At 40.1% G+C, this 142,080-nt stretch overlaps 8 protein-coding genes and 1 long non-coding RNA gene across 58 annotated transcripts in view; 3 read left to right on the top strand and 6 right to left on the bottom strand.

Annotated features, from left to right (window-relative positions):
* proza (protein Z, vitamin K-dependent plasma glycoprotein a) overlaps positions 1 to 4,629 on the top strand; it is a 6,078-nt gene extending 1,449 nt beyond the window's left edge. For both annotated transcript variants that reach the window (XM_018680879.2, XM_018680878.2), the window contains exons 2-9: positions 1,040 to 1,185; positions 1,475 to 1,635; positions 1,782 to 1,806; positions 1,895 to 2,008; positions 2,109 to 2,243; positions 2,331 to 2,446; positions 2,542 to 2,659; positions 3,603 to 4,629. In XM_018680879.2, coding sequence (XP_018536395.1) covers positions 1,107 to 1,185; positions 1,475 to 1,635; positions 1,782 to 1,806; positions 1,895 to 2,008; positions 2,109 to 2,243; positions 2,331 to 2,446; positions 2,542 to 2,659; positions 3,603 to 4,138 — 1,284 coding nt within the window. In that variant the 5' untranslated portion in view covers positions 1,040 to 1,106 and the 3' untranslated portion in view covers positions 4,139 to 4,629. The remainder of the gene's footprint in view (positions 1 to 1,039; positions 1,186 to 1,474; positions 1,636 to 1,781; positions 1,807 to 1,894; positions 2,009 to 2,108; positions 2,244 to 2,330; positions 2,447 to 2,541; positions 2,660 to 3,602) is intronic.
* Positions 4,630 to 7,636: 3,007 nt separating this feature from the next.
* On the bottom strand, positions 7,637 to 20,640 carry LOC127143022 (uncharacterized). Of its 2 annotated transcripts, XR_007814175.1 has the most exons (4): positions 20,411 to 20,640; positions 20,238 to 20,303; positions 10,839 to 10,895; positions 7,637 to 9,687 (listed from the first exon to the last, which is right to left on the bottom strand). It is a non-coding gene; the product is annotated as an uncharacterized LOC127143022 (long non-coding RNA). The 2 variants fall into 2 exon arrangements; XR_007814176.1 differs by lacking the exons at positions 20,238 to 20,303; positions 20,411 to 20,640 and adding an exon at positions 11,051 to 11,391.
* On the top strand, positions 12,063 to 29,122 carry gprc5ba (G protein-coupled receptor, class C, group 5, member Ba). Of its 3 annotated transcripts, none has more exons than XM_051074056.1 (4): positions 12,063 to 12,601; positions 22,030 to 23,061; positions 23,301 to 23,446; positions 25,510 to 29,122. In XM_051074056.1, exons 2-4 carry the CDS (start codon positions 22,032 to 22,034, stop codon positions 25,552 to 25,554), a joined length of 1,221 nt encoding a protein of 406 aa, XP_050930013.1. In that variant the 5' UTR covers positions 12,063 to 12,601; positions 22,030 to 22,031; the 3' UTR covers positions 25,555 to 29,122. The 3 variants fall into 3 exon arrangements, with proteins under 3 accessions (XP_050930013.1, XP_018536388.1, XP_018536389.1); XM_018680872.2 differs by lacking the exon at positions 12,063 to 12,601 and adding an exon at positions 12,832 to 13,781; XM_018680873.2 differs by lacking the exon at positions 12,063 to 12,601 and adding an exon at positions 12,834 to 13,781 and having other exon boundaries at positions 23,301 to 23,422.
* A 1,111-nt stretch (positions 29,123 to 30,233) lies between these two features.
* Positions 30,234 to 45,393, bottom strand: iqck (IQ motif containing K). The gene is made up of 9 exons (XM_051074057.1): positions 45,181 to 45,393; positions 44,964 to 45,091; positions 44,733 to 44,886; positions 44,219 to 44,316; positions 43,295 to 43,347; positions 43,075 to 43,152; positions 42,720 to 42,804; positions 35,930 to 36,041; positions 30,234 to 31,435 (listed from the first exon to the last, which is right to left on the bottom strand). The coding sequence occupies exons 1-9, from the start codon at positions 45,230 to 45,232 to the stop codon at positions 31,158 to 31,160; spliced, it is 1,038 nt and encodes a 345-aa protein (XP_050930014.1). The 5' UTR covers positions 45,233 to 45,393; the 3' UTR covers positions 30,234 to 31,157.
* An 825-nt stretch (positions 45,394 to 46,218) lies between these two features.
* On the bottom strand, positions 46,219 to 67,582 carry sun1b (Sad1 and UNC84 domain containing 1b). Its single transcript, XM_018680871.2, is given in 26 exon segments — positions 46,219 to 48,072; positions 48,167 to 48,259; positions 48,360 to 48,527; positions 48,709 to 48,824; positions 49,702 to 49,786; positions 49,943 to 50,257; positions 50,366 to 50,510; positions 50,618 to 50,709; positions 51,338 to 51,430; positions 51,552 to 51,827; positions 52,060 to 52,256; positions 52,838 to 52,896; positions 53,321 to 53,414; positions 53,563 to 53,682; positions 53,829 to 53,939; position 54,279; positions 54,735 to 54,817; positions 55,623 to 55,662; positions 55,664 to 55,752; positions 56,202 to 56,336; positions 56,506 to 56,757; positions 57,443 to 57,585; positions 57,587 to 57,703; positions 57,823 to 58,011; positions 66,777 to 66,874; positions 67,300 to 67,582. Coding segments are annotated over 26 exon segments (3,240 nt in total). The 5' UTR covers positions 67,312 to 67,582; the 3' UTR covers positions 46,219 to 47,955.
* Positions 67,583 to 75,722: 8,140 nt separating this feature from the next.
* LOC108886168 (centriolar coiled-coil protein of 110 kDa) lies at positions 75,723 to 88,396 on the top strand. Of its 3 annotated transcripts, none has more exons than XM_051074013.1 (14): positions 75,723 to 76,368; positions 77,166 to 77,376; positions 78,234 to 78,362; positions 79,115 to 80,327; positions 80,510 to 80,631; positions 80,813 to 80,990; positions 81,628 to 81,737; positions 82,291 to 82,407; positions 82,566 to 82,667; positions 82,749 to 82,865; positions 83,085 to 83,158; positions 83,277 to 83,342; positions 83,504 to 83,563; positions 83,888 to 88,396. In XM_051074013.1, exons 2-14 carry the CDS (start codon positions 77,212 to 77,214, stop codon positions 83,943 to 83,945), a joined length of 2,511 nt encoding a protein of 836 aa, XP_050929970.1. In that variant the 5' UTR covers positions 75,723 to 76,368; positions 77,166 to 77,211; the 3' UTR covers positions 83,946 to 88,396. The 3 variants fall into 3 exon arrangements, with proteins under 3 accessions (XP_050929970.1, XP_018536374.1, XP_050929969.1); XM_018680858.2 differs by having other exon boundaries at positions 75,732 to 76,368; positions 83,922 to 88,396; XM_051074012.1 differs by lacking the exon at positions 75,723 to 76,368 and having other exon boundaries at positions 77,074 to 77,376; positions 83,922 to 88,396.
* On the bottom strand, positions 85,809 to 91,985 carry LOC108886169 (uncharacterized). Of its 2 annotated transcripts, XM_018680859.2 has the most exons (6): positions 91,646 to 91,985; positions 90,874 to 90,955; positions 90,149 to 90,267; positions 89,207 to 89,293; positions 88,950 to 89,018; positions 85,809 to 88,424 (listed from the first exon to the last, which is right to left on the bottom strand). In XM_018680859.2, the coding sequence occupies exons 2-6, from the start codon at positions 90,944 to 90,946 to the stop codon at positions 86,250 to 86,252; spliced, it is 2,523 nt and encodes an 840-aa protein (XP_018536375.1). In that variant the 5' UTR covers positions 90,947 to 90,955; positions 91,646 to 91,985; the 3' UTR covers positions 85,809 to 86,249. The 2 variants fall into 2 exon arrangements, with proteins under 2 accessions (XP_018536375.1, XP_050929971.1); XM_051074014.1 differs by lacking the exons at positions 90,149 to 90,267; positions 90,874 to 90,955; positions 91,646 to 91,985 and adding an exon at positions 89,753 to 90,125.
* A 5,721-nt stretch (positions 91,986 to 97,706) lies between these two features.
* On the bottom strand, positions 97,707 to 122,251 carry LOC108886170 (nuclear GTPase SLIP-GC). Of its 6 annotated transcripts, none has more exons than XM_051073864.1 (25): positions 122,230 to 122,251; positions 107,287 to 107,390; positions 106,329 to 106,410; positions 105,669 to 105,781; positions 105,404 to 105,451; positions 105,257 to 105,286; positions 104,921 to 104,954; positions 104,656 to 104,742; positions 104,349 to 104,442; positions 102,918 to 103,134; positions 102,561 to 102,782; positions 101,794 to 102,000; positions 101,487 to 101,662; positions 101,244 to 101,337; positions 101,071 to 101,158; positions 100,799 to 100,920; positions 100,345 to 100,518; positions 100,094 to 100,257; positions 99,848 to 99,965; positions 99,642 to 99,750; positions 99,395 to 99,528; positions 99,007 to 99,088; positions 98,796 to 98,877; positions 98,655 to 98,705; positions 97,707 to 98,484 (listed from the first exon to the last, which is right to left on the bottom strand). In XM_051073864.1, exons 3-24 carry the CDS (start codon positions 106,393 to 106,395, stop codon positions 98,666 to 98,668), a joined length of 2,502 nt encoding a protein of 833 aa, XP_050929821.1. In that variant the 5' UTR covers positions 106,396 to 106,410; positions 107,287 to 107,390; positions 122,230 to 122,251; the 3' UTR covers positions 97,707 to 98,484; positions 98,655 to 98,665. The 6 variants fall into 6 exon arrangements, with proteins under 6 accessions (XP_050929821.1, XP_050929820.1, XP_018536378.1 ...); XM_051073863.1 differs by having other exon boundaries at positions 122,212 to 122,250; XM_018680862.1 differs by lacking the exon at positions 122,230 to 122,251 and adding an exon at positions 110,589 to 110,627.
* Positions 113,238 to 136,867, bottom strand: LOC108886172 (nuclear GTPase SLIP-GC). 38 transcript variants are annotated; one of them, XR_007814108.1, is made up of 25 exons: positions 136,607 to 136,863; positions 134,553 to 134,631; positions 133,885 to 133,997; positions 133,647 to 133,694; positions 133,503 to 133,532; positions 133,159 to 133,192; positions 132,889 to 132,981; positions 132,695 to 132,788; positions 131,401 to 131,617; positions 131,039 to 131,260; positions 129,896 to 130,102; positions 129,594 to 129,769; positions 128,788 to 128,881; positions 128,625 to 128,712; positions 128,367 to 128,488; positions 127,916 to 128,089; positions 127,649 to 127,806; positions 127,388 to 127,505; positions 126,028 to 126,136; positions 125,782 to 125,915; positions 125,319 to 125,400; positions 125,126 to 125,207; positions 124,974 to 125,004; positions 124,563 to 124,803; positions 113,238 to 113,454 (listed from the first exon to the last, which is right to left on the bottom strand). XR_007814108.1 is itself a non-coding variant. In XM_051073873.1 (24 exons), exons 2-24 carry the CDS (start codon positions 134,617 to 134,619, stop codon positions 113,687 to 113,689), a joined length of 2,499 nt encoding a protein of 832 aa, XP_050929830.1. In that variant the 5' UTR covers positions 134,620 to 134,631; positions 136,607 to 136,864; the 3' UTR covers positions 113,238 to 113,686. The 38 variants fall into 38 exon arrangements, 26 of the variants coding, with proteins under 26 accessions (XP_050929830.1, XP_050929829.1, XP_050929827.1 ...); XR_007814110.1 differs by lacking the exons at positions 124,563 to 124,803; positions 124,974 to 125,004; positions 125,126 to 125,207; positions 125,319 to 125,400 and adding exons at positions 113,854 to 113,881; positions 114,006 to 114,115; positions 114,193 to 114,274 and having other exon boundaries at positions 113,238 to 113,695; positions 136,607 to 136,867; XR_007814109.1 differs by lacking the exons at positions 124,563 to 124,803; positions 124,974 to 125,004; positions 125,126 to 125,207; positions 125,319 to 125,400 and adding exons at positions 113,854 to 113,884; positions 114,006 to 114,115; positions 114,193 to 114,274 and having other exon boundaries at positions 113,238 to 113,695; positions 136,607 to 136,866.
* Between the last annotated feature and the right edge of the window lie 5,213 nt (positions 136,868 to 142,080).

The following is a 142,080-nucleotide window of genomic DNA, read 5'->3' as shown; positions in this document are numbered from 1 at the left end:
CTCTGCGTCGAACCGGCTTCCTCCCCGGCGCCCGAGCAGGTTGGTCTGTCCAAGTCCAAATGCCGCTTCCACCGACCAACATCATCAAGCTCAGTCAAAGTTTGAACCCGACATCGCTGTCACTCAGCCCCGCCCCCCGACACTACCCTGATCATTGGAGTTTCAGCAGGATTCTTAGCCTCCATACCTGGCTCCAGTCTATCTACAGAAGGGACGGCCTTCACTTGAATATGCGAGCCAGTCGCGTGCTGGCACGCTGTTTTATCTTCGACTAGTGACTGACTCTTTGCACTTCACACGTGCCTACCTGAACTCTCTTCTTCTGCTACGCCCACAACAAAGGCTGTCACACCATAGCTCCCCCTTGCGGAAGTCCCTCTACAAAATAACACTATAAATGACAGAAATATTTAAGGAAGGGTAAGACGCTGGTAGAGAGATCTCATGTTGAGGTTCTTTAATCTTTTTTCCTGATTCTATGTCTGCAAAGACTTGTAGGATCCCTATATCACCACAACAGCTGTGGATACAGACTTGGTTCAGACATGTGACTATAGCTCCAAAGGGTTTCCCACACAAAAGGTGCCTAAGGTCTATGTTTGTGCCTGTGTAACCCTGGGTTGATATCTCATTCTGACCTTTTTCGATGTAAAGTCTTAAGATTTACCTCTTTAGAGGAGACCGCGGTTACAACTGTAATCAAAAGGGTTGAAAATAGTAACATTTTTACTTTGACATCCAATAAAAAGGTAATACAAACAGCTTCCATGACACATCCTTGCAGCAGAGAGTTCCCCTAATAATCCAATTTGATCGACCTCATAAACAAGTGAGCCAGCTTCTGCCAAAAAGAGGCAATAATTTTTATTCTTCATAAGTAAGTGTCTTAATTTGTTTGTGCTGCATGCACAGCCATAATTTAACATTACAACCTTTAAGATATTAACTAACTGCCTTTTCTCAGCTTCCTTCATTTCATTTTCTCGCACAAATCATCCTGTTCATCATGTCTGTAATCTGCTTGTTTTTTTTTTTCTAGGAGTACACATTGATCCCTAACGCACTGACAACTTGACTCAGATCTGGGTCACGCCTTCAGTGTCATCATGGGCTCCTCCACCACATCTGCCGCTCTGTTGTGTCTTCTGGCTGGGGTCGTGGCAGCCATTCAGACCCCCCAGTCAGGTGAGAGGGCTGGCATGGAGCCAGATGAGACTGCAGAGCTCAGAAACAAATGGTGTAGTCTGAGATGTAGGGAGTGGAAAAAGAGGTGGGCAATTAAAGGAGGTCAAGATGGCAGCCTGCTGAGTATGACATGTCAGCCTAGCCTCTGCGTAAGAAAAGAATAATAAGTATTCAGATTCAGGGAGCCTTACAAAACAGGTGCTGAATTCTGCTTGTCACTGAATCAGTGTAGGTAAATAGGTTCAATCTGTTGTGCATGAACCAGCTGAGACATTAACTGTTCCTCCAGTGTTCTTGGATAAGCAGCAGGCGAGCACGGTGATCTCCCGTCAGAAGAGGAATGTCGACGGCAGTAACCCTCTCCGGGCCTCCACCCTGGAGCAGGCTTGCATGGAGAAGGTGTGCACCTACGAGGAGGCCAGAAAGTTCTTCCAGGACTCGTACCGCACGGTGAGCTCCAGGATTTCACTGTGAAGTTCTTGTTTATTACCTCCCACTGTCTGCCTCTTGTTTCATGAATGCATTGTATAAATGACAGAGAAAGCCCCACTGTGCGCCTTCAACTGTGCACTTACCGTGTATAATTTCTCTCGCAGGATATCTTCTGGTCTGTCTACATTGGTAAGTGCTGTGTTAAAATGATTTTCCATCACTGCACAGTCATTAGCAGTGCATTAGATCTCCTCATAGACTTGACGTCTGTGTTTAGACGGAGACCAGTGTGTGGGGAACCCCTGCAAGAATGGAGCCCTGTGCTCAGACAGCGTGGGAGGCTACGACTGCGTCTGCAAGTCAGGTTTCACAGGGGTCCACTGTGAGAAAGGTGAGGAGGAGATGCCAGAAAGTCACATGTGATCATCATTGTTTCTTTATCTGAGGTGTGAGCACTGCAACCCTCCCCTCTCTGTTTTTCCTCGGCACAGACCAGACCCTGTGCGTCTTCGAAAAGGACAAAGGCTGCTCCCAGTTCTGTAAACCAGGCTACACGTCCTACCAGTGTTCTTGCGCCCGTGGATGGAAGCTCAGTCGGACAGATAAGGATAAGTGCGAGCCTGCAGGTATGTCAAGTTTCCAGTGTTAAGAGAGAAGGAGAAACAATCAAGCGACAGAAAAGTAATCATGACTGTTTCACATTCCCCTCTCAGTTCCATTCCCCTGCGGCAAGGTGAGCAGTCTGAGTCGGTGGAATGACAGACTGCTCAGCAACAGCCGCAGCAACTTTGAGGGTCTTGCCTGCACTTCTACAGAGTGTCCCTGGCAGGTAGGAACACACACACTCGCACACTGTGACATATTAAAGATACTCCAACAGCAATGCAGGGTCTTATTGTCACATATTCATTGTGTTGTTTGCAGGCTCTCCTGAAAACTTCAGTATCAGCGGGTTTCTGCAGCGGAGTGATTCTGAAGGAGAATCTGGTCTTGACTTCAGCTCAGTGCGCCAACAAACACGACAACTTCCAAGTGGTCGTTGGTGAGTAGACGAAACACATAATCGCACCTTTGCAACTACAAGCAACAACAATAACAGATTGAAAGCAAATATAAAAGTTACTTGACTACTTACTAATGTAACATGAGACATTTTCCATTCCCAAAGCAAAGAAGGTGGATAGAGTGCAGTCAGGTATAGGTGCAGAACAAAAGCAGTGGACAAAGGAAAAGGAGAGGTAGAACAGATGGAGACGTACCATTAAAGAGGAGATGAAGGAGATGACATTTTGTATTTATCGTCATATATAAATAAAGGCTCTTATATCTAATTCCTTATTTAAATCATGGGTTGACAGTAGTCACTCTATCTATTCAAAATGTATCTCGTTGAGACTTTGAAACTTTCTTAATGCCAGTGTGCCTAACGCAGCTATTGGTGTCTATATGGCCCACGTGTTTGAAATGAGGATTTCATATTTGATTATTGTATTACATAATTACATAAATACATAATAGTTTCACAGGATATAATTTAGTTCAGTTCAACTAAACAACAAGGATTTATAATATATATATATATATATATTGGCCACATTTTGATAAAACTGACCATGAGAACAAGTTTTAACTTTTACAGAAAGGCAGCCTCTTCTATTTCAGAGCTGTAAATATTTTTGAGCTGATCTGTGCTAAAATCCAATTTTACTAGATATTTTAAAACCATAATTAATCTCTTTATATAATTGACTGGCCTATTTCCAAAATGTAATTTAAAAATTTCACTTCTGAGAAGCAGCAACCAGCAAATATTTGGCATTTTTGCTCAAGAAATTACTAAACTGATTATCTATCAAAATAGTTGCAGAGTAATTTTGTTTTGATCAACCAATCGATAAATCAACCAATCATTGCAGCTCTATATATGTGTGTGTGAGCATGAGCTTGAGAAACACCATCATCCTGAATGTCTTCTCTTACCTCAGGCAAGCGCAACATCAACAATGATGATGGACAGCAGACGCTCTACGTAAAATTAGTTCATGTCCACCCACGCTACGTGGAGGGTCGTCCTGAAAATGACCTGGCTCTGATTGAGCTCCGCGACCGCATCACCTTTAAGAGAGAGGTGACTGCTGCCTGTCTGCCAGAGAGAGACTTTGCCGAGAGCATCTTGATGACAGGAGAGCTCCCTGCCATCATCACTGGCTGGAAAGAACCCACAGGTACATCTGCTCTCCAGGGTCAGCTCACCCTTAACCAGCTGGCGTACAAAGGGTTGCCTCAGTGCCTGGAGACTCACCCCAACCTGCTGACCAATAAAATGGGCTGCACCGCTCCTCGCACCAATGCCGATTGCAGCATGGGCTCCGGCAGCCCCTTGCTTACCCTGCACAGGGAGGTGTTCTTCCTCACAGGGGTGGTGAGCCAGCCGGCAGGGGCCGATTGTGGCAACGGCTACATCTTCCAGAAAGTGTCACGCTACCTCGGTTGGCTACAGCCGCTCATGGGCTCTCGTTAGATGGAGTAGTTAGGGAGTACATGAAGGTTACAGATTTAAGATAATGCAGGTGAGTCTATACATAATAATAAAAACAGGGAATCAGCTGAACATTTCCATGTGCGCACTTCTAGCTCATTGTTTCATTCATCTTGCCTTTCTGTCTTTTAATAATACCCATCTCCTGATGGAAAAACTACCATAACAACACACTGTATAGTCTCAGCTGCTATCTCTGTCTGTGCACTTCCCCATTTATCCACAAGATGGCTCTCTGTTAACATAAACAGAGAAGCACTTACTGTATGCTATATGTGTCTACCATCCATAGGGCCAAACATAGCAGGAAGAGATTAAATTAATTATTCAGCATGTGTTTTGTGATGTGGACATAACTTTTAATAACCTTTAAGTGATGTTATTTTTAGCGACTACTGTACTGGTTGACATGCACCTTGTAACATTTCTGGTAATCACTGTTCTATGAATGTAATAAACCCCACCACACCTGACATGAGTACTGTTGTTGTTTTTGGGTGAAGTATAGTTCAGCTATTTTCTGGAATTGTACCTGAACATACTGAAATACCATAATATCATTAGTCTGACATATGTAGGGTGTAGATGAGAGCTATTGTATTTCCAATTTTTACCTTTGATGATAAGCTTATCTTGTTTTTGATTGTTTTCAACAATCCCAGACTACACCTACTATATCTTTAGTACATACATCATCTCCATGAAACTAACAAAGACATCAAATGAATTAATAACTACCACACCATGTAAAGTAATACCAGAAAATAGCGACAAATGAGGCATGTAAACTTTGAACAGTAGAGGAAACAAAACAACAAGTGTGCATAATTAAGTCTGGACCAGAAGGGTGGGCCAACTGACCAATCAGCATGGCTATAGATAAAGATGAGAACAAAAACAGTATTGAAACACAGGTAAAAACAGCCAAAAGTAAGTGAACACGCATGTTTGAAAACTGAAAGTCTTGGAGTTAGAATTAGGAAATAGAAGTGATAGATTTGAGTGAATAAGAAAGGTCATTCCAGTCTGATGATGCTGTAAATGTAATGGTTGTTTGTGTTTATACCAGTCACATGTATCTTCATGCAAACTTTCAAGCGCAAAGAGAAAACCATCAAATCTACAGTTCTCATAATTTTTTTGCAGCCATGCATATCGAATGAAAAAAGTGCAGTATAGCTCTAAACTGGTCATATATCCCCAGTTTGTCCCACGCAGATGATATTCGCTTGCCCTCACTGTCACATACCCCTGTGTTGTCTGGCAACATTTTCCCACAGACACTCGCACTCCGCAGTTTTCTCACAGCCTCCCTAGTGAACAAGGCCAGGACCATGTCATGCAGGGAGAGAAAAGGAGAGGCAGAAGAATGGGCATGAGAGAGAGAGTTAAGAGACGCCACATAACAAAAAACCTGGCCTGCCACTTTTGATCGGGCGCTTGAAAAGGACAGCTCTGAAAGCTGGGGCCCACGTTGGCTGTTGCCATGGTGCTCACCTAGGAGATGGCTCCTTACACCCAAAAATGGCTCTGCTCCTTTACTGGGCCGTCCAGTAGAGATTAATTTGAGTGGAGTTCCTTCCTGAGTCTGGTCCTGCTCTCTGGTCCTGCCAGCTCCATTTATATGCTCAGGCTTATGTATACAAACACACTCCAAGCGAGGCTCAGCTTAACTTAAGCTTCATCGACACTGAGATGCTGAATTCATGCTAAATGTATCACTTATATCATGTAAATATCAAACTGCATGGCTTTCATTTCATTTCCTGATACAAGCCTAAAATCTGAGCTAATGGGGAGATGAGCGCATGACATGGATGCTGAGAGGGAAAAAATAGCAGGAGACAGGAAAAGGAGGCCGAGTGAGAGATGTTTGACAGGCTGAGGAAACAAAGGGCTGGGATGAAGAAATGGAAAATGGCTTACAGATGAAGAACAGGGACAAACCAAGAGACCTGGGATTTGTGATGTTGACACAGAGGAGAAATCAGGTATTGTGCGGACAGATTGATGGACCTGCAGTATATTAGACATGAATGAAAAGGCCTCAGAGAGACACATTAGCAAGGCCATTACTGATGGAGGGAAGTGAAAGCACTCAATGTCAAAGCTTTCACTCTGTTCAAATCAGATGTTACGATCACTGGGCAAGACTGCTGCAAAGTGTTGCTATCGTTGAATTTTACTGTAATGTGTTGCTACATCTGGCCACTGCCCTACTTAATCAATAATCCTTTACTCTCCCCAAACCCCAAATATTAGTTGCATGCTGTGACCTCAAATCCTTCCTCCTGTGTGTGTGTGTGTGTGTGTGTGTGTGTGTGTGCCTGCACCCTTGCATGTATATGCATGGTATATACATTCTTATTTGTGGCCCCTGAGTCAGGGGGGTGCAAAATCAAATGACAGACTTTTTAAGGGATTATCTGTCTGTGTGGTGTCTGATTCCATGCAGGGGGTTAGCTGGATGTCTGAGCGTTGAAGGCAGATTGACTGAGTTAAAATCTGACTGGCTATGTGTGTGTGTAATGAACGCTCTGCTATCTGTGAAGGCATGCCTATGATCTTGTCCAGTAATCCCCCTTTCCAAAATCCATGTCCCCAATCTCTTCTCCTTTCAGGACTCCGCAGACATGGGGCTCTGCAGTTAGATGGGGAGGGAACGCTTCACCCCTCCTCTCCCCTTTATTCCTACTCTACCCCACCCCATCTCAAACTCTGCTCTGATGCCAGACAGGGCAGCTTCCACTTGGTTGGGTAATTGTGCGGGAGGGTGGAGGTAACACAGGACCACGAGAAGCTAAGGCCTAAGCAGGGAAGAGAGTGGCTGAGGGAGAAAGAGAAAGACAGGCTGTGGACTTTAATATAACTCAGCTGTAGTCTAATTTACTCTGATATTAGTGTTTTTAGCATGACTAAGAATTTACAGCCATGCTAGCAGCTCTGTGAGGTTGTACTTAGCAGTGATGGTGCTTTGGGCTAAATGTTGTCATCAGCATGCTAACATGCACACAGTGATGCTAACAATGCAAACACGCTGATGTTTAGCAGGTGTAATGTTCGTTTTTAACATCTTAGTTTAGCGTACTAGCATGCTAACATTTGCGAATGGCATTAATGCCTTGTTCATGTTGAGTGGCTTACCAGAATTATGAGCAGCCAAATGGGAAAAACCATTAACATCAGCTGCTGACTTGTAATCCTGAGTCACAGCAACAACAACAACGACAAAAAGTAGCTAATTAAGAAAATTTATATGACTTGAAGGCCAGGAACAGGGGTAACCATCCTAAAATCATTCAAATCAGAGTTGTAACAGGTTTCCTGTTGTTCTCATTTGGTTCACACTGCATGAACACAACATAAAGGCAAAGTATAGCTGAGGACAATTGGAATTAAATTAGTTTTGGAGGTATTTGATCACATTGGAGAAATTCAAATTTGACCAGGTGATCATATTAGTCATAATCAAATAAAAAAAAATTCACTCAGAATCACAAATGTCATGGAGGCTATAGATGAAAAGTCAGGGGGGATCATCAAAGTCAGCAGAATTCATTCTTTGGACATCATGAATCTGTACAAATGTTGTACCGATTCATCCCAAAGTTGTTTTTCCACGCCAAGTGAGACAGACAAACACCAGCAACTGGGACTAAAAGATATCCCTGCTAGTGAATCAGATTCTTACTTCAGCTGATCCTCAGGTACTTTCCTGTTTTCTACCCTCACCATTTCTGTGCTAGGTGACATTTCTGCTCTGCTGAGAAAAAGAACATCTCTTATCCACCTCTGACCAAAACCAGACCTTAAAGCCTTGAGACAGGCTTTAAAAACAATATGTCACATGTGGACATGGTGACTGGTTGATAGAGGAGGAAGGTAAATCCTGGAGCTGCCTTTATTCCACTGACCTCACCCTGACCTTCCAGGGGTTAAATCCTGTTTAGAGCCATTGAGAGACTTGAGGAGCTGACAGAAAGGTCTCCAAGGCTCACTGAATGAAAACAAGTGCTCTACGGTCCATGCGGTGGTCTTTGAAGAGGCCAGATAGGACCTCTGTTTGTGGGTGCGAGAGCGAGAAGTGTATGTGTGAGTGCTCCTATAGATATAAATCTATGTGTCCTTCAGATACAGCACATGCAAATCGACATATAGGTTATTTTAAATGGACCTGACAAGGTCACACTCAAATGACCTTTAATATCATCCCTCCTTCTGCGGGGCTATGCTACTTTGAAAGGTCATGACCTCTGCAGGTTTTCAGGACTCTGAGCAGCCAGAGGGTTAAAGTCACCATGGTGAACAGATGAGGTAAGGATTATCCCACTAAACATATAACCTTCATTACCTCATTGACCTCATTGATTTCACTACACAGCACATAAGAATGAAATGCAAGGCAAAGTTGGTGGCTTCACAAGAGATGTATAAAAGAATACTGGACCAAATCAAATCAGCAGTGTTGATCAAGCTCCAAAAACTGGATCCTACACTTCCCAGAATTTAACTTGACAGAATCTTTTCGTTGAAATCCTTCTTTAGAGGTAAATGCCCATGTCTCTCTAACTTGACATCCCCTGTGTCTAAAGCAGGCTTTCGGTTTAACATCTGCAGTCTCCAAGCCTAAGATATATGCACTCAAATGATGCCACTTGAGAAGGTGTGGGTGGAATTAGAGGCAATTTTGCTAAATTGAGGTAAAGACGTGTCTATGTGAGTTGGACAAAGTTTTAAAAAATATGCTTTATAAATGTACAGAGATGAGAATAAAAAAGAGAGACTGGAGGCAAATGACAGAAAGAGCTAGAGTTTCTGGGATCAGTTAAAGGCTGAGCTGCCACACAAACACACACGGTCAGTGCGTCCATTTCTAGTTAGCTTACAGCTAATATCTGTGCAGTTGGTACACTGGGCAGTCAGATTCATACACAAAGCAAAATGTGCTTTGCTGTCTGTCTCAACACACCTCAAGACTCGACAAAGCTAGGCCAGAGCCAACCAGAACAATATACAGTTGTTTTCATCAGCTGAGCAGTACTCATAAACTCATAAATATACTCATCTTGATGTTTTAAATTAGTGGCGTGCCCCTTTAAGTGGGAATTTGTGTGTTTACATGGACTAATATTATGGACTATCAGTTGTTTTCATGTATTTAGACATGAATATTTGAATCAGACATGATGCAGTTCATTATTCCTGATATTTATACCAAAATAATTTACCTTTTCCCCTCACCAAACAACACGACTATCACACTTCCTCTGTCACTGGAAGATAAGTTGTAGCCTGTTTGAAATGGGATGCGTGTCTGGAAACAAGATGCTCTTTAAAATTAGACTCGCTTCCTGCTAATTTTGGACACCTGCATCCTGTCATAGTTAATACATCCTGTGAGCTCACAGGTTCTCATCCTGATGCTTGTCACTGGAAACAGATGTAGCATGCGGCCTGTATGTCGGCCACCCTGCTGTCACTGTGTGGTTCATTGTGTGCAGCTGAGCGGGGTCTTGACAAGGTGAGGCAACCTATGGGCAGCAAGGAGGCATGTAATGAGGGAAGGATCAGAGAGAGGAAAGAGAGAACACATGCAGAAACAAAAACATGCGAGGGTTGCAAATTATGGAGAGAAAAATGGAGATCAACGCTGATGGAAAGAGACAGAGAAATTGAAGAAAGAGTCTTTATATACAGTGTAACATATATTTAGTTCGTAAACCAGAGGGAAACATGACAGTGTCAGTGACGCTCTTGTTCCTGTAGACAGATGACACCTTAAGAGCATGTGCTCTCCTCATTAAAGGACAATAACTCACCAGGCAGAGCCAAAGTTAGTGTACTGCCTGTCTGTAAAGCTATATTAGTCAGCAACTGAGCCCCACACATGATCACACTGATCCAGAGTTACCTTGTCACCCTCTATAAATACTGAAGCTGGAGTCCTCCACTGGCTGCTTTGATCTGAGCCTCGAGCTGATGACAGTTAAGCATGTGAATATGTATAATATATCTGTATATGTATATTAAGGGAACTGTTTTTTGGAAAATACACTGTCTGGCCTTTTTTTCTGAGAGTTAGGTGAGAAGGTCAGCACCACTCTCACATCAGTAACATAAATATGTAGCTAAAGCTAGCAACTGGTTATTAGCTTAGCATAAGGAGTGCAAACAAAGGGAGACAGCTAGTCAAGCTCAATCCAAAGGTAAAGAAATCCACTTACCAGCACCTCTAAAGCTCAGTAATTAATGTATTGTATCTTGTTTGTTTAATAGGTACAAAAAACAAAATGTAAAAATGATACTGGACTGTTTATGGTTGGCGCTGTGACCTCCTGACCTCAGGCAATACTCCAGGAAGTTACTACTCTGGGCCAAGAAATAGTACAGCACACAACTCCTTCAAAAAAACACAATGTGTCATTTTTACATTTCAGTTTTTGTACAGATTAAACAAATGAGAAATATAAAATGTTAAATACTGAGCTTTAGACATGCTGGTTGGTGGATTTTGTCACCTTTAGACAGGGCCAGGCCAGCAGTTTCCCAAAGTTTCCAGTCTTAATGCTGAGCTAAGCTAACTAGCTGCTGGCTCCAGCATACACATAATAACAATACAAACAAAAAACATATTATGACTCTACTCATCACACTCTCTGCAATAAAAGAAAAAAATACATACCAGGCCAGGCTAGCCAATTAGCATGCTAACTTCAGTAGAAGAGAAGAAGTGTTGGAACTAGAAGAAAAACAAGAGTTAACATTGGCATTGCTTTCATAGCTGAAGACAGCTCTTGGTAAGTAAAGGAATTAAGTTTGACGCTAAACTCGCAACATTTCCTCTAGACTGGAAGGTAAACAGCTGTTAATGTGAAGCCTATAGCAAAAACTTACATATAGCCCCTTTAAGTCTGAGAGGTAGAGTGAGGTGCTTATCTGCAGAACTAACTGTCTCACACACAGCAAAAACACACACTGCTAAATAGGCCACTCTGTGTCTAAAACACAAAGTGTCTAATTTACCCTCCCAGCTCTGCACTCAACTACATGGTAATACAACTGCAATAGCCTAATAAAATCTTTTAATTACACGATTATCCTACAATGACGAGGGGGTTTAGAGTGGCGTGTTCTTCCAAATCCATTTACTGTGATTAACTATGTGTAGTAGTCTAATAATTCCCTTTCCCGTGCATACTCTCACTGTGATGAGTATAAGCATGGTATTGATGATATACTGCCTGAGCCTGTCTGCTGATAAAGTGAGAGAACCATTAATCTTCTCAGTCATCCTGTTTCAAGCAGTGACCCCTCCTCCTCCTATCTCCTCCACCCCCTCTTCCCATGCTGTCACTCTCTCAGCCTGCACCTGTCAGATTAGTCTCACATCCTCAGCTGCCACTCCATATGATACGCCTCCTTACTGCCCATAGCCCGCATGTCATCTCACTTTGCATGTATTTATGCATTTGTGTGTGTATGTGTGAAAGGGGAAAAGAAGGGCGATCCCATGCAGAATGTGGGTGTGTAAAATGTGAGCGTGACTGGTTGTTGGTTCCCAGTGTTCCCCTCATGTTGCAGCAGGATTTGGCTTGGCACCATTGACACGCAAACGTTAAAATGTAGATTAACACCACCAAATCACTGGATTATTAGCAATCCCATAAAATGAGACCTAACTCTGTGAGTGGATGGAGAAGATGCAGTTTGCAGCTGCATTGTCTGATAATATTTTAGATCAGCACCACACTGGCAGCTGATTTGATTACCTGGTCAGAGGTGTCATGGCTGCCATGCTCTGCTCCTGCATGTCTAAGACTGCAGTGGAAACAGTTCTGGGGGCCTGTATAAAACATTGTGACACCATTGCCACAAATCACTTCCATCAGCTCACATCATGCACCAGGATTAAGGCAGGATGGAGGAGGAGGGTGGAGGTGGCAGGAGGTAGTTGGGAGGGGGGGCTCCACCATTGAAAAAATAAGGCCTCCCTGGTAGATGGACTGGAGCAGCTGAGGCGACAAGCATGTGACGAGAAGGAGAAATAATAAGCATCACAGCAGTTTGTAGCTGTGTCAAAGACCCGGAAATAACCAGAGTAATTCCGGAAAAGAGGCTACTTTTATTTCAAAATAAGAGAGTCAAGGACTGTGCAAAACTTGCAGAAGACAAGTAGGAGGGGATTTACCTGAGAGAGTACAATGGCAGTGGGACTGCTGAAGACCCATAATGCAGTTATATGACAGCACATTCTGTGTTTTTGTAGCTGCTTTGGCTCAGCAGACAGAGGAGGTGACCTGTTGAGGGTAGGGTTGATGGTTCGATCCCTTTGCTCCACCCATCCACTCACTGAAAGGTCTTTGAGCAAAATGCTGAACCCTAAATTGTCTCTGATGATGAGGACAGAAGATAGCACCTTGCATGGTGGCTCGCAGCAGTTGTTGTGTAAGTGTGTGAGCAAAAGTAAAGTGTTTGGGATGAAAATGCTATATAAACGTTGTCTATTTACATTATGAAAAAGCAGAGTTGTGTTAGTATTCTCACAATGAGTTGGTGTGAGTTTTATAATAGAGGATAAACAGTAGTGCGCTTATCCTAAGAACTTTATTCTGAAAGATGCACCCGGAAATTAAATTTTAATAGTTTCACTTGACACAATATTCGCTTATTTTCTATGACTTAGCGCAGTGAACGCGTGAAAAACAGTACCGCATCAGCTGGAACTGAGCAGGAACAGCGTTTAGAGAGTCGAAATTGTGCGGACAGTCCGTGACAGTGGCATCACGACAATACGTGTGTGTCTGCGCGTGTGTAGGAGAGAGCCGCTGTACGTCTAGAAAGGATTTAATAAAGTGGTCTCCAACCCCCGCCAGGCACCAATTAATTTATCAGACAGTAAAACAGTTTAAGGGAGGGAGGGCAGAGAGGAGTCAGTGGGGACTGTGGCGGCTCCGGAGAGCTGTCACTTTCTCTGTGTGTATGCGCGCGTGTGCCTGTGTGCGGAGAGGGATTATCATTACGCACGTTATGCGGAGCGCAGTTTTTTGGTGATGCATTCAGTCGGGAGATGTGCAGCTGAGAGCAGTGAGCGTCAACGCGGACACTGAGCGGCAGAAACAGCCCAGAAGCAGGAGAGAGGGGGGATCCGGCTGGCTCGGGGAGGGGAGCACCGTCTCTGCACATCACAGGATTTCGGCTCACTGTGGGTTTTATGTATTTCGATGACTGCCCCCCTCGCTGGTGCAGTGAAAGTCAAAGATGCGCACCGCTGAACAAAGGATTTAGGGGAAAACGATAAAGAAATCTCTTCCACTTTAACCCTGACACCCGTGGTGCGTTTCGTCTCTCCCCCGTTTGGACTTGGACTCGGAATTCATGTCGATTCTGCCTTTGAGGACGACGGACGAGGCTGAGTAAACCGGGTTCCTCTGGTCCGAGAGCTGGAGCAGGAGGAATCATCTGGTCTGATCGCGTACAAGTCCATGTGGATGGAGAGAGAATACGCAAACACGGCGAGCGGAGCTCATTCCGAAATGTGACATTTTTAAAAAATTCTGTCCCCTGCAAAACCTGACAACTGTGCATCTGCCTTCGTTCTCGATCGGATTTGTTTACATCTACAAAGGTACGTGCTGCTTATCATGTAGCCCATATGATATTGATTGACAGGAATCGGTGGAGCAAGGGAGTGTGATACCCTTCTGGACATGTGTGTGCATGATATATAGTCAGTGAGCAGGACTATATTAGCTGGTGAATCTAGTGGGAGTCTAGGTTTGTGTGAATGCATCATCATTTGTGTTGTGTTATGGCTGTTTCGGGGCTTATCACCACTGAGGTGGAAGTTACATCACTGACAACCCTGGGAGAAAGGCGATGTCGATGCACCAAATGCATAGGTGTGTGTGTGTGTGTGTGTGTGTGTGTGAAGCAGAGAGGGCACGCAGTGTGTTGCAGAAATGCACATTTACGTACAAGGTTTGGTGCACATGGCCTTGACCTCAAGGGGCGTAACTAAACCCACGTTAAGCTTAAATAAAGCCACGTCTATGTAGGACTTTGACCTGTGAGAAATTTAGCGGCTGATTGGCTGTGGCACATATTTTTTCTCACGAGGATGAAAAGGTTGGTTTCTTTTAGTAGCTGCGCCTCCATTTTCGTCCCACAATACACTGGGATATTTTAGGAGTGTCAATCACTTCTCCATTCTTTAGTTTAGAGGTTAGATGTCATCGTCTATTTTTGGATCTCTCTCTCTCTCTCTTTCTCTCTCTCACACACACACCTCAGTAACAATAGTCTTACTGCTGCTCCCTCAAACAAACACACTCTTCTGGAACCCCCCAGGGACCCTCCCATGTGGCCGGTATTGTTAAGAGAAGGGGGGCAGTGCTGCAAAAAGAAAAGAAAAAAGAGCATTCTCTAAATGTGTGTGTGTGTGTGTTTGCATTAAGCTGCTCCTTAGGTCAGCTAAAACCAAGGGTGTCCCCTCCAGGAGACATGTCCCTCCCACACTGGCCTCATAGACCAGAGGCAGGGCCCTGAGTTGGTCATTTAACTCGGCAAGAAATTGCACTTAAATGCCCACTTGGGTCTAATTAGACAAAGGAAGTTAGTATGGAAATTGATGTCGATGTATGGATCGGTCAATGGATGGATGATACATTAGCCTTGAGCCACTGTCAGTGCAGTATTTGTGTACTTAGAAAGCTCCCGGGCCTATTTTGGAGTGTTCTGTTTTCCATCATTAATCAATATTCAGCAAAGTGGAGCTGTTTATTCTCAGGCTGTGCTTTCATGAGTTAGTTAGCTTCCTCTTGGGAAAAGAGGATGCTACAGTATCTCCTCGGGGCTGATGCCATATGTACTGTGTTTGGATGATTATGTGTGCATGTGTGCATGTGTGTGTGGCCTCTTTATATACACATGACGCAGCTGAGTGCAAGAGCTGGGGTGCAGATATCACATACACAGGAACTTCCCTGCTTAACCTTTCATATGTGCATTTACGTTCATACACGTGCCTATCCTCCCCTCACACACACACACACACACATGTACACACATACTCAGAGACACACACACACACACACACACACACACACACACACACATGCACACACATACTCAGAGAGAGACACACACACACACACACACACACACACACACACACATGCTCCAGGCACACGGCTCGCTCCAATTCTTCCTCTGCACATCCGGCTGTTCCTTGTTTCTCTCGCTCCTCTGATCACTATCACACTCTGTAAACCAGATCTGATCTCTCTGGGCTCCTGTGATCAACCCCCCCCCCCCATTCATCCCATCACTTTATCTACAATGGAAGATGCTCATTGATATCACATGGAGGCAGAACACATGACACCGGAGGTCTGTGTCTCTGGTTTCAGGTTGCATATTTTTGGGTTCGGGATGCCTTCGCATCTGACTGATCATCCCACTGTTTGTTGGTGTAAAAAGAAAAAGGGGGGTGTGGGGGGGGTGAGATTAAACATTGGCACCATTAATTGCCAAGTCAATTAGCATACGGTCTTGCTGTGAGCCCAGTCACATGGTAATGAGGCCTAATTAGGATGGCCAGGGATGTCTGAAGAGGCTGGGGAAAATGCTTCCACTGTCAGTTTTTTTCATGATGACACCCAGGAGGCTGATGCAGTGAATGGACCACCCCTCTTTAGTCTTGTCGTTTGGTGTGTTCTCTTTTTTTTTCTCCCTCTCAGGCCTGCTTTCTCCTTCTGTGTCTGCGAGTCTATTTTTTTCCTAAAACTTGTCCTCGGCTCCTTTTCAATATTTTAGCAGCCCCACACGTCACTGCCAGCTGCGAGGGATTGCTGACGTCACTCTGGAGGGGTAAAGATGTGTAGAGATCGGCGACAAAGTGTACTAGTGTGTTCAAGAAAAAAACATATTTGTTCGAACACAACATAAAAAAAACTATGGCATACTTCCATCCATGCACAGAAAAAGTGTTAAAGGTTCACTTTGTGCATGAGCAGCTTTGATGTCAGGTTTGTTGCACCAGAAATATCTTCCTCAAAACGCAGACTTGGAAATCTCATGTAAATTGGCAGAAGCTTTGCAATTTTCTGTGTGGGACTGACTGTATTTGAATGCCCCATTGGTAAGGCTACCTCTCTGGAAAGTCACAAGTTCAGGGTTTGTGTCCTGTCAAAGTGTCCTTCAGTGAGAAAGAGACTTCCTATCCATTCTAGATAAGAGTATGTTCGCATTACATCAGTGCAAGTTAAAAACACTTTTTCTCCCCCTCAGTTTTTCCCCCTCTGTCAAAACTAAAACTGCTTTTTCTCAACCAAAAATTGAGCTTTTCCAAAACTCCAGAGCAGGTCAGTCTCAAAAAGGCGGGCTGGTGATGTCATAAATGTACAGGTAAAAGAGATGAGGGGGAGATTTGCCGGTAAACCGGCTGGTCAAAGAAAAACATCAATTGGAGAGGAAGAAACACATTTATATCTAACACCTCAGGTAAGACAGGCAGGCCCTTAACAGTACCTTCTCTATTTCATCTCTTTTTAAAAAGCTGTTTCAGACCAGACTCCAAGTCTGGAAGCCACTTCAAGCCAATTATTCTCACTTAGAGAAAACTGGAAGAGCTTGAGACAGATGCTGTTCGAGTAAAAAAAACAAGTTTAAAGGACTACCCTGCGATGGCTCCGATGACAAGTTTATTTTGAAGCACAGATGTGTTTTTAGTCCAAAGTAAATCTTGTACATTGAGATGGGACTTCTAGACAGACTGGGTTAATTTATGACTGATATCAAAGGCATTATATAAACCCAGCTACTGATGTAGGATGTAAATTTATGCAGTGTCAGAGTAGGAAAGGTCTGCTAGTGTTAGAGGGGACAGCAGATAAGGCCGGAGACATGGATGGCCTCATCAGAAAGCAGATGCCAGCATAGGACCCACAAAAGAACCTACTCACCTCAACAGCTGGATCAATGTGTTCCTAGTCATATACCTACACACTCTAGACTCTCTCTCTCTCTCACACACACACACACACACACACTTTCTCCATTATCGTCCCTGAAGTATGAGTCACGCAGTAGGAGAGAAAATGAGAATTGAAGCGAGTCGTCAAAATGCAATAATCCTCGCAATTATCACCACGGTAATTAGACAGCATCTGGTTGTGTGCTATGTCTGATAATTGTAGGAGGTTGTAATTGTACAGGACGGCTCGCTAGATCCCTGCCTATCTGGCCTGGAGCAGATTTGAATGACTGCAGTGGCGCACATTTGCACTCTCATGCCTGTGCTCCCGTTATGTGTCAACAGCAGCGCTATAGGGAACGCACGCTGCATGCTTACCACATTCAGCTTTGTGTGAGACTGTGGTGCCTTCACACACACACACACACACATGCATAATACATGCCACCGAAAAACTGAATGTTATATTTACATGCAAATAGAGCCAGTGCACATGGGCATTGCACTAGACTGTGTGTGTGTGTATGAGAGGGTGACACGGGCAGCATGAATGTCTGTGACCCCCCTGCTACGTGCAGAATACAAAGCTAAAAGATGGACCTCTGAGTGCCAGTGGGCTGCTTGACACTGAGGAAGATGATGCCTGAGAAACAGCAGCCATGCAGCAGAACTGGCAGGGATCTGGATCCCTCCCCCCAGTTACATAAGATACACAGCAAGAATAAAGGCATGAAGGGGGGAGGAGGAGGAGGTGGGGGTGAGAGAGGAGGAGGAAGGGGGCACAAGAGAGGAAGAAGGAGAAGTCAAAATGGAAGGAAAAGGGTGTGTGTGTTTGGGATTACACACTGTGGGGGTGACAGAGGGAAAGAGGGAGAACATGTGGGGAGAGAACTCCGCGTGTGTGAGTCTGTGTGTGTGTGTGTGTGTGTGTGTGTGTGAGGCGCATCTTTCACAGCCCATCTTCAAATGTAGCGGAGGGATGAGACCGCTACATTCTCCAGAGGAGAGGTGGCATTGAGAATCTGACAGAATAGAGGATTTTAAATGGAGGGGAGGACAGAAATGGCTGCGTGGAGCGGGAGTGACAAGAGAGGGAAACATGTCTAGAAATGTGGGAGTGGGAGAGGGGGGAGGAGGGGTGTGGAGGATGAGACGGCGGCAGCATCCTCTGTGCTGCACAAAGCGGAAGGCCAGGGGCTCTTTCTCTCTCTTTCTTTTCACATGACTCATTAGTGAGGAGCAGGGAGGAGTGCTCCGGTGTGTGGCATGTGTGCTGTAGGTGTGTGCTACATACTGTACTGTGCGTCGTGAATGTTCCCATGAGTAGCTTGTGGTTTTGCACATGCATGTCTGGCCGACTGCGTACATGAGATCATATGTGGCCACTGGCAGCCCTCTGTATCCATCCCTCAGCTTTCACCCCACCGGTCTGCCAAGTCACACTCAAAAAGCAGCCAGGGCAACCATCTGTGCAAGAGGGAGTGACTGGGTGAGAGGGTGAGTGAGTGAAAAAGTCACTAGTGTGAGGGAAACAAGCTCCAGTCTCTCTGTGTCTGTTGTTGAGAGTGTGCACTTATCTCCACTGTGTGGTTTTACAGGCTCTGTGATTAGGAAGTGACAAAGACGGCGACGGAGACAGACAAAAAGAAAAGTACAAAAAAAGACAGAGGAGGAGCAGTTAGTCTGCTCGGCTTGTTGAGGATGAGTGAGCCTTTCTCTCTTTGTCTCCTCTCCCTTTTGTTTTATTCCTGTCATTTAGAGATGGGGTGTAACCATGGTTATCAGGGGCTCACTAAAAATGATGTTGGGAGTAAGCTTGAGTTTATCTGGAGTGTGTGCACATTTGTTATGCAGGTATGCATTTTGGTAAGGTGCGTGTAATGAGCTCCAGCACTGTGTTTTTTTGTGTGCCTTTTTTTGGTGACTCATCCCTCTGTAAGCGCTGATTGATGTTAATGTAGACCAATAATAACCAGCGGCTGTGGGCTGCTGCAACAAGGAGGGAAGGAGTCGACAGGAAACAACAGGCTGAAATAATGGCAGGAAATGAGGGCGCGAAGAATTTTAGTAATGAGGAGGCGTGAAGGAGAATTTTTGGAGGGTGTAAATCTCTGAGGGATACATGAAAGAGCGCCAAACAAATGAATATGCACAAACCACGCATATACATATAGGCACACATGCATCTTTCACTGTTCCACCCTCTGGGGGCTCAAAGAAATAAATAATGGTATTTCACAAGTTGTAAACAACTATATTTTTAAATGGATACGAAGACAGACACATCAAAAGTTTGTAAATAAATGGATGGGCCAGCTATGCCGACAGAGTGTGTGTCTACATTTGGGGAGGAATTAAACCACTTGCCTTGATTTAAAATGGACTTAGAAGCTCAGAAGATGGATGTCTGCCAGTCTTTGAATACACAATGTCTTTCTGGATGTGAGCTCAGTAAAAGAACAATGTTAGATCAATCATGCTTTTCTCTTATTTTCATTGCCCTTTCATGTGCAAAAAATGGCTGCCAGATTGCAGCCACATGGAGTCATGGACAAACCTTTCTTAACAAAATAATGTTTAAATCTGCATTAACTGATTTGTTGCACGCTTTGAGTCAGGGGAAACAAGTTGTGAACACAAAATTGACATGTCTTCACCCTTCAAAATGATATGGTGAACTTGTTAGCAGTTCACCTAATCAGCTTACACATCCAGCAGTTACAGAAGCCTGTTTCTGGTCACCTGCTGAATGAAGTCCAATATTCACTCTCATTTTAGCTGTGTTTTTGGCCTCTACCGTCTCCTAAGGGAGATATATGTCTCATTAACTGCTAAATGTTCATCAGCTAGTTATGAACTGTGTGTCATTATATGTAGAGCAGGTAGTGTAGAGTGGGTTTTTGGAGATTTTTTTGTTTGTTTTTTGCTGAAAACAGGTGCCTGCTGAGGCAGAAAACCCTTTCACACTGTCACATAGTTCATAGTTCATTTTGTAATTTGATACATTGTTACTATAAAAATACAGATTATAGCCACTTTAAAGGTGCTATATGTCAGTTTTTGCTATCGCTACATAGCCGACTTTAGCATCAACAGCTGTTTACTTACCAGTCTAGAAGAAACATTGCGATTTCAGCATCAAACTTCATTCCTTTTCTTGCCAAGAGCCGTGTCCTGCAGGAGAAAGGAACAGCAAAGTTAATTCTTGTTTTGCTTCTATTTCTATCACTTCTTTTCTTCTACTGGAGTTAGCATGCTAACGAGCTACCCCCTGGCCCAACCTGCTTCTTAATACTACTTGGCGATGGTGAGTCATTGTAGCATCTGGTCTGCACCTCCTCCCACTTCTGGCCCTATTTTCCTCACAATAAAATAAATCACACTATCTAGTAGTAGTAGTATCAAGGGTCTGTCTCCTTCTCGCTGTCTGCCCCATTTAACAAGCTACCTGCTGGAAGGACTCTGTGTGACCTGTAGCCCTGGTTGATGTGTATTTAAACCTAACACTCTCCTCTGATGGCCTGACCATGTAACTCTCCCTGACTTACTGGCATAGAGAGAGAGAATATGAAGCTGGGAATATCCACTGTCCTTTATGTGGTATGTAAATATTGTGGCACAATCTATTTGTGGACACCAGGAGATTTTTTAATGTCAAAACTACAGTGAGACCGAAGTCCTCTGAAATAAACAATCTAAAGTGTGGCTTCAAGCATAGACAGGATGGAAAAGTGTGCGTATGTGCTTTGCGAAAGTGGATTGTTTAACACACTAATGTCTGAGCCAGCTTGGAAAGAATTTCTGAAAGCTTAGCGATGTAGTGGAGAGACAGTTGACAGTAACCTGGCAAGAGGATGTGTTTTAGTGTCTGTATGTGTGTGTGTGTGGTTTTTGTGGCTTTAAATGCAGATCATCCTCCCATAAAACACATAGCTTGTCAGGTGAAACGACAGCACTGATCATCCCAGCAAAGACCTCAATGAAACCAAAGAATGTTTATTTGTGTGCGCGTGTGTGTTTGGCTGTCTGACGGTTGTGATGAATAAAGAAAAAGGTAGACCGAGACAGCATTGATTTGGCACGCACGCCTGTTGTTTTTTCTTTTCACTGGGACACTTCTCTCAAAAGTACAGGAGTGTTTGTACTTGCGCTCGAGGCGCCGTGCGTTTGTGTGCAGTGTATTATGCATCGTCTCGCACCTTGCTAGACACCCTTAGATGCCTGATAGTGAGTCGAACTTGCTTGTATGCGCTAGTTCCTTTCTCTGTATCTCTTGTTTTTTTCATAAAAATATGCATGATGCTGCAGCCTCCCTGTCAGCGCTCCGGCAGCCGGTTCACTGGACAAGACTGGACAAATAACACACCTGAAACTCTCTTTAGAAGCATTGTAGGTGCCCTGACTCTGACCTCACTGCTTTGTGAATGAACTGAAGGCAGCTGATCTGGGCTTTTCTGGGATTGTGGGTATTTTTTTCTGCCATGTGTATGTTGTTTATTTGAAGGTGTTGCAACAGAATGAAACCTTAAAGCATTTAAAAGGCTAAAAAAAGGCAGGACTATAGGGTGCTATTGGTGAAACAGGATATGTGTGTGTGTTTTGTGTTTGGGAAGGCTTCAGTCATTCACCCTGCATGAACTACTGTCCTTTGTTTCCTGTCTAAAACACAGCGGTGGCTGATTGTCTGTATTGTCACTCGCAGGCGGATGATTACTGTGGGAATGACTGAGTGCTCGGCTCTGTAGCCTTCCAAACATTTATGACCAGAATGACTCACTCTTTTTCACTTTCCCTCCCCCCTTTCTCTCCATTTCTTTGACTTTCTCCTTTCTTTCCCTCTTTGCTCCTTGCTCTCCTCATCATCTCCCTCTCTGTCCTCTGTTCTGTTCTGATCTCTCAGAGATGGCGTTCCTCCCGGTCCTCCTCCTGCTGCTGCTGACTGTCGCTCATCGTGCCAGCAGTCAGGACTCAGAGGACTCTGAGGCTCTTCCAAGAGGCTGCGGCTGGGGCCTCGTGCGTCCCTACACCCTCCTCTGTGACCTGGACTCCATATGGGGTGTAGCTGTCGAGTCTGTGGCTGCCGGTGGGGTGCTGGCTGCCATCTTACTTGCCCTAGTCCTGCTGTGCCGTTTACGCCACATCAGTGAGGCTGAGAAGCGCAGTGGCGTTGGACCCATCCTCCTGCTGCTCCTCGGCATCCTTGGCTTGTTTGGCCTGAGCTTTGCTTATCTGATCGAGCAGGATGAGTCGTTATGCTTGCTCCGTAGGGCCCTGTGGGGTCTCCTGTTTGCCGTCTGCTTCTCCTGCTTGCTGGTGCAGGGTGTTCGTCTGCGCAGGCTGGGCCGGGAGCGTCGGAGCCCTGGAGGCTGCGCCCTCACCGGCTTGGCTCTGGGTTTGAGCGCTGTGCAGGGCATCATTGCTGCCGAATGGCTGCTCCTGACCGTGCTGCGGGAGGGGCGAGCTGCCTGTCAGTACCTGCCCCTGGACTTCTCACTAGCCTGCAGCTACGTGCTAGCTCTCCTACTAGCTGCGCTGACTGCCGCCTCCCTGGCCCTGTGTGGGAAGACACGCCAGTGGCGTTGCAACGCCATCTGGCTGCTGGTGACCTGCCTTCTGTCCTTGCTGCTGTGGGTGGCCTGGGTGGGCTTCTACCTGTACGGCAACGCCTGGCTGGGAAGGTCACCGGACTGGAATGACCCGGCACTGGCCATAGCTTTGGTGGCTCAGGGCTGGCTGCTGCTCATCTTCCATGCCATTCCTGAATCCCACATCTGCCTGAGACCACCGCCACAACCCACTGCCCCAGATTACTTCGACACCTCCCAGAACTCAACACGGATGAGGGAGACGAGCTTCGATGAAGACATCCCACTCTCTCACAGGCAGTTTGTGGAGAACCAGGGCTACGGATACAACGACGAGAACACTGCAGGTACAGTACAATCTGCTATTTTAAAGCAGACAGGCGTAATATGTGCGGACAGGCTGTAGGAGGAATGTAGGCCAAAGTGAGTAATAGAACACCAGTAAATTTGCATGTGTGGCTAGAAATAAGTGCAGGAGAAATTTATGTGGTGCAGGATTACACAGCAAGTGTCGCTTTTTTCAAGAGTGGCGTGGTGAGTCACAGTGAGTAATCTCTGTCCGTCACTCCTGTCTATTTCATGCCAGGTTTGAGGAGCGGCGGTGGCGCCGGGCAACACAACAGCAACACCGGCGCCAGGCCTAGCGCTCCTTTCCGTAGCAACGTCTACCAACCCACCGAGATGACCATGATCCTGAACGGGGGAGCGGTGAGTACATCCTCCCAGTCACAGGTACACGCCGCTTACACGCCGCTCTCTCATTCGACCACACCGGCGAGACTGCATGCACATTTGTGCGTTTCCAGACCGTACGTCATTGCACAAGAATGAGGGAGAGGTGTGAGTGTGTGCGTGCATTATCACTTTGTGTGCGCATGTTCACGTGCCTGTGTGTGTGTTTGTATTTTCATGGGCACATGCACGGATAGGTATTTGTCACAAACGGTCACTCATCTGACACTGATTCGTTCACGGGTGAGTGTGAGAGAGCGTCCATGTGCTCCTGTGTGTGTAAATAAGCTGCGATGCTATCCGTCCACTGAGCGATGTGACTGTCTGCGAGGCCTGTCACACCCTTCATTATGCAGGATGAATGGGCGCTCTGGCTGGCACAGGTGAACCGTTTTCCAGCCACTGTGTTATGAATTAAACCTGCCACACAAGAGCACAACACACACACACACACCTCTACACATACCACTGGAGGCTAAAATGCTGAAGCAACACTCTCTACTGACTAAAAGATAATTTGTAGTCACTATTCCTAGAGATTGCAGCTAGGTGTGCTGATTTAGCCGACAAAGGGAAAGCAGACTTCTCCTTAAGCTGCTCTGCATAAAATATCATTAGTTTGCACAACCAGTGCTTTTGTGCATCAGTCTGAAAGGAGAGATGAGCTTATTTATATTGCATTTTTAAAACAAAGTGCTTTGTATGAGGTATAGAAGATATTAAATGAGGAATTCAGCTTTTAACACATCAGTTTAAAAGGATGAAAATAATGAAAAAGATGAAAGTGCAGAGAATCAAATAGAAGACCGTGCAGTGTGTGAGATTGAGTGAACAGAAAAGAAAGAAAGAATTAGATGAAAAAATCAATACCACTACGTAGTTAGGAACGAAGAAAGCTAGGAACAAGCTTGGTTCCCAAAATGTCTCAAAAGGAATGGAAAGCATAAAACATTTTAACTTGGGTTTAAAGCAGGAAAAAGTCTAGAGATTTTCTGCAGCTTTGTAAGTAAATAAGTAAATACTACCTTAAAATCTGGGACCGCCACTAGAAGACACGAGAGGTCCTGTCCATACCTGGCATTAACATGCATCTTGGGTGATCAGATCACAAGCAGAAAGCTCTAAGTATAGGTCCAAGATGCATTGAGGACACGTATGGCCACATTCTATTAGCAGTGTGTATGCAAATGTGTCCTGAGCTGCACTGAAGGACCGCCCACTCAACTGCTGTCCTCATTCAGCTGGTTCTCAAGCTACGTAAACTGGCTTTCTCCATGATGGGCCCAACTTTTAAAAAGCCCACAGAGATACAGGATGAGAGCGTTAAACATCTTGGGTGATTTGGTTTGCCTGGAACACGCCGAGGAATAGACCCTGTCTGTGTTGTTTTGATTTCTTCCTCTTCTTTTAATTTCCAGCAGACTAGGCGCAGAAAGTGCAGTACTGCATCCTGCCCGTTAAAACAGACGACGGAATCATGTATGTGTTTGTCTGCATATTGAACGGAGAAGTGCAATCTGATCACAAGTGGTCACTTAAAACACATGTGGAGAAGCATTTTAATGTACCACTTGGGATTGGATCACCAAAGACACACGTTAATGCCAAGTATGAACAGTGTCTGAAAGGGTTTACGTCAAAGTAAAAGTAAGTAAAAGATTGTCAGACATAGAAGGTTTGTTTTTAGAAAGGCGTGGGGGGTTGCATCTATATATTTATATAAATCTTATGAATTATTATTAAATGACATATTATAATGAAATTCATTATCAGGCTGTTCAAATTACTGGTCTAATTTCAAGAAAGAAACAGTAGTGCCAAATTGCTATGAATTAATTCCATTAATTTTCATTAGAAACATGATATTTTCTGATCGTAGAAATACAGCCTTGCAGTCAGAGATACATTTTGTCTTTGCCCAGAGATTTGTAAACGTGAATAAAAAGTGTGCATGGTGACCCTTGCAGCTACTGTGCGCATGTGTGCAAAGATGCATGTTTGAATACGCTATCCATATTATCATTTATGAACGTAATTTTTTAACGTAATTTTTCCTTCTACAGGTGCCCTCTGCCCCTCCAACCTACACGGGGAGGCAGCTGTGGTGAGTGAGAGGACTGGAAAGAGGATGTGTGATATAAAATGAAGAGAAGAAGAGGATGGAGAGGGTGAGGAGGGAGGGGTCTGGGACGAGGGGCCTGCCTGGTTGGATTGGACTTCAGATGCGGATGCCAGCGGGGCCCTTTCACTCTGTGTACAGACTTTAACACTGACTGTGTGCCAATCAACTATTATAACGTATGAGTGTGTGTGAGACTGAGAGAGAGTAGGGTATGGAGGACAGAGCTAAAGCTCTTCTAGCACACAAATCTCCATAGAAGGGTGTAAAAATCTCAAAGTGTGACCAGCGAGTAGCAAAACAAAACACACGCTGACTCAGATCTGAAAATATCAACGCGCAGTATTCTTTTTCTTTTTCATTTGGTTCGCTTCCCAGAGACTGCAGCACTGTAAGCATCCTCCAAAACTGTGAAATCTATCGCTCTTTCCTGCTCTGTATCTCTCTTCCTGTCAGTCAGGATGTCTTTTCTGCTGCTCGTCACAACGCTGGCGCTTGAGTAGAAAACATTTGGCTCTGTCCTCCATCCATCCACAGCGTAGGTAAAGGCAAAGCACATGGGCAACTGTACAAGCTTGAGCACCGCCTGCTTAAAAAGAACCCAGCCTCTGTGGGTGTGTATGTACAGTATATGAGAGGAAAGAGTCTGCGTCTATTCCCCACATCTCAACTCTACCACTCCAACAAACCATCTCTCTCCAGACTGTTACCCCCCCCCCCCCCCCCCCCCCCCCCCCCCCAATCTCTATCTCTATCTCTGGTCTGCACTTCTCTGTGAATATAACACATAACTCCTCTCACCTTGCCTCATCCTCCCACCTGCATGGACACTTTGCAAAAAAAAAAACAACAACAAAAAAAAAACCAAAACTGTGAAACCCCTGAACTGTGGTGGGAAAAGAAGTTCCCAGCTGTGACCGCAGACACAACAAAAAGCAGCACCGGAGGGAGCACCTGAACGGAGGGATTACAAGCTGCTAATGAACTGCCGTTTGATATTTGATGGAGTAGAGTGGATTCTGATTGGACAAGGAGGGGTGTCAGTCATTGTCGGGGGTGGGGGGTGAGAGCTGGGGGAGAGGGAAGCGCTGGTTCATGAATCTAGGTCAGACTGCTGTGCTGCTCTCCCACATCTCCGGTGGCCACTGGCGGTTTGAACCAGCCAGGAGAAACTGTCACTTTGTATCAGCGGGAAACAGAGCGAGGAAATGAAATGGTCTCCTGTTCTTAGTTCCTCTATCTGTGTGTTTTTATGTGTGCGTACGTGAGTGTTGTGATTTTATGTGTGTCGGGAGTTGACGGGGAAAAAACAACAACAAAAAAAAAGAATTTCAACGTCAAGGTTGCTTTCTGGTGCTAAATATTCCTTCACGCAACTTCCCCAGTGAGGCACAAAACTACAGGGGCAACCCTGATGCAGATACAGTCAAAAACTGTGAGTGACAGGCTATAGAGCTGTGTGGCTGGTGTGTGGAAATATCCTAGAGCCTTAGAAAGATCAGATTTACAGTGCAAGGTAGAAAGAAGGAGATCAAATACAAGAGGAGGAGAAGGGAGGAAGATGGTAGGAAGAGCGAGGAGGAAGGAGGGAGCGAGAGATGGTCCGGGGGGAGCCCAATGTGACAGCGAGATCTCTGTGACTTCCCTCAGTTCAGCCTCCGATCTGCGCGAGAAAATGGCTCCCGGTCTGTCCAAGTGTGTGTGTGTGTGTGTGTGTGTGTGTTTTTGTGCGCTTTGTGGAGGCGGCCGTGCTGCTCTGCTCTGTGTGGTTGTCATCTTTATCTAGTGAAGCTTCTCTCCCTCCCTCCTCCTCCTTTTCCTCTTCTTCCTCCTCCACCTCACCGTCCTCCTGTAGCTCAAGCCCCCTCCACCCCCCCTGTGCCAAGAAGGACTCTTGTTTCACTGGAGTCTCCGTTTCACACCCTTTCCCCTCATCGTGACACCAGCTCTCTCTTTCACCCGAGAAGCTGTGTACATAGTAGTGCTGTAAAGCTTTGCTTGCTTGTTTACTTTTTTTCTTTTTTTAAACTGTAGGCTGAGTTTAGACACCAGTGTCATATGACCTACTGGAGAACTGACTACTGCAATCTGTTTTTATCTGGGGATGTTTTTTTTTTGTTTTTTTTAACTGGTTTGCTTTGTGTTCATACATTTGCTTGTTACATTATGCTTTTATTTTTCTCTTGCTGGTGTCTTTTATTTTTTTTAACTAGCATTTTGGAAATGTTTTGCGAACACTAGATATGCTTTTATTTTTTCTGTTTGATTAATGTTCAAGGAAATTATATGATTTGTCATTTATAGGGATTTGTGTTGTTTGTACCTCCTGCGCAGTCAAGACAGTGGTCCACTCTTTGCTGTAACAGTCACAGGGATACAAACTTGTTTTTTTTTTGCCAGAAAAATGAATTCTTGGCACTTCATGCAGTATACAATGACTTATTCCGTGATATGATTATAAAAGAAAAAAAAAGCAGCAGGAAGGGCAGAATAAATTAACTTTAAACCCACCAATACTGATGACCCCCAGGTCTTACAGCAACCCTCAACTAAGAAAAGATTAAGGGTCCCTTCCTTTCTGCTGTGTGTTTATGTCTTACCCACTGGCTATTCTAAAATAGGACTGGCACTAGCAGGCCAGCTCGATGCCCAAAGAGAGCTCCGTCTGGGCCGATCCTGGTCAGAAACAGACTACTGGGCCCTGGAATCCGTGAGTCGTAGCCCATGAAGAAGAACTGTCCTCAGGATTTTGGATGGTTAGCAGTAATGAGACAAAGCTCTGGAGCTGGGGGGTGGGGTGGGGGGAGGTTCGATTCTTGTGATGTTTTCACTCAATGTGGAGTACAGAAAAAAAAGAATAACATGTGACTTCGTAGATTTTGCACTTGTCGACTACCTATCTGTGCATGCTTATCACCATTTCTACATGTAAGACCTTTCTCAGACGTACTTTTGAATACTAACTCTATTTATGTAAAGGTCATGTGACAGCAATCATAATTTCAGTGTATATCCGATGACACACTTAATGTCTGTGCTTTCTTAAACACAAAAGGGAGCTGGTTCTGGAGAAGCAAAGAGATTAAAGTCAGGGGAAAAGGGTCCAAATTAGGAACAAAATGCCAACATCACTGGACCTAATAATAACTTCCTCTGTTAGTTTGAAGACTCAAGGGGAAAAAAAGAGAATCTTCTGGCTGATGTCGTCTCTGTGTTTAAAATCAAATAGACTGTGGTGAAATTTGCACAAAACTTCTATATGTTAAGTTTGTCATCCCTGGGCAGCTCATTTGAACACCCATCCTCCCTGGGTTTGACATGTCCTTGCCTGTCCTCTCCTGATTTGTCTTGCCTTCAGACTGTTCCAGCGGGGCAGCTGACAGGGGTGATATTGGTTTTCACAGCTGTGACTGTGCAGTGACGCAGCATGCCTATGTATAGAACTTGATTCCCCTGATTAGAAAAAGAAAAAAAAAAAAACAGTTAACTCTCTTGTTTCTGTAACCGATTCAGGAAAAAAAGTTCAATAAAAGTGTCATGTTTGTAGTTAATTTTAATTGGATGTGGTGCGTTTTTTTCCCTAAGTAGTGAAGAGTGTCAAAATAAGAGCCTGACCAAGGTGATACAAATTTCAATGTTGATGTGTTGAAAAATCTGAGAACAATATAGTCTGATATAGTTAAAAAAAATTCAAAGAGCTGTGACACTTTCTTGCTGAGACTGATTGACTTTCATGTTAAGTAAATGTAAAGCTAACATAAGTAGACAGTTAGCTTAGCTTAGCACAAAATTTGGAAACGGGAAAACAGCTAGCATGGCCTTACCCAAAAGCAACAAACCTTCAGACAGAGCCAGGCTTTCCAGTGATTATGCTAAGCTAAGTTCAGCTAACCAGCTGTATTCAGTGTACAGATATTCAAATATCTTCTCATCTAACTCTCAGAAAAAGTTGACTTTTTCCTCAGAGAAAACAGACAGTATAACAATATAGCAACTCTACACGGCTATATTTAGACCAAATTAGCTGCTCATATAATTAAGACCTATAACATCCTGTGCATTTTAAGGGTTTGAGCAATGTATTCTGAGCCCACACAGACCTGAAATGTTTCAGTTTTACTCAGGATCTCTGAGTGTAAACACAGTTGTATTCTACACTTCCACCTTCATCCTGGAATCGCAGCCCAGAACCAGTTGTTATCTGGCTTTGCTCTGACAGCCTGGTGCCCACTCCCTCCTGCTGCTGTGTGATCCAGTTTCAGTTGGGCCCAGTGCTGCCAGACTCTGTGGAGCTGGCTGTACTATCAGATGTCCCCAGAATGAAATGGGCTGTTTTATCACCTCACCCAGAGGCAGCTGTCTCCCAGGCATCCAGATACCTGCAAAGGGAGATACATGACCCTCCTCATGCCTCACCATGAGGCGGAGTGCATCAGTGACTGGGATGGTCAGCAAAGCAATCCGTCACAAGACCGCCGCCTTGCTCCTCTTGCGGAGCCACTGGAGAGGAAACCAGAAGTATCCTCTCAGGTACCCTGGGTTCAGGGAGTGATGGAAATATGCCAGGAGTGCACTTTATTCACTTTAATTGACAAACAGTCAGGAAAAGAGAGTTACAACCTGCACAGTCTTTTAAGTTGGCGTGAAGGGGAGCAAAGAACTGCAGAGTCAGTTGAGAAGCAGGCAGGTCTTTTTATCTAGAATATTTTTGCAAATCAAATTTCATGAACTTTCCACGGCTGATCCGTGACATTTAAGATGTTTGATCGCTACCGGCCACAAACAGACAGCTGAAGGCAGACTCAGCAGGGATGCTGCAAAATGTGTAAACAAGTAAACAAGTTTGCTGCTTATGTGTTTCTTTTTTTCATTTGTGACATTTAGCAGCTTTTCCATGACATATATACAGTATATATGTACTAATATTAAAACATTTATCATATATCATTTAAAATAGGGCATAATGTCCAACTTGCATTATTGAGAATGCCATATATAACGGATCCTTGTCAATCACCCACCAGTGAACACTTTTTTAAATTCTCTGTTTTCATGACGGGGTAATTTCCTCCTTCCCTGATAAACAGGAGAGAAAGTGCAGCTCTGTACGCTGAGTCACCTTTCACTCTGGCCTCAGTTCCTGGCTTGAATGGAAACACTATAACCTCTTTTGTGGAGTGTTATGTACCGCTAAGGAAAAAGGAAATGACAAGTCAAGGGAATATGACTGGTTATCTTCCAGTGAGCTCTCCGGTAGAGGTGCTGAGAGGAAATATTAAATCTGTTACAGGAGGTTTCACTCCCGACAGTATAATATGTGAACCATACTATATGGTGTTCATTTGATGGGTGAGACTCATGAAAGGAAGTGATCCATCAAAAAGGCAATGAAAGCAATCAACTAATTAGACACGGATTCTGGACCATAAATCCCTGCCTAGCCATATCCAATTGGTTACAGACGGTTTTAATGGCGTGTTTGACTGATCACTTGGGTCAGTTTGACATCGGCCTAACAGAGTTTAATAGCCTCTAAACACCAGAAAAACCTTGTACACAGCGGTAATGAATTCAGTTAACGGTACCATCAGCCTAGCTCAGGTTGTGAGTTCCCACTAAGGACGGAGACACTGCAATCAGGGATTTGTCACTGGGCTCGGCCATGGCCAGGAAATTATTCAGCGGTGATGCAGAGGCCGTTCCCTCCACACTGCACAGGCTAGGGGTCAGCCACTCACCAGCTTCAGAGGTCATCTGGGCAGTGGGGGTGTGGACCACGGTGCTCTGGGGGGTGGGGGAAACCACTTGGATGGACACATCAGAGTTACCGGGCTGGGGGCTTTCCAGAAGATCTGTCATAGCTGAGCTGACTGGAGACAAACATGAACTGTGTCATTAATATGTATAAGTTCACTGTTTGTTTTAAGAAGACAGTGATCAATGTTCTTCTTTTAAAAATGTAGCATGGAACACCTTAAAAATAAGCTGGATTTTTGAGATTTGTGCCATTCTGCTGCACTCTGTGATCTGCTGAGGCAACTGTTTAGCGTCTTTAAAAATAAAGAAAATGTTTCCTGTTAAAAAATTAAAAGCTCACTGCAGTGTCAGACAAATCCTTAAATGATCTACCAAAACATGCCCATGAGGGTGTTTTATGTCATGTTTTATAGACTTTATTTTGCACAGCTTTCTGTTTCTAGTACAAATGTTGCAATGAAAAATATCAACAAATTGGTTTAGAAAAAAATAGTTTGCCTTCCCTTTCCCTTATCTATACCTACACATATGTAATTAGTGTACTCTGAGCATCCTGCTTTTGGTAAGTACATTATCCAAATGTGTAAAGGCTTTAACAGCTGCCCAATTAGTGTTTCAGAAATGAAATATTAGTGGTGCTATTCCCAATTAAAAGTGATTAAAACAATACTTTAATAAGGCCTTATCTAAAAAAACTGTGAACCTGTTTAACCAACCGTGATTCAGCCAGTTTCTTACACTAAGTCACTGTGAAAGCTGCAAGGCCACTGTGGCTGCCTTTTGTTATCTGCCAGTAAAAGGCAACGGCTTTGACATTATGAATGTGAAGCTATGATGAATAGACTGCTATATTTGTCCATTTATACCACAAGAGCCACTGACAGATTGTAAATGATGGTAGTGAAATCTGGTTTATTATATTTACGCAGTAATAACTAACTGTGGTTGTAAGCGCTAATTACAGTTTTTTAATCTTAGGAGCCTCAGTAACATCTGTAGCATCAACATCTGGACCAGTACAGCCCCTAAGCACTTTTTTATCATCTAAAAATGTATTTTCCAGTTTCAGATTCCATGACTGATACTTGTAATAATGTGCCATTTATTAACATGGTGTTGAGGGTCTTTATTAATAAAGAAAGAAAATATTTAAAATGCAGAGTGCAACTTGTGCCAGACATGCAGAATAATAAACTGTAACTGACATGTTAATATACGTGTTTCACTTCATGATACACTGCTGGCAGCAACATGAATTGCTAATTTGATCCAAGTACTCTGACTCATTATTTTCACTACCACTAGGAGGAAAAGTGTTTTTCCAGGCTAGCCAACCGCTGTGTTTGAACAGCGCCTGCACTGATGGTAAACAGTGTCAAGCTACAGTCAAGGGCAGTCACATGGTGATTCATGAACTGTTGAGAGCTGCACCTGTCCAATGAGCAGTGACCTTTTGACCTTGAAGTATCACTGTGTGTCTGCTCTCTGGGTTACTATGCTCTCTGCCATATTGTTCTTCTCTCCATCTCTGACTTATTCTGATTTCAGACTGCGAAACGTGAAATGGCAGAACAGGTATCACATGCTGGTCTCCTTGGGTCAAATGAGATGAGTGCAGCTGTTGTTGCATTGACTTAAAGAACGTGTATACAGTAGGGAGGGGGGTTCCCTAAATAATTTTCCCCCTCTCCATCTCTTGAACTCACCCTCTCCCTGCCTCTGTCTCTGTCCCAAACCTGGGTCAGTTATCTGTCAGCGCTTGCTTGGTTCCATCCAAAACAATAACAGGCAAGACCAGCAAACAAACTGCAACTTCAGCACCAATCTCCTCCCCTCCCTCTGCCTCTGTCTCTCTCTCACACATTTCTAGTTCTCTCCTGTTCTCATCCATTTCAGATTCTGTTGAAGAAGTCAGAAAATGGTTTCTGTTCAGGACAACAGTCTGGGCAGACACTCACACACCCCTTTCCAAACACACACACACGCACACATCCCCAGGCCCCCTGCTAGAATGTCAGGTCAGCATTAGTGGTGCAGTATTGGTAGCAGTGGTTAGCAGCAGCAGCAGCAGCAGCACAGTGTGGCTGTGGCACCCCAGTGGAAGAATGTTCGTCGGCCGCAGTGAACGCCTTTGTTGTTGTGTGGAATGTGTCAGTGTGGAAACAAACCTGCGTTTACGATGCCGTTGGTCATTGTTTGTGAGTGACAAAAACAGAGATGTTACCATGACTAGATGTGCACACTAGAGCGTGCTTGTTATCGGCTGTATGCACATTAATTTACAGTCAATCCTCTGGTTGTAGCATGTCCACATTGCTTTGTCATAATAGTAGTGTAGTGCAGTGTTTCCTAACAGATGTTGTTTCCACAGCCCTGTCAGATGGACTGAAATACCCTCCAGTAACCTTTTGAACAGGGTTTTACTCCTTAGTTTGTTTTAAAGCCAGTATCATCATAACTACATTTACAGAAATACAATTTTAAAATCTGTTGTTCTTCTGAGACAGACATCATTAATTGATGAGGCAGTCATTTGAGGGGCATTTTTATTGCACCCATGTAGAACGGGTTCAATACAAAGAACAATAAATGACTGAGCCATTATGACACAGATCATTTTATTTTTGTATTTCTTTGCAGAAAGGAGTCAAAACATGCTTTAATAAAATGTAAAGATTGTAATTATTTAGGCAAGAAATTGAGTAGCTAAAATACAAATCTATTTATATTTCTTATAATTATATTTCTCTTTATTTGTGCTCAGGGGATGAATATTGCTTCATTGATTTCTTTCAGTTCTCTAAAGGGGGTGATAATATATGATGTGACAATATTATGTAGAGCCATCTATTGTACAAGGCAGGTTTGTGGGTTGGTATGTTGTTCTGTCTCGGTGTTTGTCATTAACATTGTTGAGACTCATTGTGTGTATGGATGTCAAACGTATAATTGTCACTAAATTTATGCAGACTCCAGGAAGAGCAGCTACTGCTGTTGTAGAGGGAATCTAAATAAACTAAATAAAAAACAAAGAAATAGCAGACAAAATAATCCTACTAATGCCATGTGGCATGGCTGAATCCAGAAGTTTCAACCATTTATCGCTTACTTTTAGCTATTTCGACTTCTTTTGGCAAACTGAGGTGTGTTGTGTGCAGTCGGCTTATTGTAGCAGGAGGGTTATTGGGTATTGTTACAATAAATATACTAAACAAGACTAATAGTTGACTGTGAGATTGTATTCAGCATAAGTATAGCAGTGCTTTGAGCTAAAATGTAATGCTACCATGGCAAAATGCATATTTTGTTTATAACTGAAGCCAATGAGAATGTCATTAGTTTTGCAGGTATTTGGTCAAAAATGAAAGTACTGACAAACTGAACAAACTGAAATTTTGACCTATTAATGGTGCTAAGGGAAAAGTGAGCTAATCACCAAACTTATAACAATTCATCCTTATGGGGAAATGACAAACTTCATAGAGAAAACCATCCAGTAGGTTCATCATCTGGGGACCAAAACCTTCTGTAGAAAATTTAATGCCAATCCATCCAGTAGTTGTTGTGATATTTCAATTTGGACCAACAGACCAAGAGATAGGTGGCCATAAGTAAAATCAGCAACAAACCCATTTGTAATAATGTTTATATGTTAACTTTCCATAATTTTTTTTTTTCAAATTAGTTGAACTTTGCACAGTCACACAGTCTTTTCATGTACTCTTTGATAATTCCATAAGTACCATCTAGAATACTAGGGGCTTCTCACCTGGGAATCATGCACAGCCTACTGCTGTTTATTGTACCACTGCGTGTGTGTGTGGGTGTGTGTGTTTTCAAGGACAAAGTTTTGTGTCTTGTTTTGAGCTCTAAAGCTAGTCAGTCACACTGGACATGGGTCTGCATTCTCAGCTGCTCTTCTCCGTCCTTCATTTGTGCACACAGTACACGCACCAGACACACACACACACACACTGACTCACTCACTCAATGCCTAGACACTCATTTTATACGTCTCTGTCTTCATCTCCCTCCCTCTTCGCTTTGTATCTCTTCTCTTTCTTCACGTCTCCCTGGCCCTCCTGATCCTCTGCTCTATCTCTGTCACACAAACACATCCTGAGCCCTGCAGACATTTTCTTTCTCTCCTTCACTTGCAATCTTCACTCTCTTCCTCCTACTCTCTCCCCTTGTCTCTTTATCTTCCTCTATCTCTGTCACTGGCCTCATTCTCTCCCTGTGTTGCTGCTCCCAGAATCCTCCTCTCTCTGCTTTAACTTCAAAGCCATGCTGGGATGAATGCTGTATCTCTGTAGTTTCTAGGTGTGTGAATGTGTGCCTGAGACTGTACTGTGCACAAGATGATATAAGTGTGTTTGTATAAGTATGTCTAGTACTGTACAGGTTAATATCTATGCATTCTAGCTTTTGTGTATCAATGTTAAAGTGTTTTGGGGTCCTGCTTGCTTATCAGCAGCTGCTGTCGGCCACCAGGAGAAAATTCAAGATCAATGCTATTGTGTTGCCGGCAAGCCTGGGGCCTGGTATTCAGTGATACCATGTGAGGGTGTGTGTGTGTGTGTGTGTGTGTGTGTGTACGCTCTCACCTCTGCTCTCTTGTTGGGCCCAGAATCGCTCAACAGTTTTGGCAATGTCGTGGTTCTCTCTCAGTTCTTTCTGCCACTGGCGCAGCTCCTGCACATCTGGGCGTGCTCTGATCTATAAAATGTACACACATACACACACAGACAGAAAGTACATGTGCAAAGGCAGCACATGCATGAATTCAGATAAGCAAACATCATCAATAACTTAATTAGGTTTCAAAGTGATCAGTACTAGTAAACGACCAGTGTTGTCTCAAGTGGCCTATTTACAGTGTCTGTTATGTGTTTTAGTTAATATATGTTTCAGTTTCATTGACTTGTGTGGTGGTTAAACAGTGAAAGTGGCTCATGTTGTGGCTGGAGACACCACAACAGCCACACTTCATTCTCTTTACTGTGGTAAGTTGATGATATCTTTACTGCATTCTAATATAACAGAGTGACACAACTTAACAAACATGCTGTTAGATATTGTATCATCTTTGTTGTACTTTAAAACTGCCTCAGAAAAAGGGACCCTTCACTGCCTGAGGGTCTGAGGTTTGTAGAATCAGTAACATCTTTTAAATCACTTCTCCAAGCCCATTAAAAAAATACTCTTATCTTATGGTGCATGTTATTGTATTTCATTTGCTTTAATTGTGATTTGTTTTCCCATATACAACAATCTGAAACTTTAATCTCAAAGGTGCTATATAATTATTTATTATCATTATCACTATAAATGCAGCTTTAACTTTGATGCTGTTGCATAGCATTGCTGCAAACAATTTTTTGAGATCTATGTGCGTGTTGTGTGAATGTGTAGATAGTGACTGAGGAACATTAAGGAATTTAGGAATATTAAGCTGTATAGTGGATATTATGTCTGAGAGGTTTCAGTTGCTCTGCAGAGAGACTAGCTAGCTGTCGATGAAGCGTGTTTAAACCTGTAATTGAGTGTGTCTGTGTCCACATAGGTGGGTAAACTGGGGAGAGTTTGCAGCAGTCTAATTGTCAGTAAGCTGTCTCTTTGTTTTCTCTGTTCAGTCTGTAGTTAGCGTGAGCTCTTTTGTTCTCCAAGGAACTCCCTGTAGTTGTTGTTTGTGTTTGTGTGTGGGCTGCTGGCTTTCTTGAGAGATTACTAAACAGACATGCTGTTTTAGATTAATAGAAAATATCCCTGGAGAGCTCGCTCTCCTTTCCCCTCTTTATATCCTCCTCCTACCGCTAACTAAGCCTCCTTCTCCTCTTTTTTCCCTCCTGTTTCCTCCTCTTCTCCCATCTTTTGCCCCTGGCCAACTCTTGCCTTCCCTGTCTTTTCCTTAGGGTGTGCTTCTCTTCAGATACTGTCTCTCATACCAACAACCTATCCTTCAGCACGTCATCCCGCTCCATCCATCTCTCTCCCCTCTACTCTGTATTCTCTCCCACCTCTCTGCTCCCCAGTCTTGTTTTCCTCCTCCTCCTCCATTCGATCCCAACATTCTCCCACGAGTGCCCGCTTGTGTGGCGACAATAGTGTTGCCATTAGCAGTGGGTTTGAAAGTGGGCCTGTTATATATGCCTAGTGATGGGTTGAGGAATGGGTAAGACCAGTGAACTCCAATAGTTAATTCACGGGGTGTCACAGCGCCGCAACAGCCCCTCTGCTGAAGGGAGCAAACCATAGAAATGGAAATGAGGGGTGAGGGTCAGGAAAGGTGGTGTGGGGGGTGGGGAGTCTGTCCTGTTTGCTCACGATTTCTTTCTATCCTGTGACACTTCCGTTGAAGATGGAAATATTTGACTGCGGTAGGGCTCTTGTGACAGAGCTTTATAATGTGTTGCACACATGAAGACAAAAAAACAGTTTTTCTCAGTTCTTGGAAAGATTGAATTTGTGAATATAAAAAGCTCTCTACGGGATGTTGACAGTTTGTGTGTGATAGTGGGAAACAAAGAGCCGAGTTGAGTGTGTGTGTGTGTGTGTGTGTGTGTGTGTGTGTGTAGGGTTTTGAAGTCTGTCTGTGTGCATCAGCACTGCTGATTAGCAGGGGTGAGGTATTGTTTTGACTGTGAGCATGAAGCTGGTCTAAGACTGCGTGTTTGTGTGTATGTGAGCTGTGTGTGAGAGTATATACATATGAACTCAATTCATGCCACCAAATTATATAAACTTTCATTCTTCCTGAAGAAAAATCGTTAATGAACCTTTGTTAATTCAATGTCTTATTGCTATAATCATCCATGCACATGTGACAGAGTCTCTTTCAGTGTGCACGTGAGTCAGTCCTCTCATGCTCTGAGTCTGCAGGAACGTTGGGATTAGAGTGATTAGAAAAAATTAGCAAGACATTGAAAGGCTGCATGCATTCGCATGCATTATTTGATACGTTAAAGCACAAGCACAAGCTAATGCACACATGTTGAAAAATGACACAGCAGTGCAAAAACACTGAAAAGAGGGACTCCATCCTCCTCCATCTCTCAAAGCCTACACCATCAGCAGCACAAGCAGAACCCACTACACTCAACAATCACACAGAAATACAAATTGTGCACAGTATGCCCTCCTCACCCTCTCTCTCTTTCACACACACACACACATACACACACAAACACACACACACACACACTTCAATCCTACTGCACAGCTTTTCAAGCTGCCTTCTTTTTTGTGCAAAGCTGCCTGTGAGACTGAGTTCCTCTCCCAGTCTCACACTCTGCAGCAGCACAATGGCTTCTGTTTGGGGAGACTGGCTGCAGCCGCATCACCAGCCACTCTGACAGGCTGTATAAAGACACAGCCACCATAGTCTTCCCTATCCACCCTCCACACTCCATCCACCCACCCATCCATCATGTTTTTGTTGACTGATGTTTCCATCAAGGTTTAACCAGCCAGGCATCCTGAGATCTGATTCGTTCCTCCGTCGACTCACACACTATAAGTGGTTACACTGTGACCCTACTGCCCTTTAAGAACACTTAAATGTAAATGAGATTGAAAATACTCTTCGTATTTCAGAAGGAAGTGGATATTACAGGGCTACATGTGTAGGCCTGTTATGCTATGACCAGTCTGTCTGCTTCTGGGACAGCATGCCCCTACAGCCCCTCTGCAAGAGGGCTAAGTGAGGACAAAGCAGAGACACCGGCTACTGGATGTCCTGAGCGCCTGTGGCATATTTTCTGCATGGGTGTCACTGCACGTGACCTGTCACTGACTTAACACTGAACCTGAATCCAAGCCATTCATCTATCTCTGCCCTCGGATCATTCAGCTGGAATCACAGACCTACTTCTATATAGCTCTCTGCATATGTGTGTGTGTGTGTGTGTGTGTGTGTGTGTGTGTGTGTGATTCTTTGAACCAGATCTATTAGTTTATGTCAAATGGAATACCACTCAGTTCTCTCGGTGCCCCACTTCTTAACAATAACTGGGCCTGCTAGTCCAAGAATACTTTCTTCACACATGTTGGGACCATAACAGAGCAGACATTTTAGTCAAACACCAATCTTTTCCTAAACCTAACCAAGTACATTTTGTGCTTAAACCTGACCAAACTGTGAGCGTTCCACAACCTTAACCTTGTGTTATTATTGTTGATGGCGAAGTTCCAGTACAGCTGCTGCTGGTACGTTTCTATGGGTCGTATCCAAGTGGAGGAACAAGCCAGGGTCATTATATGGTCATTCGGGTTGAAGGACTTCTTGAGCAGACAGTTTCTTGGCTAAGAGTGACAGTTGGAGTAAGAAATAGTCCGACACATAACCCCAATAAAATGGCAAGGCAAATTGTCAGGCTGTTTCTACAGTCTTATGCTAAGCTATGCTAATTGGCTATAGCTTTGTATTTACAGGAGGAATATGAGAGTGGTATCAATCTTCTCATCAAACAAAACAAAACAAAACAAAACAAACAACTTGGCTTGCATCTGACAACACATTATGAAATGAGATAACCAATGTGATTTATTATGCTAGGTAAGTGTAGACCAAAGCCAGGATGTGGCCAACCACAATGTGTGTATGCTTTATAAATCTACAGATGGAGACAGTGAAAATCATTTTCATAAAAGCTTACTTCTTCACCTGACCACAACCCCCTAATATTGACCACCTAATTGTAATCCCTATTCATTACACAGCTACCACATTACTCTAACTCAGCTGACTAGACCTGAGAGAGCCTGAGAAGTCTTAGTGATCAGTGGAGTGAGTGTGCGTGTGCATGTACATACTGTATGTGTGCAATACAATGGCAGGCATGGATGAATGGATTAGAGTTGGGCTAAGGCACACAGCGCAAAGAAGATTATGTAATATGTTTAGACCTAGCAGCTCTTTATAGTTCAACGTGAGTGAAACAAGAGACAATCGCATTGTCTGGGTCATAGATGTGAGTTGGTGTGTGTCTCTGTGGGTACCATCTCCACCACTGCTCTTCTCCAGTCCTCAATACGTTTTGATGAAAGAGATTAATAATGGAGGGATAAAACTACAATCTATGAAAATACTCTCCTTCCCCGCTTCCTGGCCCTCAGCCTGTCTGTCGTTCTTATACACAGATGCACGCATACATTTCCACAAATACAAATACAAACACACACACACACACACACCCACCCTCTGCAGTCAGCGCTGCGTCAGGCAGGTTATATAACAGCAGTGTGTGTGAAGAGAGAGGGGGAAAAGAGAGAGTGTGTGGAGTGGGGTGAATAGAACAGAGTATATTGATAAAGATAGAGGTGTGCAATTAGGATAGAATTTGTATCAGTGTAATTAATTAGGCATTATCTCAATATCTACATTTTCTAATATTTAGTGAAGTATTAAAAAAACATAGAAAACTTATATTCATAATCCTATTATACTCTCATAAAACCCTTTAAGATATTCTCAAGTACTGAAAAACCCTTACAGTGGGACAGATTATGGTGAAATATAGCTTGTTATTGTTCACTCAGATAGGAGATCTGAGAACCATGATAACATGCAATGAAAGATTTTGTAAGAATGCATTCATAATGGGAGAAAATAAATGATGATTCTGAATTGCAAGATGGTGTTTGCAAACACACAGGGACGCGCTCTCATGGCAACTGACACAAACAATGTTTACACACATACATAAACACACAGAGACAAATGAGGTTTTACAGTGCATCGGTGCTGCACAGCTGACTCTGCTGATGTCCTCGTCTCTGCTCTGCTGCCCACTGTGCTGTTAACTGCTGTTTTTCTCGAGCCAAGGTAACAGCAGCGGCAACACGCTACAACGCCTGTCAGGACCTTGCCTCAGTGCCTACCCCAAAATATCTCCACCCTGTGTATTTTAAATAAGTTATGATCCTCTGTGTGCTTAAGCCTCAACTTAGGACTCTATTTGTGCTGCGTTCACAGCCTCCCAGTGCTTCTTGGAGGCGTCCTCCATCTCTCTCTCCCTATTCGTACCCACTACAGATGTTGCCAACGCTGCATTTCCTTCCATCTTGCCCCGGTCCTAATCCAAGGCCGCTCTGCTACATCATCTTGCCTCTTTCCTCCCTTTTGTCATTCATCCATCCATCCGAAAATGTTCCTTACACAGCCTGAGCTTCATCCTTCCTAACTCCGTCTCTCTCTGGCTGTGCCTCTCTTCCTCTAAATCCCTTGGGGGTGCATGGCTGCAGTGCTATCTGTGGCCCTACTGAACCTCTCTTATTTCGGGGTAAACACACTGAGCAGTGACAGGCAGCTGGCTCACTGCTGCCACCTCATGTGAGCAGTGGCCAATTATATTTTGCATTGGTACAGAAAATAAAAAAGAGGAAGTGTTGCCCCCTTCTGGTGTAATAGTGGTATAAATCTGGATACATGTGCACATTCAGTACATCTTCTCATGCACACACCCACTAATTCAACTGCAAGCAGAAACATAGCCTCAGATCATTCGAACAGAATGTGATTGCACATGACAGCACAGCTGCAATTATTCCCTCTCAATGGTTTGTTGAAAGAAGCTGAAGCTGAATCCTCCCACAAGCACGAAGGATAAGAAGAAAAAAAAATAGGAGGTTCTGGTGAGACAAACTAAAAACATGACCCCTGCTTGCATCCTTACACGACAGGAGACTGGGTTTATCCGTGTGTGGAGAAACTGCGGCTCTTTGCCTCTGGTAGTGTCTGTGTATCTCTATTTATATCACAGTACAGAGCACTTCAGACCGCGACGCCCACACAGGAGAGAATTAAAGCCTGGCATCACTGATGACATAATCAAGCTGCTGAATGAAATTGCAGTCCCTGTGGAAGAGGGGCTTTTCAGCGGGATGGGATTATACAACAAGATCATACTGTGGGCCAATGCATGCGCAGGAGGGCGCCAATTGTATCCGAACAGACCCACACACACATGCAGGCAGGCAGGCAGGCAGGCTCACTGTGGTGTGTGGGGTAATTGCAGGGTTCCTTCATGCTTTTGACTTCAGAATCCTTTTTTTCCCCACAGTGTAACTTCTTAAATCAATATGAAAAGTTTGGGAGGTGGTAATTAGAGCTGGCAAGCGAGACTAGCCCAGGCAGGCAGATATAAAATTATGTATAAATATGTGAAGAGATAGATTCATGAACATGGCCATGTAATACGCATTCCAAAATTCTTCAGATTTTTGAGTTTATGTGTTTGTTTAAGTTTATTTCCTGTGCTTTTCAAGGCTTTTCAGACCCCTGTAATCAAGTTTCTAGTAACCCTCTCTGTCTGCATTCCTACTTCAAGTCCTTTTATAAAGGGCTGGATTGAAAGCCTATAAACACCACTTTGCTCAGAGTCATGTCCAGTGTACCTTGTATCCCCTCCAGAAAGCCTGGATGAGCAGAGCAGCCTGATCCTCACTCAGCAGTAGAAACAGAGGGATGGGACGCCTGGGACTTAGGACAGAGAGAAAGAAAGAGAAAAAATGTGACAAGAGACGCAGCATGGAAACATGTACATACAGTCATCACTTAAATCTACTTTTTGCATAAGTTATTCCTGCGAAATTAATGTCTAATCTATATTTTAGACACTGGAGACTGGACAGGAACAAAATGTCAAAAGCAAATTTTCAAATAACAGTTTAATTCTTCACAAACAATGATTTTGCAGGTAACAACTGTAGCCTGTGTGTGAGACAGGCAACAGGCTGAGGAGACACTTACTGTATGCTGAGCTGGTCCTTGACAAAGGGGATGTCACAGAACTTCACAGGGACCTGTCCACGCCTGTGGGGGTTATGGCTGAGGAAACAGGAAGAGCGGCAGAGGAGGAAAACACATCACACACACAATTTTTCACACACAGGCACTTAAAATATGACATTTGAGAGAATCTATCGGGTGAGGATGAAGAGAGAGTTGTTGAGAAAGTTGAGGGCCTTACTTGTACAGCCACTCAGTTAGGAAGTCACACGGGTTGAATGCTGTTATTTTCCTCTGCAACACAAGAGAAAGAAATCAATGCAACATGCAGAGGACAATCCATTTAGTACTACTTATACAAATACCACTACCAGTAACACTGTAAAAATTCTCAATTACAAGTGCATAAAAGCAAGCAAAAATGTATTATTAAAACTAAATAAACAGCAAACTCATTTTGGCTCCTGTCATATTATTGTACATTGTATTATTGGATAGAGTAATTTAGTAACTGCAATTATTAGGCACTCTATTACATTACAATGTATCACCTTTTGCATACTACAGCTGTGAAATGAATGTGGTGTAGAAAAAACGGTTTGTAGTGAACAAAATGAAGTATCAAGTAGCAGAAAACAGTAACACGCACAAGTTCCTAAAAACTGAGTTTAACCACAGTGCTTGAGTGAAATTACATAATTACCTAAATACCAAACTATGAAAATATTTTTCTTAACCCTTAAAGGAACATATTTGCCTTCACTTTATTAGAAAATTTCAAATTTCAAAAGTCATCAAAGTTGTAGATGACTAGTTGTAGGTGATTTTTAAAGGACAAGAAGGGCATGAATAATTGTAATCTGAAACGTAAGTAGTGACTGTAGATGACAAATACAGCACATTAAAAAGTATTTACCTTTAAGATGTAGTGGACTAGAGGTCTTAAGTACCATATAATGGAAATTTGCACTGAAGTACAGTACTTAAACAAATACACTTGGTTACATTGCATCACTGGGCATATTCCACCATTTTTATCCTGCGGTGCAACCAAACACATAAATTCCTTTGATTTCATGTTTTAGATCAATCTGTGGTCATTTGCCCAACCTTGGATGCCTGTAGTTTGTTAATTATTTGGAGGTTTATCAAATGAAATTCATACCTGGAAACAGTTCTGTTTCTGAGCTTCTCTCAGCAAAGCCTCCAGTCCAGGCAACAACACTGGAAATACTCTCTTCTCCATAAAATGTGTGACAGGATCTGATACAAACACACACATGCATATGGTTATTTTCATCATCAATGACTGACTCACTGCTCAATGAATAAAATATCAGAAAATAGTGAAAAACACAGATCATTATTCCCTGAGGGCAAATAAAACTTAAATAAATTTAATTTAAATAAAATATTCAATTCATTCATTTTGTGTGAGAAACAGTTAAAAATTCCTAATTGCATTTGAGGAAGCAAATATTCACTATAAATTTTTGGCATTTTTAGCTTTGAAAATTAAAGAATTAATCGCTTTTCTGTCAATCTGTCATCAGCCAATCGTTCCAGCTCTAGAGAAGTGGTAGGTTTGTGGTTGCCTGAGCAATTAATGAAAGTGCAATGGAAGTCGATAGGAACCTAACGACAAGTTTTTGCATCAGGGCTTTATGGGAGGTTCTTACGTTCATGGAGTTGTGGAGGTGATGTACTCTCAGCTGCTGATGGGCTCTTCTGACCTGATGGTGGAGGGGGTTTTCCTAACACAGAGTAGCCAGCCAGAGCAGGGTGGAATAGAGACGAGTCAAAGTCTCTCAGGGGATCATCATCCACAGACACCTAACGAAACCAAAGACTGTCGTAATTACTTCAGAGACACATGCAACAGGCTGATGTGGCAGATTTGTAGAGCTGACCTTTGCTGTGGTGAGTCCGTAAAAGACTGGGGAGTGTGTACAAGCGCTGTACTGGGAGAACTGGGTGCTCACTGAGCTGCTGTCTGTCCACACAGCACTGGGAGGACTGGGCTGCTCAGCTTCATACTCTCCAAACACAGTCAACAAACAAAAAAATACTTTAATTTTTTTTCTCAATCCACAAAAGCTTAAACCACAAATAGAACTATCATCTTACCTTCACATACTTGTTGCCACAGCGATTTTTTGGCACCGATTGTCTTCGCCATTTTTCTGCTCGTTTCCTCCAGTGGTCGTCAAGGACTCGTTGGTTGCCAAGGAAGCATTCCCCAACTTCCGGTGTAAACACAATTTACAACTACCGGAGTCGTGGTTTATATCCGTTCGTCACAGAAAACGACGAAGTGTCTTTTTCCTTTTCAGCTGTGTTTTCTTTAGAAAAGGAAAATGTTCTCCTCTTGAGCCGTTTTCAATGAAAAGAAAAAAAAATCGCTAGAGCACCTATCCGTTTGCATTGTAGTTCCAGCATTTGCCACTAGAGAGCGGCTGATAATTCATCATTGATGCGGAATGTTTAACCTGTAAGGACTGTGTGAATGCTGGATGTGAAATCTGGTCACATAAGATAATAAAAGGAACAAATCTACAATTTCTGCATTTGCCTCATGATAAACTCTTGGGGAAACAATGAAAAGATAAGAATTTCCGAGGTATTAGCCGTTACCAATCAGTTCTTTAATATATAAAACAAATGGTGGAAAGAAGTGAATTACATCACCTCAAATTTCTGCTAATTTGCACTTCTACTCCACTACAGTTACAGAGGCAAAAAAAAGCAAATATTGTATTTTGTACTCCACTATTTTTATTAAATATTTTTAGTGACTAGTTACTTTGCAAATGAAGATTTTTTTAACATGTTAAAGATCTGAATACTTCTTTCACTATCGTAGATAGATAAACACAGCTCATTCTAAATTAACACTTATTGCACTTGCAGCAAAGGAGGATGAGAATTATTTAGTAACTGAGTCGTTTTTGTTTTGTCTCCTACAGTTTACCTTTAAAATGTATTTCAGACTCCTGTAAATATGATTCTCAGTAAAGTCTAAATGTAAATGAAGTACACTTAAGTTAATATTTAAGGGATTTTTCTTTTTTTTTTTCAACAAATATATTAAAGCAAAAGAAAGATTTTGATGAAAACTGCATAGTAATATTATTCTTTGGCCATTATCATATTATTTATAGGAAATTCTTCAAAATTAAAGTCTTTATTGGAATATATTCCAAAGCAGTTAAGTCATCTCATGACTGAACAAAAATAGCCATTTATCTTAAAAAAAAAGTCCCAAGATGGTTCCAAAATGCACTGAACAGCTTTTCACAAAATATACATTGCAGTAACTCATATCTTGTAGGAACTAACTGACTTGTTAATAAATAAGATTGTGAAGAAAACATTTTTTATACATAACATTTTAGATTTCCCCATATTTGCAACCAAAATTGGTGACTACACCCCCCATCTTTAAACAAATTGTGAAGATCTGTGCCAAACATTTCTCTAACAAGCTGCTGCAGTGCATCCGCTGACATTATCAACAACCCCCCCCCCCCAAAAAAAACAAAAAAACAAAAAAAACAAAACAACACAATGAGTAACAGTAGAAATAATAGTAGTAATACAACAATAATGATAATGACAGGATGATTTTTTTTTATAAAGCAACACTGATAAAAGCAGATATTATAAAGGACCAACTATCAACAATAAAATATACAGATTACATTCCTTCAGGGTTTCAGAATAGAGGGAGCCCACATGAGGACGTTAGCTGAGGGACACTGAGAGTCTCCTCTTCATAGAAATGGAAAAGAAAATTCACACTCTTGTCTACAGAAGTTGTATTATTTAGCGTTCAACATTGATTTGCAATTTGAGATCCAGGCTCAGGACTCAAACTTTCAGAGAGGACACACTCTCTTGTAAATTCATGATGCATGTCAGAGAGTATGGTTCTGGAAGAGTCGCATGCTAGTATTAATCCTGGAATCCATCCATAACCATACACATATTTTTGTTGAATGTACATAATGAAGAGCGCAGGTCAGTGGTTATATAGTGTTGCTGTGTAGTTAAAGGATGACTTGCATTGAGCCTCCACTTGAGAGAACATTCAGAGCTTGTCCATAGGCAGCATGTTCAGTTTCCAAAAAAAAAAACAAAGAAACAAATCTTAGTTATGGCTATGTGGATGCATGATGCCAAGCCTTGAATGTTGTGAACTTTACATGTCCAGTATAAACCCACTGTGAGTGTGCTCCAGTCCAGCAGGCCGACCACACAGCTCAGTTCAAGTCACTGCAGAGACCTGACAGCAACAAAGGGAGTAACAAGCCTGGACATCGTCACAGACAAAGGTGCAGTGGCGTTGATCCTGAAAATAGTACTGTACACTCTACCAGGAAAATTAAGTTAAATACAGATGATGAACGACAAGAACCAAAAATCAGACTGAGATACAGTGTGTGAGGAAATGGTGGAGATGAGTCTGTAATCCCCCATTTCAAGCATCCACCTTCCTGTAGAAGTGGAAGCTGCCAAGAAGGGGATGGATTTGTCCACTCAGTGGAGCCTGGAGCCCTTACAGGCTAATTCAGTGCAACAGGCCTTTTACAAAAAAGGGGACTGGGACTTCTAGCTTCTTCCGTGGTTCTGCTCCTCCTCCGTGACATCGACAGTCCGCATACAGACTTTTCTGCGATTCTTTCAATGTTAAAAAACATGTTCATGATTCAGTCTGGGCACATTCCTTTAACAATCCACGACTTCCGTGTCTTCATGGCTTTCATACAAAAACGTCCACAAATTATGATCCGAGTCCCCTCTGTTTTTTTTTTTTTGTTTGGTTTTTTTTTACAAAGTTGGCGAGAGCTATATACAGATAGGGTGATATGTCGTATATGAATGTGTATGGTATTGGTTGGTTCACTGAGGCCGAGGTTCTCCGTGGACTCTGAAGCGGTACAGGCATGTGTACTCTGGGTGACCCCAGTTAGACAGCACCCGCACCTCTATGATCTGGAAGGCCTTGTCATTCTGCTCCTGAAAGAGAAGAGGGTAAAATATTCAGCATGTCATCACAGATGTAGAACTGTTTTTTTAATTGTAATAAGTTGGGAAAGGTCTCTACGGTTACCAAAACAGGGAAACTCTGCAGTGACTCTCCATCTTCCTGGTATGTGTAGTGTCCCAGCAGCTTCCCTTCTTCTTGGTACTCATCATCTAGACCCTGAATATAAACAAACATTGGTGAAATCAGCCATTAATAAGTGATGCTTGCTTTTAAATTGTGTCCAGCTCTTAGGTTTTATGTCAAGTGTGTTTCTTACAAAAACAGTGAAGTTGCGAGGGGCGCTGGTGATATTTCCAGTTGGGGACAAGGCCTTGGGGATGTGCTCCACGCAGAAGGATGTGGGCAGGATCCTCAGGGACAGTCGGATCACCAGATAGCCCTGAGAACCTTTAAATGCCCAGCAGTTACCTGGGTACACATCAGGCTGAAGAGGGGAGGTGAGGGAACAAATGTCAAAATCAGTTTTATGACAGTTGCCAAGACTAAGTGTTCATACAAACCAGTTTCCCATCAACCATTAAATTACAGCAATATTTTAGACCTAACATGTTTCCATTATCAGCAAAATAGAAATGTCTCTTGGATATTTCACAGGTGAGACTCACCTGGATGACAACGCGTGGAGACTGGGAGAAGTACCAGAGCGGCAGGCCAAACAAACTCATGAGGGCCGTCTTGGTCTCATAGGTCTCAGAGCAGCGGGTACTGAGGATGCTGCCACCTGCACACACACACAAGAAAACAGGAAACAGTAATTATTCTGAAAGGTAAAATTCTCATTCACTGACAAGTTTAAGGTAATATAAAAAAAGATTTTATTATAATTAATGGATTGTAGAGTTTCAAACCTTATCATATTATCAAGCCAGCAGCATGAAATGTTTAATTCATTTTGTGTGCAATGTTTGCAGTTTGGTTTTATATATTGCAGATTCATTGTTTACATATCTATCTCTATTCCACACATTGCTTTGCATTGTTAAAACACTGGTGCCTTTTTTATTACTCACAATGCAATTTAAAACTTTGTGTAAGTGATTCTGCTGTGTAATACTGCTGTAGTAGCAGCTAATGTAACCTTGAGCCACTAGCCTCAAGCAGTGATGAGGAGCAGGCTACAGAGTTCTGGTAAACTCGCCTTCTAACTCCAAACTTCCCAGACTGTTTTCATTAAGAATATAAGAGACAAACTGCTCAGACAGGCACATTCAGGTACTGATGTGTGAGGAGAAAAGTAACACTGCTGTATTTAGGTCAGACACCAGAAGTGAGTGTGATTATTGTGTCTGAGCTACTAGGCTAATAGAGGGGTTCAATGCCCACTCTTACTGTGAGGTGAATCTCTCATGTAGGTCAACAGAGTGCTCAGTAACAGACCTGACAATGGAGTCTAAGCTTTTGCTATTAATACCCTGTTGTCCTCAAGTCTGGCTAATGCCTGCACCCTCGTTACATAAGCGATATACATTAGAGCACAGTACTGAGTTACGGAACAGTTAACTTGCTAATCCCTTCTACCCATTATAAGGTTAACTACTGATTTGTATACAGGCCTGGCATGGACGGGCCCTGAAATCAATGTGAGGTTTCCTTCTTACCGCCAGACTCCAGGGCGTAGTCCACCAGGCCTGTTCGATCCTGGGAGTAGAGCTTCAAAGCGTTCTGGACGATCAGCTTCACTTGCTGGGGGAGAGACAACGACACAAGGGTTAAAGATTAAGTAAAAGCCTCAAACACATGGCAAACCAACACTTATAAAGAGCTCTGCTTAGATTATGTGATTAAGATGGAGATCCACCGTGATGATGATGCTGACAGAAGGAAGTGTGCGTTCATTACCTCTTCTGTCAGTCCCTCAGCAGACGCAGTGTGCTGGACAGTCCCAGTTACTGTTGAAATGATGGACTTGGCCTGAGACTCGGCCTCACCCAGGGTCTGGGCTCGGTTAAGCTCCAGCTGCAGGGACACATTTCTCAGGATGCTCAGCTCCAGTGCGGCCAGTGAAACCTGCAGGTCTGGTGTGCTCACATAGCGCTGGGACAGCCAGTGGATCAGAGACTCAGGCACCTCTCCCTGCTCCTCTCCTGACCCACCACTGCCAAAGAACAGAAGCTGCAACTCCTTCCGCACCTGAGAGGACACCTGGGCTGATATCTGAGAGAGAGACACACAGAAATATGAGAAGAAATGTAATGGAAACTGAATGTTTGGAAAATCTTCACAGCAGATAAAGTCGACTATCACATTGTTTGTTTTACTCACTGTCTCCTGCAGTGCATCCAGCTGCTCACACTTGCCCTTGCACCCTGCAACACCCTGCAAGTCCTGTCTGATGTTACCCAGCTCCACTTCTAGTCTCTGCACCTCTGCTAGCAGAGCATCGTGGTCCTCCTGCTTCACACCCACACTGAGTAAAGAACAGAATTTACTGTCATATAAGTCACCATAATTCTGAAGAGCTCACTTTACAAAATGTGATTAGCATGTTTAAAAAAGATGTCTCGATTTTTGTACCTGACAGGAGCTGTGTCTGCTGCTGAAATGACAACCTCTTTCTCTTTTTCCACCTTTTCGTGCTCATACTGCTGCTGCTTCTGCTGCACCTCCTACAACACATACCACAAATAAACATTACCGAAAGAGCGCAAAGAAAACAACTTCATTTTCATAGTCCAGAAAACCCCCAATGACAGATAAACAAGGGACATTATTGCCTCAAGAAGGAAAAGTTGTTCTGGCCTGTCAGCCTTCATGAGAACTTTCCAGGAACACACATCCATCAGACATTTGATACAGCACCACTGTTTCTTTGTATACAGACGTGGCACAAAAACAACCAGATCTGCCTTCTATCTGTCTGAACCGGTCAGGATATTTTGTCTTTTCAACACCATTTTCTCTATGGCTGTGGTACGCATCCAATAATCTCATGCTATTCTAACAGTTCTTTGTCAGTTCGTAGTTAGTTAATGATTACCATTTCACCTCTGCTCTTTCACTGTGTCCTTTTTAATAGATTATAATCTTTTGTTTGATTTATGTCATCCACTTAGTGGTGAAAGGGTAATACTGGGAACTTTTACTGTGATGTAAATCAATGTGTGCTCAGTCTGTTCAAAAACAACAAAAATACAAAAAAATAAATAAGCCACCTTCCACATTTCTCTATGCATTCTGTAGGCATGTTTTCAAGGTGTTTTCTCTGTGGAGAAACAGTGAATCTGCTGTATGTACCTCAGTCTTGGCAGCCAGAGCATTGAGCAGCAGTTCTAAGTCAGCCAACCGCGCTGCCTGACTCTCTTGCTGTTGTTTCTGCTGCTCTGCATTCTGTGTGAAGCAGGGATAAAGAGAAAAAAGGGAGATGCATGTGAATCTCTAAGCAAAAAATTTCTTGAAGTCAACCCTTACATTTTTAGGAACAACATGAATTTATACTCATTCCCCTTACCTGTGCTATATGTGTGTTCTCCTGCTCCAGCTCTGCTTGCAGCACGCCGAGCCTCTGCTCCAGCAGGGAGGAAACCCACAGTCCCAGGCTCTCCCTGTTGGTCTCAGTGTGTAGCTGCTCTCTCAGGGTGCTGTAGAGACCCAGAACATCCCCGTGACGCTGCTCCTGCTTCTGGTCACCCTGCTGGACTCGCTCCCACAGCAGGGCTAGCTGGCGCTCCACACGTTCAAGACGCTCCAAGTCCACAGTCGAGACTGCCGCCGGTGGAAGGATCGGCTGAGGAAGAGGAGAAATGGAGTGAACACAGAGGAGGACAAGAGTGGAAATGATACAAAAAGTATCTATATAGAAAGTGTTTGTGTGCATTAGTCAACAGGGCAAAAGCACTGTGCTCATTAAAAAGAGTCTTTGGTTGAAAATGTCTGACCTGTAGGATAACTTGATATAACATGATCATCCCATTCACTCATCGCTTTATAATAAGACTTTTTTGTGTTATTTATCTTACCGGTGCCTGTGAGACTGGAGTGGCTGGGGTCTGCACCAGTAGAGTCTCTGGTGTGGGGACTGAGGCAGGAACTGGAGCAGAAGCTGGCACCAAGTTGGACAAGAGGGTAAAGGGAGACGCAGGACGCCACTCAGTTAGGTTTATGGCTGGGAGGTAGGCAAGCAGGGCAGCAGTGGACGGACCCCACAACCATAGAGCTGCATATAGACAGACAGTGGAAATTAAACCTCACTCACCTGATGTCTGGTCAATCACAACAAACAAAACAACTTGCAACATATAAACCTTTTGTCAGAACCTTTAGAGACATATCTTAAATTCTACTCAAGATCACAGATACCAAACAGGCTGAAATATGTATGAAATAACTCACAAGATTTCTGTGATATTTACATTTAATGTTCAGTAAAGCTGCAGGTGAAAAAACATGGCATCTTGGGCTTAATATTTCCTTCAATCTAGTCATACACAGTAGCTTCAGCAAGTATTGGAACAAACACATGCACAGAGTGAAGAAACATAGTAAACAAAGATTTAATAAATGTGTTTGCGTTTCACTGTTACGTAAATATGTGTGAGCGAGGCTGAGCCACAGAATGAAATAACTCACTAGGAGCCCAGAGAGGCTGACCTGAATCTGGTACTGGATGTGTCAGCATACTCTGGGGATGTGTGCTGGTTATAACATCTACTGGCTCACTACAGACTGATTTTTTCTACATAAATGGGTTACACCTGTGATAAAGGAAATGAGCACTGTGAGTTCTCATAAACTCACCAAGCAAGAGCAACAGAGGCAAAAGGAGCAGTAGGAGCTTCCAGAGTTTGGGAAGGCATCTGAAATACAGTCATGCACAGGTCAGATTAACACACAACTGACAGGAGTACATGCTTTTAATTTCAAAAGAAAAATACCCTTTACGAATCTATACTGTCAGAAGTCCTCAAAGGGAAACGTGCAGCTCATAATCTGTTGAGACTAACTATCAAGGATGCTGTCAACTATGAAATGGCTTTACTGGAAGTGTAAATATATTTGGAAATTAATGGTTTTATTCCCATGAAAAGTCTCATTAAATCTTAATCTGACATTTTGAACATTTAAACCTTCAATAACTGATTTTATTTATTTTTTTATGTACACATTCAGCAGTAATGGAGCAATGTTGGCATTCATTTAGAGTTGTGGTATTAACCACCTGATGAATGAAAGTCCAATATTCACTCATCAGTTCAGTAGCTAACTGTGTCTGTCTCTTACCTTGTCAGAAAGAAGACGTTGAGGAGACACATGAGAGACACCAGCTGGTACCATCCAGTTGCAAGAAACCACAGAAGTCCCCTGCTTGCCTTCACTGGTGAGATTGAAAAAAACATATAGAAAAAAACATATTCAGACAGAGAATGAGATCACAATCAGTGTTCATCAGTGCAATTAATGTTGGCCAAGAAAGTAGCAGAGGATCTGTTTTTATAAAAAGATGAGAAAAAAGATCCACCAACCTGGAGCTGCCAGGAGAATCCAGAACAATGAGAGCAGCTTCTGTGCCACTGTCCCGACCCCTGACCCTAAAGCCTTCCCTGCTCTCACCACACAGTAGCCTGGCTGGAGGAGGCAGTAACCTGCAAGACAAGATGGAAGAAGAAAACCTTTAAACGCAGCACATGAGAATAGTACCTACAAACATGTTAAGTTATCAGTACTACACTTGTCCTTGTAACAGCATATTTACAGACTGTCAGCAATATTAAGAGAAGTGGTGGTTAACCTGCGTATGCTAGGACGCTCCACAGTGCCCCCACTAGGCGTTGACGCCTGGAGGACTTTGTGAGGGTGATGGTGTGTGTCTCAGAATACTGCTTCCCTTTACAGTCATCACCTGTGTGTGCAAAAATGATGGATGGCAAGCAAAACAGAAAACACAAAAACAAAGGATGTATGAATGAACTGGTGAAGATATTAAAAGAATAGTAAAAAAAAAAAAAAAAATTCTGCAAACAATCAAAGCAGAGCAAATTGAAATACAGAACAACAAATCATATGTATGAAATGAAAATCAGAAGCGGGCCACTTGCATGCACATTCTGAAAAGTGTGTAATGGCACACCATGCAAAGCTTGATGAAAAAACCTTGTCCCTGTTGTGTCTCCTGACCGACAAACAAATTTGTTCTTTCTCCTCACTTTAACAGTTATTAGCCTCATTATCCAAATGTTGCACTGGCTTTGATCAGAGTGGAAACAACTGAACTCTTAATTGAGAAACTGTCCATTGTAAGAGCTTATAGCTACTTGACATCTTCTGACATGTCTGTTTCACTTCTGTTATCTGTTTTTATAACTGTTTGTATGAGTGCAAAAAATGAATAAAATAAAATAAAACTAGACAAAAAACAGGCAGGTTTTTTTAAATGTCTGGAACGATTTCTACTTAGGTTAAGTTCTGGTGCTAAACTGGCCCCTTGTAATGGTTTAAAGCTACGAACTTGAGTGAAAGAAAAGCAACTGCAGGTCACAACGGTCGAAAGTGCTGTTGACCAGTTAAAGCAGTTCACACAACCCCTGCTTGCTGATCCTCACACAGGTCATGCATATCATTAACTCTGTCAATCATGACAAGAAAACAGAGAAAGAGAGAGCATGTGTGTGTGGTTTGTGTGTGTGTCTGCTTACACAGAGGAACCATTCAGATTAAGATGTGATGCATCTTCAGTCACCAGATCCTTCACATTCATGCTTCCACAGAAACTTGAGTGAGCTGCAACATACACACAACACATTTATTTACATAACAAAAACATGATGTGTGAGAAAATTATGATGAAATGAGAGGAGGATGATGACGAGGGAGAGTAAATGTGCATGTCACCACTGTGATGTCAGAGGAGCTCTAGGTCTTCATGAAGAAAAAGAGAACAGAAGTGCATGAAAGCAGTTAACAGCATACACAGTGACAACTGCTAGAAACAAGGCTGAAGAACTGCAGTGAAACCTAGGCTACAGAGTCGATTAAATTCTTCTGTAGCTGTGAAAGGAACCAGCTTAAATCAGCAGTATACTAGAAATAAAACTGACCTGCTGACACTGTGGTAAATGGAAATAGGTGCATGTTAGCCAAAACTGTCAGTGCACCACATCTGAGGAGTGAAGTAGGAGTCAGGAAGTCTTTCTATTTCTGCTTGAGTGGTCATCACGTGCACAACCTCATGTGAACTAAATGATTCACATCAAAATGCAACTTATTAAGTGACAGTTTGAGGAAATGGTGTTTTGGGTGGTGTACAGTTTTAATTTTGTTTCTAGTATATTTCCTCCTTCAGAAATAGAAAGATAACACATGAAAGTGAAGGTTGGATGAACAGAGAGAAACAGTGAGATGATGAAGAGATTCTTCAAAGTCAATCCTGCTTTAAAAGAAAGTCTACATATTTATCCAAATATGAGAATCCTTTCTCCTTACACAGGAGGGAAATGGTAAAAAGAAAGTTTATTAATAGAAGAGGAGCAGAGGAGGTCAGGAGCTGTGACCCTTGATCTTTGCCCTTTGTAGTAACAGCTGGTACCTTGTCCTTCATAGCCATTAGCCCTGTGGCCCATCATCCTGATGGAGAGTGGTCTGCTTAAACAGCCACAGTTGGGACAAACTGGAAGACACTGCTTGTCTCATCGAGTCCGAAAACGAAGCAAGAACACCTGGTGACAAAACCACCCACACTCACTGTTAGTCAAAATGCACACTCGAGGCATGGCTAGAGACACAAAAAAGAACAGATAAAAATGGGTGGTATAAAATGAAGGGGGAGAGAAGTGGATGACAGGAAAATCCCCCGAAGAACAGAAAATGACATGAAGCCATGGAAAGCCCGATAAGAGGAAATGGTTGCATGTGAAATAGAAATAGACCCAACCAGAGACATTAATGATGATCAGATTCCTGCTAAGGCAGAAACCATGAAGGAGTAGAGATTTTAAATTTGCTGCAAAAGACAGACGAGCATAAAACCTGTCAGTTTTTCCTTAAAACCACCAAGACTCATTTTAATCTGAGGGAATCTGAAAAAGTAGCTGCTGTAAATGACAGAGGAAGAAAAAGAGAGAATGACGAGTAATGGAAAGAGTGAAGAACATCTCTTGTTCTATACCTTTTCCTGGAGGGCTCTTTGCCCTTGAACCCAGCCAGAGCACATTGTTGAAGAGCAGGGTGACTAAGGACACTATGGGGGCCAGGGCTCGTTTGCTGTATCGCATACATGTGTTAGACATAGACACCAGGACACCTAGAGAGAGACACCACTACCAATTACAGTATATTCTCATTATCACAGCTGGATTAAGATATGGACATACTAGTCTTCAACCCTCCAGCTCCAACAACTTAAGCATTTAGAAAGACAAATGTGAGGAAGAACAGCAGTCTACATTTCAAATACGACATTTCAGTCTCACCTGTCTTGCTCCTCCGACTCCTGTCTCTGGAGTATATACTTGTGAAAGGTGATGCTGAGGTGGAGAGGGCATCGGTGGATGCTTCTGCAGCCTGAGATGATGATGAAGACCGTGTAATGAATGAGTCCATCTCCTGAGAGTGTAAAGAGCAGTCTTTGCAGATGTAACCATTGGCAAGTGAGGTGTGGGACTTTGACACACTGGTGTCGCCGTTGACATTTGAAGAACAATGGTCAGTGCTGGAGCCCCTTCCTGAGGAAGAACAGAGATGAATAAGAACTATACATTAAAAAAGACAGAGAAATGGTTAAATCCATAAAATATGAATGCAGAGATGTCACTAAGTATGCTATTGCTTCACTTGGAAGGAAAACACTGCTAGAGCTACAATGAGCAACAGTAAATATCTAAATATCAGCAACTACATATAAATCTCTATCACTTTGTTTCTCACACTTAACTACTCAACATCATGAAAAAATGACCACATAGGCTCTACTGTTTCTTTTGTATTATAAGTGCATATCTTTTAACCCTCTGCATTTTACTTTTTGCCTTTGCAGTGCCAAATTTTCCCATGCAGCTCAACAGTTTATCTCATGGTATACTTCACTCTTGAGTAATTACAGGTTATCCAGGATCATTAGTGTTAGGTCAACAAACTTACATGGCACAGAGTGAGTTACACTAATATAACCAAAACATTATAGGAAACTCTCCAGGGAACTGAAACCCTTAGGATAATGTCAATAACGAACAAGAATAACTAACTCACTAAATAACACTTTAAAGTAAAATATGAATGTAGGCTGCACAGAGAGAAAGTCAAGATGTATATGTGGTGGAATTCAATTAAAAGATTTTTTTAAATAACCTCTAAAATTAGCAAAAATCATTAATGGTCATTTGAGATGGAATCTCTATCTATTCAACTGACCCCAGTGTCCATCCACAGACATAGAGGTGGTGGTGGTGGTTGTGGTGATGGTACGTTGTCTCAGGTGGGACTGGTCCAAGATGGAGCTGTGTAGGGAGGCATCAGACGCTGCATTGCTTTCCTGAAAGCTGCTGCTATTGTTAAGTTGGCGTACTAACAGCTGAGAAGGAGAGGGCTTTCCTCGGTGTGGCAGCTTGGCTCAGGGATAAAGACAGGGAGCTGGAGCTGGAGCCGGCCTGCTGCTTTTTGCTCCGCAGCGTCCTGGGGGAACAGTGACAGGAAATGAGTAGAGATGAGAGTTTTGTTCTGCGTATGCCAGAGGCATGTCGAGACAACTAGAAAAAGAGTGCAAGAGTGTTGGCGCCGATTGCTAGTCTCACCGTGTCTCTCTCCTGGTGCTGGTGTAGCTGCTGCTGTGGTTCTGGGAGTAATCAGCCAGGCTCTCGTTGCCATAGTGACCGGCACTGGTCTGCAGACGCAGGCTCCGCCGTGACATCCTGGGCGACTCGTACACAGGAGCAATCTGGTGCTCCTTCTCAAACTCTAATGCTGCTGTGGAGTAGCTGGAGCTGAAAGAGACAGGAGGGAGGAGCAGAGCAGGAAGAGCGGGAAAGTTGGAAAGTAGAGGAGAAAGAGAGTTTTATTATTGCAAAACAGTTAATCACAGAGTGGAAATTTTCTTGTGCCTGCTGCACGGAAATCCATTTGGAGACAACAACTGGGCCTCAAATGACTTTCAACCTCAAATAAATACTGAATAGGGATGTCCTGCAGCTTTCATGATCCTGTGTGTGTGTTATCATTATCTCGTCAACTTCAGTGGCTTTTTTTTCCAAACAAAAACAAATGAAACACAGGAGTAGACAGTGTTTTCAGAGAGCTGTGATGCTCTTGTTCCTTGCAACTGGCAGTGGGCCTGACAGGAAGTGACTCACTCACAAGGGAGGGAGAAAACAATAATAAAAAAAAAACAAAAAGAAAGAATGGGCACAGTGTGTTTCTGAAAGTTAAATCGGGGAAAAGAGTCAAGTAAACATCCTTAAAGCATGCAAGTCTGAATAAAAAAATAAAAAAAAATCATCTCCACTCACTGTAATCCAAAGCCAACCGTAAGTGGAAACACACCATGCATGTTTTAAATTTTGACTTTGCCATGGGTTGTGCAGCTGTGACTCACAGGGCCACACCCACCTGGCAGAGTAAGTATGACTAACAGGCAACAGGGAAGCAGTTGTGAAATTCACTGGAGCTGTTGTAGAAACTATGTCTATAAGCCCCCATTGCTGGTATAACCTGACAAAAACGTTTTTAAAAAAATGACGAATGACTGCACCCTCTTTCTCCTCTGTTGTAAAGCAGGTATAAGTTTGCATGAGGCATACAGTCAATCTATTTTTTCAGACTCAATTGTGTTTACTTACAGCTTACATAATATTGGTGTTGTGTTATTGCTCATAATATGACTAACTGAACTGAAATGACTTGACCACGCTGCACTCTCTTCGCAGGCTGTGTACACTCCTCAGCCTGTCGTTCAACTAGGTCAAGCAGAATAACTCCACAGACAGGGTGGGGAGGGTGGATGAGGAGGAGGAGCAAACCACTTTATCTGTCACTGCAGGACAGAGAATAAACTTCCTGTTAGACACTTGTAAAGGAGGGACCTTCACTGTGTAAACAAGGGCTGTTTGGTTCAACGCACAAGCACAGAGTCCCTGTCAGTGGCCCTTGCTTGGCATGAGTCTATTAATGCAGAGTCTTGCACACAGGACAAACTGTAGACTGAGCACTATCAGCAGTACATGTGTGTGTGCATGTTGCTCTCTGGCTATAAACCCTGAGGATTACACACTCTCACCGAGAGCCAATTATGTGCTTTAGTCCTTGCCCTGCCTCCTGCTCCAACTGGCTATTCTCCGAGCACATGACCAGGGGAGCACCTTTCCCTCTGTGTCCTGTCGGTCTGACAAACAAAACTGGCTTCTACTGCTCAGCATTTGCCAAGGAGTGTGAATATGATCACATGTGCCAGTCCTTTTCATGTGCAATTATGTAGAATACCTGCCTTTTCAGGTATTGACAAATTATCTGTAACTGCAGACCATGCATCTCCATTTGTGCTGAACTGTTAGAGTTACACACCTCCTGTGGTACCAGAACCAGAGGCCATGTAAGGACAATAGAGAACATGGGGACCCGAGATGAAAAAGTCTAAGCGGCGGACTGAGAAAGCAAACAGGATGTACCTGAACAAAGGTGGGCTAGATATCAACAGGATTATCAATTTTCCATCACATCACCCTGCTCATCTTATTCAAATTTAAAATTCAAATATGGGATAGCAGCTGTGGAGCAATGAAGTTTGTTTGTATGCTCTGAATGCAGTTTCATACTCTCAAGAATTAAATTCATTTCAATGGGCTCAATGAGCCGAAAAGCAGTTTAATCCAGTGAGTTCAGCAGACAGTGAGTGTGCTACAAAACAATATCTTACTGACAAACCTTTGACTTGCAATATATAGCTGCAGGGAACACAACACAGTTATTGAAGTTAATAACAATTGTGCCCACTTACCATCCTGAGCCAAAAAACAACTTCACTGTGGCATGCCTTCGTGTTTATACAAACAAACACACAACTTAGTTTATCATACCAGAATGGCTCAGGGTTCACTGGAAACGACAAAGACTGAGTGCCTGGGGCAGTGAAGCCCTGTGCCGGGCGGGGTAGGGTGTGTGTGAGAAAGAAAACACACCTGTCTGTCTGTGTAGCCTACAGCCAGGTACACAAACTATTAAAACATTCTGCTCTGCCTGACACCTCACGAACAGGAGTCAGAGATCTTTGTGTATCTCCCTATGGTGCCAGCAACCGCTCCCTAAGGACTAAGACAATATCTAATAACAATGACTATGCAGATCCCAGCCTGTCTCATCAGGAGCTGTAAACAATGTTTAGTTTGCAAACTCTTTTCACTTGTTCTGGGCATCCAAATTGATCTGTGAGCCGCTCTCTTCCGGGTGGCTCCCACGGCCCACATCAGTGATATTAATAGAGACGTACATTGTGCTTTCAGAAGAAGACACAGATGGACACAGATGAAGAGACAGACACAGTGTATAGAGAAAGAAGACACTTCCATCCTGACATTCAGCTTCCTGGAATCTCTGCTTACATAACACTAAAGCTTTGATACTCTTCCCACACTCAGTGGGCATAGCCGGCTTTCTTACGACGCACAACTACACAAAGCATCAGATCAGATAGGATCTACATGTTAGTATCTTGTGTTTTGATTCTCGGTTATTTTTCACATAAGTTGAGAGTTGACAGAATGAAGCAGGATTCTGTCTGTATTTGCTGCTGGAAACGTAATTTCCCCGAGGGAGTCCTCCCAAAGGGATCAATAAAGTCCATCTAAGTCTAAGGATGGGCTTCAAGGTTGGCAGGAATCAGAGGATAATGCAAGATAAGACAACACTATCACAATACACGATCCAGCAAAATGCTAAGATTCAAGTACATGTCACATTAATAGTTGTTAAACATTTAGTTGATGAATCAATTCTATTCGTTTCTGAAACTGAATACCTTTAGGTTTTGGACTGTTGTTCAGACAAAAAAGTTAAAGTTCAAAATGGGTTCCTGGAAATTGTGATAAGCAATTTTTAAACAAACATGATATGATATGATCTATGTCAGACATACAAAATTAACATTACTTCAAAGTGCACATCTGGAGTTATGAAAGATCTTCCAGAAAGAGTCCGGACTGAACGAATGGATCTCTGCTATTCATCCAAGTGTAAATGCAAAATTATCAATGTGTTCACGTCACTGAGAAAATATTTGCCCGTGGGGTGAAACCACTAAAAATTCAGCTTCTGCTCTTCACCGGCTCATCAGGATATCGTACCCTGAAGACAGCAAGGCAACTAAATTGTTTACAGCAACATGAGGTTCACAGCAGCTGCCAAAACGTTTGAGGCAAAACTGGGTTGTCATCATTTCTTTCAGATCTATCCAGAGAAACACTGAAGCTAAATCCTTCCCAGACAAAGAAAAATGAACTCTGGTAACATCGCCTCTGGTGAGTCTACACTTCTGGTTTGGTTTATTGTCACTAAAGGGACCTGTCATGATCCACCCACCTACTGCCTGCTTTGCATAGTGTATGCAAAAAAAACATGAGATCCCATCATAATTGACACAATGAGACATGACATAAACATCAGGTTTACATGCAACGACAATGATCTGGTTCTTTACCCTCTCCTCAGCTGATATACCATCTTGCATTTCCGCCAAATTGACATTTGGATTCAAAGAAATATTTGCCTTTGGTTTGCTGGTGCAAATATGCATTACCTGAAAAATGTCTAAATTAGGCCTTGAGAATCTGGAGCTAGGAAATATTTGCCATTTTTGCTTGAAAAATAACTTAAATGATTAATCTATTAAAACTGTTTTCTTTATAGTTACCAGGGTTCTGGCAATCAACTAACTCTAATAACTTTAACAGAAATGTAATGAAAATGTCTGCCAGATACAGAAAATGCAATAGTTGTTCTCTCCTCTTTGTTTAACTTCAACAGTGAAACCATCAAAATGAATACAAAATAAGATCACCTATCTGTTTATTATGTTGGGATGCATAGAAAATGATCTTATAATAGGACCCATGTCTACTGTAGTGAGCTCGATTAGTAACAGTGTCTCACAAAACCCTTGACAAAAAAAACTGGCTACCATTTGTGGTCACATACACACAAACACACACACACATCTTAGACAGAGATTACAGAGACCACGTGAGCTGTAAATCTCAGCTTCAAAACCGCAAGTGTGGTTACAAAAGCCATGTCAAGTGCTTGCTAGAATGCCTATACCCTCAAAAGTACAAAAAGACAAGGGGAGCGAAGGAGCAAAAACTAATGCTAATCAAAGTTACTGAAAAATATTTGCCTACTGTGCAATAGACCAAAACATTAACCATTCAGATGCAACAAAATTTACACTGAAAATGTAAACAGTCTGGAGTCAAACATCAAATCTTTAAATCACATTTATGACATTTTCCACCAGTGAGTTGGTAACTGCCATCTCATAAAATGGAATTAGTTTGGTTGGCTCTATAATCCAATCACAACATAAATCACTTTTTCTTCTGTGTCTCTAGTACACAGCAGAGAGTGTGATATATGGGAAAATCGCAAACACAAGCAAATTTGAGGCAACAGCACTGTGTCTAAATCTTCATAGGTTAGATACGTGCCAACAACAAATAATTTTAGAAACTTGGGATGCTGTTATGTGGCTGAAATGCGCAGAGTATTTTGTTAGCCATTGTCAACAATTTATTTTAATCTCCTCCCTACTACACTGTGGGACGACGATGTGTTTACTGAAATTATATTTTGCTGAAATACAGCTGTGAGAACCTCTGGAAATCTGTGGGGAAAACATCAGATCAGAGAACAAACGTAGCACAAACTGCTTCCTGTTTCCTCATGCTGCTACAGAGCGGAGAAAGTCTTATTTCTCATGAGCTGCTGAGGCCTATTTTTACCAGAGGCCAGGAACTGGGAGTCCAAGACCGAGCGACGAACCTTCGAATTTCCATCCAACTATCTCTGGGTGGGTAGAATTTGGCACTGTGATTAGGATCGTTCCAGCCCACCCTCATTTTCCCTCCCACAGACAGCACTTTCCTTCTGCCCCGCTCACTCTCTCTCTGTGGTGTCCAGGCTATAGCGCTATAGCGTGCCGTTTCATGTTGCCATGGTTGCTATGGCGACCACTCTAAACAGCTCCCTGGCTTGAGAGAAATGATCAGTAGCAGAGGCTGGACATGTACCACTTCCAACAGACAGATGCTGTAACACAAAAGAACACAAGCCTGGCCAAATCAGAAACAGAAATGCTTCTGACATGTACAATACCTCAGCATATGCCTTATGCACACAAGGAGACACATTCAGTTTTTTATTTTTTTTTTTTTTTTAATTTGTCAGGGACATTTTAATTGCGGCAGTAATGGCTTGAAAAACAATAATTCTTGCATTGTCTGAAATTTAACCCTTTCCAAAATCTAGCTTCTGTCACTTGGTCCAGTGGTGCATGCACTGCAACAGAATCAGACCAGATGTCAAAACAACTGTGACAGGAGCGTGAACAACAACTGTCCAGCTGGCACTCAGTGTACTCAGCTAGAGCCCCTGAACCTTGCCTTGCAGAGCACAACTTCTATGTACAAATGTGAAAGCACCAACTATAATTCATGTATTCTTCTAGATTTATGCTTAGTTCTAAAAATAAATTAATATTTTAAATCAGTCTCAGTAAAACTGCAGTTTCAGGATGAGGAGGTTGTGTTTTTACGTTGTATCTCCTGCACAATTCTTTTACATTAGTTATCTGCTGCTGCTATTCAGTCAGCCATAAACAGTATCAGATAACTCGGTCACTGCTGCTACTTACTACTGTCACAGTTCAGTAATCACATGTAGGCACTTCAACCAGAGGCCCCAGCCCCAGTGACCCACTTCCACCAGCATAAAATATGAAAGATCTGCACAAGTCAATGCACAGCACACCCACCTGCTTTCTGTGAGGACATGGGTGTACTCAGCCTGTGGTAGAGCTCAATACTCAACTGCAGGGTGTCAAGAACATATGCACCACTTGGAGATGCAAATCACAAAACTTTATCAATGCAGTACTTCTTTTTAAGGCATTTTTTGTCCATTAGAGGTATTATCAGGGAGCTTGTATGTGTATGAGGTTACACACACATATATTCAAATGATAAGATTTCCATCTATTTCAGCATCTCTTTCAACCCTCTTCACTGAGGCACCTATAAGAGAATATGGGGTGAAACCTTGCAGCCTCCTGAGCTGAAATCACTGAATCAGACCAGTAAAGACTAAAGAGAGCGCAGCTGTTAGGAAGTGAGAGAGCACAGAAATCTCCCAATTCACCAATATAAACCTAGTTAGGTTATAAATCTGTTATTAAAAGCATTTCCCGCCGCTGTATGCACAGTACGGATTAAATTAACACCAGGTTGGTGGTCCAGGTTGTAACGGCTTCTCCCTGGTATGTGGGAGCCTCCAAAGAGCTCTGAGTATAGATGGAAACATAACGTGATTGGCTGGCCTCCTTTCCCTCTTTCTCTTCAACCATTCAGCGCTACAAAACTTGTCGCTGCTCTTTTGAGTTTTGACAACAGATGGGCCAACGGTTTCTGTCACCTGACTCTGTCTGTCTCTGCACTGCTGTAGGCCATACACACATCCAATGTACCGACACCCTCTGAAGTCTCGACGCAATCAGCTGTCAGACAGGGTTGATATTTCTCAGCATTGAAAAAGAAGCAAATATAACATTTACTGTAGACTGTGACTAGGCAGTAGCTCACTGTAAGCGGAGACAAAGACATATAAATTCCTTTAGCTTACTCATTTAAATTCCATCAAGTTTGTTTCTCATGAGAGCTGTGAACTCATTAGCCTCTCAGCTGCAGTAGACACAGGCTAATAAAAACCACAGATCTCTCAACCAGCTAGTCAAGAGGCATAAACTATTAGTCTAATCCTGGGATCAGGGCCATGGTTGTGACTGTGGAGGTTCATTAATAGCTTCTCAGCTGACTGCATTCAAAGGGACACGATTAGCTTGTTCCAGCCTTTCAGTCTACCTGGCAGATTCCAGCCCAGTGTCAAACAAGCTTTTGTGCATTCATCTCACTTTGCCTCAGTCCACAGTGACTCATAAGACTAGTTACTAGAACTGGATCTCACATAGCTGAATGCACTTTGTGTGCAACAAAGCTGGCCTGAGATTATGAAGGTATTAAGTGTTTTTTCATCATTTATACTATGATACAACATGAACTGCATGTTCTTCTATATTACCTGCTATTCTAGAGGTCAACATTAAAAAACACCCAACAGGACCATTCCCATTATGCATAAATGCCATACCCACAACCTATAAAAAATATAGGAGCTGCTGGCACACTAAATAGAAAAGAAAACTGATACAACTGTCACGTACTGTGACACATAATTACTTAGAGAGACCGCAGCCTGAACTTGTTCAGCTGGATGGGAAAGAGTACTGAGGGCCCACTGACTGCACTTTTCACAATGTGCTTTGCATTTCTGCAAGGCAGCTATAAACCTAATGAGGGGTCTTTGTTCAAACTTGATTTTTTTTTTTTTTACGAGACACATTCATACTTTCACCTAAAAGATGGGAGGTCTCTGCTCACAGAAGTCATGCAATAACTCTTCCTTTCCCTAAAGTAAGAAAGTGAGTTAAGCAAGGGGTAAGGTGATATTTCATTTCCTGACCTACACGCCCAAATGCCTTTCTCTGTACTGAAAGCTGCCGACATCAACAGTGACAGCACTGGAGACAACAACATTCCACCACATGCACAGACCTTCCTGGTGAAGTGTCGACCACACCTACAGTATGAGTTGTGATGACGAGGTGCACAAGAAACAATGCATGGATGAGGCTCACAGAGGGTGAGGTTGGCAAAGGCAACTTGATTGTACAATATAGTAAAAGTATGTATGAAGAAATCTAGGGTACATGCTCTGTTTTTACCCTGTGCAAGCCTCCCCAATTCCCCTCTAAGCACAGAAACACATACCAACTGAATCATGAGGCTGAGTCATCAAAACCACAACCACAGGATTTTTTTTAGACAACAGAGTAAACCAATTTACAAAATCTCTAAAAGTTAAGAAATAACAATGCTGTCAAAAGTAAATACATTTCATTCTGTATTTGTAGCCTATTGCAAAATTAATTGCAAATCCAATCTGTGTAATTACAGCTCTGACTCAGCTGAGAGAAACAGGGCTCGACTATCAAGGAAAGCTGCATCCTAAAAACAATATAGTTGAGTCATTGCTCCTGAAGATTCTGTCTTTAGACAGGAAACAGAAAACCACCACAAAAGTAGCAAATATAAAACAACCTTTGGAATCATTTAGCAGATTAGAAATCTTTCATTATAGTATATTATATTCTCATAATAACATGAGTGAACTGACAACAGTTATCATAATAGTATTAAGGTTAACAGCACTCAATAGCAAACTCTGTTTAGGGAAAAACAAGAGTAAATGGAATATGAAGTAGCAAGTTGATGCTAAACCTGCAAAGCCTTAAAACTGATTAAAATGCAGCAGCAGGATCTCATTCTGAGGTTGCCTGGAGTCATAAATGACAAGCAGGGTGTAAGTGAAATGCCACAGGTCTGACTGTTGGATGCTGCAGTCAGCGTACAGCAGCACAGTACTGAGATCTCACCTGAGAGAGTAGGTATAGCCGGTGTTCTCTGGAGCACACTGTGGCGGTGTGTATGTGTGCAGTTGTGAAAAATCCATGGTCATTCTTCTGTGTTTAGACTGCAAGAGTCAGGATGCAAGGAATAGGATTCTTTAAGCCAAAGCTGACATGATGGAACGCAGAGAACATAAACTAACGTCCATACACACTCAAAAAAAATGCATGCACTGCCTTGTTCAGCCTGTCTCTTGCAGACATATTTCTGCCACTGAGCATAAGTTCTGTCACTGTGCAGCTGTATTTTAAAAACAAATTCAGAGCCGCATCTACACATTAAATACAATACAGCACTGGCAAATTCCCTGCCTCTACCCGAATCAATTCTAGTGCTATTCACTGGGCTGCTCTCCAAGAAAACACAACAACCAGTTACTGCTACATTGTACAACCATGTCAGAAAGCCCAGCAGGCCCTAATGAGAGCCGCTGGACATTCCCTTTCCCCAGGAACACAACAATGCTACTGTGGATGAGAGCTGCCCGACCTCTTCCTGCATGTTGGCTCTGGCCGGTAGTTGACGTAGGCCACAGACGCCAGTGGAGCTGTAATGAATGACTTGTCTCTTCTCTCCCGGTCGGAAAACAGGCGGCAACTGACAGGAATGGCTGGTAGAGACAGGACGATTCTCTCTCTCCTTTGTATTAAGCAGACTCCTCACAACGACAGCTACTCCTACAGTGACTGCTTGGGTAAGCTCCACACAGAGAGATGGCAGTATTATGAAACCGAGTAAAACAGCAAGGGGTGGAGCTGAGTTATAGGCAATGGGCGGGAAACAACTAGCCTGAGGGTTGAGCATCTCATAGTAAAGCCTACTTTATAACAGGCTGTGTAAATACTATGCTACCATAATACACTCAGTTTATTGGCCAGTTTATCAGGTACACCTATCTAAACCTAATGCAACCTAATACAAAAGTCCAGCAATAATCCTATCTTCATGAAGGTTATAGTGTTCAGTTTTTGATGAAACTGTCCTAGAGAGGTGCTGATTCAACCTTCTGCCTTTTTTGAGGCTGCAGTTTGTAATGCTGTTGAATTACACTGGGTTACACTGACAAAAACACCTCTGTGTAATGCACTGCAGTTCAACAACACTACAAACTACATCCTCATAAAATCATACAATTAAACTACAGCCAGTATTGGAAATGCAGATTTACATGAGGTGATTATAGTTCATACAGTTTAACTCTCTATGTAATATCAATGTAATAACTGTGCCTGGCAGTTTGATTTTACATATGTGGTCCTAACAAGCCGTGAGCCATGCTGCATACCACTCTTACCATGTGACCAAAACTTCCTCACTTATCATGAGCTAAAAAGGAACTCCTCCTCCAACTTATACTCAGCAATTCATTCAAAACAGAGAGATGATGCAAAGAAGGAGCGGCACAAAAAAAACAGATGGCTTTTCCTAAAAGCCACCACCAAAATCTCTACAATAATCTTAATCACGTTTTAAATCCACATCCAGCCGAAAAGAGGGATAAACGGAAACAAATATCCAAAAGCCATGAGCACTGCTTTAACTCAGCTGGGATTAGTTTCTTTTTTTAACTTGTCAACTGGTGAAATGAATCATGATGCAAGTGCTCAAATGTGTGCACTCCCAAAATTTAATACCAACCTCCTACAGTGCATCAGCTGAGCTAGAACGGGATGGACTGAGAATAAGAGAGAGCACTGCTCACCATCCCAGCCTAATTGAACTATAGTCTCACCACATGTCCTCAATAAAGAGCAATTTGCTGTATGTTCCGCAGCTTTTATTTCAGCACATGACTGTGTCGTTTCTCTTTTTTGTGATATTATAGCATGTGACGCTTGAGCTCTTCATTTAGGAGACAGGCTGAACAGTAACAGACCATGAGGACACAGCACAAACACACAGCTACAGTCTAAACATGCTACACAGTGACACATTTTCCCACAGTCCTGTATTTCACCACACACGTTTGATTTGCTGGCTCCTCTACGCAAACCACCTGCGACGAGCGAGGACAAACAACTGTGACTATAGTCCACCTACTGTCAAAACTGTGTCTCAGACTGGTGCTGACTGAAACGCGTATTTAGTTTAATAATAACTGCACATAATGTCCGGCCAAATGACATATAAGCCGTTACATTCTCACATTGCCCGGTGCTAAATTTAGACGCCATGTATTTAGTCAACGCCGTCATTCTCTGACTTACAGGCTTGTGCAACGACGCCTATTCCTATTTCTTATCATACAGGTGCATCCGACATTTACAAAATAAAACACGCACTCACTGGCCTCTTTAATGTGTAATAACACATTAAATGTCAGGTAATATCGTAAATCTGTGAAAATCACTATTTAAAAATAAGGCCTGGAGATTGCGTTCGCTGTCAAAACAGCTGTGGGTAAAGGAGCTCAGCAAACATTAAATAAATCCTGATAAATCCTAATTCACAACATGAAAATTATAGCTACATTAACCTAGAGGCTGTAATTTGTCGCCGTATGTAAACTTGCCCGCGTGGTTAGAGTCCATGTATGTTGTTATTCTTTAAGAGCGTAATCCAAAGGAACAAGATCCACACATTACTGTCACGGGAGATGCGCAAACTTCCGCCAGCATCCCGACGCACGGAAACCCAAAGGTTATAAATCACTGCGGACCCACAAATCCTAAACGTTATTTTTCCTAATAGAAAAATCTAAAAGTTTGCAAGTAGCTAGTGAGTGTTATGCTAGTGCACAACAAGCAGATTTCCAAAATGGCTTCCCGGGCGTAACAAAGCCAGAAGGATCGCTGCCGAGCTGATCCTCCCACTCCCAGGCCCTCTATTGTCGGCCAGGGCGCACACTTTAAATCTATTGGAGGAAAACAGCACTGCTGCAACTGCATGTATAGGACTGCTGCTGGAGCTCCGCGCACTGAGAGGAATCACATTATTGTTTAAGTTGACATTGAACCCCCGGAGGATTCAACCGATACTGAAGGTTCCTGCATCACATCTGTCACCACAAACAACTATAAAAGACATTTCTGGCGTCATGAGCGACGTTATCACTATTATTATTGCATGTAATTAAGTAGTTGACGATACAGCTCCCCAGTGTACTTCTACCAATGAAAACATGAGGGTTCATTTATGTTTACCCCCGATTACATTATTTATTATACTATATTAAAAAAATACACTTCTATTATTCAATTTCTGTTTTTGCTCAGTTATCATAAACAAGTACAAGATCACGTTTGAAAAGTCACTCATTCTGCCATATGTAATTGCAGGGACATACAGTGGTGAGGATTTTATCACACAGAAACTTCTGACCAGACTCAAAAAGAAAAGTCTGTAAAATAATTGGAATGATTTGATATTTCTCATATTCTCTCCTCTGTACACTCAGTTCTCAAAAATAAATACAAAATAGAGGACACTGGCCTCAGTTTTAGCTATTAGCTATCTAGCTAGAAAAAGTCATTTGTTATCTCAATTTATTCAGTCAGTGAAAGTGATGTCAAGTCGAGTGAAACAACACAATGAAAGATGTATGAACGCAGCTCACAAATGTGTTAATTAGGAAACAAAAACATTGAGTAATGCAGTGCTTATATCACTCAAAACAGTCTGCAAGTGTTGACCGATAATCCAGGATTTCCTTTTGTTGCCAGAGTAAGACAGAAGACCACTGTGTGCCAGCTACCCCATCCTGTTTTCAAGTTACCAACTATCACATTAACACATTTCCTGTTGGAAACCTGGAAATGCATTAGGTAAGGATTTTTTCATGAAAAAAGGAAAGCACTGAGAAAGTGTACCATTATTATTTAACAATTCTTTCCCAACAAAATTCCAATGAGCACACTCTCTGTTTTGCAGGTACACCCAGCTTCACATTCATTTTACAGAAGTGCTCACACTGTAACCTGGGCCCTACAGTCTGCTGCTGGAACAGGTAAAGACCAGAGAGAAGACAGACAAAGCCAGACCACTGATCATCAGTGCTTGATATCATGGAAATGCAAGATGTATGTACATGTATTTGGAATATGAATAATTCATTCAGAGATCTTCTATTAACACTGACGAGAGCAACATGTTTCACTCAGCACTTCATCAGGCTCTGGTAGTACAGGCTGCAGAACATGCTGTGCCCAAAGCTTCTTTTCTCTTCAACACAGTGCTTCATTTTTGGCCAAAAGATAAAAGGAACTGAAAATATTACCAGACAGCTGCTGGCATAAATCCATTCACTGGTAACCCACACAGGGAATGTTTAAATAAATATTACTAAAACACTGCAGGCAGATTCAAACTCCCTACCAATAGGCTAATAATTTTGCCAAAATCAAACAATCTCCTTTACGATCAAATCCGGATCAAGAATAATCGCACTGCTAAGACCCTCATTACCTCTACATTTGGCCTGTGACAAACAAATACTGGGGGGGAAAAACTACCCAGACAAATACTGTTTCCCAGAAAGAACTGGACAAGCCAGGTTAATTCATGTTGCCTCAGAGGGCCTGACAATCTGTACCACACATGACACATTCTATCCTTTAACTCTCAATGTGGACAGGGTGAAACTTGGACAGTATGCAATAGTCATGTTCAGAGCTGAAAGAAATAGCGATGGTTAAATTGCAAAATAGCGAAAGAATGACAAAGAAGAGCAAAAACCAGTGGTGGAGAGTAAGTACATTTATACTCAGGTTTTGTAGTTTACAATTTTATAGGTGTATTTAGGTGTATTCCATTACTGATATCTGACACCAGATTTTTTTTCCCCACACGGGCATAAAGAGAGATTATTGATACCTAAATCTAAATTCTATAATTGAACTGAGGGCACATAGGGGATTGGGTGAGGCGCCACCTGCTGGACGGCAGTCTGTACACTTCACTTAGATGGACTTTGAATCCAATCTCAATGGGACCTTTGGACGTCAACGGCAGAAGGCGGGCTGTCCCTCAGCCAAAGAGTAAACAATAGGATTGTTCACACCCTGCTTTGGTCTAGATAAGACATCTATAAAAACGTTGCCATTTATTAGCTGTCATGCTGATAAGTTTGACAATACCCGCCTTCTTCAAGCCGGTCCTCTGTGTCTAGAAGAACCAATGACAGAGGGAAACATTTTCCACATGCAAAACAGCAGGTAATGGTGTAAATGTAGGCAGGACAGTCCTAATCACCGTTTACATATACACACGTGCATGCTGAAGAAAATAAAGTACACAGGCGAACCTGAAATGCGCGGACGGATTTTTGCAAAAACGGAAGTGAGAAGGGATGAAGCCCCTCGCCTCGCATGGATGTTCTTCCTTCACTTGAAATTCAAGGAAATAGCTACAGCAGACAGGAGGTGTCAGTTAAAATATGACTGCCTGCACTTAAATGTAACCCACCTCATTATTGCAGGTGGTAAAAATGGTGTGTTCCTCTAATTCATAGACAATCTCTCCAAAATGACCATTATTTAAAGAAGTGGCTTACCTTGCCTCTTACTACTGCACTCGTCAGGAAAACAAATGCTCAAGTTAGTCTTTAGCCTTCTCCTTTATGTTCATATGCTTCTTAACAGGAAAACCTCTGTAGATAAGACTCCTCTCCACCTTTGTAGATAAGATAGATACAACACGTACGTGTTCCCCAAAAATGCGGTAAACGATAAGGATAGTATCACAAAGTGCAACACTGGAAAACATGTAGCTTCTAGTGACAGTTCGGGATACCGCACGTGAATTTAATTGTCGCAATTATCAGCACAAAAGTTTAGACCACTCACATGTTGACTCCGACTGCGGACTGTTGAGGGTAAACGCTACTGACTGGCAAATTGGTTTATACTGTAGACAGTTACATCCAAGCTGGTTAAAACTTAACAAACTGTTCCACACTGACTCCCCTGAAAAAGAGGACCTTGCTCCAACGTTCGCCTTTCCCGCACACGGTCATATTTTCCGTTGTGACCACAACGTCACATACGCTAGTCCTTATATGGTAAAAATGACCATATATGGAACCTGTCAAAACGCCGTGAAACTAGGTTTCCATATAAGACAGCGCCGCTTAGTGGCCACTGACAAAAACAACTAACTGAATAAATAAAAAATATAAACCACTACCACAACTACTATTACTACTACTACTAATGATAAAGAGAGTAAGAGGAAAAAAAGTAGAAAAAGAAGGCAAGGACTTTGTTTCCTAACTTGACAGGTTTATAAAAAGTTTTAGAAAAATTAAGATCAATACGAATTTCATTTCATTATTTGAGAGAAATAAAGCACTGAAGAAAATTGATTTCCTGACTCTCTCTTATTTACAACTCAATTTTGATCATGTTCATGCTTAGAATATCTCAGTGCTAAAAACAAATATACAGTTTTCCTTTGATTACATGCAACAAATTACTGTAACTGGCAGTAATCTACTCATTAAATTACAGAATTATACACAACTACTATCCCAAAGTTTTTGAATCTTTAATTGCAAGAACTAATAATTAAGAAGGCTCTATGAATGGAGGCTTTATGACGTTTGGTCCCACTTTTTACCATATATAAAGAAAGAAACACAACAGAAACTATTCCCACTTATTTACAATGAAAATTGAAAATTTACATTGCATTTATGTGGTATTTTATTTATACTTTGTACCCTTATTTTCTTTTGTCTTTTCCCCGTTATTTTATTGGCTTGGCTTATTTCACCAGGATTACTTACCATGTGAACAGATTTTTTTGCTCTGCTTGTTTTTTTACCTGTTCAACCTGCTCTTTAAAATAAAGAAAAAAAAAACTTGAATTCCAAACAAGGTTCAAGAGGGTGTCAACTGCTGTGCTATATATTTTCCCATAATTTTTCACTCCTAATACTGTCTCTTAAGTCTGCTTGTTTTATTCTATGTGTCTGTCAAGACTGTGAAAGATGATGTACAGTGGTAAACTGTGTGTTCACAGTACTTTGAGACCCCTGTTCAAAGACCAACAACCACTCAGCCTCTTAGCAGTATTTTTAGGCAGTCAGAGGAAACCTGAAAAACTGGACACCTGTCATTTGTGGAATGACGGTGATGTGATCCTATTGTCCCTGAGATCACGTGACCACATTATGTGAAAGGGAAGATGATTTTAACTTGTGCACAGTTCAGTGCTATGACTATTCATCTCTTTCTGTGTAGAAAGCTGTTCACAGTGTACATGTTTGGTCTACATTTACTAACTATGAAAATTGTAATTTTTGTAACATGTGTGTGCTACCTTCTTCCTGTGCAGCCTAAAGATACAGATCGCTGTAAGTAAATGAAACATGTTAGCTTGGTTTAACCAGTCATAATAGTATTGGTTGTTTGGCTAGTCTTGGTTTCTGTTGGATTGACTGCTCTCTTTTTTACAGACACCTACTGTGAAAGTTGTCTAACAGCAGCTCAAGGTATGGTGGATAACTATTCAACATGCCTAAGGGAAAGAATCAGTGCACCAAATTATCACTTAAGTGACACTTGCTTTGACTTGTTTTTTTATGACACAGTGCTACATGTTTCTCATATGACTTTGTATTTTCTTTAAGACATAGAAAGTAAATAAAAACATATGCATTCTGCCCTCCAGAGATTGAGAAAGCTATGAAGGAAGCCCCAGCTGAGAGCAGACAGACAGTAGTTGAGAACCTCATCAGTGGCGGTGTGTGTCAGAAACTGCTGTCCTACAAACATGATCATATCACTAGGGACAAATTGACCTCCTCCTGCAATCATTTGTTAGGTAAGGAATGAAACAGCACTGGGTTTACAGAGTAATTTAATCTCTACAGTCTAATTAATGCTCTATTCTTGAATCCCCATCCAGATTCTTATTATGCCAAGTTTCATGCAGCTCTGGTGAATAAAGAACCAAAGAATCTGGAGATAGTCCTGTGCTATGAGCAGTCCCCAGCATGCGCAGGGGTGAAACGCCAATCTTTTGAGGTAGGCTGTATATAATGCTGAATGTTTTAGTATGAACATAAATATCTATCTGATTAGAGTAAATTGCTCCTGTGAGAACTAACATTGTTTAACTCTTGTGACAGGTTTCCAAAAGCAGTTTTACAGACAATGACATTGACGCTCTGCTTCAGGACAACAAGGAAAACGTGCGCATTGCTCAGCCTAGACGTTCAGGTCCACCTGTGCACTCAAGAGAGGAGTTGTGAAAACATAATTTTGCTTGCTACTGATTCTGTGATGGCTTGTTGTCATGATACTGTATTTTTGAGTGTCATTATAATAAAGACATCACTGAAAGATTTTTAATGGTGGGTATATCTGCAGAAGGCTTCAACATTCAGCAGTGTAAAATACAGGTAGCATCTGTAATATATTTTTACAATTAAATAGGGGAAATATTTTCCCATTGTAGAACACACTGTGTGTCAGAGCAGTGGTGTATCAGCAGCCAAAAGATCCCTTAGTCCAAATAATAATTAACAAATGCAAATCAGCACAACTTGGCTACAGAGACACAGTCTGATATAGGTCATGTCTGATATAGATTGACACATCGTGTAACCACAACATAATATGAAAACTATAAAGATTTGATCTAGACATCAGGCTCCTCTACAAAACAGAGAAACAAAATTGCCTATTAATGCAAGACTCACCTTAGTTGACTGGGCTAAACATGGGACTTAAAGCCCCTGGGAGACTGGGGTCCAGTTTACCCAGTTGGTAATCCATCAGTCTCAGTTACAACCATCCCAGTTTACAGGCACTTGTAACATATCTAAAACTAATAAATCAAAGATGATATATTGTTCACGTTATTGGGTCTATCTGTTTCTTTAAAAAAGAAAAGAAAAAGGGAAGCCATCAAAGTATAACACAAGAAAATAATTTAATGGGTAGAATTCACATCCTTAAAAAAATTTGAATAACATTACATGAGCAAAATTAAAAAATGTAATTATAGCCACTTACAACTACATTACAGTGTGTTATAATTGAAATGTTTATACAGTATAACAAAAAATACAGCAAACAGTAAACATAAAATGCTAAATAGGGGGACTTAAAGTAAAGCGTTACCTTTTTAATCTGTCACAAATGGGGTGATTTTCGATGTAAATGGTAATGGTTCGATGTAAAAGATCTCGTTCCATTTTTCTTACCGTTTCACCCTTCAATGCTTTTCTCTGTAGTTTCCGCACAAACCTTTTTCCCGCCAGGCGTGGTCACAGCAGTCGAAGAAATTATTCTATAGAATATTCTAGAATTATTTCTTTATCCGCGCGTGAATGAAATTGTTGACGATGGAATCTTCCGGGAAGGCGACGTGAACAGGTAACGTAGATCTTATTGGAACGTGGCCCGCGTGCTGTTGCTAGGAGGCGCTGTTGGAGCCCGGAAGAGTTGAAAATGAGGATGATGAAGATGATGGGCAACCCGAGATTGAGAGGGGAAATATAAGGTCCACGTTATAGCCGCCACTTTGTTGCCTCCCTGCGACATTTGTCAGTGTCTAACACTCACCATCGGTAGAAAGGAAAGGAAAAATCGCTTTTTTTATACTGTGAAGGTAAGAAAATGGCAACGAGTAATAGCAGTCATTCTACCAAGGTAGAGCTGTACTAAAGCGTCTTTCTGGCTTAAAAGAGACCGTAAAATCGAGTATTTCCTAGATTACACCTTCAAATCTGCCGGTATAAAGCTTGTTCTGTAATAGCTGGGCACAAAAAGAAAATGACTCCCACCTCTACGTGCTGTCACTAGGCTGTGATCAATCAATGTGGGGTAGCTACTGTGATAATTAGGCGACTGCAGACCACAGACCACTGGATTATACTGGCAGCATCGTAAGGACACCGAGTTGAATTAAAATATAACCTACTGATGTTAATTTTAATATATTAATAGACTGCGTTTTGACAGCACCTATCACAAAGCAGTTTTGATAATAATAGTAAAAAAAAAAAAAAAACACCGTATAATTTCATCTATACAACATCTGTGCGCTTAGGCTAACGCCCTGTGTTACACTACCTGTCTCTGCATGGACTTACTATCCATTTGCTGATAGACATTTCAGAAATAGAAACTGTATTGATTGACTGTTCCATCCATTTCCATGAGACACGGAAATGGAAGTCAGTCATCAGCAAGGTCTGATAGAAAGGAATGGCAGGAATGTGATGAGTGTGATAAAAACACTAAGGGCAGACAGAGCCTCTTTTGTTGGAGGCGATTTATCCTGCTCTCTCACTTATGATCCCAGATGGATTCCTCTAGTGATCCACACCCAGGGCAGTTCGAGCTCTCATGTCCACTGACTTGTGGGTGCCCATCTAATTCAACACTCTCCGTTTAATCTAACAGCTGGGTGACGAGGCTACATGGTGCGTGTCTCCTATTCAGACTGTGGATGTGTGGGTGTCCAGAGATGGAAAGCTATGAGGAGTTTTGCCTGCGGAGTTTGGCCATACTGCAGGAGGAGGGGAAATTCAAGAAGACAACATGTGAGCCACTGTGTTCCCTGAAGGCTCGCTCTGTCATCTGCTTTCATGGAAGAGCTGTGCTTTCGCCACTGGTAAGGAGGAAATAAACAGGCATGCTAAAGGGACAACACAAGATTTGGCCAAACCATTTGAAGCTTATTCATCAAAAGTAGACAGAAGCCATATCAACCTAAGAGGTTTCCAGGTGGTTTGATATCCAGAGCAAGTAATTTGCTGCTACTAAGATGGCTCTGCTTTTTACTGACAAAATGTTTGGTTGGTTTCCCTAGAGAGTCTGTATATCTGCCACTATCCTGTTGTTGTGTATCTCTATGATGCATAGCAACAGGAAGTATGGATTACACTTTTCAGGTACGGTAACAATGAGAGGGATGTTATGATACAGATTTCTGCCATAAAACACAGATGTGCATAGAGATACTGTACAAACTCACACAGTTCAAATTAAATTAAAGATTCAGAGAAAAACACTTATCTCTTTGTGAGACCTACATGATGTAGCTTAAACATGTGGACTGACTAGTCCCAATTAGATCAGCAGTTGGCATCGAGAAGAGACAGAAGATAATTGATGAAGATGGAACATCAAGGCTGTTTGATGTTAGTCAGGAGAATCCATCTGCCAGTGACTGCTGACAAAATTAGTTTTCAGGAATAGCCAGGTGGTGGAGAGGCCAGTGAGAGGCCAGCGGAAGATTTCTTTCCTGCACAAACAAACACAAACATGTACTGAAATAAATGTGAATGTGTTACTAGTAACAGAAAAATATCATTAAATACATTTTGTATATTGGAAACCACATCAGAAAGAGTTCTTGACCAGTCTCTTCTCATGTGTATGACATTGTGAGTGAGTCTGTGAGGTGGGAAATTTTAGCTCAAAAGGTACAGGTTGAATCTGTGAGTAGTGTATATGTTCCTTTCCTAGTTGAGTGCAGAGCAGCGCAGGGAGATGTGCGGCCACAGACAGAGGGCGGTCCAGCAGGAGCTGGACAGGCAGAACCAGCAGAGGAACAAGCTTTTGGCCCGAGTTCAGGACATTCTGGATCAAGCTCAGGTCAGTAGCACAGTATGGTCCTACCATGGTTGTGGTCTGGTAGGGGGGATCTAGTGGAAAAAGAAATTTTACATGTTTTATGAAATGACTTTTATGAATGAATTATTACTGTCTGTTCAGAAAATAAAACATTATATCGCTTTATTGGAAAGCATCATCTAAAAGTTAATATGAAATAGGTCTGTGTGTCAGTCCCACAATATAGCACAAAAACTGAATTACAGGCTGTCCCAGAATCTCTAGTGACATTTGCAGTCTTGAATACAAGTTGTCTGACTCAACACTTTCTCCAGTAGGCTGTGCTATTTTTACCTGATGATGGCCCTATTTTGTCAACTCGACATTCGTAGCAATATTGTTCACTTGCAAATCTGATCTAGTAATGAAATTTCAGGTCTTTGAATCAACATGATTGGTCTGGTATAACAATCCAGATTGATGTGTTTATTAAAACACTAGGATAAATGTCAGTTGTTTCAGTCTCAGGTGATGACACAAGTGGAAATATACCATGCAAACATTCAGTATCTTGACTCATGACTTTATAGTTTAGGGACCTGACATTTAGTGAAGAACCAACACTAGACTATCTGATTTTTTTTCTGTTATTGTTTATATGTCAGAGAAATGAATGAACTGCTTTATACCAATTCAGTTTTTGTGAAATAGGGCAAATAATACCATCAGCTGGTCGCTCATCATTGTTACAATTATTTGATGATTCATCATCATCACATATTATCTTTGCACAGACACACACACAGAAGCTACAGAGTGACGAGGTTGACAAGCTGCCCGTTTCTAAATCTGCGACAGTCAGTGGCTACACCCTGGTCACTGACTCACCTGGACTTCCCAGAGACCCTGGATGTGGGCTTCAGACAAATGATCGACCTGCCACTCCCTGCTCTGAGACCCCCACCCTCAATGGCTTCAAGGCAGTGGAGGAAATGAAGGTGGACAAAGAAGAGAAAAGTGATGAGGAAGAGGAGGAGGAGGAAGAGGACATTAGTTTGGACAGCCTTCTTAAGAGATCAAGAGAGTATGTGAAGAGAGAGCAGAGTCAGCAGGGGTCAAAAGTTGTCCACACAGTCACCCGGACTGCCCCGTCTGAGGTGGTTTCTGACAAGGAGAATAAGAGCTGTAGTCCTGTGGGGGACACAGGCGTTGAATTTGGATTCAGTCTGCATCATAGTCCTATTGGCACACCTCAGATCCAGCACCAAACTCCGTATGACCCCAGTGTCCAACAGTCTGGCTGCCTCTCTCCTACTCTACCCGACCGGTATGTTCGTCTCCCCAGTCCTGAGTCTGGCATTAGTCCCCGTGCACGGAGACGCAGACCACGCCCAGTATCTACGGGCAACATCCATATTTCATTTCCGATTGGCCCAGCAGACCTTATACCCCGAAGCCCAGGAAGGTCAGGGGAAGGTGCGAGCATGGCAGATTGGGGAGAAGCTCTCGCAGGAGTCATAAAGTCCTCTGGTCACTGGGGCTCAGTGGGGAATGAAGGTGCTAGCAGGAGTGGCAATCGTCGATCCAGTCACTGTGGAACCAGTCCAGTGCGCGAGGCCTGTAGTCCCATTAGTGCCTCAGTGCCCAGCCCGATGGGACACCATGACCACCTGGCTGCAGGTTTTCGCCGGCGCTGCCACACCCTGGACAGCCAGTTGAACACCTACCCCTCTGGAGTTGAGCACATAGACCGCAGCCAGGAAAGAGTGCCTCGCTTCATGGCAGGAGTTACATGGTTGGCTCCAAGTCGGCGCACCCCTGCAGCTCCTTTAAACCAGTCGTATGAGGTAGAGAATCCTTCACTATCTCTGCTGAGGCCCCGTGTGACTCCTGACTTGCCTCAGGTCACACTCAGGGTGGAACCTGACGATCACCAGGGGCCAAACAATGGAAGGATCACACCAGCAGTCCTCAGAAATGCACCTGAAACACAGGCCAGCAACACAGGTGAGTCTCTCTCATACTGTATTTACTAAAATCTACACAGTTAATTTTAGTCATTTCCACTGAGATCACTGTTTCTCCCACTGCAGCTTTTAGGTTAATTATTGTAGGATAGAGAGATAGTGAAGGAAAGTGATAAAAAACTTGAAATTTTTTTACATGTGTTTGTTTGTGCACATTGCCAGAGGAGACCCAGAGGCGAGCGCAGGCTCTAGAGGACATGCAAAGGCGTCTGGAGGAGGAGCATGCCTTGCAGATGTCACTGCTCCTGGCTGAGCAGGAGAAAGAGCAACAGCGCCTCCGTCTGGTCAGCATATGGAATAACATAATATCTATTGTACATAGAAGTAGATGACAGAAAAAGTTTGTTACATAGCAAAAGAGACAATGTTGTACTTTGTGGTTTTATGTTTTTTAAATTGTGCATGTGAATGAAATAAGTAAGTAGTGACATGTGTGTGTGTGTACTTGTACATGCATGTGTTTAGGAGCTTGAAGAGACAGAGAGAAGGCTGAAGGAGCAGGGCTGTGTGCGGCCTCTGAGTGGGGATGCTTGTGGGTGGAAGTGTAGGTCTATGAGTGACAGCTGTCCTGTTGTGAGCCCCTCCTGCCCAGGACTAAGCCCTGTCCACACGCCTTCAGAGCGATCACCCGGACACAGTATAGGTACCACTTCACCATGCTCATTTATTACCATATTGGAGAGTGTAAATTAGTGGCGACAAAAGTCTGCATACTCAGAGACAGATAAGTATTGTAGTTCATTAACTTATTAAACATTTAAACAAGATAAAACTATAATTTTGTAGGAATTTAACCTCATCAGAGCTATAAATATCAAATGGTAACTAAATACTGTAATAAAACAGGACTTTGACACTCACAGTGTAATGTGAGTGGACTCTATTTCAGTTAAGGATAGGACAATAATGGTTGTACTGTGGTTATATATCTCAGTAAAGGACCTGATAAGTTTTATTACGGTTATTACAGCCATACACAGAGCAAGTCAGTAATTATGGCAGGAGGAAGAAGCAGAAAGCATATTTAATCTGAGACTGTAATAGAGATGATGGAATCTATCTATTTTACATTTGTTATAGAGATATTATTGTATACTGAGATATTCTGGACGATATATATATGCCATGTTTTCTTATGCATAGAAATGATAGCACATTATTAACTGAAGTAATGGCATAATCTAAGCAAAACAGCAGTAACTGCTAAAGAGCCTGTACAGTGCATATGGTGCCTGTTTTATCAGTATGTTTAAATTGAAATGATCTGTTACTCTCTCCAGGTTTTCCCAGTCCTGTCAGTTCCAGCGTGTGCTCTCCTTCTGTCCAGCCTCCAGCTTATCTGTGGGGCCCCACTTGGACAGCTAGCAAACCTCGAGCAAGGCAAAGTCTGGTGGGTATAATCTAAAAGACAAGAGTGAATGTGTGAGTGCGTGGCCAAATCCAAATGTCAGCTTGTGAATTTATCGACTGAACCCTCGTAGACTTCTGTCACACTCATTGTGACATGTTCACCGTTGTCAAGTTTACAAGGATATAAAATCCAACCTCTGACCTCAATGGTTTCCATGGATGCAAATCAAAATTTCTGACCCTGTTGCACATTTCAAAGTGGCTTTTCAAATGATTCTTAACAGTGCTGTCACTGGCAATTCATGCAAAATATGTGCAGGGTCTGCTGCCTCAGATAGTGTGACAGAGACAGACTTTTCTTTTTAAGTGAGATTCTAAACACTGCTAACATAATGTGCAATTAATCCCTCAACTGAGTACCATCACATTGTAGGTGAATGAAAGCCAATATTTGCAGAGTGTATCAGGCAGATCCATGTTATTCAGGCATGACTGAGTGTGTTTATACACTAGACTGACCTTTATTTTTAGAAACCTCTCTGTGTTCCAGTCCTCACATTTCCATCTTCTTGCATCCTTGTTGTGATTTTCAGGTTCTGACAGCAGAGCAGCAGAGGGCTTTCTGTCGAATTGGCGCCATCACTCGTGGCTTCCTCACTCGCCGACTGCTCAAAACAGAGAAGGTCAAACACCTGCGCCAGACCATTGTGGTGAGATTACACACAAAAAAACCACACACACTTATCTGTCAAAACCCCAATGTGAGTGTAATAAGAGTTACTGAATATATAAATTAATGAGTCGTGTTAGTGACTGGGAGAAAAACTGTATGTTTCTGAATGTGCACTATATATGTGTGTGTCCATAGGATACACAGGAGTTCATCCGTTCATTCCAGACTGAAGCTCCACAGAAGAAATGCACCCTCTCAGCACAAGATCTCTCACTGCAGGAGAGAGTTAAAGCCCAGGTATGAATGTGTTACTGTCCACAGACAGCAGAGGTCGGTCTTTCTTTGTGATTAAATGCATCTATATCTTTTGTCCCTCAGTTACGTGCAGCCCTGTATGACATCCATGACATCTTCTTTGAAATGCCTCTGGGGGATCGATTAGCATTGCTGCAGCAGGACAGGGAGCTCCGGACAGAGAGGAGGCTGCGAGACATGGTAACCTGAAAATACAGGCCAATAATCAATCATAGCTGTATTTAATCATCTTCTTTTCAAGAAAAACTTGAGAGGAAGGTTCAGACACATTTTCACTCTCTTGTCTCTCACTATGAACTTGAAAACAATCTGTGTTGTGTTTACTGCAGCCTTATAACATGCTTTGTCTTATGCCATTATGCCAAACTCTGTTCTTTCCTCATTGTGTCGAACCTGCAGGAGAAAACCAAGTGCCCCAAGGAGAGAGTGGTTCTGTCTGCTGCTACACAGAGGTCTCTTGACAGGAAAAAGAGGTAAGAATGAAAGAGGACAGAGCCCTCCATAGTGTATGAGATCTGTCTTTAGACATTAATATTTTTGATGATGAGATCCAGTGATCAGCTGTGTTTTTATTGTGTGTATATCCTTCAGAGTTGGTGAATCTCCAGCGCAGGCCAGGAAGATGCAGCAGAAGCCAAAAAGCCCAACTACCAACAGGTGTTATACACAGCTGTGGGATTTTGTTTCTTTCTTCTTTTTAAAATTTATTTTGTGCTTAACATTTTCTGGTAGTGTGCTTGATACTGATACTGATACTGAATGTGTTCATTGCCCCGAGAAAATCAGCTTTGTAAATACATTGCTGTTTTTCCTTTTAGAGTTCTGAAGCCAAGCCAATGCCAAAATTCTCCTGTCCCAGGCCAGCTGAACCGTCAGGGGTGAGTTTATACTTGTACTGTGCATACTTATATTGTGTGTCATAATGCTTAATTGCGATGTGCAATTTATGAGGATAGACACTCTGTACTCCACTACTGAGAAAATGTTGCTACTATATCACTATCTTTTTTGCTCCTGTCCTCATTTACAATGCCAATACTCATGTCAGACGCTGTGCATTAAACTTTCAACAGATCATGCTTTCCTAACTTGCACATCAGTCATTAATAATGACCTGTAATTCCAGCTATTTTAATCACCTCTTGCTAAAAGCAACAGTGTACATGAACTTATGATTTAAAGTTTAACTGATGTCTTTAAAGTCATCACAGCATGACACTGGCTGTTTCCTCTCAGGAGCTGGTACAGAAAGACCCCTGAGGAGAGAGTAAAGCGCTCAGACAGCCTGAAGAAGCAGCACTCTCTGGGTTGACAGGTGACTCAACATCTCCTGACCTGTGAACTTGAATTTTTAGTCTTTTAATACAAACCTTGCACCACTGAAATTCCAGTAAGCGCTGCTAACAACATGACGGTCCTTAATCTACCCTCTGAATTTAAATGATTGTATTCATTATCACAATGCCATTGTTTCTACTGTTGTAGCTATAGATGTTAGTGTCAACAAATGATTGTTATATACAATGACTCACATGTAGCTGGAGTATTTAATGACTAAGCAGGTACATTTTACATTTTCTGAATCAAAAATGTAAAATGTAAATAAGTATCTGTACTTAAATGCAACCCTGAGGAGGTTCAGAGCTAAAGGGAAATAAGTAAAAACTATTTATCTGTGCCTAAGAACTATGCCTTTGCTGTATGATGTAATATTTTAGCATGCCTATATTTACCAGTTGTGTTCATAAACGTCTAGTGCTTATAGCTGTGAATTCACAAACATCAGTTTCATGCCACTCACTAATGTAGTTTGAATGTGTATAGTTTATTAATTTCAAGTTTTTTGTTTAAGGGCTTTGAGAACCTATTTGTGCATTGTTTTTTTTATTTAATGGTGCTGAGTTCACAGTACTCTGAGGCATTTCACTTTATTTCAACATTTGGCTTAAGTCAATACATAATGAGAAAAAAAAAAGTACATGAAATTGTTCACACACTGACATGCTGTTACATTAATGTAGCTTCACATAGCAGCAGATGCACTGCAGGCATTCAGTGTTGAGTTTGCTCTAGAAGTAGAACTAAACTATGAAGAGCATATAAAATGCATGCTAAATTTTCTAAAATGTTTTCCCTTATTTCCCAGTAAGGAAATAAGAGATAGACTCTGAATACAGGAATATTGATGTGAACATACTATAAAAGCCACATATTAATAAATTGGTATTCTCACTTGTTCACTGCGATGCCACATTGACTTTACACTTGTGTGTCAGTAGTATATAGTGTGTTGATGTTGTTCACAGACATTGCTGTGCTCTCTCTTTTTTTTTTTTTAAATTTAAAATCCCAAATTGTCATATTTTCTATGACCAGAATAAATTCTGAAATTATTTGAATTTTCTGGGGTTGTGCTGTTGTTCATGATATAATGGAGAGATATTTACAGTGAAACTGGCTGGACAAGCCCTGCAAGGGAGTAAATTACAGTTAAAGATCTAATGATGAGGTGCTGTTGACATTAATATAATTTAATCTTAGTTGTGGTCCTTTAAAGCACATTAATCCACTTGAAGCTCATTTTCTCCTATTTGCTTTCAGTTGAAATTACTGCATTATTTTGGAAACATATTTCTTGTGTTTAAGATATTTTTCATTTCACTTTGACCTATGTATAGGTCATGAGGCCACATGCACATTGTTTTTTTGTTTTTTGTTTTTTTTATACTACTTTTAGCTGTGAAACTGGACTGTGAATGGAATCCATTGTAATCCATGAATCCATGATTGATCTGTCATCCATATGAAGAAACAACCTAAACACTTTTTTATAACCACACTTCAAGCAGTGAGACTAATTACAATTTTTTGAATGTACAACAGGATACATATTACAATGACAAGACCAGTACGCACACTAGTCACTCTTTTGCTTTCTGTATTATAGCCATTCTCAGTGTATTTAAAATTCAAAAGACAGGTACACGTCTAAACATCATATAGAGTTGGCCTCATCAGCACATTAGAGACATTATGATAAACAAGGTTCATCAGTAGTTCTTTCAGTAACAGCGACTTGGATCATGATACAACTGAACCATGTAGTCACCCAGTATCACTGTGTTTAATATCTACTCTGTAGAATGTACAAAATGTGGTCATCTCAGATTAATAAATGAGAGACATTCTGTTTCATAAAAATTACTAAATATCTTCCACAGCTACATATATAATGACTTGTTAAAACCTGAAACTTTTCAACTCCATCGCCATAGTCACTAAGTAAACATGATATTACATCAAAGCCAATGCCCAGGGGCTTGTAGTCCCAGTGTGAAATAGCAACTCACCTGCTGGCACAAAAAAAAAAAAAAAAAAAGATAAAGTAAACCCTAAAGTAAAAAAAAAAGGACAATGTTGAGAGATTATCAAAGATATTTCAAAAAGTTGATGGCAAGGCAAGTAACACCTACTGTATGTATTTACAAATCACAAGATTCATGTAGCCCTAAGTAGTCAAGTGTTATGGTGTGCTGCTGCAAGCACTTTATCCATCCAGAGACTCTAATATCTCTCGTATGTGTTTGGTAGAGGCACAAGCCAACCATCCACATACATACATTTACTCCTAATATCCTCTAAGAAGAAAGCTTTAGGCTGATTTGTCCTTTCACCTCTTACAAAGATAGTCTTTGATGCATTGTTGGTACTCATGTTGCTGAACAGTGCATCAGCTTTGATGTCATACAGGTGCACCACAATGACTGGAACAGCCTTGCACAAACAGGTAGATGTGCAAACACAGTTCTCTTTCAAAAGCAAAATCAGCTGTATTTCTCCATAGCTGCCATTCTTGAGTTTAACAGCACAGTCTGTTGTGTCTGACTGTTCACAGTTTGTAGAGTGATAAACAATGTTTCCATCAGTGAAGCTATCAAAAGCTTCAACTGATTTGACAGGGACTGGTTGATTTAAGAGTTCTTCTATTGCTAGTTTTATGGATCTTGTGAGATCCAGATGCTGTGATTTTCCAAAGGGGCTGTGAGAGCCACTGGCATCATTTACAGGTGAGAGCTTGGTTAATGTTTCACCAAAATCTGAATGCTGGTTGAAAACTAAAGAAGTAAGGTGTCGGGGTATGTGCTGCCAAATACAAAACCTCTGGGAAATGTGTTGAGGGTTATCATTTGTGTCAGTGAGCAGATCCCTTAAGTTTCCACTGTTTCTCTCAAAACTGAATGCTGATGTTGCCCACAGAGGACCCCAGTTCTGCACACTTTCTGTTAAGTGAATTAACTGATGGCAGTTGAAAGACACATTTTCTTCACCATAAAGTTCTTTCATGTTTACTACAAAGTATACCAAGTACTCATTGGCCAGCTGAAGGTCATGATGGGATATTGATTCTTGTAACAGAATGTGAATACCAAACATCAAGTAAAAGTAATGTTCCAGAAACAGAGGATTGAGGATACCTGGCAGGACATGAATGGCATAAAATAACAGGAATGCTCGCCACTCTGATGCTTTCCAATTGTTCCTACACTGCAGTGATCGTGGAGATCTGGTTCTATCTAATGGTGGCTTTAGACGGAGAAGACGGGAGTCCATTTGTGAAATCTGTTGACCTACATACCAAGGTTTCTCAGAGTTAACTGGGTCCAACCACAGAGACATAAGCTGTTTGCACACACCAACTAGAACTGAGTGCATGTAGTCAGGAACAAAACCAAAAACAATGTCAAACAAGGGAAGTATGGAGAGCAAGGATAACCCTTTTACTCCATTTTTTGGTGCGTTTGTTTTTTCAGCCTGTCTAGCATCATCCCTAAACATTTCGTTTGACCTTGCTGCTTGTTTCATTTCATCGTATGGGTAAGACCTCACGCATCCAGAGCCCTTTTTGACCACGGTGCCAGGGTGTAAACACCAGTCGCAGCCATATTCTCCATTGAATTGTTTGCAATTCCGGAGGAGTGGCCTTGCCACGGCGTCAGAAGAACAAACCAAAGAGAAGACTTTTGAGGAGTGAACTGTGCCACTGCTGTCTCTCCACTGAAATTGATTGTGGGCTAAATCACAGCACTCATCTATGAAAGGCTTTAGGAATGTGTTCATCTTGGGTTTTTCTGGACCAAACCAAAGTCCTGCAACAATCACATTTTCCTTTCTTTGTGTGTACGGAAGTTCATTAATAGTAAACTGAAGAGGCCACACTGAATATCTGGGTGAGTAAATTGGTACCTCATCACAGTTCCATAACAGTGTAAGGTCATCTGCAGACAATCTACCTTGTTTTAGCAGATTCTGGTATATCATCCCATCCATCACATCTTTGATGTCATGTCCACAGTTGACTGTTTTAGGTAACAACTCATGGCCATGGTTCATAAGGATGTCTTTCAGAAGGTCTTTCAGTGATGCAAACAAGAAGAAGTGTCCACTTTGAGTACTATTTGCTCTGTTGAACATTTTGCCACAGTGCAAACAAGGAGCATCAACAGGATTTTTCCCCATGTATTTTTGACAGTTCTGGCAGTAAAACACAGTGGACAGGGGGATCTTATCAGAGAGATACTTAGATGCAACAACCAGGTTATGGATGAGAAAATTCAGTAGAGCCATTAAGTCCCTGTGAACAGCAGCAGAATTTAGATGATGACGCAGCATAAAGAGTACAACAGCAAGTAGACCTTGTCCTTGAGTTACTGTTGCACCAGGGTAAATTGGTTCCTCACTCTGCAAAGACAAAACAAAGACTTTCATATGGATAATACTATTTAAATTAATTTGCATGTTAAGAGAAATATAAGCCCCATTCTGGCAGGATTAACATTACAGGGGCAGGAATTAAATATTGACTGTGCTCCTCTGTAATTTTAAAGTAAGTCATCATTCTGGGCAGCCTTACAGGACGTGGTCTGTAGTAGATATGGACATTCACCAAGAACAGGAAGACAAAAGCTTCCATGGGTGTTGCAGGAGAGTTGAACACAGACAAATATATTGCCTGAGGCAAATTTGAGTTAAAATTGACACTCCTTCTTGAAGTCATATGTCAGCTAAATCTTAACACATGTGAAAGACATACTGATATAATTCAGTGTAGTTTGGTCATTTTTACCAAGGTGGGTGAAAAATGACCTGCATACGCACATCAAACAGGGTTAAAATCACTAACCATCAGCATACGCAATGTTAAAATCAGGCCACCTCTCCTAGAGAAATGTGTTCTGACTGGGGCTTTACAGTATAACTCCTTACCATCTCATCACCACTGTCTGTGTCAGATGTTGAAGTAGACTCAAAGTGCCATTGAAAAAATGTTGGTTCCTGCATTAAAGAACATTTAATTAAAACCTGCAGAATACTAAGGTAAGTTATCAAAGCCTAGAGTGTACAAAATGACAATGGGCAAAGATGATGGCATAGCATCTGACTTGATATGTCAAACTGACTTCACACATGATGAATGTTTCTTCAGCTGCAGAAGGTTTTGTTTGTGTGATTTCAGAACTGACCATTTCAGAGCTGTCCTCTTGCTCTGAATTTGTTTCAGTGTTGGTGTCCATCATTTCAGGAGTATCAGTGTGCTTTCCTTTCAGGGTCTGCAGTGGGGACACATTCAGCACATACTGAAACAAGTGTGATCTGCTGCCTGAATACCTTTATAACTCATGACTTCAAATAAATAAATAAGTTTGACATGAAGTTCTTATTTACCAGCACATTGTTTTAATCAGTATTTTTATGTTTCATTTTTATTTTATCTGTTTTCCTGTTTGTAATTTTTTCTGTTGTAATGTTTTGTTGAATAGTAATATCTAGCCATTTTTACCCTTTCTTATTGTCTCTGTAAGGTATTTGGTTGGGTGGGTGACCACCAGTATCAGAGCTTGTTTTCTCTACAAGAGAAAGCAGTTGTTGTAGTTCAATTTAAAAAGTAAGTCAGAGTTGATTTTTTTGCAGACATATTCTCATGCAGGAGGGATGTAAGATCATAACAAACTCAAGACAGACACTCCTTTCAGTATAAACTATCTCTATAACATACAGTAGCACATTACCTGTAAGTATTCTCTGAGTTGCTTCCTAAATTTTACTCTTGGTCCAATTTTGGGAATCAAGACATTGATGGTGTTTGAATCTTCAAGACTATGGAAAGTTTCCTTGTCAATGCCTTCATCTGAGATGAAAAACATATTCAAATTAAACTTTACTGTTGGCTATGTAAAAGCAATGATAGTTCATTGCTATAATATGAATGTATTAAACTGAAGTTGCTGTCTATGTTTGGCCAGCAAGATAATCATTTAATTTGCTTTGTTTCCCTAAACTATGGTAGCTGCTAACAGAGATAAGACAAGCATTCAGAGCTGGAGTGGTCTGGTGCTACATGTCCTTCTTTTGTACATTTCTATGTAATGCCCAGGATCTACATAGTTCACAGCAGAGCACATTACCTGTAAGTATTGTTTGAGTCTCTTTTTGAATTTTACTCTTGGTCCAATTTTAGGAATCAAGACACTGATGGTGCTTGAATCTTCAAGACAAAGGAAAGTTTCCTTGTCAATGCCTTCATCTGAAAAAAAAAAAAAAAAGAAAAAAAAAAAGAAAAATCTTGATGAAAGCACATTGGGTCCTGTTTTCATGATGAGAAAGCAACAACTTTTGGACATGTAGACTTTTTTTTTTTTTTTTTGCAAGTGACACTGATTAGAGATAATTTTCTGTGACTCCTTACATTGTGCTGAGTAACAACTCATAGGGACATTTAGATTGACCAAATATGTACTTTTACATTTCACTATATAGAAATACAGAGATCAGTGGCTGAACCTTAGAAGAGTTATGTTAGAGCCCCATCATAACTTAGCTCCTAATGCAACAATAATTTAGTCACATGTGCTTATTGCTTGATTTAAATTGATTTTACACTTTAGCTCAGTTGTATGTACTCTGAACAAAGAAAAACACCCCACTTATTTGTCACTTGTTAGCAATCTGGGTGGCTTAAGACAAAGTATAAGGTTGATACATATTCATACAATTACCTACCTATGGTTTAGCTAATTGTATGAATATGGATGTGGTTCAATAAGGATGTGATATCACTGTCCTGCAATTTCAGTCATTGATTGGACACTTAACCGTCCCCAGCAAAGCAGAATGGTAATACTGTACATACCTTCAAATCTCTGTATGAAGTCACTGAGGCCCCACTCAGTTAATTTGTCCTGGACAAAGTCAGGAGTCTCCATGAGAATTTGCTGCAGAAATGGTCAGTGATTATTATTTTTTTGTTAAAAAGTATTGTTGATCAATCACAATCACTTACTTAAGTGTCTAATTTAATTATGAGGTGTCTCATTTTTCCTGCCACATATTTTTAACAATGATTGTGGCACTGATCTAGTGATGGAAAGTACTTCATCACTACATCATTCCTGCTAAACATTAGCATGTAAGCATTGTCATTGTGAGCATGTTAACATGATGGAATTAGCATTTAGCTCAAAGCACTGCTGTGCTCAAGTACATCACATCACAGAGCCACTAATATGCCTGTAGTTTCGTAGTCATGTTGTTATTGTTTTGATGCTTTTAAGAGTCACCATAAAACTCACTATTATCTATTGATTTCTAGATGTTGGTCATACATTTTTAATGACAACTTGTTTGGTCACTTTCACTCTTTTTTTAATGCTGTGCTGCTCTAAAGAACCATGTCTGCAACATGTCAGGAAAAGCAGCAAAGGTTCTCTTTGGTAAAGTAAAAATAGAGACCACTGACCAGTTTCTATTGACTTTTTGTATTGTTTGTATTAGAAGAAAACACAACTGTATTATCTTCACTAGCACCTGACTTCATAAATCATCATAACCACCACCTCTGAAATATGCAGCAAAATATTTCACTAAATCAACAATGTAGTATTTGTTGATTAAGATGTACTTACATTTTGTTTTTCCACTTTTGAACTCAGTCCACTCTTGTGCTCTGGATACTTGGCTGCTTTTATAATCACTGTTGCCTATCCGCACTGACAGAGATCACTTGGTTTAATGAGCCACTTCCTACATTTGTGTTGTGTTAGTAGGGCACTTTCATGTAAAGCAGGTTACAGAGACCCAGCAACTATGTTTACTTGTTCCACCTCTGGCTTGAGTTCCACACAGCCCCACCTGTTCTAAGATGATGTGGGAGTTATAATAATTATATAATTAGAACTATAGGCTGGTTGGGGGCTGACTGCACCCTCACCATAAAACCAACACCATCATAACATAGCCACTACGAAAAATGATGCAGCTTCATGAGCAATTAATAAATAAGCCGCAGTTGAAAGAGGTATCCAGAGATCACACTGACTCATATTCACGTCACTGTCATGTTTTAAAACTGGTTTGTTAACTTTAAACCTGTTTTTAACGGCACCATTTCGTCACAAGACTGTGGTTCCTGTAAAATACAGCTGAAATGGAAATCAGATAAAACAAACTATATACTTGGCTAACAACCACTTAGTATGTCCTTTTGTAATTTACATTATTTATGCATTGCATTGTTTCCACATGATTGGCTGATGGAATAATTGCATGAATAAGCAGGTGTACAGGTGCACATGATCATGCTGAGTATATGTCCTCTTGTAATTTGGGTGAACTGAACTGAACTTTCTCAGGGTCTTGATATTGACGTACAGTGGTTCAAACTTTGACAAATTTTGTGTGGTGAGGTTGTGGTGTTTTTCTCAGTACAGCTGTTTGCATATCAAAACATGTTCGTTTTGGGTGTACATGTCATTAGATAACTTCCTGGTCCATGCATCACCAGAAGAGAACTTCCTTTGCACACATGCAAAACAAACAAATTTATACAAAAAGGTTCTGCTACATCTGTTGAACTAACTGAACTAGCATATGAGACAAGCCACTTGGTAAACACAGGGTGTTGCTCTGTAGCAGAATTGTGTGGTTGGTTGATACCATACCACTGATATTATTGCTTTCACATTTTTCACTGTGATTGTTTTAGCCCACATTTTTCATTGCTGTACAAGAAACAGAACAAATGAATAACATTACTTTATATTTTCCAAAGCGGCAAAGTCATTATAAAGTCACTAATGTCTCACTAACATAGAAGATACATGAGACATGATATTCTAAAGTTACTGCTGTGTTACTCCAGTGTTGAGTAGGGCTTACGCATTACGAGCAGCCCATATTCAGAGATCGCACAGATTCTTTGTTTAATAAAAGTGGCTTCGTATCAAAGGATACTGAACTCTTAAATGTAAATCTAGTTGTCCAAAGAGCCAAGATTAGACCAGAGCACAAATAGCTGTCACATTTTAAAACTGGTGTTAAGATAATAAATACAAAAGTTACAAGATACTTTTGTTTTGTGTGCTGATGTTTTGTGATATAGGAAGCTCAAGCCTTGATGAACCATCAACACAGTACCTCATCAGCCTGTCAAAATTCTGAATCTCTCTACTAACATATCACCAAGTCATTATTTGACCTACAACAGTGATAATTCAGTACATGCTGGATACTACCATCCCTACCAATTTTTTTTTGGAGCAGATTTTGTTGCATTAAATACATTACAACACAGAAAACATACCAGACAAAAGAGGAAAAAACAAAATCCTCCTGTCACTTGTGATCATGTAACTTGAACTCTAACACAGGAATATGCTAGGGAATCACACAATAAGTTTAAGATAGCAAGTAAAGTTATGCACTTAATTTAGCAGAAAGGCTAAAATATGGAAATTACTATAGGACCACAAGATTGTTTACCTCTTCTATGGACTACTATTGCTAAAAGGGAGAGGTAAAGTTGGCAGACAGCCCTTATAGGGGAGTACAGTGAATGTAGAGGAGTCTCTAACATTCCACATTATAACTCTGAAGGCCCACCATGTCAAGTTCTATTTGAACAGATTTTGCTGGTGACATTGAATTCTGCATATTATTGTCAGAAGATGAAACTGAAACAATCTTCATGTCCTACCACCACTTTGTGTAAATAGAAAACACCCACTGAGCTCGGCTGTTTCCCCTTTTGTTCCAGGATATAGCAGGATATTGATGGGTGGAGCTGACACCTTTTCAGAGTTTCAACACACCTGCGTGCCAACTGATCTGTAATTTGTGTTTCATTCTCACACACACTTCATACTACTCACTCACACAGACACATGCATACTGGCTTGCTGACAGACACACCCTATGGTATTGATACAATATACTTGATTAAAACATTTTGTTTTGTTTTTTCAGACTATGCATGGTCTCCCTCTTTTGCCACATACTTTTGAGCCAGACAGTGACATGAGGAACACCATAATAATACTGGGCAGGACCTTCCTGCCTCAGCCTCATTTCCTCATTGCATGAATTCCACAAGATTTTGGTCAGCAATAACACTCAGATAGGCTATGACATTCAAACCACGACTGATCGGTATAAAAGGGCCCAGAGTCAGCCAAGAAAACATTCCCCAAGCCATTTCATGGACACCACCAGACTGGACTATTAACACAAGGCAGGTTGGTCCATGGATTCATGTTGTTGTGGCCAAACTCCAACCAAACCAGCTGAACCAGTTCTGGAGAACCTGTGCCTCAGATTTCTGTTCTTGGCTGACAAGAGTGGTATCCAGGTTTTCTGTTGTTGTAGACAAACCACCACAGGTTGTACATTCTGAGTTGCTTTTCTGCTCACCAAAGGTCTAAAGACCTGAGTTACTGTAGCCATTCTGTCAGCTTCAGCCAGTCTGGCCACTCTCTTCTGACCTTTGCCATCAACAAGGTGTTTCTGTCTGTAGAGCTGCTGCTCACTGGGTGTTTTTTCTTAGGTTTGATGTGAACATTTACTGAAGCTCCTGACCTGCATCTTCATGATTTATGCATTACATTGTTGCCACATAATTGCTGATGGAATAATTGTATGAGTAAGAAGGTGTACAGGTGCACATCATCTTGCTGAGTGTATGTCTTTTTTGTATTTTGGGTGAACTGAACTTTACCCTCTCAGGATCTTGATACTGATGCTGATGCTTGACCACTTTTATGTGGAGATATTGGATATACATGTGCATCTCAAAAAATTGGAATATTGTGAAAAAGTTCAATATTTTTGGTCAGTTAATTCAGAAAGTGGAAATTGTACATATTCTAGACTCATTACATGTAACTAAAAAGTTTCAAGCATTTTTTTTATTTTAATGTTGATAATTAGCATCTACAGCTAAGAAAAACAGAAAATGATGTGTCTCAAAATATTAGAATATCTCATTTTGAGTTTAAGAAATCACTATTTATGCAGTATAAATACCATGAATCTCTCAGTCTGGTTCAGTACAAACAACCACAATCATGGAGAAAACTGATGACTTGACAGCTGTCCAGAAGACTCTCATTGACACCCTCCAGAAGGAGTGTAAGCCACAAAAGATCATGACAGAACAGTGAAACATTAATAGCAATAACACTACCACCAACACTAATAAATGTTTAAATGTTGTAACGTCATCTGTTGAGCTGGATCGTGGGAGCAGCAGGAGACTCTACAGATCTGGGAGGCAGACACCTGCAGTAAGAGACAGTAGAAGAAAGAGAGAGAGAGAGAGAGAAGCCTGGGCACTAATGTGCTTGAGGGAAGGAACACACAGTTAGAGTGATGCATCGATATTAAGATGGCTTACAGTAATCTCGTCGGCAGGACATCATGGACAACATTTACTAACTACTAAGCTTAACTGATGCATTGAGAAAGGAAAAATGGTAACCTGAAATAAGAATCATAATAAAATGCGAACCGAAAGTTGAGGCATAAAGGCATAAAGATAAGTTTTTAGTTTGGATTTAAAGGCCTCAACTGAGTCCACCTGTCTAATATCAATAGGGAGATTGTTCCAGAAGAAGGGGGCCCGATAGGAGAAGGCCCTGCAGCCTGCTGACTTCTTTCTCAACACTGGGGTAACACCAGCAGTAGCTTTGAGTCAGGATATGATGTCTCATGTATCAGGGAGATATTAGTGAGTTTATAATGACTTTGATTCTTTGAAAACTTCTATTTTATTCATTTGTTCTTTTTCTTTGAGTGATAAACCACTGTCTCATAGATTGTTCTCATACCAGAAGCAATGACTTAGTGATTCAATGGATCTCCATCTAGCACTCCAAAAGTCTGGAGTTCACATGCACAAATTGCTTATTTGCCTTCCACCATGACCGATTAAAACATTAAATAAGACAATATATGAAACTTAATGGCACCATTAATTAATAAAGATAAATAATAAACAATACAAATGTGAATTTCACATCAACATAATACAAATGGTTAATTGATCAGACAAAATAATCAATATTTTCTAATACTAGAAATAAATGAAAATATAACTGTAATAGTATTAACTTAGGGTTGTATATCAGATTCTGAATTAGACACTGTCAGTAGATTGCAGTATGGTTCTATGGGAGACATACGCAATACAGTGCTAGTCAGGAACATGTTTTATATAACGCCCATAATATTACAATGTTTACGTTGGTGGGAAATTAAATACAAAGAAATTCAATATAAAGGAGTTTAGCCCACAGGGGGTTTGTCTATAGTTTAAGGGGATGTTTGAGATGTTGTGAAATACGAAGGTTAGAGGAACAATACGTTTTAATCCAAGAGAAAGTCCATGTATGGCCAGGTCATCTTGACATTTTGATTGTGGATAAACAGCTCTTGGTAGCAAGCAATAAAGATCTATATTGTGTCAGCTGGTAGGTGAGTACCAACTCTCACATGCACTAGACAAAAACTGATTTCCATTTCTACTACAACCATCATGTACAGCTAACTACCATGTCAAAAGTATTGAAAACTCCTGCACACATGTGAGCACAGCTAGCACAAATATGTACATATTAATAGTTGCTGACAGTGGACACACACCTGTAGAGAAGATGGACAGAAATGGAAATGGATGCATCAGGATGATGTCCAAAAAGAAGACAAAACTCAATATTACTTCAATGAAAATGTTAATTTCAGATCTGTAAGTAGTAGTAATATGGATAAACCTTCAGATAATATTGCACTGACCCCTTACTGACACTCTCTTGGTGTAATAAATGTAGATTGGAAAATTAATCCTAGTAACAAAATGCAGCACCAATAAAATGCATAGAGATTTGATTTGATTTCAGCAGGATAATCCATGCAGTATCATTAGCACTTTCCAGTGAGTCCTGAGTACATATTGCAAAAACTGACAAGTTAGTATTAAAATCTAAAATGTGCATGTGTACAAAGATGCAAAATGCAGAATTAGAATTTATTTACATGTTGACTCATTCCATTTAGAAACATCTGCCATATACTGTAATTACAACTACTTGGGCATAAAAAGATTCAGGAAAATGAGACTAGATTTTTAAATGTTAGCTCTTTTCAAATAGCTAACATCAGGAATTTTACTGGGGATCAAAACAAAAAGTCCTGGAAAAAGGTGTGTAAGAGGAGTAAGGAAGTTACACAACAGTTGTGGTGAATGTCACGAAAAGTTATTTGGTACTGTAGTGTAATTTTTGTATAAGAAAACTTTAGGTAAGAACATAAATCTTTACAATTTATCTATAACTCTGTCATACTGATTGTCCATTCTATAAAGTTACTACGTTGGTCTATTCTGTACACACCACATCTATTGCATGTCTATCCATCATGGAAGAAAAATACCTCCTCTGTTCTTTCTCCTTCCTGAGGTTTCTTCCATTTTTTCTTGTTAAAGGGTGTTTTGCTGAGTTTTCCTAATTGAGGGTCGGAGAACAGAGGGTTTCACATCTGTACAAACTGTACATCCCCCAGACGCAAATATGATTTGATGTGACTTGACTTTAGGAATCTTAGGTAAGACAAACTGGACAAGACCACGGTTGGAAAAATCTTTAACAGTTACAGCCACGGCTTTTAGAACCTTTTATGACAACATAAATAATAAAGTAAACTACATGCAGCAGTTTATTGAGGATTAAAGGACAATATCAATTACACTTTTGCTGAAAAAACAACAACATATAGTGCAGTAAATAAGTGAATAAGTAAAAAGTCACCACTCATCTATTTCTATTGCTCATATATAAACACACATAGAAACCATTATTTTTCAGTAAGTAAAAGTTTTGCCCTTGACCATGAAGGAAAAATAGTGATTTAAGATCATTGCTTGAAAAGCCTAAAGTTAAATCTTGTATTCAAGGTTTCATTTAAACAGCCATAAAATCATTAGCACCTCTATCAATCATCTAGCACTAAAGTAATAAAATAAAATCATGGGCAGAAAAACATTAAAGTATATAAAAACTGTTAAATCGTTAAAAACACAGAATCTTTGTGGCATTATAGAGGCCTAGTGGCAAAGACCGGTACCATGTAAACCATAATGTTCCTGGTTTGAATCAAACCTTTGCATGTCAGCCACCTGCCTCTGGACTCTCATCAGTTAATGTCAATGGCAGACCAAAAAATCTAAAAACTCTCTGCATGTAATTCACAACAAAGTCAAAGTACAAACCAACACTCAAAGAGAAGAAGAACAAGTAACATGACAAAAATGACTCTCTGCATGCAATTCAAGTCAAAGTACATAACAAATTAAAACTCAAAGAAAAAAAAGACAATAACTTGATAAAAATGGTTGAGAATAAATCCAGAGACCTCATGTCTGCAGGGACATTCAGTGGGTGATCAGGCCTCTGCTATTTATCTCCACTGAGCAAACCTGAAACATTTGGCAGAGAGATAAGCAGCAAAGTTGTGACATTGAACAATGATGAAGGACCGTCACATCAACTTAAACACAAATGTGAGGACAGCTGTTCACACTGGAACACAAAGTCCCATCACCTGTTTGAATGCTTGGTTTGGATAAACAGTTTCACTAGAATGTACCTGTTTACATGTCATGGACTCAGTGCAGCTGCTGGGCCACGTGGATCAGCACTAGTGAGATTAAAAGCAAGAACAAAAAGGGCTCACAATCAAGGCCCTTTAAAACACATTTGTATGAAGACACTTTAACAAAGGTTTTACCCTGTTAGTGACATTTCTTCACCTTGGCTGGTCTGCCGTTCATCTCTGTATCTCTTCACCATGTTAAGCTCTGCTGAAAAATCTTTTTTTTTAAAGTAAAATAAGTGCATGATTAATTACATGATTAGAAAACCATTGATTTAATATAATAATATATTTACAAAATTCTTAGTGATCTAAATAGATGCCTTTATTTTTAAATGTTCTCTACCTGGGATTGAGTAATCATCTGTTTTGAGTGACAGCTCAATTGATTCCTTCAGGGATTTCTCCAGTTCCTCCAGAATGTACATCTAATTCAGCATCAAAAACATTCATCATCACTCAAGATTTACTGAATCATACATGAATTAACTGTTTAGATGTGTGTTCAGACAGGGCAAAATCCTCAATTCATAGGTTTCTGTCTTAGAATAATAACAATAATTGCACATTTATGACAGTGACTGCAAAACGTCAGTAGAAAAAGCAACATTCAAATGATGCATATTTCACTTTAATATAGAAAAATCCTTTGTATATATGATGACCTAGAAGGCAGCAGCAGAATATGTTTTACTATATTACCATTCTCTTTCATGTCTTAAAATATAACAAACCTTCAAGTCTTTCAGTTGGGTTAACATCACATCTTTGGCCACCTGAAACATGACGTTCTTTGAATCATGTACATGCTTCTTAATAGCGTCCCTCATGTTATTCAGTGTGTCCGGTCCTCTAAACTCTGCTGCTCCTACAATAAAACAAGAAACTGTTGTCAAACTTAAAGTTTCTGCACAATCATGATGAATGTAAATGTTTATTATTATAGTGACAGGTTGTATATATCATGATCTTCTTTATTACTTTCATAGCATGCTTGCATGTTTGCCTTTATTGTCCCCGTCAGACTGCTGTATATTATTTTCTTACGATCCCGGATGGTTTTGTTAACTTTTGTCTTAATTTTTTCCTCCTTAAAGAGAGAACATAAATTATAGATTGACACACACACACACACACACATACACAAATAGGCAGATAGGATGAATGGTAATATTCTGGTGTTTTACCTCTGTCTTGAGAAAAATCAGTTGCAGTTCGACATCTTTGTACTTTTGAATCAGCCACTCTGTGTCAAGTGAAAACATACTGATGACTCCACTGAATGGTCCACATTTTCCTTCATTTCTGAAAAAGTTGAAATGTGATATATAATTAATGTGCAAGTTTTATAAATATGTTATAATACACAATTTGCATAAGCTAGAATTTCTCAGTTCTAGACAAGGGTTTTAGATCATTAAGTAATTTCTTACGGGAAGGTCTTCCTGAATTCCTCATCAATGTTGTCAGTCAGGCATGAACTTAACTTCATGTTGATGTTTATTTCTTTCCCTTCTTTTCTTTTTGGTTTGTAGGCGCCATTGTTCTCAACTACACACCTCAATATTCTGTGAAAACCACGACCTGATGTGCCACCCTAAGACAAAACAGAAAAATGCATCTTTAAAGACATATTCACATGAAGTACAAAATCAGTTGTTTTAATCAGTCTTAAATTACATACAGGATATAAGATGGACTTCAAGTTTCCTTCACATGAACTTTTTGACTCTTTAACCCCCTTGTCAAGGCATTTTTCAAAAGCCTCATAAGCCTCTTCCATGGGTTTTTTGACTTTATCAAGTTCACGCCTCAAGGTTTCTTCAAGCTCTGTGCACACAGCTGCTTTTTTGTTGGCCTGAAATCAAACACATATTTATTTATTTAGCAATTATTGGTCCTGAGTATGACCATCCATTATTTACTGTGGTTCTGCAGTCTGTAACCAAAATTCTGAAAATTAACCGCCATGATGGCTAAAATTTCAGTAGGGGTGACATGTGGGACCTTTCAGTATTTAACTGGCATAAAAGTCAGTAAGAAATTAGGCATTTGACTTTTCCATGTTTTCACTGCATTTGATTTTAATTTACTATTATTTTCTGGGAATAGTAATTACAAATAAGACAATGACCTACCACTCCTCTGCATCTTGCCCCTTGAATCAGAGACAGAATCCCATAAGCTCCAGACACATAGTTTAATGTCTCTGAGTGACAGTCATTGAGATCTTGCAGAAATTCCTGAAGTTGGGGTATTTCTGTAAAAATAAAATGCAGTTTGTGTTTTACATATATTACATTTTTTGTATAGATTGCAAGTCATTCTTGTATGGACTGAAGTGCTTTGGTAAACTAAAACAAAATATGTATTTTATCTATATACTTTCTGTCATGGAGACTTCACCTACCAGTTTCTTCTGGCTTCAGATGTTTTCCTTTCAGAAACTCTTTGGAGCTCACTGTGAACACTTTGAAACAGTTTTCACTGAAGTGTTTCTGAAAAAAAAAGGTTGTTTTTAAGACAGACCTGTTATTGTAGACAATGTTTGTATTTGATTTTCTGTCACTCTATATAACTCACCTTAATGTTTCTCTGTTGACTGAATTCTCTGATCACTGTTTTCTTGGCTTCCATGTTTCTTTTAAATACGAGAGCAGGGACAGCACCTGCTAAACTAAAAGAAAGGCAACTCACACGTTTGAAGCACTGAAACCCGTAATTCTAAGATGTATTTTTACATTTTTGCATATAGTCTTCTTCTTTGTTTTGTTAAACTTCCTTGTAAACTCTATCTTTGTACTTTTGGTATCTTAATTCACTTACTGATCATCCCAATCTTCAATAAGATCAGACTTGGTGCAGATGAAGTGAATGTGCTGACACTCGCCACCATTTCCCATGAGGCTACTGGCATTTTCCAGGATCTCCCAGGGTTCTTTCTCTGCTGCTGCTCGATTAATGTCAGTCACGATCCACACAGTAGAACAACTTCCAACAATCTGAGGAGGCATAATGGCAAATTAATTATGAATACTTAATTTAATTATCAGTATTTCATCAAAACAGGATGTCGCATTTTCATGATAACTCAGTTATACACAATAAACAGCAGTACATGTGAATAAATTACCCCTTTCCACATTTTATCTCTGCTCTTGTTACGGTCTCCACTTCCAGGAAGGTCCACAAGTGTGACATGCTGGAGAAAGTCATTATTAGGCACCCTGACAGTCACACACTTCACCAGTGGCCAGTATTGCCTCGTTACTTTTTCACCGTCTCCCACTTTCGAGTCACTTCTTGTGTATTTGACCAATCTTGCAGACAACTCTTCAGCCTGTGATAAATAACAGTAAATTAAAGTGAGACAACACAAGGTGATTTTATTTATATGCACATTCAAAATGCTTTACAAATTGCACAAAAGAATTCAGCATAATTGTAAGTAACTAATAATTGACAACAATGCAAGGTGGAGAAAAAGTTCATTATTGGATGTTCTGATAATGAACTATCTAGTTTTAAGTTTAGATTTAAAGATGATCTTGTTAATTGACATTATTACTTTCAAAGAGGGAGGGAGTTTTCCACCTGTCCATCGGTAAAGGGTGACTATCCAGGTCAAAAGCACCACTGAGATTTAATAATACAAAGATAGATTTTTTTCTTCATGCCACTGTAATCTAGTACCTTAATAAGACCTGGAATTTGTTGAGGCAGTTCCTTAAAGTTTTGCTGGTTTGTTGCTGGTTGACAGTGTTGTCATTGATTTTCCCCCAAAGGGAAAATTTGTTATTTAAGATTTATCAAGTCCACTCTTTTTTAAAATTATATTTTATATACTGCTTTTGGTTTAATATTTGTATTGATATATATATATTTTAAAATCAGACTTACTGATTCACATGTCAATATCTTCCTCTTGGACTGGAGAAATTCTGGAATGTCTTTGAAGTATTTGTTATCCATGCGGTTTTCAAGGGATATGTTTTTCCATTCTTCTCCATACACTGCTGCCAGCTTTTCAACAGTGTCACGATAGTCATCATCATTTTCCTTTTGCTGACCTGCATTATCCTGAAGAATATGATACATGGACCACAACTCATCTCTCCACTCCTAAAAAACAAAATAATAATTATGTTAACTTAGTTTAATTCAGTAGCATATAACATAATCAGGCATTGTATTTTTGGAGCTGTAGTGTGATTTTTCAATTACTTTCAAGTAAGTAACATTTTCTGCTCATTTTACCTCTTTTGTAATGAACTCAATTTCTGCTTCATACTTTGGGTTGTGCATGTTCGCCTCCACTTTAATCATGACTGTAGTACATGCACTGACACTTCCAGAGGGCAAAAGATTCTTCTCTCCAATGATGGCATTTATCAAAGAGCTCTTTCCAGCCCCAGTTTTACCAAAAACACCGACCAGCTCCCTCTTGTCAGTCTCCAGATCACTGATTTTAGTCCTGTTGTACAAAAGTTTAAATACAGGTTAATTTGGAAAATATACAGACACTGAAAAAAACATCAGGAAGGCATCTGTCTTTGAACAAGCTGCTCAGGCATAATTTAAAGCAGCTATAATCATTATTTTTATATTAACAGTGCCTCTAAGGACTCATAATATGTGAGGGGCCACTCATTGTGATGAAGCCATATAGAATTATCACCAGACCTAACAGTTCCATGAAGTTCCATGAAATTTTATCAAATACCAGCAGGCAGCTTATTTCAGAAAAAAGTTTTAATAAGTCACTGCCGTACCCAGCACAAAATGGTGGACAGACACAGATATTGACTAGCAGGTGAACATGGGACATTTAGAAGCTAAAGAGATGGATGTTTCTTTCCGAAATTTGAGTCCAAATGAATGCTAATACTGCTCCATGTCTGAATGTGTAAAAAGGCAACTATTTGCTGCCATGTTCGGTGTACAAACTTATATCAATCAGAGTTATGTTCACAGTTTGCTTATGGTGCCCCTAGGAGTCCAAAAAAGTCAGTTGTTGCAGGTTTAAGGTCTTACCTAAGAAAAAATCTACTAAATGTCATCACTAAATGTAAATCAACTAAATGTCAGTCATCATTTACATATTCATCTTAGCTTACATGTGACTGAATCATTAAATTCATGTAAAATAAATTATGAAGTATAATCAATCTATAAAAAACTTACCCTACATATTCAAAGAACATCCTATGGTTAACTGGCAGTTAGGAGACACTCTTTAAAGTAAGGACTGTGTCAGTCATAGGACTCCTAAGGTTTTGGTCCAAGAGATTCACAAAAGGATTTTAGTGCTAAGTCTGAGAGTAGAGGCAGTCCAGAGGATTTCTAAGTCACCAAGAACTACTCACAGTCCGTAATGTGCTACAGGAGTCAGTCTTTTGCAAAAACAGAACAATAATGAACTTTTAATCCATATTTTGATAGTGACCACCAACACATTTACACCGTCTGTTTCTGTCAGTTGCGTACTGGTGGAAGGTATCCCATCTTACAGTGAGTCAGTGTGCAGAGAGAACGTCATGGAAATATGAACATTATTTTGAATTTGTGGGTGAAAAGGAAAAGAACATCAGAGTGAAATGCAAATGGTGCTTGGATGATAATTGAATTTGAAAAAGCACCTGCTTTAACTTTTAAAAGTAACGTTACCCAACACTCCTTAATACTTACTTCAGGAAAGCATTGAGCTTTGTGTTGTCTTCATTTTGTAGTCTCTGATGGACACATCTCATTATGTTTTTCACATCAGACAGGATGATTTCGTCTGTTAAGAGTAAAAGTAAAGAATTATTCAGCAGAAATCATGAACCACTGTCTCCAATTGAGGCACAATGAGGTCTCTTGGTAAACACCAGGAAGAAGGAAAGCAGGAGGAAGAGGACGTGCCTATTATGGGGAAATTTCATAACATAGAAGTTTTAACCCAGTGGTAGGCTATAGGTTGTCATTGTTTAGAAAATAAACGTATAGTAAATACCTGAGAATGATTCCGCATTTTTTTCACGTTGTCGTTTTCTAGCTGGGGGGACTCCCCCCTCACCCTGAAGATCCAACTGTCTCTTTCCTTATTTATTTATTTTTTTTAATTAAAAACAGAAGCAAAAGACAAAAAATTGCACATGTGCCTCTTGCAATAGTAAACCTTGGTTACAATATACTTGTTTAGTCAAAACAAAATATTACTGCCTAGAAAACACAAAAGAACACTAAATGTAATGTGTATAATGTGTAAAATATCTCACCTCTAACACTTGTGTCACTGGTGGACAGCAAAACCTGAGGATGAATGTAAATATTTGATTCTTAAAACAATATTTGATCAAGAAATTATATTTACACAGGCTTTGTCTTCTATCAGAGCTCTGAACACACATATGTACAATTCACATCCTGAAATTTCAATTTCTGTTTTCATCCAATCAGTCTCATCCAAACTTTGGAAAATGGAGTCAAGAAAAGACCTAACAAATGATAACATTAACTGTCCTTGTCTCAGGACACTTGTGCCTTAAATACATATGGCATGAAGAATAGACGTTCACTGACAGCATGCCTGTGAAATTCAATGTCATCCTTACCTGAGCATTATCAGCTGCTGCTTCATGCTCCTGTAGATAAAGTATAAGGCTGTGTACAATTTTGAGCAGCCACTGAAAATAGAATCTGTATGTCTATGATAAGTGGCTTAGATTATACCTAATTGTATCAAACTATACTCAACTCACGTGAGCAGATACATCAGCTGTTTCCTGATTTGTTGGGTTTTGTCCTTCCTAGTAACAACAGAAAATATTTGCTAATCCACAACAATAAAGATTTTTTTTTTCTTCATACATTTCTAATCAATGCTGTGAGTCTTCATGGATGTCATCATAACCTTAAACAGACGTCCCTGCTCCTCTACCCATATTAGCATGCAGCCACATAAATAAATAAAGTAAAACTAAATACAGTATTTGTGTTAAGCATCTCTAACATGCAGAACATTACCTTTAGCAACTTGAGTCTCTTATTGAATTTTTTCCTTGGTCCTATATTTGGGATCAAGCTACAAATTTCTTCATCATCAAGCTCGTAAAGACATTCCATGTCAATGCCTTCATCTGTAATTGAAAAATAATCAGTTAAATCTCAGTCATGCAAAAATAGGTGTTAATTTCAAACTGCTATACAAGTTTATTTCATAGAAAGTGAAACTGTTGCACAGCTGCTGTTTGTCTTTGAGTGAACTGAAAGCATATTTAATATTTTCTTGTTTTTTTTTTTTTTTGGTTTTTTTTTTTTAACCATTTGTTATTTTTCAGTCTTGATATCAGTGCTACTTGAGCTGAAATCTTTATTTCAATGACTCAGGATGTTGTAGAACAGCCATTGCTCTCAGGTTAATGAATGTATGTTTCTAATTGTGTGAAAATGTACAAGGTTTTTCTTTGCAAGAGCTTTTACACACTGTGAACACAGATAAGAATTTGTCAGTAATTATCTTTCACAAAAGTAAATGCCAACTGCTAAGGATATACCAGCATTGTACAGCAGAACAAAGTTGCAGCATTGTTACATGTGTTAGTAGATATTTAGATGTGTCATTTGTTGAAAGGTCACATCAATATTGTATCTGCGTCCCCCCAAAAAAACATGGTGATACTTTACCTTCAAATTTTGGTATCCACTCACTGAGACCCCAATCAGTCAATTTGCCACGAACAAACTCATCCATGTTCAAGGACAGAAACTGAAAGGTAAACAAATATGTTTAATATTTAATCAATCATTAATGCTTGAAATTTGTGAGACAGTCACGATTGAATGTTAATGTGTGAAAAAAAAAATCCAGTGGAATGTACATTAACTCTCTTTCCATTCATGTCACAATCAAAGTAACTTGTCTGGATCACCTACATGTGGCGCAATGCAGTTTAAGCTTATGTCCTCTTATTACAGTGTCTCTTTAAAACAAATGTTGAGGGCTATTACATAGAGATATCAGGGAGAGAAATCAAACCCTGGTAACTGAATAGCCTTCATAAATAATTTTCCAATACATCAGCAGGGAAAGTAAATGTTCCTACAAGAGTTATAGCAGATTTAAAAAAAAACATTTACAGTAAGTTTAGTTTAGCAGATCTAATAATAAAACTAAAGGACTGGCTTCACCAAATGGAGTTTTCTTTACTTATTGTTACTAGGTCAAAAGAAGGGAGATCATTGAAAAGTCAGTTTAATATTTAAAAAAAAAAGTTGTTTTCCATTTCCATGTACTTAAAAAAATTATTTTATGGAAGTTTAACAATGTCATTTTATCACAACTGACAACTGTACCTTCTTGTTATTCACCACTACCTCCTACCACTCTTTCCATTTTGTCATAAAGGAAACTAAACTTACAGACATTGTAGGTTAAAAACAATTACAGTAAAATAAAGAATGGAAGTAGTAAAATCCATGTGCTCTTTGGTACTCACTTAAATAAAATCTGTAGTGTATTACCGATTGAGTTGTCAAAACAACATATTGACAATAGCACAGTAGACTTATACATATTATCCTACTGTTTCTCCTTAATGTATATTCAGATGTGAATGTAATGCATTGCAGTTGGTATACTTACAGTTTTTTCCTCTTTGATGCACAAACACGACTCCACTGGTGCTTGATCTACTATGAGCCTTTTGTTTTACAGAGTCTCCACCTCTAACGTACCATCCCCTCCGCCTGCAGGGCACACTTAGCAAGATCAGTTTAAATGTATAAATACTTTGCAGGAAACTCAATATCTTAATAATTTTATGAGTTGTGCACAACAGCTTATGTGCCTGCAGAAGTGGGTATACTCTTCATTTATGCATCCATTTTTTAAAGCAACCTGTCCAGCAAAGGATGAATGTCCTGTCAACAGTGACATGTAAGACTATTGTTGTATATTTTGTTCATCCAAAAAAGGGTCTGTGGTATTTATACACTGTTGCTTAACTTCTGCTGCTTCACTGCTTCAATTAAGGATCATGTGAGACAACTACATAATTATGCTATTCCTATTTTCTTAGTCCATCCACACATGAAATTATTCTCTAACCTTGCAAGTCATGTATGAGCTAGTATTTTCTTTTGTAAACTGTCTTTTGGAACAGATAGTGTAGGCCAGAATGTGACACAATATTAAAATTTACATTATTTGTCGAGGGGTAAACAAAACTACAGTAGGTGATACTCAACAGTAAAATGCTACTTACACTTTTTATATTTATTTAACATTTAGCATTTTTTACAGATTATATGTTGTCTCCCTTTTTTGTCACATACATTTGAACCAGTGTGACATTACAAACACTGGACAGGGCCTCTTGTAAGATTTTGACAAGGTGTTGGAGACATTCCTTTGAGATTCTGGTCTATGTTGATATGATTGCATTATGTAATGCTCTCCTCATTCATTGTCTGTGTAATGCAATGAAAGCAATAAAGACATATAATAATAAAATAGAATAGAATAGAATATTGCGTCAACTCTTGTGAGTTTATGAGGAATGCATGTCTGCGTTTTCAGATTGCCTCTGATTTTCATCTTCCATAACAACTATCATATGTGGCTTACTTATGTCAAAAACAATGCAAACTCCTGCATGGATAAGAATGCAGCTACTCTAAATATGTATACATTCATTGTTGCTAACACTGGACACACTACTTGCAGAAAAGGTGGCTGCATATAGCATTTCAGAGCCTTCAACAGATACAAAACACTGCTGTGGCTTTTAACATGTTCTAAGAGATGTGACCATATCACACCACCCCTTGCTGTCCTTCACTGGTCATTGATCAGTTTTAGAATTTTTTATTAAGATTTTCCTGCTCATTATTTAAGTCTTGCATTGTCAGGTTCTTTCTCTGAGTGATACCCCATTACCTTTAAGATCCCCCATATTTCAACCTGTTAAGAAATGAACCGCATCAGAATGTTGTTCAAAAAGATCAAACACAATATTACTTCAGAATGACAGCGTTAATTTCATATCTGTAAGTAATAGGCATAAAGCTTAAAATTTTGGCTATCCAATAATACATATTACAACAAGACAAAAGTTGCCCATAATCACAATATTCACAATAATGAAAATAACATTTCTCACTGGGCTCACACTACTACATCTACATCTAAAGCTGCTGAAAATTGTTATAATAATAATAATTATTATTAAATACTTTGGTACTGTAGTGGTACAGTTGCATCTCTCTCCTCTCCTCTTCTCTCTGTTTCAGTGTGTGCCCCTCCCCACACATACTGAGCAGAGCACAGACATATTGACAACTCCTTATGTTAAGTGCAATAAAAGCTTTCCAAAAAGTCTTATCAATTACTCTAAAACCAGATGGACAGATGTCAGTACCAAATATCTGAAAGTTAGGTTAAAGAACCAAGATTTTTTAAACACAAGCAATCTGCCTCCTCTCCCATGGAGTGCGAAAAGTAAAATGGGAGTGGACGGATCAAAGGTGTAGGTTTGATATTGACATTGGTGGGGACATTAAAATGGTCTACAGGGCCAGCCCTGGAAGATAAGGCTTTTTGCACGTACTATCTCACATGTTAACAAGAAATGGCAAAGTAAATCCTATTAGTGATACAGTGAACCCTCGTTTATCGCGGGGGTTACGCTCCAAAAAGAACCCGCGATAGGCGAAATCCGTGAAGTAGCCAGCTTTATTTTTTACAATTATTATACAATACAATACTGTACTATAGAATGAAACTAAAGATCAAAAGCTGTTTTCAGGCCCAAGCATTTGTTTAAGAAATAAAAATATAAACGTTTTCTTACAAATAACTATGATAGTTTTTAGAAATACTGTAAAATAATAATTTTAATAATCAATACGAGGTTGGACACATTGTGACTCGCGTATTTCACAGTCCCTCTGACTGTGCCTCTTTGTCCTGACTCCGCTCTGCTGTAGCGTCTTTTTCTACTGAAGGCTGTGGTGCAGGTGTCTTTTTCCGAGAGAAGAACATAGTTATGGGTAGTTGTTAGTGCTCTTTTTTCTTCTGGGCAAGAAGATTCTTATAAAAAAGCATAAAAAACTGCACTAAAAAAATCCGCGAAACAGCGAAGCCGTGTAAGGTGAACCGCGTTAGAGCGAGGGTTCACTGTATTGCGTTAGGAAGGCAGGACTGAGAAGAAGATCTGTTAACTATTTGTGTACCAAGTATAATTACTGACAAAAACAACAATTCAGGACAAGCTGGATACTACCATCCCTACCAAATTCTACAGCCTTGGGGAAGATTTTGTTGCATTCAATATATGTAACTGTGGTATATTAGATGATGATGTTGACGTGAAGATGATGAAGAGAAGATCTCAGCTGACACTGACTTACTTGTATATAGGAGTTTATTACAAAGTAGTTCAGCATCGGACAAGCACTGCAGTAGCCTGTGAGAGGATCCGAGCCAATATGGATCTCCCTACCTAACAGCTCTAAACACCAGTGTATATACATTGGTTGTTTACATGGTTCATAGGAGACATCTGGACCTTATTCAATGCCTTCACTGTCAAGAGGAAGAAGATGGGTGAGAGGAAACCCTCACCTTTAACCCCTACTAGTCTGGGGGTCACATTCTTAACTCTTATCCTAAACATGAACCCCAAAGGCTAACTTAAACATAGGAAACTCGTAAAAAGTGAAAACATCTAGAAACCCTCAGACATTCCAAAAAGACAAAAACATACATAAAACATCCTGTATACTACATAACACAGAAAACATTCCAACAAAAGAAGTAAACAACAAAATCCTCCAGTCACTTGTGATCATGTAACTTGAGCTTCTCCACAAATTAAATGACACAGGAATATGTTAGCATACTACCCAGTAAGTTTAAACTAGCAAGTAAACTTATTAACCTACCACCACAGTGTTGCTTACCTCTTCTATGCATCACTGAGGGGAGGTAAAGGTTGGAGATACCCTTTATACAGGGGAGGAGTCTCAAACGTTCCACATATTGACTCTGAAAGCCTAACATGTCAGGTTATAACTATTTGAACAGATTTTACAGTTGACAGGGATGTGAGATTATCAACAGTTGAGAGAAAGACTTATAAAATAAAACTAAACAGTCTACTTGGCCAACAACCACTTGGTGTAAATGGAAAAACACACTGAGCACTCAGTTAGTGTGACGGCCTCAGGGTTGGCTCGATATTATCTTTCCTGGTTGTATTTGTCCTTTGTTCCAGGATATTGGTGGGTGGAACCGAAACCTTTTCAGAGATACAACACACCTGAGCAGCCTCTCCCTCTCTTCCTCTGATCTGAACTGATCTGTCATTTGTTTGTAGTTTGTGTTTCACTCTCACACAAAGACATTGCATACATACTGACCAGCTATAGACACACCTTCTTGTATTTAAGTCAAAACATTTCACAGGTGCGGACTCTGTGTTTTGTCTCATACGTTTGCTCTGTTTGCTCTCAATTTTTCATGGCATGAATTCCACGAGATGCTAGAAATATTTGTTTGAGATACTGGTCCATGTAGACATGATCACTTCACATAATCTGTGCAGATATTCATGCTGCTAGTCTTATGTTCTACCACATTGCAAAGGTTTTCAGATCTGACATGCTTTGTGACATGGTGTATAATGGTGCTGGAAGTAGCCATTAGAAGACAGCAAACTGTGGCCAAGTGTGCCAAGAAAACTTTGCCCACACCGTTACACCACCACCACCACCAGACTGGACTGTTGATACAAGACAGGTTGGGTCCATGGATTCATGTTGTTAATACCAAATTCCCATTCTACTATTTTCGAACCCCAGTAGAAATCCAGATTTCCTCAGACCTGGCTACTTCTCCTGTCTTCAACTGTCCAGTTTTGGTGAATCTGTGCCCACTGAACAGGTTCATTGTTTCTGTCTTTGGGACTGCCGTTCTCTGGATGTTGTTTGTTTTTAACACCTTCATGAGTTGCTCCAGAGACTGACACACATTTTGATCACATTTTCCTCAATTCTTGTGTTCAATGTGAACATTATCCTCCTGACCTGTATCTTCATGATTTCTGTATTGCATTGTTGTCACATGATTAACTGATGGAATAATTGCACGAACAATCAGGTATACAGATGTCCATGATAATGAGTGTATGTATTTAAGTAATTTGGGTGAACTGTGCTGCATAAAAAAATACATTGAGATCTGACTTCATTTCAGCAGGACAATCCACCCAATGAGTCCTAGGTACAAAAACGATTGTAACACAATTAAACTGTTTAGAGTCAAAGCTAAAATTGTATGTGTGTGTGTACAAATCTGCATACATGCATCTATTTACAAATTCTGTTTTGACACATATGACTAATTTACATGCCTAAACTAGTACCGTATAATTAATTTCAAAATAACTATATAATTACAATTGCTTGGACACAAAATGACACTAAGTTATAAGTTCAATATAAGTTAATTTTAAATAGCTCCTGGAAAAATGTGTGGAAGAGGAGTAAGAAACATAATGTGGTGAATGTAACTAAAAATACGTTGTTTACTATGTGTACTATGTTTACAGTCTGCCTATAATTTTGTTGTCCTGATTGCCTTTTCTGCAAAGTTACTATGTTGTACACACATCTATTGTGTGTCTGTCCATTCTGTAAAAGGAATCGCTGCTATGTTCTTTCTCCTTCCTTTTTTTTCAATTTTTTCCCACTTTAAGAGTGTTTTAGGGTGGTTTCCTTACTCAAAATAAGGGTTAAAGGACAGAGGGTGTTGTATTTTGTACAGATTGTAAAGGCCCCTGAGGTAAATTTGTGATTTGTGATGATTAATAAAACCAACTTGACATTAGGACTGTTAGGTAAGACATAGGCAAGAACAAGGTTGGAAAAATCAGGTTTTAGGACTTTTTTTAAAACAACATTCTAAATATGAACCTATGAAACTAAACCACATGTGGCACATTTCACTCAAAAATTAACTTTATTGAGGTTCACTGGATAATATCAAATACAGTTTTGCATTCAGAATCTGTTCTTACTTTTACTTTTACTTTCTACTCTTTGGGTTCATGTTTAGGTTAGTAGCCATGAACATATACATATAAGGAACAGGGAGAGGGCCTTTCCTCCCTTCTCTCTGTCTCTTGGAAAAGTGAGGTCATTGAGTGAGAGCCCGATGTCTCGCTATAAATCGTAAAGATGACTAATATATATATATACTGATGTTGAGAGCTGTTGGGAGAGAGATCCATATTGGCTCGGATCCTCTCACAAGTTACTGCACTGCTTGTTTTGATGCTGGACTTCTTTGCAATAAACTTCTATATGCAAGTAAGACAGTGTCAGCGGAGATCTTCTCTTCATCATCTTCACATCATCACCATCTAATTTACCACAATAGTAAAATAATAAGTTGTATATAACTAAATGACTAAAAAGACTTTTCTCTCTTCTTCTATTTCTCACATGAACACACATAAAAAACATTATTTTCCTGTAAGCAAAAGTGTTTTCCTTAAACATGGTGGAGAAATAGTGATTCAAGATCATTACTTGAGAAATCCAACCCACAATCAAATCATTTATTCAAGGTTCAAGGTTTCATTTAAACAGCCATATAATCAGTGGTACTCCTATCCCAATCATCAAACACTTGAGTCACAAAATAAAGTCATGGACAGAAAAAAAAAACTATTAAATCATTAAAAACACAAAGCCTCTGGGGCATTGGCAGAGACCAGTACCATGTAGACCTTCACATGTCAGCCACCTGCCTCTGTTCTATCATCAGTTAATGTCAATAATATCAGACCAAAAAAATCTAAAATCTCTCTACATTAATTCACAAAAAAACAAAGTCAAAGTACATAACAAACCACCACTCAAAGAGAACAAAGATAATAACTTGATAAAAATAGCTGCGCACAAATCCAGAGACCTCATGTCTGCGGGGACATTCAGTAGGTGATCAGGCCTCTGCTGTTTCTTTCCACTGAGCAAATCTAAAACACCTACCAGAGAGATAAACAGCAATGATAAAGAACTGTCTCATCAACCATTACTTAACACTGAACTACAAATGTGAGGACAGCTGTTCACACTGGAAAACAAAATCCCATCGCCTGTTGGCGCATCCTTGGTTTGGATAAAGAGTTTGACTAGAACGTACCTGTTCCCATGTCATGGACTCAGTGCAGCTGCTGGACCGGGTGAATCAGCACACATGTAATTAAAAGTGTCATTAATTATTGTTCAGAACAAAAATATCTCATAATTAAGGCCCTTTAAAACTCATTATGTAGACACAAACAAAAGTTTTACCTTACTGATGACATTTCTTCATCCATGCAGGACTTCAGTTCATCATAATATCTCTTCACCATGCCAAGCTCTAATGAAAAATCTTTTAAAAGGTAAAATAAATTGGAAACCTGTTTATTTATAAATATTAATTATATATTTACAAAATTGCTGGTGATCGATGCTTTTGTTTTGAAATGTTCTGTACCTGGGATTGAGTGATCATCTGTTTTGAGTGACAGCTCAATTGATCCCTTCAGAGTTCTCTCCAGTTCCTCCAGGATGAACGTCTAATCCAGCATCAAAACAACCCATTGTTACTTATCACTCACGCAACCAAATATTGTGTTAAAGATTAACTGAATCATACATGAATTAATGGTTTAGATGTGTGTTGAGACCGGGCAAAATGGTTCATTCATATAGGCAGATTTGTGTTTTAGAATAATAACAATATTTGCACATCTATGACAGTGACTGCAGTGTTTAAGTAGCAAAAGCAACTTTTAGAGTGGTGTATATTCCTCTTTAATACATACAATACTTTAATACAGAAAACACCTTCATGTAGATGATGAACTACAATCTTGGACAAAGATAAAGATGTGCAGATTTTTGGCCATGTCAAACATAGTGTCCTTTGAGTCATGTACATGCTTCTCAATAGTGTCCCTCATGTTTTTCAGCGTGTCCTGTCCTGTAAATTTTGCTGCTTCTACAATAAAACAGGAAAAAGTTGTCAAATGTCTGCACAGTCATGATGAATGTACATGTCTATTATTATGATGACAGGATGTGTATATATATATATATATATATATATATATATATATATATATATATAGTAATACAGAAAGTAATACTAGTAAAGTAATACAGAAGATATATATATATATATATACTTGTGTAGCAGTCTTGCATTTCTTTCTCGATTGTCTCGATCAGACTGTTGTAAATTGTTTTCTTACTTTCCTGGATAATTTTGTTGACTCTTGTCTTAATTTTTTCCTCCTTAAAGAGAAAACATAAAGTATGAACAAACAAACAAACAAGGTAATTTGAATAAGGCTATTCTTTTTTCATAAAAAACAAACTAAAAAAAACAAAAAAAAAAACTTATTTTACCTCAAAAGCAGTGAATTATTTAAACAGATTTGCAGCCTATTTTCCACCTGGTGGGGGTGGATATACACTCACTAGTCAGTTTATCAGTTACACCTGGCAAGTACCGGGTTGGAACCCTTTTGCCTTCAGCACTGCCTTAGCTCTTCATGGCATAGATTCAACAAGGTGCTGGAAACATTCCTCAGAGATTTTGGTCCATAATGACATAGTATTTGCACATCCATGATGTGAATCTCCCATTCCACCACATCCCAAAGGAGCTCTATTGTAGATCCCTGTAGATCAGTAATTTCTGAACTACTCAGACCAGCCCATCTGGCACCAACAACCAGCCACATTCAAAGTCACTTAAATCACCTTTCTTCCCCATTTTGATGCTCGATTTGAACTTCAGCAGATTATCTTGACCATGTGTACATGCTTAAATACATTGAGTTGCTGCCATGTGAATGGCTGATTAGACATTTGCATTAATTAACAGGTGTACCTAATAAAGAGGCTGTTGAGTGTATATTTTGCCCACTCAGACTATAGACAAAAAATGTTTATATATCCCCATTCGTAAATTAAAAACATTTAATGTTTATAGTTAGATACAGCTAATCGTGTATCTAGATGATTAGATGTATCTAATCATGTGGATACAGCTCCTGACCTGTATCTACATGTTTTAATGCTCTGTACTGCTGCCAAATGATTGGCTGACTGGCAGAGATAGGAGTTACACATGTGCAAGTCTCAAATAAATTTGGTGAGAATCAAGTGAGACAGAGAGAGATATGTGTTTAATTAAACTGTTTGATAAGAGACTAATGGGTAGGATGATAATATTCTGGTGTTTTACCTCTGTCTGAAGAAAAATCAGTTGCAGTTCGACATCTTTATACTTTGGAATCAACTTCTGTGTGTCAAGTGAAAATGTTTTGATGACTCCGTTGAATGGTCCACATTTTGCGTCATTTCTGAAAAATGTTTACAAGTTGAAATGTTTTGTATAATTATTATGTAATATGGATTAATTGAATAAAGTAGAATTTGTTAATTCTAGACATCCTCTGGAGTTTGTAAATGTTCCAACAAAAGCTTTTGTGTCTTCATTAAGTCATTTCTTACGGGAAGGTCCTCCTGAAGTTTTCATCAATGCTGTTAGTCAGGCATGAACTTAACTTCATGTTGATATTTATTTGCTTCCCTTTTTTTGGTTTGTGGGTGCCTTTTTTCTCAACTATACACCTCAGTGTCCTGTGAAAAGCTGCATTTGATTTGTTTTTCTGAAACAAAACAGGAACATACATCTTTAAAGACATATTCGTATTAAGTGCAAGATCAATTGCTTCAATCAAAGTCTAATCAAAATACATACAGGATGTAAGATGGACTTCAAGTTTCCTTCACATCAACTTTTTGATTTTTCAACCCCCTCAACAAGACATTTTTCAAAAGCCTCATAAGCCTCTTCCATGGGTTTTCGGACTCTATCAAGTTCATGTTTCATGGTTGCTTCAAGCTTTGCACACACATCTGTTTTTATGCCAGCCTGAAATCAAACACAGGTTTATTTATGAAATTCTGTTGGTCATGTGTATGACTGCCCTTTAATTACTGTGGTTATGCAGCCTCTCTGAAGTAACTAAAACTTCAACTACCTTTAAGGCTAAAATTTTTTATAAGTGACATTTCATGTGGACTCTTTCAGTATTTAATTGACATTAAAACATAGTTACTCCACAAGTCAGTAAGAAGCCAGGCATTTGACATATCCATACTTTCAATGCAGTGAGTGTAGTTAACATATTTGACATGAATTTGTTATGTGACCTACCTCTTCTCTGCATCTTGCCCCTTGAATCAGAGACAGAATCCCGTAAGCTCCAGACACATAGTTTAATGTCTCTGAGTGACAGTCATTGAGATCTTGCAGAAATTCCTGAAGTTGGGGTATTTCTGTAAAATGGAAATTTAGTTTGTATTTTACATATTTTTCTTTAAATTATAAGTCATTCTTATTTGAAATAAAGTGCTTAAAGTAAATATGTATTTGAGCTCCACATTTTCTGTCATGGAGACTTCACCTACCAGTTTCTTCTGGCTTCAGACGTTTCCCTTCTGGAAACTCTGTGGAGCTCACTGTGAACACTTTGAAACAGTCCTCACTGAAGTGTTTCTGAAAAAAAGGGCTTTGATTTTGATGCAAGCTTGTCACTGTAGACAATCTTTGTCTTACATTTTCTGTCAGTCTATGTAGCTCACCTTAATCTTGCTTTTTTTCCTGAATTCTCTGATCACTTTTGTCTTGGCTTTCTTGTTTCTTTCAGATATGCGATCAGCTGCTGAACTAAAAGCAAAGACTTTTTTTTATCAAGTGGCACATTCTACAGTAAGTCAGGTAAGGATTTCTGATGATTCCCTGTCACGCTCGCGGATGTGTCATCAACTCAAGTTACTGAAGTGGTAATTAGTCAGTAAAACAAGACATATGATGGCACAATCGTCACAATAAACAAGTTGAAATTAACTGTTTGTATCAACCTGCAGTTCATGGGTTGGCACAAGGAAATTTTCAAACTGATCTGTATAGACTTGATTAACTGGTAGAGCTGGTGGCTGATGTAACAATGTTCTCTATATAATGTTTAGTTGAAAGGTTGAGAAGATTGTGCTGTGACTGTATCATTAATTGTTGTCAGTCAGTTGATTTATAGATGGTGGTCATACATTTTTAATGACAACTTGTTTGGTCACTTTCACTCTCTTTACTGCTGTGCTGCTCTAAAGAACCATGTCTGCAACATGTCAGGAAAAGCAGCAAAGGTTCTCTTTGGTAAAGTAAAAATAGAGACCACTGACCAGTTTCTATTGACTTTTTGTATTGTTTGTATTAGAAGAAAACACAACTGTATTTCATAAGTAAGCTGCAGATGGAGGAGCTATTCAGAGATCACACTGACTCATTCACGTCACTGTCATGTTTTAAAACTGGTTTGGTAACTTTGATGAAAAAACCTCTCATATTACAACATTACAGCTGAAAAAGTCAACAGCAACAATATGTTTCCATAAAGAGTGTGTCATTACTCAGGACAAGCCACTGATTATTTACTGTAAACAGTTTTTAAAGGCACAATTTCTTCATAAGACTGTGGTTCCTGTAAAATACAGGTGAGAGGGAAATCAGATAAAACTGAAACTATATACTTATATAAGTATATATAATATAGGTTTAAATGGAAAAATATAGCATGTTCTCTTGTAATTTGAGTGAACTGAACTGAACTTTCTCAGGATCTTCATATTGACGTAACAGTTCTAACTTTTGTGTGGTGAGGTTGTGGTGTTTTTCTCAGTACAGCTGTTTGCATGTCAAAACATGTTCGTTCTGGGTGTGCATGTCATTAGATAACTTCCTGGTCCATGCATCAACAGAAGAGAGTTACACATGTGCAAGTCTCAAATAAATTTGGTGAGAATCAAGTGAGACAGAGAGAGATATGTGTTTAATTAAACTGTTTGATAAGAGACTAATGGGTAGGATGATAATATTCTGGTGTTTTACCTCTGTCTGAAGAAAAATCAGTTGCAGTTCGACATCTTTATACTTTGGAATCAACTTCTGTGTGTCAAGTGAAAATGTTTTGATGACTCCGTTGAATGGTCCACATTTTGCGTCATTTCTGAAAAATGTTTACAAGTTGAAATGTTTTGTATAATTATTATGTAATATGGATTAATTGAATAAAGTAGAATTTGTTAATTCTAGACATCCTCTGGAGTTTGTAAATGTTCCAACAAAAGCTTTTGTGTCTTCATTAAGTCATTTCTTACGGGAAGGTCCTCCTGAAGTTTTCATCAATGCTGTTAGTCAGGCATGAACTTAACTTCATGTTGATATTTATTTGCTTCCCTTTTTTTGGTTTGTGGGTGCCTTTTTTCTCAACTATACACCTCAGTGTCCTGTGAAAAGCTGCATTTGATTTGTTTTTCTGAAACAAAACAGGAACATACATCTTTAAAGACATATTCGTATTAAGTGCAAGATCAATTGCTTCAATCAAAGTCTAATCAAAATACATACAGGATGTAAGATGGACTTCAAGTTTCCTTCACATCAACTTTTTGATTTTTCAACCCCCTCAACAAGACATTTTTCAAAAGCCTCATAAGCCTCTTCCATGGGTTTTCGGACTCTATCAAGTTCATGTTTCATGGTTGCTTCAAGCTTTGCACACACATCTGTTTTTATGCCAGCCTGAAATCAAACACAGGTTTATTTATGAAATTCTGTTGGTCATGTGTATGACAGCCCTTTAATTACTGTGGTTATGCAGCCTCTCTGAAGTAACTAAAACTTCAACTACCTTTAAGGCTAAAATTTTTTATAAGTGACATTTCATGTGGACTCTTTCAGTATTTAATTGACATTAAAACATAGTTACTCCACAAGTCAGTAAGAAGCCAGGCATTTGACATATCCATACTTTCAATGCAGTGAGTGTAGTTAACATATTTGACATGAATTTGTTATGTGACCTACCTCTTCTCTGCATCTTGCCCCTTGAATCAGAGACAGAATCCCGTAAGCTCCAGACACATAGTTTAATGTCTCTGAGTGACAGTCATTGAGATCTTGCAGAAATTCCTGAAGTTGGGGTATTTCTGTAAAATGGAAATTTAGTTTGTATTTTACATATTTTTCTTTAAATTATAAGTCATTCTTATTTGAAATAAAGTGCTTAAAGTAAATATGTATTTGAGCTCCACATTTTCTGTCATGGAGACTTCACCTACCAGTTTCTTCTGGCTTCAGACGTTTCCCTTCTGGAAACTCTGTGGAGCTCACTGTGAACACTTTGAAACAGTCCTCACTGAAGTGTTTCTGAAAAAAAGGGCTTTGATTTTGATGCAAGCTTGTCACTGTAGACAATCTTTGTCTTACATTTTCTGTCAGTCTATGTAGCTCACCTTAATCTTGCTTTTTTTCCTGAATTCTCTGATCACTTTTGTCTTGGCTTTCTTGTTTCTTTCAGATATGCGATCAGCTGCTGAACTAAAAGCAAAGACTTTTTTTTATCAAGTGGCACATTCTACAGTAAGTCAGGTAAGGATTTCTGATGATTCCCTGTCACGCTCGCGGATGTGTCATCAACTCAAGTTACTGAAGTGGTAATTAGTCAGTAAAACAAGACATATGATGGCACAATCGTCACAATAAACAAGTTGAAATTAACTGTTTGTATCAACCTGCAGTTCATGGGTTGGCACAAGGAAATTTTCAAACTGATCTGTATAGACTTGATTAACTGGTAGAGCTGGTGGCTGATGTAACAATGTTCTCTATATAATGTTTAGTTGAAAGGTTGAGAAGATTGTGCTGTGACTGTATCATTAATTGTTGTCAGTCAGTTGATTTATAGATGGTGGTCATACATTTTTAATGACAACTTGTTTGGTCACTTTCACTCTCTTTACTGCTGTGCTGCTCTAAAGAACCATGTCTGCAACATGTCAGGAAAAGCAGCAAAGGTTCTCTTTGGTAAAGTAAAAATAGAGACCACTGACCAGTTTCTATTGACTTTTTGTATTGTTTGTATTAGAAGAAAACACAACTGTATTTCATAAGTAAGCTGCAGATGGAGGAGCTATTCAGAGATCACACTGACTCATTCACGTCACTGTCATGTTTTAAAACTGGTTTGGTAACTTTGATGAAAAAACCTCTCATATTACAACATTACAGCTGAAAAAGTCAACAGCAACAATATGTTTCCATAAAGAGTGTGTCATTACTCAGGACAAGCCACTGATTATTTACTGTAAACAGTTTTTAAAGGCACAATTTCTTCATAAGACTGTGGTTCCTGTAAAATACAGGTGAGAGGGAAATCAGATAAAACTGAAACTATATACTTATATAAGTATATATAATATAGGTTTAAATGGAAAAATATAGCATGTTCTCTTGTAATTTGGGTGAACTGAACTGAACTTTCTCAGGATCTTGATATTGACGTAACAGTTCTAACTTTTGTGTGGTGAGGTTGTGGTGTTTTTCTCAGTACAGCTGTTTGCATATCAAAAGGTGTTCGTTTATGGGTGTGCATGTCATTAGATAACTTCCTGGTCCATGCATCAACAGAAGAGAACTTCCTTTGCACACATGCAAAACAAACAAATTTATACAAAAAGGTTCTGCTCCATCTGTTGAACTAACCTTGGGGCATATGAGACAAGCCACTTGATAAACACAGCAGAATTGTGTGGTTGGTTGATACCATACCACTGATATTATTGCTTTCACATTTTTCACTGTGATTGTTTTAGCCCACATTTTTCATTACTGTACAAGAAACAGAACAAATGAATAAAATGACTTTATATTTTCCAAAGCGGCAAAGTCATTATAAAGTCACTAATGTCTCACTAACATAGAAGATACATGAGACATGATATTCTAAAGTTACTGCTGTGTTACTCCAGTGTTGAGTAGGCCTTACACACTGTGAGCAGCACATATTCATATTCAGATTCATATTCACCTCACCATGTTTTTGTTTGTTTAGAGAAAGCTGCTTTGTATCAAAGGATACTGAACTTTAAAATGTGATTCTATGTCAAATGAGCCAAAAATAATCTGATGTTTTAAAACTGGTGTCTTTAGGATAATGAAAACAAAAGGAACAGTTTAACATAGTTTTGTTTTGTGTGCTGAGGTTTTCTGATATGGGAACCTGAAACTTGCATGTACTATCTCACATGTTAACAAGAAATGGCAAAGTAAATCCTATTAGTGATATTGGGTTAGGAAGGCAGGACTGAGAAGAAGCTCTGTTAACTATTTGTGTACCAAGTATAATTACTGACAAAAACAACAATTCAGTACAAGCTGGATACTACCATCCCTACCAAATTCTACAGCCTTGGGGAAGATTTTGTTGCATTCAATATATGTAACACAGAAAACATTCCTGACAAAAGAAGTAAACAACAAAATCCTCCAGTCACTTGTGATCATGTAACTTGAGCTTCTCCACAAATTAAATGACACAGGAATATGTTAGCATACTACCCAGTAAGTTTAAACTAGCAAGTAAACTTATTAACCTACCACCACAGTGTTGCTTACCTCTTCTATGCATCACTGAGGGGAGGTAAAGGTTGGAGATACCCTTTATACAGGGGAGGAGTCTCAAACATTCCACATATTGACTCTGAAAGCCTAACATGTCAGGTTATAACTATTTGAACAGATTTTACAGTTGACAGGGATGTGAGATTATCAACAGTTGAGAGAAAGACTTATAAAATAAAACTAAACAGTCTACTTGGCCAACAACCACTTGGTGTAAATGGAAAAACACACTGAGCACTCAGTTAGTGTGACGGCCTCAGGGTTGGCTCGATATTATCTTTCCTGGTTGTATTTGTCCTTTGTTCCAGGATATTGGTGGGTGGAACCGAAACCTTTTCAGAGATACAACACACCTGAGCAGCCTCTCCCTCTCTTCCTCTGATCTGAACTGATCTGTCATTTGTTTGTAGTTTGTGTTTCACTCTCACACAAAGACATTGCATACATACTGACCAGCTACAGACACACCTTCTTGTATTTAAGTCAAAACATTTCACAGGTGCGGACTCTGTGTTTTGTCTCATACGTTTGCTCTGTTTGCTCTCAATTTTTCATGGCATGAATTCCACGAGATGCTAGAAATATTTGTTTGAGATACTGGTCCATGTAGACATGATCACTTCACATAATCTGTGCAGATATTCATGCTGCTAGTCTTATGTTCTACCACATTGCAAAGGTTTTCAGATCTGACATGCTTTGTGACATGGTGTATAATGGTGCTGGAAGTAGCCATTAGAAGACAGCAAACTGTGGCCAAGTGTGCCAAGAAAACTTTGCCCACACCGTTACACCACCACCACCACCAGACTGGACTGTTGATACAAGACAGGTTGGGTCCATGGATTCATGTTGTTAATACCAAATTCCCATTCTACTATTTTCGAACCCCAGTAGAAATCCAGATTTCCTCAGACCTGGCTACTTCTCCTGTCTTCAACTGTCCAGTTTTGGTGAATCTGTGCCCACTGAACAGGTTCATTGTTTCTGTCTTTGGGACTGCCGTTCTCTGGATGTTGTTTGTTTTTAACACCTTCATGAGTTGCTCCAGAGACTGACACACATTTTGATCACATTTTCCTCAATTCTTGTGTTCAATGTGAACATTATCCTCCTGACCTGTATCTTCATGATTTCTGTATTGCATTGTTGTCACATGATTAACTGATGGAATAATTGCATGAACAATCAGGTATACAGATGTCCATGATAATGAGTGTATGTATTTAAGTAATTTGGGTGAACTGTGCTGCATAAAAAAATACATTGAGATCTGACTTCATTTCAGCAGGACAATCCACCCAATGAGTCCTAGGTACAAAAACGATTGTAACACAATTAAACTGTTTGGAGTCAAAGCTAAAATTGTATGTGTGTGTGTACAAATCTGCATACATGCATCTATTTACAAATTCTGTTTTGACACATATCCAGAACAAGGTTGGAAAAATCAGGTTTTAGGACTTTTTTTAAAACAACATTCTAAATATGATAACTAAACCACATGTGGCACATTTCACTCAAAAATTAACTTTATTGAGGTTCACTGGATAATATCAAATACAGTTTTGCATTCAGAATCTGTTCTTACTTTTACTTTTACTTTCTACTCTTTAGGTTCATGTTTAGGTTAGTAGCCATGAACATATACATATAAGGAACAGGGAGAGGGCCTTTCCTCCCTTCTCTCGGTCTCTTGGAAAAGTGAGGTCATTGAGTGAGAGCCCGATGTCTCGCTATACATCGTAAAGATGACTAATATATATATATAATGATGTTGAGAGCTGTTGGGAGAGAGATCGATATTGGCTCGGATCCTCTCACAAGCTACTGCAGTGCTTGTTTTGATGCTGGACTTCTTTGCAAAAAACTTCTATATGCAAGTAAGACAGTGTCAGCGGAGATCTTCTCTTCATCATCTTCACATCGTCACCATCTAATTTACCACAATAGTAAAATAATAAGTTGTATATAACTAAATGACTAAAAAGACTTTTCTCTCTTCTTCTATTTCTCACATGAACACACATAAAAAACATTATTTTCCTGTAAGCAAAAGTGTTTTCCTTAAACATGGTGGAGAAATAGTGATTCAAGATCATTACTTGAGAAATCCAACCCACAATCAAATCATTTATTCAAGGTTCAAGGTTTCATTTAAACAGCCATATAATCAGTGGTACTCCTATCCCAATCATCAAACACTTGAGTCACAAAATAAAGTCATGGACAGAAAAAAAACAAAAAACTATTAAATCATTAAAAACACAAAGCCTCTGGGGCATTGGCAGAGACCAGTACCATGTAGACCTTCACATGTCAGCCACCTGCCTCTGTACTATCATCAGTTAATGTCAATAATATCAGACCAAAAAAATCTAAAATCTCTCTACATTAATTCACAAAAAAACAAAGTCAAAGTACATAACAAACCACCACTCAAAGAGAACAAAGATAATAACTTGATAAAAATAGCTGCGCACAAATCCAGAGACCTCATGTCTGCAGGGACATTCAGTAGGTGATCAGGCCTCTGCTGTTTCTTTCCACTGAGCAAATCTAAAACACCTACCAGAGAGATAAACAGCAAAGTTGTGACACTGAACAATGATAAAGGTCTCATCAACCATTACTTAACACTGAACTACAAATGTGAGGACAGCTGTTCACACTGGAACACAAAATCCCATCGCCTGTTTGCATTCTTGGTTTGGATAAACAGTTTGACTAGAACGTACCTGTTCCCATGTCATGGACTCAGTGCAGCTGCTGGACCGGGTGAATCAGCACACATGTAATTAAAAGTGTCATTAATTATTGTTCAGAACAAAAATATCTCATAATTAAGGCCCTTTAAAACTCATTATGTAGACACAAACAAAAGTTTTACCTTACTGATGACATTTCTTCATCCATGCAGGACTTCAGTTCATCATAATATCTCTTCACCATGCCAAGCTCTAATGAAAAATCTTTTAAAAGGTAAAATAAATTGGAAACCTGTTTATTTATAAATATTAATTATATATTTACAAAACTGCTCGTGATCTAACTAAATGCTTTTGTTTTGAAATGTTCTGTACCTGGGATTGAGTGATGATCTGTTTTGAGTGACAGCTCAATTGATCCCTTCAGAGTTCTCTCCAGTTCCTCCAGGATGAACGTCTAATCCAGCATCAAAACAACCCATTGTTACTTATCACTCACGCAACCAAATATTGTGTTAAAGATTAACTGAATCATACATGAATTAATGGTTTAGATGTGTGTTGAGACCGGGCAAAATGGTTCATTCATACAGGCAGATTCATGTCTTAGAATAATAACAATATTTGCACATCTATGACAGTGACTGCAGTGTTTAAGTAGCAAAAGCAACTTTTAGAGTGGTGTATATTCCTCTTTAATACATACAATACTTTAATACAGAAAACACCTTCATGTAGATGATGAACTACAATCTTGGACAAAGATAAAGTTGTGCAGCACAACATGTTTTACTACTGTATATCATCATTCTGTTTCATATTATAAAATGTGACAAACCTTTAATTCATCCAGTTGTCTCAACATCTCATTTTTGGCCATGTCAAACATAGTGTCCTTTGAGTCATGTACATGCTTCTCAATAGTGTCCCTCATGTTTTTCAGCGTGTCCTGTCCTGTAAATTTTGCTGCTTCTACAATAAAACAGGAAAAAGTCATCAAACATCTGCACAGTCATGATGAATGTACATGTCTATTATTATGATGACAGGATATATATATATATCTCATGATCTTCTGTATTACTTTTGTAGCAGTCTTGCATTTCTTTCTCGATTGTCTCCGTCAGACTGTTGTAGATTGTTTTCTTACTTTCCTGGATAATTTTGTTGACTCTTGTCTTAATTTTTTCCTCCTTAAAGAGAAAACATAAAGTATGAACAAACAAACAAACAAGGTAATTTGAATAAGGCTATTCTTTTTTCATAAAAAACAAACTAAAAAAAACAAAAAAAAAACCTTATTTTACCTCAAAAGCAGTGAATTATTTAAACAGATTTTCAGCCTATTTTCCACCCGGTGGGGGTGGATATACACTCACTGGTCAGTTTATCAGTTACACCTGGAAAGTACCAGGTTTGAACCCTTTTGCCTTCAGCCCTGCCTTAGCTCTTCATGGCATAGATTCAACAAGGTGCTGGAAACATTCCTCAGAGATTTTGGTCCATAATGACATAGTATTTGTCGGTTGCACATCCATGATGTGAATCTCCCATTCCACCACATCCCAAAGGAGCTCTATTGGATTGGAATCTGGTGACTGTGGAGGCTATTTGAGTACAGTGAACTCATTGTCATGTTCAAGAAACCTGTTTGAGATGATTTGAGCTTTGGGACATGGTGTGTTACCCTGCTGGAATCAGCCGTCAGAAGATGGATATACTGTGATCATAAAGGGGTGGACATGGTCAGCAACAGTACTCAGGTAGGCTGTGGCATTTTAAATGATGCTCAGTTGGTACGAAGGGGCCAAGTGTTGTGCCTTCAGAGACTCTCTTCTGTAAACTGTGGCTGCAGTGGTTATTTGAGTTACTGTTGCCCTCTTATCAGTCTGGCCATTCTCATCTGACCTCTGGCATCAACATGGCATTCAATTGCTGCCAAGTGACTGGCTGATTAGATATTTGCATTAATGAGCTGTTGAACATGTGTACCTAATAAAGTGGCTGTATATTTTGCCCACTCAGACAAATCTTAGAGAGATCTTAAACTCTTCAGTATGTTGTTGTGAATCATTGCAGTCAGGTTTGCAACATCAGATTTTTTAAAAAGCACAACTCCAGTTTTACCAGACAAAAATTGTGTTTATATATCCCCATTCGTAGACTAGAAACAGAATGTTAGATACAGCTAATCGTGTATCTACATGTTTTGATGTATCTAATCATGTGGATACAGCTCCTGACCTGTATTTACATGATTTAATGCTCTGCACTGCTGCCAAATGATTGGCTGACTGGCAGAGATAGGAGTTACACATGTGCAAGTCTCAAATAAATTCCAAGTTATTTTGGTGAGAATCAAGCGAGGCAGAGAGAGATATGTGTTTAATTAAACTGTTTGATAAGAGACTAATGGGTAGGATGATAATATTCTGGTGTTTTACCTCTGTCTGAAGAAAAATCAGTTGCAGTTCGACATCTTTGTACTTTGGAATCAACTTCTGTGTGTCAAGTGAAAATGTTGTGATAACTCCGTTGAATGGTCCACATTTTGCGACATTTCTGAAAAATGTTGAAATGTTTTGTATAATTATTGTGTAATATGGATTAATTGAATAAAGTAGAATTTGTTAATTCTAGACATCCTCCAGAGTTAGTAAATGTTCCAACAAAAGCTTTTGTGTCTTCATTAAGTCATTTCTTACGGGAAGGTCCTCCTGAAGTTTTCATCAATGCTGTTAGTCAGGCGTGAACTTAACTTCATGTTGATATTTATTTGCTTCCCTTTTTTTGGTTTGTGGGTGCCTTTTTTCTCAACTATACACCTCAGTGTCCTGTGAAAAGCTGCATTTGATTTGTTTTTCTGAAACAAAACAGGAACATACATCTTTAAAGACATATTCGTATTAAGTGCAAAATCAATTGTCTAATCTAATTGTCTAAAATGTCAAAAGTCTAATCAAAATACATACAGGATGTAAGATGGACTTCAAGTTTCCTTCACATGACCTTTTTGATTTTTCAACCCCCTCAACAAGGCATTTTTCAAAAGCCTCATAAGCCTCTTCCATGGGTTTTCGGACTCTATCAAGTTCATGTTTCATGGTTGCTTCAAGCTTTGCACACACATCTGTTTTTATGCCAGCCTGAAATCAAACACAGGTTTATTTATGAAATTCTGTTGGTCATGTGTATGACAGCCCTTTAATTACTGTGGTTATGCAGCTTCTCTGAAGTAACTAAAACTCAGGAAACCAAAAACTCAGGAAAAGTGACATTTCATGTGGACTCTTTCAGTATTTAATTGACATTAAAACATAGTTAATCCACAAGTCAGTAAGAATTCAGGCATTTGACATATCCATACTTTCAATGCAGTGAGTGTAGTTAACATATTTGATATGAATTTGTTACGTGACCTACCTCTTCTCTGCATCTTGCCCCTTGAATCAGAGACAGAATCCCGTAAGCTCCAGACACATAGTTTAATGTCTCTGAGTGACAGTCATTGAGATCTTGCAGAAATTCCTGAAGTTGGGGTATTTCTGTAAAATTAAAATGCAGTTTGTGTTTTACATTTAAATTGCAAGTCATTGTTGCCTGAACTAAAGTGGTAAAAAGTAAACTAAAACAAATTATGTATTTAAGCTACACATTTTCTGTCATGAAGACTTCACCTACCTGTATCCTCTGATGTCAGATATTTTCCTTTCAGAAACTCTTTGGAGCTCACTGTGAACACTGTGAAACAGTCTTCACTGAAGTGTTTCTGAAAAAAAGGTTTTGGTTTTAAGGCAGACCAGACAATATTTGTGTTAGACTTCTGTCAGTCTATGTAACTCACCTTAATCTGGCTTTGTTTTCTGAATTCTCTGATCACTGTTTCCTTGGCTTCTGAGTTTCTGTTAATTATGAGCGCAGTAACTGCATCTGCTGAACTAAAAGAAAACATGTTTATCAAGTGGCTCTCTCGTTTGGAGCACTGAAATCTGTAATTCTGACATTCATTTTTACGTTTTTGCATACAGTCGTCTTCTTTCCTCTCAGAATGTCAAAATTATCTTTCGTTAAACTTGTATCTGTTACTAACAACTCTGACATTCATGAGGTGTGATCAGTAAGCTCTGAGACAGTTCCTGTTATGAAAGAATAGAACATGGCAGAATAATGCACATGCAGCAAGTGCAAGTTGTTGTTGTGAGTCAATATTTCGAGTTATGTCATGCCATCAACATCTGGACCTGCATTACAGATATTTTCTTGACCAGTTGCAGGTGCAAATTTGCAATTGTATCATGACAATGTGTTGCCGCTGCCCACCTGCTCTACTCACAACATTTGGCTTTTTAAAGACACAGTCTCTGATTGCAGCTCTACACTGAAAAGTTTCAAACTTTATTTTGAAGATCTGTAATTCCCTTAGACTTTTCCTGGAAAAACTGTTTTAGATTAGTTAATTATGTTGAGTTCATTAGCAGCTGTTGATTTAAAGAAGAATTTCACTGAAAGAACTCTCCCTCACAAAATTGTTATAAAGCTGGCATGGTACATCTTGAAAGAGACTTTGGTTTGACCTCTTGGTCACCAAATGCCTGGGTCTAATTTGGATGTTATATTTAATTATGTATTTTGGTATCATAAATTACTTACTGATCACACCAATCTTCAATAAGATCAGACTTGGTGCAGATGAAGTGAATGTGCTGACACTCGCCACCATTTCCCATGATGCTACTGGCATTTTCCAGGATCTCCCAGGGTTCTTTCTCTGCTGCTGCTCGATTAATGTCGGTCACGATCCACACAGTAGAACAACTTCCAACAATCTGAGGAGGCATAACGGCAAATTAATTATGAATACTTAATTATCAGTATTTCATCAAAACAGGATGTCGCATTTTCATGATAACTCAGTTATACACAATAAACAGCAGTACATGTGAATAAATTACCCCTTTCCACATTTTATCTCTGCTCTTGTTACGGTCTCCACTTCCAGGAAGGTCCACAAGTGTGACATGCTGGAGGAAGTCATTATTAGGCACCCTGACAGTCACACACTTCACCAGTGGCCAGTATTGCCTCGTTACTTTTTTACCGTCTCCCACTTTCGAGTCACTTCTTGTGTATTTGACAATTTTTTCAGACAGCTCTTCAGCCTGTAATAAATTATAAAATAAAGTAAGGTAATGTAAGGTGATTTTATTTAGATGCACATTCAGAGTGTTTTACAAATTGCACAGAAGAATTAGAACAGGATAAGATAAAGAAGAAGCACAATTAAGAGACACTATCATTGAAAGGAAAAAAGTTCAAATAAGGTCAATAAATAGTAACCTGAAGTAGAGACAAAAGCTTTGAATGATAAAGAACAACTATGTTTAAGATTTAAACACAACCAGCTTTTGATAGTGCCTAGGATCACCTAAGAGGTTATCAAGTATGTGTATCATGGTAGCATAAGGCAACATTTGTTGACCTGAGTCAGTCAGCAGACCCCAGTCTAATGGCCTAAATGGCCTAAAAATGAGACGCATTTTGAACATGTTTTAGTTTAGAGGGTGGGAAAGTACTGCTTTACATAATACGTTAGAAGTAATAAGGAAATAAGGTTGCCAACTGAGGAAAAGAAATTATTGTTTTGCATAAAGGGGCTGGTCCAGTACCAGAGAGCTCAACTATGTTTTCCAGCCTGTCCAACAGTTAAGTGTGACCAACTGGTTCAAAAGCAGCATTGAGACTTAATAATACAATAGAAGGTCTATGTACATGCCACTGTCATTTAGGAACTTCAAAAGTCCTGGAATTTATACAGTTACTTAAATGTATTTTAGTTGTTGGTAGATAGTGTTATCACTGATTTTCCCGTGAATGGTAAATTTGGTTTGAAAGATTTTTTAAAAAGTACATTTTATATACTGCTTTTAGTTTAATATTTGCTAAATTACTATTTAACTGAACCAAACTGGAATTGCTGGGCTGTATACATATTTCATACACCTCAATAATTGCAAATTCATAACTTTTACTATGTCAGACAGGCAAGAATGTTTTTTGAGAAGTGATATATAGATTTTGTTTACAATCTTACTTACTGATTCACATGTCAAAATCTTCTTCTTGGAATCAAGAAATTCTTTGATGTCTCTGAAGTATTTGCTGTCCATGAGATTTTCAAGGGATACGTCTCTCCATTCTTCTCCATACAGTGCTGACAGCTTTTCATCTGTGTCATGGTCATCATCGTCATTTTCCTTTTCCTGACATGCATTTTCTCTAGGAGTATGATACAAGTACCACAACTCCTCTCTCCACTCCTGACAAACAAAATAATAATTATGTTTTTACTTGAAGCTGAATTAAATGGCATGTAATGTAACCAGTAACTGTAGTTTTACAGTTACACTGAAACCTTTCAACTAATTTCAAGTAAAGAAACATATTCAGCTCATTTTACCTCTTTTGTAATGAACTCAATTTCTGCTTCATACTTTGGGTTGTGCATGTTCGCCTCCACTTTAATCATGACTGTAGTACATGCACTGACACTTCCAGAGGGCAAAAGATTCTTCTCTCCAATGACGGCATTTATCAAAGAGCTCTTTCCAGCCCCAGTTTTACCAAAGACACCGACCAGCTCCCTCTTGTCTATCTTCAAATCACTGATTTTAGTCCTGTTGTACAAAAGTTTAAATACAGGTTAATTGATTAATATACAAAGACTGAAAAAAAAATATCAAAACCAGGAAGACATCTGTCTATGAACAGCCTGCTCAGGCATAATTTAAGGCAGCTATCATCTATATTTTTGTATTAATAATGCCTTTTGTAACTACTTATGTGTGACGGGCTTCTCATAGTTATGAACCAACACAAAGAATCACCAGACTTTTTCATTTTCTTTTTGTTTGGGTTCACTCTCAGCACTCCCAGAGTCTTTTTCAAATGCAGCCAACAGCTATAATTTCTGTAAAAATAAATCACTGCAGTACCCAGTACAATATGGCTGACCGACACAGTCATTAACTAGCTGGTGAACATTGAAGATTTAGAAGCTTAAGACATAGATATTTACCAAAGGAGTTGGTAGAGACCAAAAATGGAGCTAAAAGAGTGAATATTGGACTTAAATTTGTCAGGTGTCAGAAAAATGACTCAAATTAAATGCTAACATATTTGGTGTATCAATTTCTGTCAGCAAGCATTGTGTTTGCAGGTTGCCTATGCTGTTCCAAAAACCCCAAAGAAGTCAGTAATTGCCGGGTTAAATACAGGCATTATCCAAGAAATGCAACTTAATGTCAATTGACATTTAGATATCCAGCTTAGCCTAAATGTTCATGAATCAATTAATAAATTTAAAATAAATCATAAAGTACAATAAACAAATCTGTTAAGAACTACATATTCACAAAACACCCTAGTTAAAAGACACTTAAAATGAAGGGTGTGTCAGTCCAAGGACTTCTAAGTTACCAAGACCTTCTCACAGTCAGTAATGTGCTGCAGGTGAACTTTTAATCCATATTTTGATTTTTGGCCATTTAATTAGGTTTCAGGTTTTGGCCTGGCAACAAACTGAAACAATCAAATAACACTATAACACAACAAATAACACACATGGATCAGCAGTTCTGATTACTTATCAGTCAAGTTCAGGATAGTTTCCATATGAAAATGACTGATAATATCCTCACTGTTTTAATTTCCAATGTGTTACAGTACTGGAATATGGAAAACTTAATACCTACTTCAGGAAAGCATTGAGCTTTGTGTTGTCTTCATTGCATAGTTTATTCTCCACATATGTCATTATGGTTTTCACATCAGACAGTATGAACTCATCTGTCAGTAAAAATAAAGAACTATTCAGACGGAATCATGAACCAGAATTTTCTGTTAATGCAAATTGCAGTTACCATTGTTTAGAAAGTAATTTAAATACCTGTGAATGATCCCGGCATAGCGTCATGTGGTCGTTTTCTAGCTGGTGATTTCCATTTGCTGGACTCGCCCTGAGGATCCAACTTTCTTTTTCCTTGTTGATTTTTTATTTTATTATTTTTTGTAGTTAAAAAAAGAAGCCAAAGAGAAAAATGTGCATCTCACAATATTAAAACTTGGACTCAATATTGTTGTTTAGTCAAAGCAAGACTCCTTGAAAACACTACTTGTAATTAAATATGAAATCCTGCATGTAAGAGAGATATCTCACCTTTATCACTTGTGTCACTGGTGGATGGTATAACCTGAGGATAAATGTAAATATTTGACTTTTAAAACAATATTTGATCAAGAAATTATATTTACACAGGCTTTGTCCTCTGACAGAGCTCTGAACACACATATGTACAATTCACATCCTGAAATTTGCATTTAGGTTCTCATGCAGTCTGGGATGAGCTTGGTGAAACTCTGGGAAGTGGTTTCAGGAAGACATAACAAGTGATCACATTCACTGTCCTTGTCTCAAGACACTTTAGTGCCTTAAATTCACATGGATGAAGAACAGAAAAATGTTCAGTGCTAACATGCCTGTGAAATTTGTGTCATCCTTACCTGAATGCAATCGCCTGCTTCTTCATGATCCTGCAGATAAAGTGGAAGGCTGTGTAAAATATTGAGCAGCCACAGAAAATATAATCTGTATGACCATAAGTGGCTTAGATTATACCTAATTGTACAAAACTATATTCAGCTTACGTGAGCAGATACATCAGCTGTTTCCTGATTTGTTGTGTTGTGTTCTTCCTAGTGACAACAGAAAATTCTTCTTCATCCACAAAGGCAAAAACAGATTCACATAAAAATTCACATTAATGTTGATGCTGATTGAATCTATCCATGGGTGTCACCGGTATTAGTAAGCATACACACAAGTGGAATTTATGACAATACACACAGTATTTGTGTGAGGTATCTTTACAGTTCAGAACATTACCATTAACAACTTGAGTCTCATCCTGAATTTTTCCGCTGGTCCCACTTTTGTGATCAACTTATCAATTACACAGTCACGAAGACAGAAAAGACTTTCTTTGTCAACACCTTCATCTGTAATAAAAAAAATCATCGATTGAGTCTCAGTCATGCAAAAATAAGTGTTAATTTTAAATTACCCGTGTATTTCATGAAGAGTGAAACAGTTGCAGCCACAGCTGTTAGCTGAATCTTTAAAAACATGTCAGGCTCACAGGGCTAATAGCGTGGTTGAATGAGCTGAATCCATATTTATTTATTTTTTTAACCATTTGCTATTTTCTTAGTTTCAGTGGTACGTGAGCTAAAATCTGTATTTCAGTGACTCAAGCTGTTACAAAACAGCCATTACTCTCAGGTTAAGTAATGTTTCGTATTGTGACAAAATGTACAAGATATTCTACTGCAAGTGCTTTTACACTCTGAATACAGGAATTGCAAACACTCATCTTTCACAGAACATAAAACTATTAAGGATATATCAGCATTGTAGAGTAGAACAATTTTGCAGCATTTTAGCATCTGTGTTATTAGATATTTAGATGTTTCATTGTTGGAAGGTCACATCAATATTGAATCGTTGCTGCCTCGCCCCACCCACGCAACTAACAAAACATGTTGATACTTTACCTTCAAATCTTGGTATCCACTCACTGAGACCCCATTCAGTTAATCTGTTACGAACAAACTCATCCATGTCCAACAGAAACTGAAAGGTAAACAAATAAGAATAATATTCATTCATTAATCATTCATTAAGGCTTGAAATTTGTGAGACAATTTACAATTAGTTATATTTAACTGGCTGTTAATGTGTGGAAACAAAATTCAATGGAATGTACATCAACCCGAATAAACAACTGTTCAACCATTATGTTATCCAAACATTTACAGTGTATGATATTATCTGTTATTAAGTGACTAATGCAGGCACTGTGTGGTCTCGACTAGGGCTGCACGATTAATCGTATTAAAATCACGATCTCAATTCAGAACTCTATGCGATCTCATTTCTAAATGACAATGATTCTGCTGCATTTTCATCAGAGACACCCGCTGCATCAAAACAAATGCTCCTATCACCCTCAGCCAATGACAATGTGCCATTACACCACGTGATTCAACAGAAACTCAAACCCAGTGAGAAAGTGACAGCGGGTAACGACATTGTGGGGCCAGATGTTGTGTTAGGACAAATAAAAATGGCTAAATGAGTCCAGAAGAAAACTCCGCTAATGGCACTGTGCTCGTGACGAAAAAAGATTAGCTAGTTAATTTGACCATTTTCTCTTTTTCAATCCTTTCTCTCTCTCCCTCTCAGCTCAACCAGGTATTCTGCAACTTTATAATACTTCAGCAGCCGCTACAAAGTGTAGTGAAAACACTGCAGACACTGTCAGCCGGTTTTAACCCATCCTATCACCAGTAGTTTCCGCTTTAGATACTTTTCACACTGTTGAAGGGTAATCTTGTCCCATTCTTCTTGAATTACTGCTTTTAATTCTTCTAAATTCTTTGGTTTACGCTTTTTTGATAATCCACCACAGATTTTCAGTGGGGCTCATGTCCAGGGATTGAGCTGGCCACTCTAAGACCTGGATACAGTGCTCCTGCAGCCAAGTTCTACTGGCTGTGGATGTGTGGCAAGGGGCATTATCTTGTTGAAACATCTAGTTTTGACCTCGACCAAACAGTGCACGTGCAGAAGGGAGCATACGGGTCTCGAGAATGGCACAATACTTGGCAGAGTTCAATGTGCCATCACAGACAGTGAGATGACCAACACCAGCAGCACTCATGCATCCCCAAACCATGGTACTGCCTCCACCATGCTTGACAGTAGGTACTGTACATGCTGGAGATAATGCTTCTCCTGGCCTTCGTACCCTCACATTATCAGGAGGAGGATAAAGCTGGAAACTGGACTCATCTAACCACAAAATCTTCTTCCAGTTCCTGGCTGTCCAGTTCTTGTGTACTTGGGCCCAACAATGCTGGGCTAACCTCTGTCTCGTTGATCTTGACAGCCTTGTAGGACCTTAAGCCATGATCTAAAAATCGGCCACATACAGTTGGAGTGGAACACTGGACACCAGTTTGGTTTGACCACTTTCAGAATTGTGATCTCAATTCTCAGCGAAAAAATGGTTCTCAATCATACTCACTATTATCAGACAGAAATGTCTATCATAGGTTCAGGGATTTGTAAAAGTGTGTCACAACAACTAATGTACTTTGATGCCTCAAGCAATAATGCTTTATTGCTACATGTAGTGTACAATTATATCACAAGCTGTTGTATTAAATCAGGTAATTTGGGTGAGGCAGCAGTGTCCACTCCCTTTTGCGCACGTCTCAACAAATCTGCTCTTCCTTCCCTATCTCTTTACTTCCGCAACTATGAAAAGGAAAAGGAATCAAGGTCAGAACATGGACATTGTGGATTAAAAAACATGTACAGTAAAATAAACTACACTTAAAGTATGACTGAGTTCTGCACTACTCTCACCAAACCTTCAGCAATGTTTCAGTTACTAAATCTACAGCATATTACTCATTGCGTTGTCAGTACAACACCGTGACAAAATAAAACTCACACACATATTACACATATTATCCTGATGTTTAGTGTCTCCGTAATTAACTCAGCTGTGAATGTAATGCACTGAAGTTAGTATACTTACATTTTGTCTGTTCCCCTTTACTGTACTGGTGCTTGAGCAATCTTGAGCCCTTTGTTTTACAGAGTCTCCACCTCTCAACAACACAACACACTTTCCTCCGTGCGTGTAGAGTTTGAGCAGAATAGGAAGAGAAGAGGGTTCTCCTCATTGTTGCTCCACTGCTGACTCCCACTGGTTGTTTGGGATGGCTGCACTGTGGGCGAGAATCTATGGTGACAGAACAACCCTCCCACTCCTCATATCACCAGTGGCTGGCAGAACCATGTAGCCCAAATAAGACATGATAATAATTTTTTATTTAATGATAAATATATTCAATTTATACAGCATTTTCCAAAACAGATTTTCAAATATTTTACAAAGTAAAATGAGGATAAAACAATACAGCACTGTAATTGAATAAAATTTGATAAAATATAGTACAGATAATGAAACTATATAAAATATATTGAGAAAGAGTGAGATTTAAAGACAGGACAGATCAGACTTGGCATGGCCAGTATGAGATTCTGACGGTATGACAACCAAGCAAAAAAAAAAAAAAAAAATCAATCAAAATCAAAATCAAAATGGGTTGCGCATTATGTCAGGTAGAAAATATCACAATGAGTCATGGGCAGGTATGAGATTCTGACTGTATGATAACCTTAAACAAAAATAAAACAGTTTTGTGGTATTGCAATTAAAGCTCTAAAATGAGTTTGACATGCCTGGTAAGAAAAAAAACTTGAACTTTTTCAAACCACTGTATACCTTGAAACCAGTAACCAGCCTAAATAAGACATATTAGATGTAGCACAACGATAGGGCTGTCCCTAGAGGGACAGTAGATTCAGGCTTCAGGATTTCAGCTGCTTGAAAGGATCTGAATACTTCTTCAATCACTGAAGCAGTGTTTCCCTTCCTCTCTCAGCTGTTGAACCTTTTGTCAGATTTCTTACATTTGTTATCTGCAGCTCACACATGGAGAGCTGCAACTTTACAATGAAGCCTCTAACGTGTTGTATACTGTACTTCTATTCCTTCTATACTATGTTTATTACATATACTTACTTACATATATAGCAGTATAACTTTTCTTTGATAGACATTTAAGAAATGGTTGATAGAACCCATTCCACCTGCGTTTTGACAGACAATACGAAAAGCCAATGATAATGAGAATAGCACCACGCTGAACCAATCACGTGGCTGGAATAGAGTTAGAGGCACGGATTAGGTGAGGCTAGGTTGACACACACAGCATAGAGCACAGGAGTAAGTACACATGCTAATGTTTCAGGTACTGCAGCTGTGCACACCTGTGCATCAGGAGTGGGAGCGAGATAAGAGAGAAAATTTTAACAAAAACTGGAACGACAGCATTACCAAAGGGATTTGTCCCAGTAGAAAATACAAACTACAAATCTGACTTAATGTTAGCTTGTTCATTCTACCATTTTCTCTCTTTGTCTCTTCTTTTTCTCTCTCCCTCTCGGCTCAACCGGTATTTTGCAGATTTATAATATTGCCGCAGCAGCAATAATTCAGGCCGCCACTATGAAATGTATATAGTGGAGTCACTGCAGACATTAAGTTGGCATCTTGGTCATAGCTCAGTTATCACAGCCACTTTTAACCTGTCATAACACCAGTAGTTTCCACTTTAGCTGTGTCCATTCTCGTGACTAGCATACAACTCTCACCTGACACCGGAGCAAAGCATCAGAGTGTAACGATGACAAGTTTCAATTCTGTGAGTGATGAAACTGATTTTACTGACCGAAATTAATTTATTATCATGATATATATAATTTTTCCCCTATTGTCCAGCCCCATATATACTGTAGTGAAACGTGATATAAAAAGTTTAAGAAGTTGTAATACAACAGCTTTCTGTTTTATTGAGATCTGAGCATATACAATTTTTGTACACTTGCTTGTGTATTGTCACATAAATTTTATTTGTTGATGTACTATTGTACTGCTAATGCAAGTTCTGCAGTATATCTTATGTGTATGACTGAAATATTACTATTTTCTTATAATCTAATCTAATATTTTAAGTTAACTTGTGCAGTATCAATCAGCATGTTAGATAAAACAAAAATAATTTGCATTTAATGTGGCATGTGTGGAAAGACACTTTTTTCTGTGCTTTTCTTGCTGTGAACACCAGAGGGCTGTAGAAGTCAGTGTTTTGCTCAACAGATATTTTGATTTATCCCTCCAGTATGAATGTAGCATTTGAACACAAGGTTGGCCAGCATTCATCATTTGTACTGTATTTGTGCATGTACCCTCAGTTGGCAGTTTATTTGGAATTTAGCTAAACTAATACAGTCTAATAAATCAGTCTTGCAAAAAGTCCTACTTTCATAAAAGGTTTCAATGTTCAGTTTTTGTTGAAACCATGTTGAAGAGATGTTGATTCAAGTGTATAACTATCATCGTCATCACATGTTCCTATTATTTTGTCCACTTCATGCAAAACAATGACAGTAGGCTAAACAACAGACACACCTCTTTGTATGTTGCAATACATCTCAACAGCACCACAAATTGCGTCCTCGAAAATGACCATATACTTGAATCAACACCTCTTCAGCACAGTCTAAATGAAAACAGACACTGACAGTTAAATCAAATAGCAACCAAAATCTTTTCTCCTCAGGGAGACTATTAACCTTGCTGTTACTATAGTTGGTGGTAATTTACCTGAATGTAACTGTTCACATGGAGATCTTTGATTGGGCTGCTCCCCTGAGCTTTACACCATCTCTCAGCTCATGGTTTAGTTTTCTAGACCAAATTTTGGTTGTTACCATTGTCATTGTGTAATTTTTACTGATTATGTACTACCAGATACCAGTACCAAATGACAGGCAAAATTAGTCACTAATTAATTCCAATTAACGCCTCTCTGCCCAACATTAATAATAAGAATCATGAATTTATTTCAAGCTGTTGTATTGGACTGCAGTGGCTGTAGCTAACTCTGCCAAATATACTGGCAACACAGAGTATGTTTAGATGACTCTGCAAATGAGCGTCCCTGTTCACCTGCCTCCAGTGCCAAGTCCAGCTGACTAGACCTTTCCATGACCCTGCTCAGTGGTGACAGCTGCACCCAGTCTCTGTGGAACACCACACCATCCCAGAATCAGACGAACAACGGTTCCTTCAAGACAAGTTCCCTCAAGACAGAAAGACCTGGTCTTGAGCAGGACCTGACTCAGCCGCAGCCACCCAGGTGTGCCCTGCTCGTCCCGGCACAACAACCCTTCTATTTACCACGTGTTTACCTCACTTTACCTCATTTCCCCTCATTTCCCTGGACTATATTTGTAGTCATGCTGAGCAGTCAGGGGATTTTCCTGTTGACAGGTAAATTCTCAAACACCAGAAAATCCAGAAAAACAGATTAGTGGTTACCTTGACACTGTGGATGTGAGAATTAATAGACAAAAGCTAAGATTCCAGTAGAGAGTAGAATGAGGGAGAGCCACAAAGGTGAGGGGTGCAAATAAACACAGTTTGGTACACCTGTGGACTTCGACCAAAAATAGGTGAATGGTCAACCTGCCAGACAGTGTGTCTTTGAGACATGTAGAGCCACTTCCTCAGCCCAGAAAAGGTCATTTTCAGGGCATGGTCATTAAGCGGTACTGTAAGCAGTAAGAAATGAAACCTAACTTTAATGCTGATTCCTATCTAGTTAATACCACCTATTATTCTACTGTCGTACGCCCCTAAACTTGCACTAAGAATTGCTACACCATAACTGATACTGCTGTATTTATAAACACCTATTAAAGTATACTAATCAAAGTCACACAAACAGTACTCCACACAGAGATATGACCACACACACACACATTCCTAAACTAGTTTACTGAAGCATTTTAATCAGAGGATTGTTTGTGGTGCCCTTAAAATGTCCTGCTTTAAAGAACCCGATCAATGTATGTAGGTCCTACAGCACCTCCAAGCCCTGCATTGTGTGCCTATGCACCGTGTGTGTTTATGTGTGTGTGCACGCGTGCCTGCATGTGTGTGAGTGTGTGTGTGTGTGTGTACAGGCGTATGGAATTTGTCAGTATTCTAGCAGTGGGTAAACACTGCCTCTGGTCACCACCAAAAGCTGTGGTGGTGGTGATGTTGTGCATGGTAACTGGAAGGAAGACAGGCCTCTGCCCAATGTAAAGCTGATTAAGTAGTTTAAATCCAAACAAGCCAAGTGGACTGGCACAGTCTCAGAGGACCTGAGATCCCCTCTGAAGAAACACTGGAGAGGATGCCAGTGTTGGAGTGAAGCGTCTATGGAATGATGCTTCGACAAAGTGAGGGGATCAGCCTGATTTAAGAGTCTCCTGGTGAGATCTTGATAGTTGTACCGTCCAGAACATTTCCTCCTTTTAAGAGTAACAAGGGCTGTTACCTGGCAACAAAACATGAATAGTCACGAGTCTAGGATACATATGAGAAGGAAGAAAAACCGAGGAAAGATAAATCTTAATTTCTCCTCTTCTTTTTCTTTCTTTTATTCTCTCCCTCTTCCTCACCTACCCTCTGTTTCAGACCATAAAAGGCAGGGATGCTGCGTGATGAATGGCAGCGGAGCCTCTGACTGAACAGGGACTTGTGGTGCCACTCTGAAGAGTCCCTGCAGTTTCTCCATTCAGCTCCATTCACAGATGACAGCACAAGGGGAACCCCCCTCTCCTACTGAGCAAAAACACCACATTCTGCCCGCCAGCCCACTTCCCCACTCCCTTGTCTTCCAACCCAGACCTAGTAACACTGCTGTATTTTTATGGTGTTTGACAAACTGCTCCCTAGCAACCAGACCAAAGGCACCAGGAGGCCCATCTCCCCAATGGTACATGTAAAATCAGCCTCATTCTTCATGGGAGAGATAAAACTCATTGATTGCATGTGTATATTTTTCCCTCTAATGAAAACCAGGCATTTAGCAACTACATTCACACAATCTGTGGAGCAAAGTTTGTGGTACAAAACATGAGGCCAAAAACAAGACAAAGATGACAAGAAAGCCAACTTCTAAACTATAAAATACTTTGGGGTCACATGCTTCTATATGTGTTAAGACAATGACAAACCATCTTTGAGCTACTAAAATCCCTTAAAACAGACAGCTGAAATTAAATTGACTTATTTTGATAGCAAGCTTTTCACCTTAGCTACAATGTCTTTTCCACTTCAAGTACAGTTACAGCTAGGAAAATGAAGTCAAGTACTGCTCACAGTATATAATAAAGTAGAATTAGGTGTGATATATGGACTTTATTTTATATAGCATTTTATACATAAAAGAAACTTGCAGTCTTATAAATCAATCCTTGTTCTGCCTTTACGTTTCTATATGGAATCAACACCTCTTCACTCCAATAAATCTGAGTGGGCATGATTGTATGAGCTGCTCTGTTGACAGACTGTGCTCCGCTGAGTGGAAAAGCTTGTACCGAATGGCA

Source organism: Lates calcarifer, linkage group LG11 (genome assembly GCF_001640805.2).
Source record: "Lates calcarifer isolate ASB-BC8 linkage group LG11, TLL_Latcal_v3, whole genome shotgun sequence".
Taxonomy (NCBI): domain Eukaryota; kingdom Metazoa; phylum Chordata; class Actinopteri; family Centropomidae; genus Lates; species Lates calcarifer.
The sequence above is the reverse complement of the archived record's forward strand: the minus strand, read 5'-3'. Positions and strand labels throughout refer to the sequence as shown.

Coding starts and splice junctions, on each gene's coding strand:
- gprc5ba (XM_051074056.1), top strand. CDS start 22,032: ATGGCGTTCCTCCCGGTCCTCCTCCTGCTGCTGCTGACTGTCGCTCAT. Junction 23,062..23,300: donor CAACGACGAGAACACTGCAG/GTACAGTACAAT, acceptor ATTTCATGCCAG/GTTTGAGGAGCGGCGGTGGC. Junction 23,447..25,509: donor GTACATCCTCCCAGTCACAG/GTACACGCCGCT, acceptor TTCCTTCTACAG/GTGCCCTCTGCCCCTCCAAC.
- iqck (XM_051074057.1), bottom strand. CDS start 45,232: ATGGCGAAGACAATCGGTGCCAAAAAATCGCTGTGGCAACAAGTATGT. Junction 44,317..44,732: donor ACCTCCACAACTCCATGAAC/GTAAGAACCTCC, acceptor TGTTTGTATCAG/ATCCTGTCACACATTTTATG. Junction 36,042..42,719: donor CTTTCTGGAGGGGATACAAG/GTACACTGGACA, acceptor TACATTTTATAG/ATCAGAGCACGCCCAGATGT.
- LOC108886168 (XM_018680858.2), top strand. CDS start 77,212: ATGTGTGGGTGTCCAGAGATGGAAAGCTATGAGGAGTTTTGCCTGCGG. Junction 82,866..83,084: donor AGAGGAGGCTGCGAGACATG/GTAACCTGAAAA, acceptor TCGAACCTGCAG/GAGAAAACCAAGTGCCCCAA. Junction 83,159..83,276: donor TCTCTTGACAGGAAAAAGAG/GTAAGAATGAAA, acceptor TATATCCTTCAG/AGTTGGTGAATCTCCAGCGC.
- LOC108886169 (XM_018680859.2), bottom strand. CDS start 90,946: ATGGAGACTCCTGACTTTGTCCAGGACAAATTAACTGAGTGGGGCCTC. Junction 89,019..89,206: donor AAGAGGACAGCTCTGAAATG/GTCAGTTCTGAA, acceptor TCTTTAATGCAG/GAACCAACATTTTTTCAATG. Junction 88,425..88,949: donor CAGACAGTGGTGATGAGATG/GTAAGGAGTTAT, acceptor TTGTCTTTGCAG/AGTGAGGAACCAATTTACCC.
- LOC108886170 (XM_051073864.1), bottom strand. CDS start 106,395: ATGGATGAGTTTGTTCGTGGCAAATTGACTGATTGGGGTCTCAGTGAG. Junction 105,782..106,328: donor GTGGATACCAAAATTTGAAG/GTAAAGTATCAC, acceptor TTTCAATTACAG/ATGAAGGCATTGACATGGAA. Junction 99,966..100,093: donor GAATTCAGGAAGACCTTCCC/GTAAGAAATTAC, acceptor CAACTTTTTCAG/AAATGAAGGAAAATGTGGAC.
- LOC108886172 (XM_018680867.2), bottom strand. CDS start 134,619: ATGGATGAGTTTGTTCGTAACAGATTAACTGAATGGGGTCTCAGTGAG. Junction 132,789..132,888: donor TATGCCGGGATCATTCACAG/GTATTTAAATTA, acceptor TTTTACTGACAG/ATGAGTTCATACTGTCTGAT. Junction 125,208..125,318: donor AGATCATCACTCAATCCCAG/GTACAGAACATT, acceptor ACCTTTTAAAAG/ATTTTTCATTAGAGCTTGGC.